At 41.3% G+C, this 141,982-nt stretch overlaps 10 protein-coding genes across 14 annotated transcripts; 8 read left to right on the forward strand and 2 right to left on the reverse strand.

The window, feature by feature from the left end:
• The first annotated feature begins 9,390 nt into the window (after positions 1–9,390).
• Positions 9,391–15,654, forward strand: sec61a1 (SEC61 translocon subunit alpha 1). Its single transcript, XM_037102069.1, has 12 exons — positions 9,391–9,543; positions 10,190–10,257; positions 10,350–10,415; positions 11,188–11,266; positions 11,354–11,485; positions 11,567–11,676; positions 12,296–12,449; positions 12,710–12,870; positions 13,007–13,204; positions 13,363–13,554; positions 13,644–13,720; positions 14,467–15,654. The coding sequence occupies exons 1-12, from the start codon at positions 9,537–9,539 to the stop codon at positions 14,651–14,653; spliced, it is 1,431 nt and encodes a 476-aa protein (XP_036957964.1). The 5' UTR covers positions 9,391–9,536; the 3' UTR covers positions 14,654–15,654.
• A 1,192-nt stretch (positions 15,655–16,846) lies between these two features.
• On the forward strand, positions 16,847–20,087 carry chchd4b (coiled-coil-helix-coiled-coil-helix domain containing 4b). Its single transcript, XM_037102515.1, has 3 exons — positions 16,847–17,083; positions 17,900–17,998; positions 18,449–20,087. The coding sequence occupies exons 1-3, from the start codon at positions 17,062–17,064 to the stop codon at positions 18,796–18,798; spliced, it is 471 nt and encodes a 156-aa protein (XP_036958410.1). The 5' UTR covers positions 16,847–17,061; the 3' UTR covers positions 18,799–20,087.
• Positions 20,088–21,128: 1,041 nt separating this feature from the next.
• On the forward strand, positions 21,129–28,826 carry uroc1 (urocanate hydratase 1). Its single transcript, XM_037101449.1, has 19 exons — positions 21,129–21,254; positions 21,948–22,078; positions 22,781–22,874; positions 22,991–23,050; positions 23,172–23,300; positions 23,395–23,456; positions 23,583–23,649; positions 24,342–24,485; positions 24,587–24,675; positions 25,479–25,541; positions 25,642–25,821; positions 25,915–26,012; positions 26,108–26,180; positions 26,305–26,494; positions 26,594–26,692; positions 26,806–26,905; positions 27,456–27,537; positions 28,186–28,285; positions 28,384–28,826. The coding sequence occupies exons 1-19, from the start codon at positions 21,129–21,131 to the stop codon at positions 28,522–28,524; spliced, it is 2,028 nt and encodes a 675-aa protein (XP_036957344.1). The 3' UTR covers positions 28,525–28,826.
• Positions 28,827–29,913: 1,087 nt separating this feature from the next.
• LOC119020732 (MAP kinase-activated protein kinase 2-like) lies at positions 29,914–37,150 on the forward strand. The gene is made up of 10 exons (XM_037100289.1): positions 29,914–30,616; positions 32,223–32,362; positions 34,205–34,269; positions 34,351–34,430; positions 34,517–34,643; positions 34,844–34,919; positions 35,073–35,197; positions 36,417–36,502; positions 36,589–36,669; positions 36,752–37,150. Exons 1-10 carry the CDS (start codon positions 30,374–30,376, stop codon positions 36,884–36,886), a joined length of 1,158 nt encoding a protein of 385 aa, XP_036956184.1. The 5' UTR covers positions 29,914–30,373; the 3' UTR covers positions 36,887–37,150.
• A 2,027-nt stretch (positions 37,151–39,177) lies between these two features.
• On the forward strand, positions 39,178–44,205 carry si:dkey-197j19.6 (neural Wiskott-Aldrich syndrome protein). The gene is made up of 9 exons (XM_037100290.1): positions 39,178–39,474; positions 41,518–41,664; positions 41,885–41,971; positions 42,051–42,135; positions 42,244–42,319; positions 42,406–42,472; positions 42,584–42,737; positions 43,661–43,893; positions 43,984–44,205. Exons 1-9 carry the CDS (start codon positions 39,376–39,378, stop codon positions 44,116–44,118), a joined length of 1,083 nt encoding a protein of 360 aa, XP_036956185.1. The 5' UTR covers positions 39,178–39,375; the 3' UTR covers positions 44,119–44,205.
• A 1,002-nt stretch (positions 44,206–45,207) lies between these two features.
• pfkfb4b (6-phosphofructo-2-kinase/fructose-2,6-biphosphatase 4b) lies at positions 45,208–61,854 on the forward strand. 4 transcript variants are annotated; one of them, XM_037100288.1, is made up of 14 exons: positions 45,321–45,363; positions 54,681–54,797; positions 54,917–55,013; positions 55,878–55,944; positions 56,054–56,128; positions 56,218–56,274; positions 56,531–56,652; positions 56,729–56,936; positions 57,079–57,225; positions 57,314–57,418; positions 57,502–57,631; positions 58,256–58,318; positions 58,500–58,564; positions 60,744–60,803. In XM_037100288.1, the coding sequence occupies exons 1-14, from the start codon at positions 45,321–45,323 to the stop codon at positions 60,801–60,803; spliced, it is 1,356 nt and encodes a 451-aa protein (XP_036956183.1). The 4 variants fall into 4 exon arrangements, with proteins under 4 accessions (XP_036956182.1, XP_036956183.1, XP_036956179.1 ...); XM_037100285.1 differs by lacking the exon at positions 45,321–45,363 and adding an exon at positions 52,673–52,787 and having other exon boundaries at positions 60,744–61,854; XM_037100287.1 differs by lacking the exon at positions 60,744–60,803 and having other exon boundaries at positions 45,208–45,363; positions 58,500–60,229.
• Positions 61,855–61,911: 57 nt separating this feature from the next.
• On the reverse strand, positions 61,912–64,557 carry arpc4 (actin related protein 2/3 complex, subunit 4). The gene is made up of 6 exons (XM_037100291.1): positions 64,402–64,557; positions 63,545–63,663; positions 63,305–63,416; positions 63,082–63,177; positions 62,677–62,847; positions 61,912–62,460 (listed from the first exon to the last, which is right to left on the reverse strand). The coding sequence occupies exons 1-6, from the start codon at positions 64,540–64,542 to the stop codon at positions 62,455–62,457; spliced, it is 645 nt and encodes a 214-aa protein (XP_036956186.1). The 5' UTR covers positions 64,543–64,557; the 3' UTR covers positions 61,912–62,454.
• Positions 64,558–68,960: 4,403 nt separating this feature from the next.
• Positions 68,961–76,741, reverse strand: LOC119021511 (ras-related protein rab7-like). Its single transcript, XM_037101841.1, has 6 exons — positions 76,371–76,741; positions 71,970–72,032; positions 70,581–70,707; positions 70,225–70,443; positions 69,361–69,489; positions 68,961–69,264 (listed from the first exon to the last, which is right to left on the reverse strand). The coding sequence occupies exons 2-6, from the start codon at positions 72,020–72,022 to the stop codon at positions 69,169–69,171; spliced, it is 624 nt and encodes a 207-aa protein (XP_036957736.1). The 5' UTR covers positions 72,023–72,032; positions 76,371–76,741; the 3' UTR covers positions 68,961–69,168.
• A 2,041-nt stretch (positions 76,742–78,782) lies between these two features.
• si:ch211-157b11.8 (fibroleukin) lies at positions 78,783–85,834 on the forward strand. Its single transcript, XM_037101607.1, has 6 exons — positions 78,783–80,496; positions 81,912–82,107; positions 82,528–82,605; positions 82,680–82,792; positions 82,956–83,218; positions 83,415–85,834. Exons 1-6 carry the CDS (start codon positions 80,218–80,220, stop codon positions 83,755–83,757), a joined length of 1,272 nt encoding a protein of 423 aa, XP_036957502.1. The 5' UTR covers positions 78,783–80,217; the 3' UTR covers positions 83,758–85,834.
• Positions 85,835–99,327: 13,493 nt separating this feature from the next.
• gata2b (GATA binding protein 2b) lies at positions 99,328–108,405 on the forward strand. Of its 2 annotated transcripts, none has more exons than XM_037102574.1 (6): positions 99,328–99,714; positions 99,924–100,364; positions 100,937–101,503; positions 103,105–103,250; positions 105,872–105,997; positions 107,396–108,405. In XM_037102574.1, the coding sequence occupies exons 2-6, from the start codon at positions 100,139–100,141 to the stop codon at positions 107,678–107,680; spliced, it is 1,350 nt and encodes a 449-aa protein (XP_036958469.1). In that variant the 5' UTR covers positions 99,328–99,714; positions 99,924–100,138; the 3' UTR covers positions 107,681–108,405. The 2 variants fall into 2 exon arrangements, with proteins under 2 accessions (XP_036958469.1, XP_036958468.1); XM_037102573.1 differs by having other exon boundaries at positions 99,335–99,714; positions 100,937–101,524.
• Positions 108,406–141,982: the final 33,577 nt, after the last annotated feature.

Consider the following 141,982-nt stretch of genomic DNA (forward strand, 5'->3'; position numbering starts at 1 on the left):
AGTATGACGGTCACCGCGGTTCAAAGGTTACAGAATTTCTTATCTCACAGCTACCTGCACTTCTCAGCTCGACGGCTTTAAAAGGCATTCTGTTGCAGACACTGTCTCGTACTGCCAAAGAGAAGCCGCTGATGGTGAAACCACCCAGCGAGATAGGATGTGAAAGCACACGCTCCCTCACCCTCCCTGCGGCAACAACAGAGAAGTGTGTGTTTGCGTGAGCTTAAAATAACCCAGACTGGAGCATAAAAAGGCAGAGGGAGGCACGAGTTTGTGCCATCTGAAAAGTGTTTTGTGCAGGGGTGTAGGTAGGGGTTTGGAAGTGTTTGAGCTCTCGAGACAGAGAGGTGAAAACAGTCTGGAGAGACCAACAGTTCCTTGGATGCCTTTCCTGACAGAGATGAAGACTGGTCCAAACACAGATAGATGGGCACGATTAAAGGGGCGATCTGGATAAATTTTAGTTAATACTTTTTTTTTTTTTTAAAAGCACTAACATTATCAACGGAGTGCAAAGAAACGGTTTTGATGTTATTGATGTTGTTTTAAAGATGTTTATGTGCTGCATCGCAGAGATGTCTGGTAAAGTTAGCATGCTAACCAGTTAGCAACAGCCCGTTTCATCAACCCTGTCTCGTCATACTACCACTGTGGCATTCCTGGAGGCTGTAACTCTGATTCAGTGTCCAGCTGTGTTCACTCTCATGTTAGACTGCCATATCGAGTTGAGCAAGGCCCCGTCACACACGCTGACTCCCCCTGTGACCCGAGGTCTTGCTTCTGGCAAACTCTAGGCTCAACTGGCTTCTACAGTTAACTGAGCCATGAGCCAATCAGCTAATGGCGGCTAGCTACAGCCAAGGACCAGATCTCATGTTGTCTCTGCTTCTTGCCAAGCATTGGGGAAAACAGAGAAACTCTTTGCATGAAAAACAAATGCATACCAGAGCTGAATATTGACTACCACTAACTCACAATTTTGGACAGAATGTAGCTGGATGACTCCAACCAGGTTCCTCAGAACACTTGGACAGCTATCCACCCAAATAAATAAAACCATGAGAGAAATGACAGGTTACGGCACTCCAAACAACTGTGCTGTGCTGTACCCACATGGACCACACACGTCATACGTTCAAAGACGATGTCACACGCTGTTACGCAACTCTCCTTGAACCCTGCTCAACGGATCGATCAGATAACAACTTGCAGCCACTGGGAGGAATAAAGTGACAGCCGATCAGAGGGAGGATTTACGACACAATAAACCTAAATACTCTGTGTTCTGTCCTGACGATTGTTGGCCCACTTTGATATCAGGACACAGTTTTACCTCTGTAGCAGTAGTAAATGTATTGGAACTGTTTTAATGTAGACCCTTATCATATCATGAACCGCTGTCCCTGAGAGCCTACCTAGGTATGTAGGTAGGTAGGTAGGTAGATAGATAGATAGATAGATAGATAGATAGATAGATAGATAGATAGATAGATAGATAGATAGATAGATAGATAGATAGATAGATAGGACCCAGTGAGTTTTTAGGATTATATAACTCCTCGCTGTGTCAAAGAACGTTTGTGTTATTTGTCAACAGCTGTGATTAGAGGTTGTTTCAGGCCATCCCCAACTTTATTTATACCACCAAATCCACAAGCATCTGTTGTCTCACATATTTATACAGATGGGATACACTTTAAAGTAATGTGTCAATCACATTGACCCTTGAGAGAGATTCAAAAACTCTCCCTTCACTGAAGAAATAAAAGAAACACCATTCTTCCCAGCGATGTTCCCGATGCTGTTTTAGCAACAGTTATAAGAGTACCATTTTCCCCCAAGATCATTTCATGACATTGGAATCTGCACAGGCCTTTCTGGAAGATTGAGGATTTGATCAATTTGACAAGCAAATGTTACCATTGATAAACTGGGCCTACATTGTATATTATATATTCTAGGACTGCAAAATAATTTTGAAGAAAAAATAATAATGAGGTATGAGACCAAACCTCAAACACCTCCCATTTCCATATTCACTTCCCCAAACTTCTCTTTCTCTTGGTGAATAACATTACACTAACCCTAACCCTATATACAGTTGACTATGGCATAAGACACCACCAAGATGTGTGTGAGCTGACCAATCAGAGGAGAGTGGGTATTTAGGAGGAGGGGCCTTAAAGAGACAGGATCACCGAGGCTTTTAATTCACCACCTGTCTGTATGTTTTAATAGGTGCTTGGCAGTTAGATGTCATAAATAACATTTGTTAAATTGGACAACAAAAGAACAGAGAGGCTGACAGGTGTTCAGAGGAAAAGTGATGTATGTGATGCTGACACCTCGTACTGCCTGATTTTTGCAGATATAAGTACAACTGTCAAACTCTTAGGGACAAACATGCGCTGTGAAGATGATGTGATGTGAGCACGTGAACGCGTGGTGTACGTGGAAACCAGTGTGTGTGCTGAGAAAGAGAAGCCCATTCCCAGTCGTTCAAACCATCCAGTAAGTCTGTTGAAATCAAGACTTTTGTATTCTTATCACAGAACACACATACACTCATTCTCCCTACAGCAACAACTGTGTCCTGCATGAGTGTGTGTGCTTAAAATAGCCCAGACAGGACAGGACAGGCGGAGGGAGCTATGGGCTCGTCATCTGGAATAATCTGGATTAAGCCCGATGACTACTACTGTCCAGTCAAGGCCGCTTAACTCTCGCGGGGTAAATGTTGTGGCTTGTCACACTCTCCTGTCAGTGGGATTGTTTTGGATCTCCGCTGGTTAAAACATAGCTGCATTAATCCTCCCCATGTACATTTTCCACTTCAGACATGCCGTGACTCTTTCCCTGGAGTCATTGTGGTGCCAGTAGATGGATTATAAGGAGTGAGTGTGTCTGTAAGTGGGTGGCGGAGGAGGTGTCCTTCAATGAACAGTTCTCAGTAGCTGTGAAACACACTCTCATGCAGCTGCAGCACAATTATGTCACAGGATACTTTTTAATCACAGTAATAAAGATTATAGCAGAGCACACTGACAATGGTTTGATGTCACAGTGGATTTTTCATTCTCCTGCAGGAATTTCCCAGTGGGTTGTCTTCTTTTACAAGACAAAGCAGGTCCTCTTCGGTGTGTGTTGTTTTGTTTTGAGTGATTTTTTTTTTTAATAGAAATGTCTGTTTATCTGTTGTTTATCAATAAAGAACAACCAGTCTTATCACACTGTAACAAGAGACTGCACATTTTATGTCTGGGCTGTGTTCCGTTGAGAGCATATATATCAGGGGACCTTTAAACATGTTGCATAACATAGTGAAGCTACACTGAGGGACAGCTGTTAGAGTGAGATTAGCGTGACGGCAAAGGCAAAAACAGCTAACGGCCTCCCTGCTCTGCTCCTCTGGGATTTCAAGGTGCTATTATTTACCAAGCCTGATCTCCAGTTAGACATCTCACGTCAGTTTTTTTTGTTCCTATAGACTGAGCAGGATTGGAGGTGTACGGACAATCTGTTCTGTCTTAGCCAAGCAATGCTAGCTGCATGGCTGTGCGGCTGGCAGTGCTGGTCATCCATTGCTTTGGTCCAGACTGAAACAACTCAACAACAAACAACAAATTTTCGAACAACTATGGGATGTATTGTTATGAGTGTTGTACAGACATCCATGGTTCCCTATGGTCTGGTGATCTGATGACTTTCCCTCGAGCCCCACCAGCAGTTGATTTTAGTGGAATGTTTCAACAGTTCAGTACTGGATGTGTCACCATGAAATTCTGTGCAGACATTCATGAGCTGGAATTAGTTTAGTGACAGACTTTTCATCAATTCCCATTCTAAGGTAAAAAAAAAATCATTTGTCCAATAGATTGGTTTGTGATTAAATAACTAAACTGGTGACATCACTCTCACTCTTGGCTAGCCTTCATTTATCGGTAATTAGCTTGTAGTTAGCATGCTAACATGCTAAACTAATATGGCAAATTGTGTTAAAATATTAGACCTGCACTGATGAGAGGTACTTTATGTGAGTATATCCATTTTGTATCCCTTCCACCTCACTACATTAGGAAGCGAATATTGCACTTTTTACTCCACCACGTTTTTGATAACTGTAGTTACTGGTTGCTTTGCAGATTGCAAGCTGCTTCAGAGACGAGGCAGTGCAGCTTTGAATGTATTTATTTTATCAGCATTTGAATTAAAAAAAAACAACAAAAAACACTGATTCCAATAATCAGGAAAAGGTATATAATCAGAATAATGAATAAACACAGAAAGCTACAAAGCTAGTTAGCTCAACTAGCTGTGCAGCTAGTGGTCAGGTTTGGACACTTTTACGTGCTTTGAATTAATATTTTAATGCAACACCTTTCCTTTTACTCAACTATGAATTTTGGGTGATTTCTCCAACTCTGTATACCTGTTTAACATCAGCATGCTAACACTGTCATTTTCTACATTTTAGCTGGTGGATGTTAGCATTTAGCGCAAAGCCCCACTGTGGTTCAGCTCTTTCATCCAAATGATCTGGACGTAAATGTCACAACTATCAGGGTGATACACTGCAACTGAGAGACGTTTCCACTGTATACTGCAATTACTGGATCAAGCACGATGTGTTTATTCAAAGCTGAAGAGCCAAGCTGGTCCTCATTAACCCTCTAAAGCTGTGTGAGAACATGTCTGCAGGGAGGAGCCAGGGGTCTTTGATCTACATGTTTATATAACCTGGTTCATGAGGTCGAGGACACAGTGTTCTTCGGTCTGCTAAATCAACGTAGTGGATTAAGGGGACAATCAAATCCACCAGTTTAAAGCTCGCCGACCTTAACCCCTGACCTACAGTAGAGCAAATATACTGTATGACTGCATGTCTCTGTGGAGTATATCAGCAGTCGGTCACCAGTGGGTCACCAAGAGATCAGAGCAGCTGTTCACCACAGAGAAGAGCTACCGAGATTAATATTAAAGCCAGCACGGACCTCAAATAACTCATTTACATATAATTCACTGTATAATAAAAAAAAAAAATCAGTCACTTGAGAATTTATAAGAGGGCGAGAAAATATACTAATGTTCTGTTGTGGTTTTCCCAGAGTGGCAGCAGACAGAAAGCAGGAGAAGCGGGATAGGACAGCTGAGGAGGGAGTGACTCACTCTGCTCTGTCTCATGGTGATCTTGTGACTCTTTACTCCCACCCGCTTTCTTGTATCGATGCATCTCCCCCCCGCCATGGTAGAGACCGTACTATTCTCCCGTCACTGTAAATATCTGATTGTTTCCCCCTCAACGCCCCTGACATCTGCTTTCCCCTCCGATCTCATGATTCCCAGTTATCTACTACTGTGATAATGTGCTTCACACACACATAACGTAGATATCGTAGTGAGTTCGAGGAACAAACAAAAAAAATTCGACATGAATGCGGGCCTTTTGAGAGGCAGGGATGTGAATGTAGGGTGCTCCGGGTTTATATATGACAAGAACGAGAAACACACACCAGTGGAGGCCAAACTCTACGAGGCAAAGCAAGGAGGAATGAGGTAGATGTCAGAAAAAAATGCTGGGCTACAACTGTAGAAGTTCAAGGAATTCAGCATTCCTCCACGTTACAGCAAAGTCAAAGTCTTATGTAAGAGCTGCTGCTGAGTAACCCTCTCATGTGTCCGTGTGCTCACTCACACAGACGAGTGTGTGAGCTTGTGATGCTCACATATACACCTCATCATTAATGTTGGCATTACTTAAAGGATAAGTTCACCCAAAAATGAAAATTCTGTCAGTATCTGCTCACTCACATGTCAATGGAAAGGCAGGGGACGGTTGTTAGTCAACAACACATTTCTGGAGCTTCACAGCGAAACAGTGTTTCAGCGTTCTCCTTCACAACTGAGGTAGATAGGGACATAAAAAACATAAAATGGTTCCATACGGCTCATCCAGCTCAGCGCAGGTCTCTGTAGAGTCTGAAGTGGGTTCACAAGCTCAACTGCCCATCAAGGGTGTAAATGTGGTCATTTCAAATCAATGTGGGATTTTTCGGCTCTCAGAGACTTTGATTATGCAGGAAGAGCTGTATGCAGCCAATTTATGTTTTTCTGCAGTTGTTTTTATTGTTTTTAAAAAAAAAAAAAAAAAATCAGCTGTTTTTGCTGTGAAGCTTAAGAAATGTTTGGTGGACTTCAAAACTAATTCTTCAAAGCTCAGAGATTGAGAAAAAATAGGTCAAGTCTATTGGTTTAGATCAATAAATACTGTTCCTGGCAGTCAAAACTCCATTCATCTCAATATGAACTGCGTCATAGAAGATCAGATACTGTCAACATAAAAGGTCTACTTTTACGCTGCACATGTAGAGTTAAGGTTGAATCAAATTATTTATTTTTACAACCTTGCAGTCAAAGTGCAGACAATGAACTTTGACGTGCCCAGCACACTCTCATTCACATCTTCTCTCTCCTGTAATTCCTGTTATCTCCCTTTGTTGAAAATAATCAGACAGATAACAGTATCTGTTAAAAAACAAACAAAATAAAACAAAACAAACAAGAGTTTGCTGTTTTACGATTGGGTATATAACCGATTGCTTGGCTGGGGGCTGTTTGTTCCTGTGTGTCCTGGTTTATGCACTTTGTTTGGTTTTTAAACAAACACACTACATAACTTTAGAGGATGATTTTTGCTCCTATGAAGAGCAGTGTAGGTCCAAACATCACAGCTTTGGTGTATTAGATAAGTGGATATTGGAGCTCTGCAGTGTGTGAGCTGTCAGTCAGGCGTGTTTGTTTCCTCGTGTTCCTCGTCGGTGTCGTGGTGACTGACTGCGACAATTCAAACGTAACTTCTTCTTCAGATGAGATTCTCTAGAAAATAGCGCGTGACAGCTTTTGCTTCTCTGACAGCTTCAGATAAGGCCTCACTCTGTTGGAGAAGGAATCTTTTCCCATGTGCCCCAACAAGATGACCACTCTGTTCTCAGCGAGCACTCTGAGGGACTCTGCTCTTTCCCTGCTACACTGCGTGTGCTTGTCCTCCTATTTCAGCTATGTGAGAAATGCTTTTTACGACTTCCTGTTGTCCGACGGTCTGTCATCTTTCACTGCCTTCTACTGAGCCCCTCAGTAAATGCCGATGTTTGTTGGCCTCTGCCTTGACAATCGCCAGTGCTGATGCAAACTTTGTGTTCCTCATTCGGATCTCACCTGAACCGGCGCCATGTAAATATATGGACTGAATTCTAAAAGTCTGAGTGTTGCGATAGACCCCTCAGAGAATATCAGAGTGCTTATGAGTCATTGTTGCACAATGAGGGTGTCAAGGACGTCAAAGTTTGGTCAGCAGAGGGTACGGAATACAAAAACTCAAAGGGAGGCTTTTTTGGATCCATACACATGGATGCTCTGAAGTATCCTGGTCTTAATGAGGACATAGACTTCACATGTTTTCAGTAGTCTATTGTTTCTGTAGAGGCTCCCCCTCTCTTCTCACAGCCTTTATGGGGTAACACATCAATACATGGGTGCCTATTGTGTATTTTGTAAGCATGTGAATCTGAAAAACATCTGTGTCTGCTCATCTATGGTTGTTTCATTGCTTCATTAACTTGAATTTGCTTCACCTGGTGTGTCATTATCCAGGCCATGTGAAGGCCTCCCATTGGCTGAGGCCGCTATATAGGTGGGGCCACATGGTTGTTTGTAGCCCCTGATGAAGACCTAATGGCTGACTTTTAATGTTTCAGCCACTAGAGTAAAAGCTTTTCAGTGTTTCTGTCTGTTGATGTTTTCTTTCAGTGCCTCTGTCTGTTGATGTTTTCTTTCAGTGCCTGGCTTGTTTTTTTTCTAAATCACCCTTTTCTCCCGTTTTCCAAGAGCACCCAACGCAACTTTTCGCCCACCATTGTGCAGTGGAGCCACCAGCCGCCCTCTCTCTAGAAACGTGATAATGTTTACAATTACAAAGGGCTGTTGTATTGTATTTATTGGCATTGTTAAGAGATGCTGCTATTTTGTCCTTCCCTTCATGCCTGTGTGGCTCTGTCTTTGTTGACAATCTGGCTGGCTTGAGAGATGCTGTCTCAAACTGCCTGTGTTTACTTCTCTAAATCTTTCTCAGGGCACTGCTGCCCTCAGGTGGAGACATACGTGTATTCATGCAGGGGTGGATGCAGCCAGAGCTGCCTGAAGCCAAAACTGTGGCTTCTTAAAAAGGGTTGGGGCAGATAGTTGTATTTGTGTCGCTGCTAATTGCCTCTTTGAATGTGTCGTCACTAATGTAATCTATGTATCACAATAAGACAGTAACACAATTTGATTACTTTCCTGTACCTCTGGAATATCTGAATTCAAAACACATACAAATTAAGACTAGAGATATGGATAAACTCCTCTAGTTTAGTCTTGTGTAATCATTTTCCCTCAAGACCAGACTGATGTTGTGTGAGACTTAAGTGTTGTGTGTGTATATGACATATCATTCTTAATTATACTATTGTAATCTCATTAGAGGGCTATATTCACTGAGTGTCTCTGTAATCAAATCACATCTTTTTTTTCTTTTTTTTTAATGTTATCAGTGTAGTAATCTATTGTAAGAAGTGTATTAATGGTGAAGCTGGGTAGCTGTGGGAGCTAATGTCAACTGTTTTATATACTGTTGGTGGACCATTATAATTTTGTCATATGTTGACCACAGTTGAATTCCAAAAAATGTAGCTTCTTAGATACACATCAGTATTTACCCCTGCAGAATTCAAGGGGATCTCAAAACACTTCACTTCAGAGTGGAGTGGTTTTCACTAACTATTGTTCTTTTGATTATCTTATTTTATTTATTATTTTATTTGTTTGTTTGTTTTACGCTTTTGTGTATCTTGTCATCATTGTAAATGAGGGAAACGTCAATGTTTTTTAGGTTTAAATGAAGGTTTTGATTTATGTGCTAGACTACTGCCCTGCTGCAGGTTTGCTGTATGTCTGCTGGCTTGTAATCATTTCATTAAACAAAACTGTATTTGAGGGTATGCTTCATGTAAACTGGTGTCAACTGAGGAAAGGTACCAAATCTAGATGAAGACACGGTAAGACGAGGCATCAGTGTAATGTGAAAGGGGACGACGCAATGGACCTCACAATTTCAGTTATTTAAGTAATTTAATTATCATTTATTTCAAGTGTTACATACGAATAGAAGAAGAAGAAGAAGAAGAAGAAGAATGTGGAGTTGTCGCAGTGAATTAGCACTGACATTATTGAACTCTCCCAATAAAACCGAGCACTCACTCTGCGCTCTTATTTGACCCTTGAAAAACACAAATGTCCAGATGAACGTTAGAGGCCGGTGTACCGGTGTCCTGAGTGGCGCGTGGCTCTTTAAATGGTCGCTGTCCGTGTCTGTAGTGGTGACGTGTCTCTAAAGTTTCTCCTCCTCCTCTCCTCCTCCCGGCGGCTCCGCTCAGTCAGTAGTGAGGTTGAGTTGGCTCAGATTTACATGGTAAAGGAGCACAGAGGTGGCCAGCTAGGACATCATGGGCAGTGAGTATGACTTTCACACACGAGTCGTAGGAGACTTTATATCTCGAGCACGTTCAGTCAGACTCATAGTGATATTTGTCCTGTTTTAGACAACTTAGTTAGCTAACGGCATTAGCGCTGGCATTGCTAACAAGCTAGCTTACGTTGCTAGCTAGCAGTTGCTTTTTTTATTATATTAAGCCTTTTGTAATAACAAGTTGTGCGTGGATTTAATCAAACACTTGATTGTTACTTTTTTAACCGTGGTAGCTTGCTTGTAGTGAGATCTTAGAAGCGCCACGGTGGCTCTCGTTGGCTGAACACATCTTTTAAGCTAACTAGTTAGCCACTCATTCAAAGACATTGACAGTCTAGTGATGACGACGCATAACACTACCCCTGTTATCTCCAGCCTGCTGCTCCTTGTGCATCTGCCTAATGCTAATCACATACACGAGTTAAAATATAATGGAAAGGTCTAGCAAAAATATCTGGAATCAACGTGATACAAATACATTATTTGGTAATCAAATCTGTTAAGTGTTGCTTATTGTCAGTTCAGATGTGCCGTGAGTCCGCCCACATTTCACTGCCACGTCCCACTGACACCGACCAGCTATTATTTTCAGTTGATACACGTAAATGTTTTATGTCTGCCTGTTTTCAGTCAAATTCCTGGAGGTGATAAAGCCGTTCTGTGCAGTTCTGCCAGAGATCCAAAAACCTGAAAGAAAGGTGAGACTTGTGGCCATTTTATTAGCACATTTGCTTTCGGTGCTGCTTTAGTTATTTGATGTTAAACCTCTCATAATGTGACTGTCCACCAGATCCAGTTCAGAGAGAAGGTATTATGGACTGCCATCACTCTGTTCATCTTCCTGGTGTGTTGCCAGGTAAGTGTCACCATTGATTAATCAATGTCTTTACTTAAACATAATCTGTTGCTTCACTCAGCTTGTTTGTTCGACTACATGGAAGATGGAAACCATTTAATTTAAATGAAAAACTACTGCTTGTCTTTACTTTATTGAAACAATTTGGTTATTTGACCTTCAAATGAAATTGTTGAATGACCTTCATTAACGGTCTGAGAAGCAACATATTATTAATGAAGTGAGTACAGGTCGTCGGTCGTCTCTGTGTGGATTCTCAGAATGAACCATGTCAGGTTTCTTTTATCTAGAGGTAACTTATTTGAATTACTTACTAATCTATCAATTGTTTGTAATTAATTTTGAATTGACCTATTTCATTCAACAAAATAAGAAATATGGCAACTGCAAATCACTACTGGTCATATTCCAAAATGATGCATTCAATTTGCAGTGGTTTCCTGCTGTCATCCAACAACAAAGAGATTAATTTAGGATGAAAATGGGGAAAAAAGGAAGAGAAAGTGCATAGTCAATAAATGAAATAGAATTACAGATTAATTTTCCACTGATTGATCATTAAAAACACAAAATCCTTAACCACCTGCAATGAAATGAGCACTGCGCAATTTGGACAATATGTGTGTCCAGACATTTTAAAATCTAAAGTGAGAAACTCACAGGTTTGCATCTTGTGTTGTGCTTAGTAATTTAATTTTTTTATCTACACTAATAATCTGATTACAATTTGTACTTGAAGTTGGACTTGATCTCTCACATTGTTTTCCTCCAGATCCCCTTGTTTGGCATCATGTCCTCAGACTCTGCAGATCCCTTCTACTGGATGAGAGTCATTCTGGCTTCAAACAGAGGTAATTGTCATGCTGATAAACAAGTAAGATATAAAATGCATGTCTGCTCTTCTGCTGGAATTTCCTGACTTGAATATCTCCCTCCAGGTACCCTTATGGAGCTGGGTATCTCGCCTATCGTCACCTCAGGCCTGATAATGCAGCTGCTTGCTGGAGCTAAGATCATCGAAGTTGGAGACACGCCAAAGGACAGAGCTCTGTTTAATGGCGCTCAGAAATGTAAGTAAGGTCTCAACAGGAGGAGGTTAGATTCCATCATTATGTCCATAAATTGTCTAACCTCATGTTCATGTTGTTCAGTGTTTGGAATGATCATCACCATCGGCCAGGCCATCGTGTACGTGATGACCGGCATGTATGGAGATCCTTCAGAGATGGGTGCAGGAATCTGTCTGCTCATCATCATTCAGGTGAAAACGGGAATCTTTTCGTCAAATTTGTCACAAACAGTTGTGTGATTTGACTTCAGATATGTATTCTATCATTGAAATAGTCTTTAATTACACACTAAAATGAAAATGATATGATGTAGAAAGGACATAATAATATGTGGATTATACCTATATTTCTCTCCTGTTATGTGTTTTTTCAATGAACTTCTGGTATCAGCTTCCCTGCTCCCCCAAAGTTCCTTAAATATAAGTGATTTTTTTAATGCAGACAAATCCCCTACAGTCATGTTAACATTTAAACTAATCATTATCAAACATATCATTTTTCATCGATTAAAGAGCCTGAAACTGACGTCACTGATATAAGCTGACGTCTTACTCAAGTCCAAGAGATGAATCAAGTATCTCAAACAAACTTCTCATGATGTCTAGTTATCAAACTCAGGTAGTCATTTTTCATTAGTTGAATTACATAAACACCTGGTTTGTTAGAGTTTAACCATAAAGTAAACTATGCCCCTGCTCACACTGTTCATTTAAACTAAGACTTTTCAATAAAGTGAATTTCACAGCTATGAAATATTTTCACCTGTCTCTGTGTTTCTCAGTTGACTGAATCTGTGTTGTTCTTCCACAGCTGTTTGTGGCTGGAATGATTGTGCTGCTGCTGGATGAGTTGCTTCAGAAGGGCTATGGTCTTGGTTCAGGAATCTCACTGTTCATTGCGACCAACATCTGTGAGACGATTGTCTGGAAGGCCTTCAGCCCCACGACAGTTAACACTGGAAGAGGTAAGAGCGCAAAATGGGTAGTTATCCAAAAAACTTCGCTGTAGATGCTGCACTTCCTTGGGACCTAAGCAACACCTCAGCCAAATGTTAAGTCTATCTGATGAATGGTTGTTAAGAAAATCGAAGGACAGACAGTCAGAGATTTGTTTCCATTTTTGTTTGATAGATGTAAATGCCATAGCAGTGAGCAAAGTCCATTTTGTTACTTCTCTGCACTCTCTAGAACCGTGGCTAATTCTTGTGACTTGTCATGTTCCCAGGCACAGAGTTTGAGGGAGCAATCATTGCGCTTTTCCATCTGCTGGCCACTCGGACAGACAAAGTGCGTGCTTTGAGAGAGGCCTTCTACAGACAGAACCTGCCCAACCTCATGAACCTCATTGCCACAGTCTTTGTCTTTGCTGTAGTGATATACTTTCAGGTGAGTGCCTGGACTTTGTGATATGCAGCATTTCTCAAAGTTTAAAGTGGGAATTGTTAAAGGACGCGATATTTCAGTTAGGGGAGTGCCGACAGTTCATTGCTCACATGTCCTACACGTTGTCCTCTTGTCACAGGGATTCAGGGTTGATCTGCCCATCAAGTCTGCCCGCTACCGTGGCCAGTACAACACCTATCCCATCAAGCTCTTCTACACCTCCAACATCCCAATCATCCTGCAGTCTGCTTTGGTCTCCAACTTGTACGTTATCTCCCAGATGCTTTCCACACGCTTCAGCGGCAACTTCCTGGTTAATCTGCTGGGCACTTGGTCTGTAAGTATACATTTAATCACACCTTTCTGTTCAGTTTGTTCAGCTTTATTCAGATAATGAGTCTCCAAAAATGACATATTATTATTTATTATTATATTATCTATTATTTTAAAGCCCAGATGTCTATTAAAGCTTTTATTCTTTTCTTTTGTTTATAGGACACATCATCAGGTGGTCCAGCCCGAGCCTACCCTGTAGGTGGACTCTGTTACTACCTCTCCCCCCCTGAGTCATTTGGTTCTGTTCTTGACGACCCGGTCCATGCAGTCATCTACATTGTCTTCATGCTTGGATCATGTGCCTTTTTCTCCAAAACCTGGATTGAAGTTTCAGGCTCCTCTGCCAAAGACGTACGTTGTAAAGACTTTTAAGCAGCTGGTTTGATGGGTTTATTTCAAACGGACTAAGTTTTAATGCTCTTTTATTCACTTTGATCCAGGTGGCGAAGCAGCTGAAGGAGCAGCAGATGGTGATGAGGGGACACAGAGAAACCTCAATGGTCCATGAGCTGAACAGGTAAAATCAAAATTATTTTTTTTGTGCAGTTCCCTCTTGTTTTCTATTTATATACTTCATCAGAAAATCTAAGATGTATAGAAGAAACACATTAAACCTTTTCCTTTGCAATAAGATTTCTGTGTCCTTAGAAATGTTGTTTCACCCAAACAAATAAAAGTTAAGATCCTTTTCAATGGTACAAAGTGCAAAAATGTCAATTATTGAGCCACACTAAAGCTGGCAGCGTGGCAGCATTTCAAGATTGCGACTCCCATTCTTATTGCTCAAGATTTCCTCAGTTGTGGTCATGGCTTGGTGTGCTGTCACAATATGAACGACTTAAAGTAGTTGTAGAGTAATCGATAAAGTTTCAACTATGAAGTTTATTGGCAACTATTTTGATAACCAAGTACTCTGTTTGAGAATAAGGAAATTAAAAAAATAAAGTCAAAATTCCTTTGATGCCAGCTTCTTAAAAGCAAATATTTTCTGGTTTCTTCATACTTCTGTGACCACAAACTGAATATCTTTGGGTTTTGGACAGGCTGCTGATTGTAGTTGTATATTTAACTGACAAACTTGTGGGTGGTGTTTATGTTCCAACTCTTTGCAAGAAAACCTGAAGTGTATTTTCCATTTGTCACTTCTCCACAATCAATATAAACGTATTGAATATCTGCCATTCTTACTACTTAGCATTTCGACTGAAGACCTGAAGGTGAATTTCTGTAATATTTAATAAATCTCTCTGTTTTGTGTTTTAGGTACATTCCTACTGCCGCTGCCTTTGGTGGGCTGTGTATCGGTGGTTTATCAGTAATGGCAGACTTCCTTGGAGCCATTGGCTCTGGCACTGGTATCCTGCTGGCCGTCACCATCATCTACCAGTACTTTGAGATCTTTGTGAAAGAACAGAGTGAAGTTGGCAGCATGGGGGCCCTGCTCTTCTAGAAAAAGCCAATGTCCTCCCACCTTCAATCAACTTTTATTACAATCACCAACTTTGCATTTGTTTTACATCTATATGACGCCCCTGCATCGTCAGCTCTCGAGTTTGAGGAATCTTCAGGAATCTCGGCTGAAATGGGACCTAGTGAGTTGGTGGGGCTGCACACAGCTTGTTGCTCCCTCTGTGAATAACACCAAGACCAACTTTTTTCAGCTGTACTTCACCAGATTTTCTAACTGACTCGAGATTATAGCTCCCCAGGATTCATTTAAAGGCTTCTGTTGTGGGTGAGGTGGAGTCCTGCAGGGGTTTGGTCCTTTTTTCAGACTGACTATAGAGCGCTTCAGTATGCCGGCATACTTGACCAGGATGACGGAGGTCAACTGCCTGTTGCGTGCAAAGAAGCACTCGATGTTCTGCTTGGTGTTATCTTAGTTTATACTTTTTATTTTCAGCTGTATTTTATTTTTTCTGTCAAACTGGCAATTCAAGAAGGTGTGGACCAGAAGCTGAATCAAGTACTGTCATTTCTCCTGATTTGTGACCCTGTGTTAGAGCTGTGGTTTCAGCAGGGTCTTGTGAGAAGAGAGAGGATGTGGAGCTCACATTGGGGTCCAACTGTCAAAAGAAATTTGTTCATCTTATTTTTGTGAACCATTCAAAGATAAAAAAAGAAAGAAAAGAAAGGTCCTCGCTGTTTTACTGTATGGCATTCCCAGGGAGATGCAGTATTAACTCACATGTCACATTCATTTTTTTTGTTGCCACTTCCTTAAATTTATATTGTTCTGTTTTTTTTAATTGTCTGCTCTAAGCATACTTACTTTAATCACTTTTCCACAACTGACACATTATGATTTTCTGTACATAGACCATGCATTAAATAATTTGAATTTGTCTTCAGTGTAAGATAAAAGTCTTTTGAATATGTAAAGAGAAATGCATTTCAGAACAAACTTATAGAAAACATTCTCAATAAAACCTTTTGTGGAAAAAGGCTCAATCGACTGACTCTCCTGCTTGTATGAATGGTGTGAACTTAAACTACTTCATGATTTTCTTCTGAGGAACAGTTGCCTTTTTGTGTGCAAGGTTGTCACATTTTATACAATAATGGGATGTTAATATTTGTCCAGGGAAGTTTCCAACTGACTAGATCATTTCACTTCCTTTATATTTGTCTGCTGCTACAAGGCACTGGTAACAACTTTAACTTTATAAAGCACATGTAAGAGAAGGACACATGAATGTACCATATTTGTTAACAATTTCAGGATTTACAGTTGCTGATTTAAAAAAAACTAATACTTCTCAAAGCAAAGCTGCAATCGTAAACTAAGTGTTTATACACTGCTTACAACTGCTTAATGAGGGGGTTACAGTAAAATATTAATGCTACAGAATATAGACCTTTTTTACACTACATATAACTGTTGTTATCCTTATTTAAGGATTGTGATTTGATATATTGTAATCCACAGGACATTAGAATTATTGTCTTGACAAAGAAGACATTTTCAGCAAAACCATAAGGAGCTACTTGACTGAATTGGTTTATTTCAACCTTTACAATGCAATTGCACACTTATGTCCCACCACAAAAAAGAAATTAGGGCTGGAAAAGTAATTTTATTGTAAATAACTATATTTTATAGTTTATTTTAAGTTAACAGTTCACATTACAATTAAATGGACTGCAGCACATACATAGACTGTAGCTCACAGGAGGGAGGAGTAAAATGGCTCCTTTTGTTTGGCATCTCTTGTCAGGGCGATAATATAGGCCTATTGCATTTTAAAATCAGTATTGCTCTCCTCTGTCACCACAGTGGAGAGGAGGTCGTGTGGCTCGGGCGCCACTTGATGATACCTCAGTCGTATCTTAGCCCTCTGTTAGGGGCAGTATGGCAAGTTTTTCCTCACTCAAATCAAAGTTCTAAGGTCAGAGGATGTCGTGTCATTGTACAGTTAATGAAGCCCACTGAGGCAATGTGAGTGTGATTTGGGGTTAAATAAGATAAAGATAAAAGAGAGAAACGGAATTTAATCAAAGTTGGAGGGTGATTGTTCTCACCAAAATATACTCATTTTCTTTGTAAACCCTGCTTGTGTTAAATGACAAGCTTCGTTTTGTGGCGGACGTGTCCATGCGGCGTCTCTGACTGTTGGGGGCAGCAGAGCGCCCCGGAGTGTCTGAACTACCGGAAACAGGACAGGAGAAGAAGAAGAGTCCACGCTCATGCAACAAGGATACTTGTGAAACATGAAAGCCGCTAGCTGATGCTCAAAACCTCAGACCTTTTACATGTGTTGAGTTGAGTGTCAGTAAGAGTCGCTGACCTCGGAGCTGTCGCGGTATAACAAAAAAAAAAATCACAAAGAACAACTGAATCTGTGCCAGCGTGAAGAAATGAGTTCGGTCAGACAGGAAGGTAAGAAAAAACAAGCTGTGCTAGCAGGCTAACTCATCTGGAAGCTAACCATGAAGTTGGTTTAAGTCTGAATTAAAAAATAATGTTGGCGTTGAGCTGAGTGGATCAAAGTCTACAAATAAGCTCGTTGTTGAAGATTTTTAGAGTCTGAACCTGTTTCATCATCAGTGAGCAGGCCTGTAAGCTCACTGTCACCATCAGAGAGTTTAACCTTGAGCAGCAACTGCAGCACAATATGTCATGTTGGGTTACCTACACAAGTATCCATCTTAAGAAATATGATTATAGTATTTTGTTTCATTTGTGTTCTACATTGAATAAAACTATGAACACATAAAGAGGTGACAGGTGGATGTGCTGTTCACTTCTTTACGTCTACATTTGCAGCAACATAAACAGCCTTTATAAGTAACAAATTAATATCAGTGTAAGTGTAATAGTATAATGTATTAAGTGCAACTGGTCTGTCACTGGTTTCTTTCTCTCTGAACTGTAGAGAGTCAGCCAGGTGAGAAATAACACTGTAATGAATTAGAATACTGTCAGAGTAGTTCATCTCAGGGTTAGGGTCAATCACACAGCAGATCAGTATTCATTAAAAATGTTTCCTATGATGCAATATAAACCTAAGCATACCGTGTTTGTTCAAATTGCATTTGCTGAACCTGGTATTACGTTGTTATTGTCAAATTATTAAGTTAAAGTAGAGGCTGTAGATGTAATTTATCAAGCCTTTGTTTTTTGTTTTTTATTAGGTGCCTCGTTTCTTTTCACTTATGATTTGTTGTTGTTGTCGTCCAACATTTTACCCAACAGGTAAAGACCGAATCATCTTTGTCACCAAAGAGGATCATGACGCTCCCAGCAGTGCCGAGCTCGTAGAGGAGGATCCCAATGACCCGTATGAGGAGCGAGGTGAGGAGCATTTAAACTACCAGACCCTGTGACTACACCTGTCATCAGGCTAAATTCCTGCTTTAATTTATTACCTGTTAGTGTTGTCAAAAACATATAAATATCTAGACTGGATATTTGAAATTGTTTCAGTACATCCACAGTATCGATACTGATACCAGTAGTGCTGCCTCAATCTGTCTTGTTTCAATTCGACACACACAACACTGAAGTGTTCACACTGGCCTGGTCAGAAGAAATGTATCTTAAATGCTGTTGTGCTTAACACACAGTACACAAACCTTGTGATATTAACCTTTTTATTAAAATTCCCGCAATGTTGAGTCAAATCTTCCCCCTGGTATAGTACATAGTAGCAATATTTTCCCAGGTATTGTATTGAAGTTAGAAATTCCAGTTACGTGACAGCACTAACATGCGCATTAATGTCAGCGTCTTCTCTGATCCTAGGTCTGATTCTTCCCAGTGGGGAGATCAACTGGAACTGCCCCTGCCTGGGTGGGATGGCCAGTGGTCCCTGTGGGACCGAGTTTAAGGAGGCCTTCTCCTGTTTCCACTACAGTAAGGAGGAGGTGAAGGGCTCTGAGTGCCTGGAGCAGTTCAGGGCCATGCAGGAGTGTATGCAGCGTTATCCGGAGCTCTATCCTCAAGAAGATGACAAGGCGCAACAAGAACAATCATCAGAAACAGACCAGAACTCAAAAGACTCTGCATCTGAAGAAACTTCAAACTCAACGTCTGCCTCTGAGCAAGACTCTGATACTACACAACCCAACACAGAGGGCTCAGGGAAGAGCTAATTGTGACCCATTAGGCTTATAGATCCAACTGAAATCACATTTATTCATCTCTTTTTGCAGCATAAAACCATGTCAACATGCATCGTTTTATTTTTTTTTATAAATTATTATTTAGGCATTTCTGCTATATTTAGATACTGACAGCTGCAGAGAGAGCGAGAGAATGACTCGTAGCAAACAGTCCGGCCTGGAATCCATAATTTACCAAACTGAGTTGAGCTGTTTAAAATGCTGCAGCCAAGCCGCTAATTAGCTATCTAGCCCGCAGACTGCCATTAGCGGCGCATTTCTTCCTGATGAGTGTTTGTTAATTAGCTCGTACAACAAGGTAAGGTAACATGTTCGTGTAGTAAGTTGGATAAGGAGGAGACTTTGGCAGGAAAGCTAATGGGAGTTATTCAAAATCTGTGGCTGCTGCTTTATACAAATACGGTTCGGTTTGATTGGGTTGTGGAAACAAGCTCTCTACGTCAACAAAGTACTTAAGTTATTTTGTTGAACCAATGCAAATGTGGGGCGCCACTGTGAAACAAAATTGTTATGAAATACAAATTTCTCACTTTTGGTTTCTTATGTCCTCAGACGGTGTTTATGCTGAAGTAGATTGATGACGATTTCATTTCAGTTGGATTTTAAACATTTTAAATTGAATCAGAGACGCCTCTACTTTTGTAAAACTAATATAATAATCAATAAAAAAATTACTACGTACTGTGTTTAAATTCAAGTTGTTTAATCCTGCCTCTACATCAACACAACACAGATTTAAAAAATCTTTGATTCAATCAACAGTGTAGGACCAAGCTTATTATACACACTGAAGTGTACAGTGATCATTTTTATTTGCTTTGTCGGTTCGACTTGCTTTGATTTAACACATGTTCTGAAACTAAGATTACAGTAAACATGTTTTATTCTCATATTTTTTCAGTTCCATTCTCTTATACGTGTGCTATTTTCTTATGATGTGCAGAAAATTGAATTTTACATGTATATTATGTCCTACAAAGTTTATATTCATATTTTTACTTTGACTCAAAGTTTGTGTCAGTAATGTTACTGATGAAGTTGCTAAATTCACAGAGGTGTGAAGAATGTACTGTACCTTGAAACTTTCTCCTGTGGATTCCACAGTTTGTCCTGTGGGGCTGCATTTCTTCTGCTAAATTATAACCAGACTTAAAATTCTTACCTCAACTGAACCATTTGTGTGCAACACAGGACTGATTGGAGTGACTTGAAGTGATATTATTGAAAGTTTTGTAATAAAAATATATATTGTCAGGTATTATTGTTGTTTATCCTTTCTTTATCTCCTCAGCCTTGAGGTAAGGACATCATGCTGTCCTCAAGCATATTCCGAGTCTACAATGCCAAAAGAGCCAATGTGAGAACTCCATAAGCTGCTCTATCAGAGGGTAACTTTGAGTTTACCATAAACAAGGTTCACATGAAACTGCACGAATGAATTAAACTTATGTTGTTGTAATTAATTCCAGGAGAACAGAGATTGTAGAGAGCTGCATCTTCTAATGCATCATTTTCTGTCTGCCAGTGACTTCAGTCAAAGATTCACAGGTGTACTCTCTGTGTGCGTCAGATGTTTGTGCAGCGAATGTAGGTGTTTCGTAAGGATACATGTAATGTATTGATTAATTTGATCATGTTAGAAACTGCTTTTCTATTTCATGTGTGTATTCCACCTATAATCAGCTTTTAAAATCAATTATGTGGTCAGTAGTGCCGAACAAACTATGACTAGGTTAGACCTCCTTGTGTGTCATGTAACTAACTCACATTGTCTGTATGATTACATATTGAGTACAAACATGCACCCACTGGACCACGTCAGAAACTATTATATTGAGTTATAAAAGCGTTTCCTCACATGTGACTTGATTAGTTAAAGATGGTTGGATCTGCAGGAGTGATAATGCTCTGTAATAGAAGTGCCAGTAATACTTCAAAAAGGAAACAACATGATTCTACATAATAGCTGCTGACCTGTTCAAAGGTTCTGGCATGCACACTTTTATTTAACTCAGTTACATGTCAAAGCATCAGGGGTCAGAAGTCAGTGACAGTGTTTGTCCACTTTAAAGTCCCTCAGGGATCAATAATTACCAAACACTCTTTTCCAACTGGGCCGTATCATTGGTGGATTGTGAAGGGCACAGATGACCAAAAAGCCAATGAGGCAGCGAGATGAAGAGTGATCGCCCTCAGATCTTTAGAGCAGAGAAGTTTTCTCTCCAGAGAGAACTATTTTCAGTGAGAGCTGAGAGCTGCTCGAGTGTGTGACGGGGAAAAAAACAAAAAAAACAAACAGGATGTCCTCTCTGAAGGAGGTATGTAGCGGTCTCCCCCTGGACCCTTTACCGCCCAATCGGGGAAGAGACCCCAATGTGCCACATGCCCCGACACGGACCCCCGACCTGACAGCAGAGGAGGAGCGGGTGAGTAAACATGCAAACTGTTTATTATTAATTGTTTCTATCACCTTTATTACTGAACAATGTTTTTTAATGAAATCACTTTTTATGATACTTCTGTCTACAAGTGTAACACTTTGTTTAAAGCACACATCAGACCTCACAATGGGCATTTAGGCCTCTTAGATACAGGTGTAAGTTATAACATTAACAATGACTACATTCTATTATGTGCACATCTTGCTTGTACACCTAAATGGAAAGGAGAAAATATTAGTGTCATTTTGTAGACTGTGCTTATTATCTAATAGTTTGGAAAAGCACTAAACATGGAGCAGATTGGCTGCAGCTGAAACTTTAACGTGACTATTAAAAGGAACGTTTTAGGAGGTTACAGCTCACTGTCATGTCAGATAATCACGTTACCATAAATGCGTAAGTGGAAGGACAACCATTAAGCCACGCTCTGTACTCTGACTTATTGCATCACCCCTTGTGGGCTCAGGGGCTCATCTAGAAAATTGATTATTCTCCAAAGTCCTCTGCCCAAACTCAAAGCCAGGGCTTCAGTCAATAATTAAAAAGAGACTGAGTGAGTGCTCGACCTGTTAAATCAGGAGGAGCCTTAAAGTGTTGAAAATCCTCCCATTTATCTGACTGTACTGAAACCGTCTTTTATGTTCACTAACTTACTGTGAATGTGGCTCTTCCCTTTAGTTGGCGCTGCGAAATGCATTGCGTTATTTCCCCCCCGCCCTCCATGTGACACTCGCACCCGAGTTTGCTCAGGAGCTGCGGCAGCACGGGCACATCTACATGTACCGCTTCTGTCCCACGTTACGCATGAGGTGAGGCCAACCGAACCAGTCTGATGAATCTGCGTCGGCTGGTGTTCCTTTCGTCTCCAACAAACAGCTCAGAAAACTCAAAAATATTTCAGTTTTTGTTGTGAGTGGACAGAATCCCAGTGTCCCAGTGTTGTTGTGTTTTGTGAAATTTTATTGTGTTTTCTTAAATGTTATTGCATTTTGACCCTAAGGGCCACCATGTTTATGAATATTTTAACAATAACCCTTCAAATCTGGCAACTGGGTTAAGAGAAAGGTAGGAAATTGTCAATTGCAATTTAACTCTTTTTCAATATTAACACCAAATACAAATAACAGAACACCGATGCTGACATGTCTGTCTTCATATAGTATTATCATCCTCCTCATATAATCTATCAGTCAGGCTTTAATGACAATCCCTGCTATACAACACATACACTGAGCATTTTGCATTCACACAAGCTTGTAACTTTTCAAAAAAGCAATAATACCATCTTACTTATCTTACGATCTTCTTAAAAAGTTGAATTCTAATGCAATAAAACACCTTTATTTTATTCAACACATTATGATGTTTCGCTGCTACAGCCTTTTATTTTTGATAGACATGACACAGTAACTCACCAGAAGTAAACAGGAATATCCTCCTGTGGTTAAAACTTGTGGCAAAAGTTACAATCTCACTTTGACGCGAGTTGAGTCTCCCTCTGTTTTCCTCAGAGCGTACCCTATCGATCAGTACCCGTGCCGCACACGTCAAGCAGCCTCCATCATGCTCATGATCATGAACAACCTGGACCCGGCTGTTGCTCAGGTGAACCTCTGACACAGCTTGTATTACCTTGCTAATTATCCTCGCTAAATCTCTGTGTGAAGTCTTCAGTTGGATTTGCTGCTTTGACGAAAGCCTCATTTTTCTTTACCCTTCAGTTCCCCCAAGAGCTCGTCACCTATGGAGGGAATGGACAGGTGTTTAGTAACTGGGCCCAGGTGAGACCTGAGTTAGCTTGTGATCAGTTGGTTTGGTAGTGATGCTAGAGTCTGAATGAAGTAATGTGTGTGTGTGTGTGTGTGTGTGTGTGTGTGTGTGTGTGTTTGGGTTTGGGTGCAGTTCCGCCTAGTGATGCACTACCTGAGTGAGATGACAGAGGAGCAGACTCTGGTCATGTACAGCGGTCATCCCATGGGCCTGTTCCCCAGCCTGCCTTCCTCACCTCGCGCCATCATCACCAACGGCATGGTAACAACTGCCTGACACACCTGGTTTAAAAAGCTGGTACCTGCAGCCCACACGTGTGCTGGCATGCTCACTGTTTCTTTTTTGCATCACACAGGTTATTCCAAATTACTCCTCCAGAACTCAGTATGAAAAGATGTTTGCCCTTGGTGTGTCAATGTAAGTCTTTAAAGGTGCTCTTATATTGTTACTCGGTTTCTCCATTGTAAAGATAGAAAACTGTGGTAAATTAAGCTCTGTATGTGTCTTGATGTTATTGAGGTCCATTTGTTTGTCTGGTTTCAGGTATGGCCAAATGACAGCAGGCAGCTATTGCTACATCGGACCTCAAGGGATTGTTCATGGCACCATGGTTTGTGAAATTATATTACTTTCAATCAGTTGTTCCCAACCTGGGGCCCTCAGTGCAGTGTCAAGATCTGATACGAAATCAATTCCTTAAATTCATTTTTTTCCTTTACTTTTCTCTGGTTTTTAGGTTTTTGTTCTGTCAAAATTGGTAGTTTCACCTCTTTGTACTTCAATGAAACAATCTTTGCTCAGAAGCATACACAACCTGTAGAGAGCTGTTACAAGCACACATTTCTTTGTATTAACAGGTCTCATATCAAACAGGGTTGGAAACTACTGCTTAAAATCATAGCATTTAATATATATTTTACCTGTGTGGTGGTGGCACTGGCAGTAAAATGAGCCTCATCCACCTACAAACCAGCCCCAAACGACATAAAAATGTAAACAAAAAATATGTACATATACAGGGAAGGACACCAAACAAGTGCCTCTTCAAGGACATTCAAACTGAAATGTGCTTTTACAAGCTCTCAAGCTAAAAACTGAAGGTGTATGGCTGCTTGGGTTTCAAGGAGTTCAGTTAAGATCACATAAACAAACAAAAGAAAACCTGTAGGCGTCCGGCGATTTGCAAGGCAAGCAACACTTGCACAAATAAGAACGGCCCTGATGCGGGCAGCCGAGGTCGGCAGTGCGTCAGGGACAGATTCAGAATGTTTTTCACTGGTTTCCTCGTGTTTTTGTGTGCAGCTGACTGTGCTGAACGCCGGCCGGAGGTACCTGGGCTCTGACGACTTGAGGGGCCGCGTCTTCCTCACCTCTGGCCTGGGGGGCATGAGTGGAGCTCAGGCTAAAGCTGCAGTCATTGCCGGCTGCGTCGGCGTGATTGCTGAGGTCAGCGGATATCTTTGTCATTTCCTGTTTATACTCACGGCTGACTAAGCAAGATTGACAGAGGAAGTGTTACTCAGTGTGTGGATTTGATTTCTGCGTAGGTGGATGAGGCTCCTCTCAGAAAGAGACATGAGCAGGGCTGGCTGATGGAGGTCACCAGCAGCATGGACCAGTGCATCAAACGCATCAGGTAACAAAGAGACAAAGTAGTCACGTAAAAGTCCAAATCATGATTAAAACTCCCGTGCTTACTTGTGCTCTTGCATTGATGGTCATGAGGGATTTGGTATGACAAACTATTAGTGTCAGTTTGTCTGTGTTTTTGTGTTCTATTTTCTTTTTCTTTTATAGTTTGTTGCACTAAAAGTCCACTCTCAGAACTTGCCATGATAACTGGCTAAAATAAAAATTCTTACAGTTATATGGGATAAATTCTCATCCTACCATCCTAGTAATAGAACACTGCAAAAAAAAAAAGTGGGTTGAGTTCCTGCATTGAAAAAGTATTTTTTGCAAGTATTTTCTTTGTTAGCATAATGCACAAAACTAAAATCTAAAATCAAAAATACAAAATGGCAAACATGGGAAACAGCAAGCATGGCTCTGACCACCGGTGACAAAATCTGCCTTGCAGCAGATAAGTTGTATCTGATTCATGTAGTCAGTACAAAAACCAAAGTGTTAAATGTAAGACTTTGCAGTTGGTCAAGATGACCCTAACTTTTATCACTTTTAAGAGGGGAAATATGTCAGTTTGAAACAATGCAGCTGGCTACTTAGAACAGTCCCGTGAATATAAACGCATGAAATCAATATGAAATTATGTCGCTTTTAAAAAGAGACTGAGTGAGTGCTCGACCTGTTAAGTTTGTTCATTCCACTCAACCCTCAAAATCAACCATGACGGATGTGACTGCTACTGTGAAAAAGAAAGCATGATGACAGTCTGTCTGCCGTATGATACCATAATTCGTATCATTTTGTGTTTTTCAGAGAGGCCAAGAGCTCCAAGACCCCTCTGAGCCTTGGTTACCATGGCAACATTGTAGACTTGTGGTGAGTGCGCAGTGACACCTTTCTTTTGTCGCCACACAGCAACCCAGGTCTGCTGCTGGCAGCACTGAAGCCTTTTGTAACTTTCTACTTTTCCATTCAGGGAGCGGCTTGTGCTGGAGTACGACAGGACGGGAGACCTCCTGGTGGATCTGGGTTCAGACCAGACCTCCCTACACAACCCATATAACGGAGGCTACTACCCCGTCCAGCTCAGCTTCCGCCAGGCCAATCAGCTCATGTCCAACGATCCCACTCGATTTAAAACCATGGTCCAAGAGAGGTGAAACGAATGACACAGAGGGACTTTGTCGTATTGTCTGCGATATATGGGTCAGTGAAGATGATTTTAATACGTGTTTACATGCGATCACAGCCTTCGAAGACATGTTAAGGCCATCAATAAGCTGTCTGATGCTGGTATGTTCTTCTGGGACTATGGCAACGCGTTTCTCCTGGAGGCCCAGAGAGCTGGTCAGTGATTCAACACTCACACTCAGAGCATATTCATCATCATCAGTCAGTCCATGTCAGACCAATGTAAACACTTGTGTTTCTTGTTTTTATAGGAGCAGAGGTAAAAAAGGACAGTGGAGGAGCAACTGAATTCCGTTATCCGTCTTATGTACAGCACATTATGGGGTGAGGCATTTTCTAATTTATCTAATCTAGCATTAATCTTGTAAAAGCGCTGCTGGAAAGTGATCAGACCTTGTCTTTTTACAATAGATGATTTGTGATCACCCTCCTTCTGCCTTTATCATAGAGACATTTTCTCTCTGGGCTTTGGCCCGTTTCGCTGGGTGTGCACATCTGGCGACCCCCAAGATCTTGCTGTAACGGATGACATTGCTGCGACCGTCCTGGAGAAAATTTGCACCGAAGCGACTGATCGCATCAGACAGCAATACAATGACAACATCCGCTGGATCAGAGAGGCTGGAAAACACAAAATGGTCAGTGACTTTCTGGACAACCGTTGCCTGCAGTTACTCTTTCTCAATGCAAATCAGACAAAGAGACGCTAATGCTGACTTTCCACTCTGTCTGTTTAGGTCGTGGGATCCCAGGCCAGAATCCTCTACTCTGACCAGAAAGGAAGAGTCTGCATCGCTTTGGCTATCAACCAGGCGATCGCTGATGGAAGAGTTTCAGTAAGTGGACAAATTGGCCGCTAAGGAGATTATTTTCGTGTTTGCTGCAGCCTGCACCATATCCAGTTTTCACTAGAGTCTCAGCAGCGTCTTGTGTTACCTCTGTTGCTCAGGCTCCCGTGGTTCTTAGCAGAGACCATCATGATGTAAGCGGCACAGACAGCCCCTTCAGAGAAACCTCGAATGTGTACGATGGATCTGCCTTCTGTGCAGGTATGTGGTACGCTCACTACGGTTGTACATAACTACCAGCTTTCTAAGTTAGATCTGCAGTTTAAGCATGATAATTTTAAAAATACTGCCCTAATAAAGCAAAATGTTTTAAAATATATAATGACGCCTAAACCTATAACGCTTAGTTTAAAGGTTTTCTTCTCTTTGATGGAAACTGAAACTGATGAAACACAGGACAAAGACACTGTAAACTGAATCATGTGTTCCACCACATTTCATGCTTTACTCAGTGGATGCTGATGTAATGGGACTCAGCTTGGAAGTGGAGATATTGTGACAGATGATCAAACATAAGGGAGCAGCACCACAGTCCTTAACATGTCTGATCCTAGCTATGAAAAATATAGTAGGTGTGTCTGAGGTTTGCGGGTTTGCCCAAAAAACTGTCCTCGATTGCACACAGCCTCCTTTTTCTCTCTTTGCTGTCTCTCTTCATTCATAAAATGAAGATGAAAAGTAAAAGTGAAAATTTACGATTTTCTACTACTACTATGATTTCTTACTACTATACTATTTCTCCCCCGTACAGACATGGCGGTCCAGAACTTTGTTGGCGACGCCTTCAGGGGCGCCACATGGGTCGCCCTGCACAACGGTGGTGGTGTTGGCTGGTAAGCTAGTTTATTGTGATTTGTCAAAGCCATTTGTTTCAATAAATGGAGAGTTCAACTCAAAATGAAAAGTACATATTTGTCCTCTTACCTGTTGTGTTGTGCTAGTTGTCCATCTAGATTGTTGTGATGTGAGTGGTTGAGTTTTGGAGATATCAGCTATAGAGATGTCTGCCTTCTCAAAGCGCCAAAAGTTACATTTTAAAGACTCATATTAATGTCTCCAGAATCTACCAGAAATCATGAGACCACTGTGTGCTGAAGGAAACAAGCATCCACTCGTGGACAAGAGGCTGAAGCATGGGATGAAAACATGAATGGCATCTCTGCTGAGTTGTAATGTTGGCTAGTTTAGTTAGTTTAGTTAGGTGCACATTTTCCTCTGCACAGTGATATGAAAGGCAAGCAGTTCATACATTCACCTGCTGACAAAGGTCTCTGGATTATCTTGAGTAACTGGGTCATGATTTCTGGAAAGAGACACTGTATTTTCAAATTGTTTTTCTCTGATATCCTCTAAACACACATCAAAACATTTTGAATAAATGGTGCAACAGGTAAAAGGAAAATTTTTTTTGTAGGGTTTTTTTTTTTTTTGATTTTGGGGTGAACAACTCATTTAATACCCATCTCTTGTCACACCCACAGGGGCGAGGTAATGAACGGAGGCTTTGGTTTGCTGTTGGACGGTACAGAGGAGGCAGCAAAGCGGGCCAGCCTGATGCTCAACTGGGACGTCTCCAACGGGGTGAGAGTGTGGGGAGATGAACAGCGCGATAGCTTCTGGCTCCACTGCGGTGTGCTCAAATTTGCAGATTGGCTCTAACCTGTTGCTGTGTTCTGCAGGTGGCTCGTCGCTGCTGGTCTGGGAACTCAAACGCCTACGAGACCATCCAGCGCACCATGGAGGCCAACAGGCAGCTGCGTGTCACCATGCCCTTTCCTGTGCAGGATGAGCGCGTGCTGGACCGCGCCCTGCAGGGCTAGCACACACTGCTAACGATGCCGACACTTTAGCCTTCAGCCTTCTTTAACCACATAACGAAAGAAACTTGCAGCTGTAATCTCTTCTGTTCAACTCAACGTACTGGAAACCTGCAAAACATTTTGTCAGACCTGATGAATCAATGCCAGTGTTGTTATATAAATTGTCTGCCGCGAATACACAGATTTCAAAGTAGGTTAAAGTGTTGTGCTTGGCTGTTTTATTAATTCAATCTGCAGCAATATATTCTTTGTCTTTTGTGCTGAAGGTAGATAAATTAAAGTCATTAAAGTAATAAAGACCATATGACTTGTCTCAATAGTGTAGAAAAATAATGTGTCCCATATCATCAGTGAGAGGTTAATGGTGGGGAAATGTAGTTATTGTTTGTTTTATGTTGTGAAACAAAGAACATTTTTAGTTTAAGAGTGAAAAGCAGCAGGCTGAGACTAAATGGTCTCGAGATCGGACGCCAAAGCCAAGTTTTGGTCACAGCTGACGGCTCTGAAGCAACAAACCACTTTGTTTCAGGTTTAACGGCACATATTTTCTACATCGAAACCTGTCAAGACCTGATTTAGTTACCAAACTCCTCGTGGACCCTGGGAAGAATTGTTTGAAGAGATGTGCTGCTTTGGCTCTGATGCAGCACGTAAGGTAACAGGTTCGATATTTGCCTCCCAAATGTAGTTTAGTGGAAGGAAAAACTCAAATTTATAGTACAGTGCTTGAGTAAATGTACTCAGTTACATTCTATCACTGTTATAAAAAAAAAGATTCTGATCATCAGAAAATATTGAATATGAGCTCTTATAATCAGTCGCCCCATAGTATACAGCATATAAATACATGTATATATGTACGAATTACATTTACTTGTGCTTTTGATGCTTAAGTTGTTTTATTGTTAAACATACAACACTTACTCTATTACACTATTCCAATGGGTGACTTTCACTTTACTTTATCCAACTATAATTTTAACACAATATCTCCTTAGAGGGAGCTGCACTGCTACATGATCACTGGCCTCACTATGGGGGTTATTTACAATGTGACAATGGTGAAGACGTGGTTATTCAGTTAGGTTTTAATTGTTCTGATATTTAATGCTATTCAAGTTTTGAACTTCTATTAATTCGAACATGAAATAATATCACAAAAAAAATAAGGTTTTGATTGGTACAGTTTTAGCTGGTGTCAGACTGAAGGCTGGTTGAAGGGGGCCCCCCTGGGAATTTACAGACTCTAGAGTCGCCCCTGCCCAGCGGCTGTTTTAAAGAGATGAAACTACCACGGTGTGATTTAGGAATCAAGTTTTCATTCCTCCTCGACTTGAACCATGCACTTCTTAGGTTGATTTCTGGTCGTGTTTTTTTTTTCGTTTCCCTGCCGTGCGTCTTTGCGCGTGGTTGTTCCTTTAAGAAACTTGAATTTGAGCCGCTCCGCGCTGACGTAGGGGAGCTGGAGATGTTGATGTAGCCCGCAGAAAGAGGCAGATTACCGCGATGAGGACCAGGCAGGGGCACCATCTCTCTCTCTCGGTGTAATTTTGCGTGTTTTATCATTTCCACACACCCATCCGGAGAGTCGCTGGAGTCTTTTGTAGTTCTTTGTGCCAATAAAACGGTGCGATTCAAGACCTCCGCCCTTTTTCTGTACTCCAAGGAGGTGTTATAGATCACATACCTCTTTTTTTCCGCTCCTACGGTGTTCAGAGAAGGTCTGTCGGGGAGTGCGAAAGTCCTCTGGACGCTCTCGGGCGAACTAGGATGACACCGGATATGTTCCGCAGCAGAGGCTGATGTGATTTTCTCTGAATCACTGTTGGTTTTTACAGAGAGAACAAAAATGCATCATGACCAGGAGGAGCAGCCTGTGAATGCAATTACTGCGCAGCACTCCGCCGGCCCGGGGAGCAGCCCGGTCAGCGGCCTGACTGACCTCCCACCACCTCCCCACTCCAAACTGGAGTTCAAGAGACACGCAGTGACAGAGGACTATAAAGTCACAGCTCAGGTCCTCGGCCTGGGCATCAATGGCAAAGTGCTAGAGTGCTACTGCAAGAAAACAGGAGAGAAATGTGCCCTAAAGGTGTGTGTGTGTGTGTGTGTGTGTGTGTGTGTGTGTGTGTGTGTGTGTGTGTGTGTGTGTCTGCTTCTTCATCCTGCTTGGTGTGAGCGGTGTGAGGCTGCTGTCATCAATTATTCATGTCTGCTCTCTGATCTGCACCATTTCGTGTCTGCAGATCTGTCCACAAGTGTGATTTCTGTGATGTGAGGTGGATGTTACTGTGACGCAGATGAGACGTTAATTCAGTCATGGATGCATGCAGCAGCAAGCTGACAGCAGATTGAGTTACAGAGCCGCCCAGACAGTGGACGTGTCTGTCAGACGGTGATGTGCTGTCTGGGATGCTTTGACACAGTTGTTCATGATGGTTGTGTGGACAATGACTTGCTCTGTTCATGCCTCACATCATTTTCTTGATCCTCTGACATGCAACACAAGTAAAAACCTGCATTTTTCACTCACCTGCTCACCATTAAAGGGGCACACTGTTGAAATTCAGCCTGAGAATTGTAATGTTTACAATTTTAATGAGGCAGTAATACAAAGACATATCATAGTTTCTTTGCCAAAACTACACAGTGCACCTTGAAGGATGCGCTCATTAAATGTGATTTCTTTTTAAAGCCAACTTGGGGAATTAAGGTTGTGAGAGAGCGTCAGAGCCAGTGAGTCAACAAACAGCTGAAGGTTTGCAGCAAAGCTTTAAGAAAATACAAACAGGAAGCACCGCCCCGTGAGTGCCTCCACATGTTTTCTCTGGAATATCTTTAGCAGTGAGCCACAGCCGAAAAAGGTATGATGAAATGTGAAGAGCGAGCTCACAATGTGTCCTCTGAGAGAGGCAAAGCCGTGATTTGGAGCAAAGCCACACCTTTATAAAGCCTTTTTTTCCCCCTCCACAATGTCCATTGAGGATATGGGCCGGGGTCTGCACGTCTAGGAAAATAGGATATCCCCCTCCCCTGTGTTTGATAACAGCAGCTACAGCCCTGCGTCTTTAAAGACAGGGCCGACTGCTTGGAGTATTCACTCTTAAAGCTCTCAGCAGAAATTACTGCAGATTAATGGTTATGATAGTAGCCATTACTACAGTGAGTGTCTTCGCTGTAAGACGTGGGCTTGTCTCTGGTTTATTGATTTCTTGTTGAAGACGTCAAACTCGTATTTAGATAGATCAGTGTGTCTGCCTCGGGGAGTGAGATCTGCAAACATAAATGCAGGTGTAAAAGCCTCAAATAGGTCAGAGATATTTAAGAATTTGTTTTGGTTTCATTTCTTTAAGTTTCAGTATTAGTTTTAGGGGTTGGGGTTAGGGGTTTTAGGGGCAAGATTGGAGAAGTTGAGAAAAGATATTACAATACAAATACAAGACTTTGTGAAGGCATGTACGTGCAACAATCACTCTTCGTGCTTGTTGTGTGAAACATTTGACCAAACTGACAAAACATGCACCGTTTATAAGTTAACAGTATTGTTTCAGGTAGTTAAAGTGTTTTCTAAAGTCTGTTTGTTCTTGTCACGCATAGTTTTATAGGTTAGTTTTCGTAAACTGTAACTAAAAAGCATGACAAAAACAAATAAGAAACCGGATCATTTCACTGATGTGTGTTTTCTTGGTGTTGAGCAGATCCTGTATGACACTCCTAAAGCCAGACGGGAGGTCGAGCTGCATTGGCGAGTGTCCGGAGGTCCACACATCGTCCCAATACTCAGCCTGTATGAGAACATGCACCAGGGGAAGAAGTGTCTCCTCATCATAATGGAGTGGTGAGCATGTTCAACACTATGTTATATACATATAGTCTGTACTTATTTGGGGCCTTTAAGGGGAAAACCATGGTGGAGTAAAGTGTTTTTTGATAATGTAGCACAGTTTTATATTCTTACAATAAACTAGCTGGCTATTAGCATGTTGGTTCTTTATTAGTCAGTACAAAACACGTATTCTGCATGATCATATTCTATGACCAAAGGGCTGTTTACACAAGTTTTTTCCTAAGTAAAGTCGTCATTACTGCTTACGGGTGGTAAATAAAAGGAGTCAAACCTGTTTGGATTTATTAAGTGTCAACTTACAAGTGAAGTAGTTATCGTAAAGACTTCACTTTAGAATGGGAAACGTATATTTTGAAAGAAATACTTAATTTTGACGTTAGTACCACTGGTTGTATTGTGTTTTCGTACGTAAAAATAAACCATATATATGAAGTGTTGTTAACGGATAATTTCTTATTTTTTACCTGGAATATTCCCATTAAGATTCAGAATCTGTTACATGAAGTAGTCCCGGCCAAGAAAACAGCATACAAAGTTAAACAGAAAGAAATCTCTCAAATATAGATATAGTAGTTGTAGAATATGGTCATGCAGAATAAGGTATTGATTAAGTTTTTCGTAAATAGCCATCATGCTGCTAATATGCATGCTAATAAAAGATAAATATATTAACCCTGATATAATTGTCTCCTCTTGAAGCCGAGAGACAGACTGCATGAAGTCACACCATGCCCAGTTCAGAACCCGTCTGTCTCCAAACATCTGGATGGTATCTAGATCCAGCCGAGCTTGATTTCAGCACACACCTGGCACGAATTTGATTTTGTACTTTGGGTAAATCTCAACAGAAAGGAAGTAAACTTCTGCACATCTCTCCCATACTTTTGGATTCTGCTTTTGTTTGCATCCTAGCTTCTTCCACACTGCGGATTGTGCCCTTAAACAATAAACCCGGGTCCTAACTTATGAAGCTTTTATCCTTGGTTTATTAAAGTTAGATCTTTAGTCCCACACAGCATAACACTTTATAAAAATGACTTTGTAATGTAATTTTTTTCTTACTTACGAAGTCAAAATTCTATATATCTGTATGTATTCTTTGGGAAGCCATGACACACTAGTTTGGTTTGGTGATTTGTCCTCTTGTGCAAATAATTCAGCTCAGACTGAGAAGTGTGAGACGTCACAGTCCAGAACAGCAGATGAACAAAGGTGGTAATAATGTGACTCGGGTTGTTTGCGCGTGTTGTTTTCCTCCTACCGTGCAACAGAACAGACTTGACAGGATTCATTTGCATCGCTGACCACATGTCACTGTGGCTTGAATGACTGGAGGCCTCCGTGTCCCCTTTGTGTCTTGATCTGTGTTCGCATGTGTATTATGCACCATCCACTTGTGAGCTGAGCACACCGAACAGTTTTTAATGAGGCCATTTTCACTGGACTATGAAACACTTTGTGTTGGAGGAGCTACGTTGTTAGCTGCTCTTTGAAATAAAGCTCATTTGGATATGTAACATCTTGAACTCAAAACCAGCTCTCAGCTCAATTGTCACCTGGCAGCACTATTAGATCATCTACATCTGCTGTTAGATGTCACAAAAGCTTGCTGTAAATTCTGTTCTTGGCTGGGTTTTCCCTTTAAATGCATCCTCACAGCTTGCATCATCTGAGCCTGCCGTGGCTCAGAAGACTGGACTCATCTGAGCAGTAAATTGTGCGGCACAATGACTCACTTTGTTGTCACACCATGATTGCAGTAGAGAACTGTGGTCATTTGCCAAGAGTCCCCTCGCTGCCCCAGTTCTGATCTCTTTGTTAATTTTGTCTCAGTATGGAGGGAGGGGAGCTGTTCAGCCGCATTCAGGCCCGAGGAGACCAGGCCTTCACAGAGAGAGGTGAGTTACAGTTCACATGACGCAGCTGAAATTCATGGGTTGTCAGTACGTGTTTGCATCCATGTCGTGTCCGTCCATCAGAGGCGTCAGAGATCATGCATGACATCGGCTCGGCCATAAAGTTCCTCCACCACATGGACATCGCTCACAGGGATGTAAAGGTACCGCTGCTGTCAGAGTAATCCTTCACAGTGAATCTAAGAAAGAATTTAAACCTAACAACGTCATTTTGAATCTCTCACCGAAGCCTGAAAACCTGCTCTACACCACCAAGGAGAGTAACGCCACACTCAAACTGACTGACTTTGGCTTTGCCAAGGAGACGACGCTGCACAACTCCCTCCAAACTCCCTGTTACACTCCGTATTACGTTGGTGAGTGTTCGCTGTCATGACTGCACTGTAGTAGGAGAAATGTATTCTAAATGTGCTATTACGGGGCCTAGTTTTTGGACGTGGTTGCTGTCGTTCATTTTGTTTGCATGTATCCACATATGGACCTGTTCCTGTGCAAGTGTGTCTTCATTCTCCACATCAGTGTGTTGGTATTTTTCTGTGTCTGTTTGTCCATTCAGCCCCAGAAGTGCTTGGGCCAGAGAAATATGACAAGTCATGTGACATGTGGTCTCTGGGCGTAATCATGTACATTCTGTGAGTATCATGTGCGTCGGCAACGGATTCAGCTCAATGAAACCTTTATTGCTGTTCTGGTATATTGTATCTACTGTACTGCACTGTGCTATACTCTATGAGGGAAGACAGCAAGGTAAAATGGCGTCTTCTCGTCCTCTGTTTTGTTTGTAGTCTGTGTGGGTTTCCTCCGTTCTACTCAAACACAGGTCAGGCCATCTCTCCAGGCATGAAGCAGAGGATCCGGTTGGGCCAATACGAGTTCCCCAACCCTGAGTGGGCCGACGTTTCTGAGGAAGGTCAGGCGTCAGACGTGGAATTTATAACATGAATTAATATTGCATGTAATAAAATGTCTTATTTGTCGTATTTATCCATGAACAGCGCTGGACAAGTTCATAAGTTACTCTTTAATTATTACTCCGCTTACTTAGTATCAAAGGTAATTAGTTACGTTACTAAATAAGGACTGTTACTTTCACACTGTTAATTTCTTCTCCACAATGTAACTTACCCAGCGACAAACTTCTTTAAATCTTGTCCTCTTAACGTCTTTCCACAACCATGTCCTGCTTTGAAATCCAGGTTCTGTTATCCAGCCGGGGTTTGTGCTGCTTCTCTGGCAGCAGAGGCCTCATTTACCTCTTTCAGATTCTTTTTTTATGTTGTTTGTCATTGTTTTGCTGCTTGTAAAACAAATTTACAACAAACCACTGTGTGCATTGCATCTTTGAGATAAAATCATTGAGACATACCTCTCTCCGTCTTCCTCCACTCCTTCAGCTTTTTAGCTAGTAGCTGATGTGACCTGCCACGCATTCATTTCAGCATCACACAGCCTACCGAGGCCTACATTCTGGCAGTGCACTTAATAAAGTAACTGCACAGTCATAGTAAAACTGATTTTGAAATTGTAATCCCTTACACTACTCTCATATGGGGAAAGTAATAATGTTGCATTGCCAAACACTGATCGTTTGAAGTGACAAAGCCACCGAGAATTATTGTCTGATTTTAATTCTCATCGGTGTAATGGAGCATTTTAAAGACTTTGAGCTCATTGTTTTGTTTTTCTGTGTAGACTGACTCTCATCATTCTATTTCCTTGTTATTCCATCTACAAGCACCCTTTTCAGCAAAAAAAACAAACAAACAAACAAAGCTCTGATAAATCAACTGTGCACCACTGCTCAGCACCAAAAAAACAGAAAGACACAGTCCACCGGTAGCGGAGGCTTACAAGTAAATTTTGAACTTACATTCATCAGATAACTAGAAACACAATTCTGAATGAATAAAAGTGTTCCTCTGTATTGGCTGGATGTGTGAATCATAATATTTCAGTGTTCACAGCTTGTTTCTGCCCCCAAGTGGCAAAGCAATTGATTAGCGAGGGTCTAAAGGAGCGTGCTGCGCCGAACAAATTGCATGTTTGAAGATATCTGAACAACCTTTACAACACATCCAGTCAGTTCAAAAGTCTGTTCTGCACTAAAATCTTAATTTTATGTCCTACAGCCAAACAGCTTATCATTCAGCTACTGAAGACTGATCCCAATGAGAGGATGACCATTGAACAGTTTGTGAACCACCCCTGGATTAGTGTAAGTTATCCCTGTGTTACCGCTGGGCCTATAGACTTGTATGTTATCCTTTGACTGATGTGATTTTGTGTTTTATATTACTGCAGCAGTCGATGGTGGTCCCTCCGACACCCTTGCACACCTCTCGTGTTTTGACAGAGGACAAGGAGCTGTGGGACGATGTGAAGGTGGGACTCTGTTTAGTTTCAGAATATGAGCACAAGGTGGCAGTAAAGCACCAGATTTACAGCACGCTATGTCTCCAAACAGGAGGAAATGACCAGTGCCCTGGCCACCATGCGTGTCGACTATGACCAGGTGAAGATCAAAGACCTGGACATGTCCAACAACCCGCTGCTCAGTAAGAGGAGGAAGAGGCCCGAACCTGGAGGAGCCCACACATGAGGAGGGGGAGACAGAGGAGTGGTGTGTAACAGTCACAAAGAAGTCACATTCTCTGAAGAGCAAGGGAAAATTACCATTTGACAAAAATAGTGTAAAACTATGAAAAACAGAGTGAGCAATATTTTCCCATCTGCGTGTCACTTCTTGTCTTTTAGTCACTTTTTATGCGTCTTTGTATCTCTGCACCCAACAGTCTAATAAATGTCATTTATCTTGATTGTTTTGTAGTCTAATATGGGAAATAAAACTGTTTTTTATGTTTTACAACTGTGTTGTTTGACTTTTTTCATACTACAGTGGTGGAACTGGAGCACTGTACTATTATAGAGGTAGAGGTACTTGTACTTGAGTATTTCCACCCTCTGCTACTTTATACATCCATCCAATTACCCACTTATTACAGTAGTATATGTTAAGGCTCATATTTTCTTTGCCTTTGCTTCAGCAAAAAAAAATAATGCCTTTTACTTGTAAGTATTTCTACATGTAGTATTGCTGCTTTTGCTCATGTACAAGATCTGAGTACTCATTTAATCTCCCAGTTGTTGTGCAGGAAAGCTAATTCTGCACAATTTGTTTGACACAGAGAGAATTATAAAAGCCTGTATTGTGACTGTAATATTATTGCTGTCAAGTGAAAGAAAGAATGACGTTACTTGGCGACAGTGTGAGAAATAGTTTTTTCTCTCTGTAAACAACAAAAGACTATGTGGAAGTCATTAAACATATTCATTAGCAAGATTACATTCAATCAATAAGTTCCCAAGGGGCCCTTTATGAGAAATTATTATGTCTGTATTGTAACGTGAACAATTAAAGGAAATTTAAACTGAGAGTTCAAGTTGTAAATATATCAACCTCATCCAGACATTTCTTCACACTTGAAATTTCTTCCTCTGAGAGCCACTGCTAAGTCATTAATATTGTCTGCTGCCCACTGGTAACAATGGTAACTGGTAACTGGTTTCTAAACTGAGGGAAGTGGAAACATATAAGCATCAGCGAGCAGGACCTATAGCATTGGACCTGCAAACCCAACACCCCCTGTAAATTTTTTATGTGTACAGGATCATAATAACAGGTGTAGGCAGCAGTAGAGGAACTACCCTAATGTAAAAACACTTCATGATATAGAAATAAAACAATAATAGAATAGAAATATCAAAAGAGAAAAACCATAATGGCCCATGTCAATGTTATGTTTCTATATTATTTACAATATATTACATGTAAGAATCATTCTAATGTGCAATATGTACAAGTATTTGATGTGAGAGCATTCAATAAATTCACCAAAATTTCAAAGGACGGTGAAGAAATAACAGTGTTGACAATTGTGTATTGTGTTACAGAGACAACTTCTCAAGTTAGCACGTTAGGCCCTGAGAGTCTAGGTTTTCAATCAGCTTCATGGGAGAGTTTGTGTTGAATGCTGAGCTGAAGCCAACAAACAGCATCCTGATGTAGCTGTTCTTATTCTCCAGATGTGTGAAGACTGAGTGAAAGGCAGTGGATATGGCATCCTCTGTGCATCTGTTGGTTCTGAGAGCATACTGGAGAGGGTCCAGGCTGGCAGGGTTATTGTCCTCAATGTGCTGGAGAGCTAGTTTCTCAAAATTGGATATCAGGATGTTTTTGAGACAGCATTTCCACAGTGCCCATTCTCCCAGTCTGGACTGCTAACTGTAAGGCTAACTGAGCGAACAAGCTAACAGCAGCTACAGTTAGCGGCAGTTAGCAGTTACCAAGTGATGTGCTGCCACCTGTTTGTTGTGAGTATGACTCTGACAGGTGGCCAGTTCTTACATGTTACCCCTGTAATGTTGTATGGTTAAAATGGAGCTAATTATAACTACTTTATTTACTGTTTGAGAGTTTAATCTACAACTCTGAAATGTTCTTTATATATATATAACTCTTTTATATATATAAATACATGTTTATACATCAAACATAAACCTAAATTTAGCAAAGTAAAAATATAAGGTGATATAGAATAGAAACGCTCAAATAAATGACTTGTAACTTGGTTATTTTCCATCACTCCTTGTAGATTATGTCTGTTTTGCTTTGACAGTTTAATACATGTGACAAGGTGAACTATGTGTGATAAAAACCTTTCCAACTAATTAATCTACAGTTGACCTTGTAATTGAGGAATAGAAACAGACACTGTAAGAGCAGACACGCAGTACCTTCAACTAATTTTGAATGATTAACAAACATCTGCTTTCTTTTCCCATCAACTATAAATACAGTTGTTCAGTTAGTGAGGGAAAGCCACAGTGCACACACAAGCGTACGCTAAGTCAAATATATTTGCATGGTCACCGGCTGCACTAGCTGGAAACATTTCCATTCAAACTAGTTACGGTAAGGAGCCGAAGTAAATGTGTTCAGGCTCGGTGTGTTCAGTGGATTAGAAAAATAAAAAAGGGGGGAAACAGTGACGGCAGTGGTGAGTAGAAGGTGAGAACAAAAGTTGTGTGATGGCCTCAAGTCTGATTCCTGGATGTCATGTCATGAGTGATCTGCTGACTATCCGTGAGAAAGGTATCCTCTTCACTCTGCTCGAACCTCCCTGTAAGGTCAGTTCATTCAAATCAACAGCCATGAAACAAAACTTAACAGTAATTTAACTCAGGTTGTTCTGTATGTATAACAGTTTGAACCAGTGTAACAGCAAAAATATTGTTTTAGTCTGCAATTTCTGTTTTAATGTTATCTGAATACCTGGTGGATGAATGGGCTGTCTGCGGGGGCTGTTTTGTTTACAGTTTCTGCTGCTTGTACTTCCTGGAACGCTAGAACATCTAAGATAAAATCATAACCTTTTTCAATGTGAACTTAATGTAGGAATCATGTATGTATGAATTATGCTGGTCCATTTTCTGCAGAAATGTGATATAGAATGTATATAGATAGGAATAGTCATTAAAGGTGTTTGTTGTCATTAGTGTAGTCAGTCACCTGAAACTAACAACTGTTGTTTTCGTTCCTAAGAGAGAACCCTTTCAACACATCCTCACACCTCAGTGACTAAATAGATCCATTGTTAGAGTCTCCCAAAATAATATATGATACCGTTCCCAAAACAACATGGCAGTTGCAGAGTTACACTTACACAACCTTAGTTGTTTGGTCGCAATTTGGTTAGGTTTAGGCACGAGAAATATTGTTAAGGAAAACATCACAGTTTAGGTTAAAATCACAAGGATTGCTTCTGCAACTTCCGTTAAAAACTTGCTCATGTTACCAACATTATTTTCAGTATATGATGTATGTGATATAACTTCACTACATTAGTAAGTTAAAAGAATTCACTGTTGTCTGCTGGTTTCTGTTCTGTGCTTGATCAAACCAACTGTTCGTCCTTGACCTCCTCCCTTCTCTGACTTTTCTACTCTTCCTCACTTCCTCCTTTCTAGCTGTAATAATTACTGCAGTCACTAGAGGTCACCACCTAAAAAGAGGCATAATATGGGTCACATTAAACTGCTTTCTTATTCAATCTATATGGGAGGGAGCTAAGGGAGCTGGTGCTCTTCCACAGAGTCAATACTACTTTGTTTGTTCACCTGTGGTTGTTTGTTTGTTTGTCTGTCTGTCTGTTTGTTTGTTTGTTTTAACATGCAAAGTAGAGGATGTTCAAATAACCAGTGTTCACTTAGTTGCAATCTGCAACCTCACCACTAGATGTCACTAGATCGTACTCACGACCTTTGACAAAAGAAAAAAGAAAAAGTAAATAATGATAGGAATAAAAAGCGAAGGGATATGAAAGAGAAGTCAGACACATCACAATTCACAGTAAAAGCCAGCCCTGGTACTACAGAGTGTTTTGTCAAGAGGGAGCTTTGTGTGTTTTTCTGAATGACACAGAAAGCAGAGACTCTCATGGACTACCGTGATGTGCACCAATATGTGAAGAGATATGAGCGTGATCACTGGGACCCATGGAAAATACTCCTAAATAAAAGAATACATTTCAGTTGGTGTGATGGACAGGTAGAACAGCGTGTCATCAACGTAACAATGAACATCAGATATCAAAAGGAAATCATTAACAGAGAAAAAGATGACACCTTAATTCTGTGACCCCACGTTTTGTGGATTATGGATTATGAGGATTTGCCTGGTGGTTATTGAAAACTAATGGTGAGGTAGGACTTGAAAGACAAGTGATAACACTGGATTATGTCATGGCAGGGTTTAATAAAGTGGTTTGGCCTTGTGAAGCTCTCAGTTAAATGGATCATTTCACAGCATCATAAGCCTCTGAAAAGAGGTCATGGTCTCTCTGAGGAGCAACCTCTCTCGCTCTGAAACTAAACCAGAGTGTCTCAAAGGTTGCTCCGAGGCACAAAGAAGAAGAACACTGAGAATCAAAGTAAAATAACAGAGGCAAAACTGTACTAACTGTAGGGCAAATGCAATGACAGAACTTTTTTCAGCCAAAGAATTGAAGTATCTATTTAAGATGGACTCGATTTCCCTGCCATTTTTCTGCTCTAGTTACACATTTCAAGCTGCTGATTAGAGGCTCCTGGCTATTCTTCCTCATATATATGCATAAGTCTGAATAAGGCTGTACCATTTGTGTGATCTGTGTGACTCCTGGTCCATTTCAGCTGGTCAAAACTACAGTAGCACAGGTACTAAGGGCCAAAGACGCTGAGGGTGAGAGTCCCGGCTGGAGCTGTTTGGGTTGTGGTGCTGTGTGTCTCATTGAGGACGAGTCCATTCACTCCTACTTCCTGCGACTGTACTGTGTCAAGGTAAGAGGAACTGCAGAACTGATAAGAGATACTCCACCTACTCACATCCACCAGCAAACCACTTCCCTCAGTGAAGTGACAGCTGTCTTTAATTTGCAGTTCCCTTTCAGCACAATAGGGAAATGTATCTTAATGGGCGTGCCTATAAGTACTTTAATATCTGTTCATAACCTGTTTCCTATTTTCCTTTCCTTTCATCCTTCCCTTATCTTAAACACAGCGTGCAAAGTTACTGTGGGAGCAGGAGCTGTACATCCCATTCAAATACACTGCAACTCGAAAGTTCTTCCACAATTTCCCTGCAGATGTAAGTGCCCCTGTTTGTGTGCGACATGCTTATCACAGTTTTTCAGCTGGTTTAAGGTAAATTTACTGTGTTTACACAGGACCATCAGGTAGGCCTCAACTTTGCAAATGAGGAGGAGGCAGAGGAATTTCATTTTGCAGTGGAGGCTGTCCAAAGAGACCAAGGTCGTAGAACAAGCAAATAGATGATTTGTGATAACAAAAAAAAAAAAAACAACAACTTTGTTTCACTCATATCTAGTTTAAGCTCATTTTACATCATTTGTTTTGCAGAAGAGATGACCTGGATGATTGAAAAAACAAGTGCTGAACAAGAGGACAGCTCAAAGAGTGACCCGCCTGATTCAGGGTGACAAAAAGGACTTTATTGACCTTAAGATGAGAGAGAACAGATGATTTGAGTTATAGTTAACTTTGTGTCTCTGTTCTCTGCAGAATTCAGCCACTAAACGAATCAGAAGAGGAGGAGCATTTGACCATGGATGCACCATCAACAGAAGAAGTAAGGAACATTACTGTCAGACAGACATCAAGGCAATATCAAATTGTAAAGAGTCCATGTGGAGATAAAATGCTAATTCATCACATTCCTTGCTGTAACTGTTTGGTGAAGTTTCACGATCTGGACACCTCTATGAGGAACCTGTTGATGCGAGCACAGCTCAGTGAGGACGACTTGAAAGGCAAAGACGTTGCTGAGGCTGTTGAATGCATCATCAACCAGATTGGTGGTGTCAAAGCTGTGCAAAGAGAGCTGAGGAAGAAAGGTGCTTTACTCTGGAAAATGTCGAGCAGTGTAGGCTCAATAGTTCAAGATCGTTCAAGTTTTTGGAAAGGGGATCGTATGAGGTACTTATCTATAGTCAGTGTATTACCTATGGCAGTTGGCACGCCCCCAGTTTGGAATCAGCAGGACTACCAGTGAACAAAGCTCAGAAATGTACTGCTGTGGACAGGGTCAGCAGCGAAACCCTTAAAATATTGATGTCAGTTAAAATGTATGCTATATTGAGAATATTTTCACTGCTTTATCTTTCCAACAGATAGCCTTTTTTTGACAGAATGAAAATGATCAATCTGTCCAGGCCAGACTGCCTTGTCAACAGCTTTAATTTCACAGAATGTAGAAGTTGCTCGTCTACCACTGCATTTCTGGGGGAATTTATTTGTGTAATCATGTCACTTTTGCGTTTTAAAGCGTCCAGATTCACCAAAACACCTACAAATTAAGTGTTTGTGTCAGTCAGAACAGCAACTTCTGTGATTTGCAAAGTAAAATGACTGTTTCTGCCAATGGAGTCATGTTTGTTTGGAGCAATATTTGGCTTTTATAACGGCATTCTCTGGTTAGAAAAGTGTGTCTGTTGACAAGGTAAGGTGGTGAAAACCTTTTATATATGGTGTACACTGAAAGGGGTATGGATTCTTTTCATTAGGTGGGTTGTTTTCAGCTGCAAAGATACATTTTGCTGCTGACACTGTCCACAGCAGTACATTGCTTAGCTTCCCACACCTGCAGCATGCTGACTGCCATCCAATGCAGGTAATACACTGATGATGGTTGAGTATCTCATACAGCCCCATTTCAAATAATCTGAAATATACCTTTAATGTCGTTCTTGAAAATGTTTATCTCATGCTTCAAAAGTAAATATTGAATAGCGATAGCAGCTTCTGGTACATTTGACAGGCCCAGTGTCTCATACGCTGCCGAGATCTACCGGGGCGTCCATCTCCCTTGCTCTGAAAAAGGGGCCTCTGCCACCTGTTCCCTCCTTCAAAGGCAGCACCACCTCCCATCAGACACCACAACGCACAAAGTCACTAAAACAGAGTCTGCTTCCCCCTTGGGTTCCTCCTCCTCCATCTACTCCTGCTCCGCTTCCTCCAGAGAGGATCAGGAAGAGCATCAGTTTTAAAGATGTAAGAGGACTAGGACACAGTTCTGTTAACCTCCATGTGAGTATGTAAAAGAGGGGAGTGAATGATCATAACTCTCCTTTGCCATGTTAGGTGGGCTCTTCGAGTGCTGCTGAAAAAAGTGACCTCATCCTGACTGCGCTGAGAGACATCAGACAAAAGCAGCAGCTCCAGCGAGGCACGAGTGAAGATGAGGGTCAAACAGAGTCCGACACTGAAGTCCAATAATAAGCGCCTGTAAAGAAACTTTGGTTCAGTCTGTGCTGTTGCTATGATACCTTTATTCCAAAGTTTCAAATAAACTCCTGCACATGCTCTTACCTCTACGAATACATTTACTTTTGACAATTCAGTGCTTCACCTTCATCAAAATGGCTTGTGATGATAAGAGGGCATTGTAAATAGGGAGCAGCTGCAAGTCTGCAACCAATCATACACCCAACATGCAATGTGAGGACATTAAACCAAACATCAATTTACTATATTACAGTCTCCAATATCATGGAGCTAGAACAGGTAAACGCTCGTTAATGTACTGCAACAATAACAGTAATTAGATTTACCTCTCTCTTATCAAGACTGTATACATTAAATAGAGTCAGTCCCTATAAATGAGAGGTAATCGCAGTCAATAAAGGGCGGTTGCATTTGTGCATTGCACTTTTTTACTTTTGTACTATTCTACAGTATGGCATAAAAAATAAAAAAAAAACAGTAAGCAAAGACCTTCCCCAAAACTACACAGTGTACCTTTAAGAATCAGTTTATCAAATGTTAGATGTGATTTCTTAAAGACAACTTTGGTGCTATTTGTAAGGAAAGTTGATTTTTGAGTCTCACTCCCAACTCCGTGTTGGGAATGTTTGCTTACTCAGGTTATTCAATCATGAAGACAAAGAGAGTTTGTTTACTCAGTTTGCTGATGAGTCAGTGATGATCCTTCTCTTCTGATTAAAATTTCTTCCCAGAAGGCACAATTTCAAGGTTTACTTTCTTTCTATTTTTTTCTTTTTAGGTCTTAAAATGAGTCTCCATCTGTTCCAGTTATTTAGGACAGTGATTCAACACTGTTTTTCTGTGAGGCTCCAGAAATGTTTTGTGGACAACAGAATTTTAGATCCACATGAGGCTAAGAAGATAATGCCTTTAATTTTGGGGGTGAACTTATTCACTTAACACACCTGTAGTCAGGGGTGCAGGTACACGTGAGGGTACAGGTGCAGATGGGGGTACAGGTGCAGATGGAGGTACAGGTGGAGGTAGACTATAACATCTAAACAAGTGGATGTATACATGCGCGCGCGTGCGTACAGACGCGTTGATGAGCGCGCGCCCCTCTCAGCAGCTCACTCTTCATTCATTGGTGTCTGTGCGGCTGTAGGACGCTCACTGCTCACCACGCTGGGAACCAGAGCCTTAAAACCTGGACCATGAGGGGCTCCTGCCGCCCGAGAAACACGCGGGACAGAGCAGGTAGGCTCGCACTCCCGCCGAGGACACACTTTTCTGTATTTCCCGTGTTTTTATCCACTCTTCGTCAGTGGACATGGTGTGCGGTGGGCGCTACAGAGCAGCTGTGCTAGCGAGCGGATGAAGTAAACAAGTCTGTCTGTCACGTAGGCATGCTCCAGAGCTGACAGGGCTCCGTACCGAGGAGAGGCGGGACAGCCTGCAACACACAGCCGCGAAATGTGGGGAAGACTTGGCATTTCAGGTTTCACGGAGAGAAGAAATAGTTTTGTAACAAATGCCAAGGGGGGCTTCGGTAGCTAGCATCTTCCTGAGTGCTGCTCAGCCTGGCTGCAGCTGCTGGTAGCTAGCCTCTAAGCTAGCTGGTGGACTGACAGTCAGGAGAAGTAAACACTGACTGTTTGCAAACATCAGGCCTCTTACCACAATGTTCTGTTTAAGAAATGATCTGAATTAGGTTAGAGATGTCATCTGATTAAGTTGAGGTTGTTTGAGGCATTTTCTAGGGTTAGTTGTTGACAAAGATAATGATGAGGAAATGTAGTCTGACCACAGTGTGTGCATGGGGGAGAGAGTAAAAGTTACAATCACATCTGACCTGGAGGCTCATTTAACTTAAACTTCCTCAAGGGTATACCACCCTGGATTCAGGAGCTTCTTACAGCTCTAACAATAGTTGCAAACAAAGTGACACAAGTTCAGAATCAGAAGTGGCTTTATTGATCAGGTTGCCCACAGTGCACTGACCCAGAAATAGAGGTATGGCTAAGATCAATTTTTAAACAACTACTTATGGCAAAGGACAGTAATGTACAGTAACATAATACAAAGAAAGTAGGTGTAAATACAGTACATTTAAAAACACTGGTGGTCAAGACCATAAAGAGTATACACCAAAGAGTCAGGACAAGTCAGCTATTCTGTTTGTTGGAGACAGTGCAAGTAGTGCAACAACACACAGGATACTGGATAAATGTGTACATGGGTTGGATGGACTATATGCATGTATGCATGTACTACATTGATGGTTTTTGTACATGTTTTGTCATGAAGAGAAATTGTACGCATGCCTTTTTTCATTTTGTAGGATTTTGCTTGGTTGTTAGAAGGATTCTTGCAGCCAAAGATCTGATCATTTGTAACACTTTTTTGTCTATCAACCAAATCGGTAGTGAATGTTCAAGTTCTCCATTACTCAGTAGATTACCAGTGTTTTTTCAACCAGCTTCATGCATATTTCACCATCACTTTTGTAGTGGCTGATGTTAATTTTGTTTCCTGCTTGTAAATGACTTGTTTGTTGCGGACACCTACTGTAAAGTTGGCTTCCCCGTTTCACGTGTGTTGCAGTGGATGTGACAGATGGAGGAGATTTCAGTGTTCATTTGCATCCAGCTCTAACAGGTGCTCTCTTGTGTAAAAGGAACCTGAATGTTTGCGTAAATATCTCAATCTGAACTTGTATTTACTTTTGCAAACCAACCCTTTCATATTCTTCCTGTTGTTGAGAAGACTTCAAAGGATTGTGTGCATATGGATGGCATCTGAGCCAATGCTAGCACTACGGCCCATATAATCCAATGACTTAGTCATCAGAAGAATAAGCTATTATGTAACACTGTTGGTCCTGTAGCCTGGAGGGGCCATTCACCATGATGTATTGTTGACAAGCGGCATGCGGTGAGGACAAACTCTGACTTAGTCTCTGTTAGGCTTTGTGTCCTGATAGAGGGATTCGCTCTTGTTCCTTGTACGAATATGGTCACAGTGGTTTAAATGTCTGCAGGCCAAGCTGTTGTGGCAGATGTACGAGGGATGAACAGAGCTCAGGCTGTGTTGGTGAGTAGGAGATGTGCTCTGCTAGCTGTATGTCTGCCAACACACAGAGAGGTGGGACTGAGCAGAAAACAGGAAAATCAGGAAACAAAGCCGCATACTTGGAGTGTTTTATATTAAGAACAGGTTAAACTTTGGATCGAGGCGCTTTAATATAATGCATGATGTAAAGAAAGCACTGCGAGTTAGCTTTGTGTCAGGAGTGCCCACATTGCCTGTATGTGTTTAGAGCTACAGACGGTGAGAAATCTGCTTCAGTGGGTGCAGCAGACCAAACACAGATTATTATAGCCCTACAAGCACTCCACAGAGGTTGTCTACCTCCACAGGATATTTATCTCCATGCCCCATCTTTCGTAAATCTTCCTTCTCTTGCCTTCTTTTCCCACCTTTCTATTCTACTCAATAATCCTCATTTTTTTTCTGTTTTTATCTCTGTCAGATCCTGCTCTGAATTATCACAATAAATCACTTCCTCTCCTCCTTGTGCACAGACTCGCTCCCTCCCTCCCTCGCTCGCTCTCTGCAGCTCCCTCCCTCCCTGTGTCTGCTCTCTATCTGGGGGAAAGTTCACCCGCTCGCTCAGAATCTCATTATAGGCTTCAGGCAGCAGAGCTGTAGCCTACATGTGTATGCATGATGCCTATGCAGTACTTGTATGCTACCTACTCTCGGCGCACTCATACAAGCCGATGTTTTACATCTTGGAGCATTCAGTTTCACGATTGTTTGTGGTATTTTTGTTTATTATGGTTACAAATATTTGCAATGATTCTGGCCAATTGACACATTAATCTTGCTTGTGTGTAGCACAATAGGAGCCTATTGATTCTGGATTACAATAGATACTGTGTAAATAAGTGCCAAAAGGATTAGTCAGTTAATCGATCAACACAAAATACATTGTCAACATATTTTAGAGTCAATAATCACATTAGTATTTTGTCAAGCAATGTGGGTATTTGCTAATTTTCTTTGGACTATGTCAGTGTAAAATGAATATATTTTGGTTTGGGACTGTTGATTGGATAAAACTAGGGCTGCACAATTACCTGCAATACTATCCAGTAACACAATATGGATAAGTACAATATCCAGAAGTTGCGATTCTTTGATAAAGGTAGATTGTGTGACGAAACAGGATTAAAATTAAGTCCTGTGATGCATTGACCTACAAATCTCGTTCTCTAAATGTAAAGAAGCATGATTATTTAGTACAGGCTAGGGCTTTGACAATATCACATTCTCACTACACAATTATTGCAAAATGAATTCAGGACAGCAATATTATTGAGATATTTATTATTATATAATTTTTGGTGAATAAATTACATTTGCATGCAGTAGAAATGAAAAAAGTGAAAAGGCAACCAGATGAACTGATAAATAACAGATCTTCACAGCCTTACGTGCCCTGGATCATTCGCAAGATATTATTGTATGTGTCTTATTAACACAATATCAATATTTCATTTAATAATATCTCTGTTATCAATATCAGTATATTCTGACCCCCCATAACAGACCCCAATAAATGTCACAACGTCATGATTTTAATAGTTTTAAAATTGAGAATGAAAATAATTGCAAATAATGTTTCCCACAAATGTCTGTCAAAATAATCGCAACATGACATATCCTGCCACCCTACATATTACCAAAAAAGGTTCTGAACCAAACTGTGATCAGGTTTGTGTCAATTTCATGGCACTTGATCAAACGAATGATTAATTAAATGAAAGTTCTCATGCAAACTTTGTCAGTATAAGGGTGCAGGCACAGAGCCCTAACCTCAACTCATCCAGCTCCTCAAGGTACTGAGTGCCAGCCAGGCCTTATCACCAGACATCAGTGTCTGTCGAATCACTGCTGTCATGTCCTAAAATCTTGCAGAAAGCCTGCCCAGATACTGGTGTATTATTGATTTTTGTATGTAAGAAGTCCAACAGAAACCAAACTCTGAGTCCCTGAAGTCTTTAAACTAAATCGCTGTATATTATGGAGCGACATTATGTTTGCTTCGGCTCCTCAGTTACTTGCACAACATAATAACAGAAACAGCAACGCAGCTTTTTATGCCAGGAACCAAGCAGCAGATGTGACAGGAGGTTGATAAATTCTTCAGCTGGCACTTGAATATGACACACCTTCTGTGGCCTTGTTTGTGCAAAGGTTATGTAAGGTATTTAAAATCAAAAAGTCATTGTTTTCGTCATCTTATTGCTGACTTCTGATGAAGATGTTAAAAGTTTTAACAAAGATTTTTCACAACTGAAGGAATCTAGCTTTTTTGTTTGTTTTTCAAAATGCCCTTCTGGGTAAAGTCTGGGAGTAAATTAGTGTGGGTGGGTAAATGAGTGTGGCTGAGTGTTATGACCATGTTTGGCTAATTATTGTGGAATACACTGACGTCTGATGTCTGAATTGCTGGGAATTTTGATACTGTATCCTTGCTCAAAGACGTTATTTGGTTTGTTGTATATTTATTGTCAATTTCTGTTTTTCATATGCGCTTCTGCAGCAGTTTGATGTGATATTTACCATCTTTAACTCCAGCCCAGTTGCCAGGAACCTTTCTGCAAATTGAGATACATTCACATTTGTATACCATCTTGACATTTCCACAGAAACGTATCATTTCATGTTCACGTTACATGTTTATGACCTGACTTTCATGTCAGATAGTGGTGGAGTTAAGTGTGTAGGCTGCCAAGGCTGCGGTAACCCAAGTTTGAGATAACTTTTCAACATTTGTATATCGTGTTTGCGGTGAAATAAATAAAAAACAGGTGGATTTTGTCCTCAAAACTAACCGAACTGTAAGAATGATCTAAAATAGAAAATTGTAAAGAAAAATAAAGCTGCAACATAAAGAAATGTTAAGCTTCTTCATATACAGGCTTGCAGAAACATGCATTTATTTCAACTATTAATCTGGCGACTGGGTTGTTAACTGTCTGTCAAACAGCTATAAAACTAATTGTAGAGAGATTGTGTGTGTGTGTGTGTGTGTGCGTGTGTGTGTGTGTGTGTGTTGGAAGTTATGTGTGTTAATTAATTAATTGCTGGTAGCTCAGGGGTGTAGTGTGTTGCTGATGGGATTAGCCCTGCTGACATGCTGACTGTCCCTGACAGCAGTGCCGTCTGACCTTTACTATTACAGTAGACGCTGAACTGGTAACCGGGCGCCAGCAGGCCTCAGACACATCCTTGTCTTAGCTACATTGTTTACTTCACTGAATTTCGAATGTGTGGCTGTTTTAAAATGAGTGCACAGTGCCACCTGGTGTCACAGCTTTGACACTACATTGCTACCGGGACAAGTCTCATCAGAATGACAACTAACAGGCAAAGAAAACTTAAATACAGAATTATTGCAAGTCAGACTCTAGCATGGTTCAGTCCTTAGTTGAAAGTGACACTTGACCCAGTTAAGTGATGACGAGGACTTTCATTCGACATGATATAGTCTGCATTTTCCCACAAGTTCCCATTTATAATTTTGGTTGGGCAAATGTTAACAGGGTGCCAAAGTCACACCTCTTCCAGTGGAGCCCATGGGACCTTATTTTTAAAAAAAATCTGTGCTTGGTAGTCAATGGAGAGAGATAAATTAATGTTTTGATACTTATTGAATTGTGCCATCATTCTCGCATATGATGCCAGTTTAAAATATACTTTTCCAAGACAAAGTCCTGGTTTGTCATAATGAAAGTGATGACAGACGTCTATTGCTGTTATTTCTGTTGTAAATAAACACATATTCAAACTAAGGCATTTATGCTGAAATTGAACCCAAGACCCAATGAAGATTCAACTGTGCTGGTAAACAAATAATGTGTCTTGTGTTGACATGATCAGTTAAATAACAATTAAATTAATCTGCAGAAAATGAATGTAGAACTGTTTTAATTGTAGAGGAATCATTAGTTGTCACCTATCAAGGTAAAACACCCAACAATTGCTGATTCAAGCCTCTCTGTGTGAAGATCTGCTGCTTTCCTGTGTGTTTATATCAATGCAGACTGATTATCTTTGGGTTGTATTAACTCTTGACTAACAAAAAACAAGCAGTATGATGAGGCTCTTGGGCTGTGAGAACTATCAGTTAACAACTATTTTCATCATGGATTAATCGGTTGATTGTTTCCTAGACTAATTGTTTGTTTTTTCATGAAAATCTCACTATGCCCATTATTATTTCTCAGAATGGATGTCTTAAGTGGTCTGTTTTCTCTGAAAAGTCCAAATCCAAAAAATAATGAATTTACAGTGATACTAAGTAGAGGAATCTCTGTTAATGTCAGCTGGAGATATTTTATTCATCAGTTAGGCAAATAAATAATCAGAAAAAAGTGGCTGACTATCTTGTAAATAAGAGACTGACTATAATGGGTTCAAATGTGAACACATTTTAGCAGCTGATTGATCAAACATTTCCATTCACATAGAGAGCAAATCCTTCAGTGTGTGACTGTGTTTGTGGTTGAGGTTGTTGTCTGTGTCACGTGGAGGCTGTGGGGCCCGTGACCGGGTCCTGTAAAACTATAAAGCTGGAGGTTTCGATAGTGTTTCGCGATCATGTTTATCCCAGCTCCCATCAGGCAGCACGCCCTCACCATCCCCGTTCCGCCTCTCCTATTGGCTGCTGAGCCCGTGTTCTCCTCTCTGATTGGTTCACTTCTCAGCTGCATTCACTGCCCATGTGTGCTGCATGTGTACAGCTGTACGCTTGTTTTTTTTCTTCTGACATCTGCTTTTCCCCCTCGCTTTATTTTGCACAGTACCCGCATCATTACGGTAACTTTTAAAATCGTGTTTTCTTAGAAAGTGTTCTGGATGTGTCCTTTGTCCTGGAAACATTTGGGAAAACATTGAGGAAAGGGATTCAAGGAATTGTTAAGGGCACATAAAGTTTAGTAACGTGCATTTAAAAAGATGACAAAAACAAAACATCCAGTAAAAAGACAATAAAAACAGTGCTTGCTAAAAAGACAACACAACCAAAATGTTGAATATAAAAGATAAGATATATATGCGAATGCTCTTGTTTTCCTTTTTGATTTGACAATTTTGCCACTATATTTTTCGGATTATTTAGAAAAGCTATTAGGCTTAGTATGCGCTACATTGAGGACATGATCATTATCTCTACTTATACAAAGTGCCCTCCCAGTGTGCTGAAAAATGTCAACGTAAACAACCCTTTGAAAAGTCCCTGGCATTACACTGCAACAGGCAATAACACGACAGACATGCTGGCTATGCAAAGTTACATCCTGTGCTCGGCTTCTTGTTTTCCTTCCAGACTCCCTTGTGCGCAGTCTCCGGTCATTTACGGTAATAAGAAACTGCTGTTTCTCAGCTGATATGTGACATCCTCCCCCCCGCAGACTGCTGAATCAGACTGCCAGGGCTGTAGCCCACCTCCTCATTTTAACATTTGGAGGCTAAGGTTGATCATCCACCTTCCAGGATGTTAGACAACGAGGAGTACATGTTGGACTCTTCCCCGCGGGAGCTCACCCAGAACCCGCTCAGGAAGATCTGGATGCCGGCGTGCAGAAACGGGCACATAGCTCAGAGACGGGGTAAGATGCAGGCAGCTGGCCGGCAAGTGCCGCAAAGGATGTGACAAGGTGGTGATGTCGGGCACCTGCTAATATTATTTCAGTTTTTTGAGGCTTCCCTGTCATAGTTAGTTTATTTCAGACATGTTTCCTGTTCCCAGCCTGTCTCTGGACATATTCCGTTTTGTGGCATCAGCGCGCGGTGTTTTCAGACGCTGCGCACTAACAAAGTGCTGATCATCCTCGCCTTTTGCTGCGTGGTGATGTTGCATCATGCTCAGCTTATCTGGTTCGTTTTCTCCTCTAAATATCACACGCGCGGAGGTAAACTTGAGCAGAATAAGTGGCTGTAATTAAAGTGGCCATATGACACACGCATGACCCAGATGCATCAATTTACCCGGGACCAGCACTCCCAGCCAGCATGTCTGATTGTGTTAGGCTGGACGTGCCGGTGAGCAGCTGCTTTTCATTTCAGCCCAGATTCTCTCAGTCTGGTTTTCTCTCTCTCTCTGCAGGTCGGCTTGGTTTTGCTGAGTCAAGCTCTGATGGTTTGGTTTCTGCTGCTGGTCCAGACACCCTGCATCTGGCACTGAAACAAGTCACTTTCTTCAACTTTTCCCCACCTTTAAACGTCTTTTGCCCACATAGAGTCTCCTTCGACATCAATCTAAAACCCCTTGTGTAGGTGAACAGCAGGAGGATGCTGTCCTGCAGGGATATGTGGAGAAACTCTCTGGGTTGTGACAGCTGTTTTTCTTTTTCAGTAGGCAGGAGTTGGACAATGTGACGCAAAACTTTTCAACAAGTGAATCAAAAATGTCAGTCAATAAACAGAGTAATAACAATAAGATAAGATAAGAATAGATCATTTGAAAACATGGGAGAAAAGAACTGCCTACTTCAAGAAGTATTTAAATACATTTTGAAATATTTATAATAATCTAAAAGAACCTCTAGTCCAAAGCTTTATTTAAATGTTTATATATGTATTAATTCTGAAAAACACACAAACATTAGCCATACTTTTCTTATCGGTACATGTACATTTCAGCTCATGTGTATATATACTTTGTTATTCAAACACAGTTGGTTGGTCAACTTATTAAATGTAATGACTGTAATAATAATCATGTGACATTTGTGTAATTTTTTTTGTTTGCCAATTATCAAATGGCAGATGGGACCTGAAAATACACAGTCTGCCCAGAGTATTCTGTACATTGAACCCAGCCCCGGTGGTAGAATCTAAAATGTTGTCATGGCCGTTGTGTATAAAAGTCCTGACTAACAGCAAATTTGATTCAGAAAAAATGCCCAAGATTTTGATTAGAATAAAAAAAAGAATGTACTTGTAAGCTTTCAGGTGGTTCAGTGAAATGTAGTTGGTCACTGCAGTCATAAAACCCGACCTTAGTTGTTTTACAGCATGTTTCTGTTTTTAATGAACCATTTTGTCTCAGACCTGCTTTTCACCCTGGTGTCCACACGGGACAACTCGTCCTTTTTATTCACAGATTTCTTCATTTGTCGGGCTTTCGTCTTTTCTCATTCTCTCGAAGCACCGATGGGACACAAATCCAAAATGCTGATAAGACGTCTCAGTGTCTAGAGCACATGGCTTGTTTTCTTGTTTTTTTTCAGTGAGTTTGTACTTTTAGGTGTTGTAATCGTGTTTCTGTTCTCTGGCTTGGTTTTTCTGTCGTAGTAAATTGTGTCACTGTCACACCGAGGGAGCTGAAATCCTTCCAACAAATTTTTTCACCGTCTAGTGTAATTATGAGCAACCTTGAAGACTAATTAAACTCTTGCAGAATGGAGAAGTGTTGACAAGCGATGGTCAGCAAATGTGACATGTGAGAAGTGAGCTAAATCCATTAAAAATCTGTTTTTCTCTCTGTCTGTCTCTCACAGTGTGCATGACAAACTGCCCAACTCTCATAGTGACTGTTGGACTTCCAGCCCGGGGGAAGACTTACATTTCAAAGAAGCTCACACGCTACTTGAACTGGATAGGTGTGCCAACCAAAGGTAGTTACCCCACAAACACACACACACACAAACACACACACACACACACACACACACAGCTTACAGTATAAACCAGCTAATCTTCTATCTTGAAAATGTATAATGTTCATCTACAACAGAGTTCAATGTTGGCCAGTACCGGAGGGAGTGTCTGAAGATCTACAAGTCCTTCGAGTTTTTCCGTCCAGATAATGAAGAGGGTTTAAAAATCAGACGGTAAGTCTACGCAGACTTCTCCCGCTGTCAGTTGATATCGTGCAAGTTTGTCCCACCATGACTCCAGAGAGAAACTCCACACACTGATTTAAAAACTCCTTCAAGTGGATAGGAGCAGCTCAGCGGTGAAATGTTCACCTGCTGAGGTGAAAGCTTGCAGATCTTTGGCTCTCTTTGTTGGAAAGTTCTCTCCTGCCATCTAGTGACTGTACTTTTTTTACTATTTGACACGTGATTATTATTCTTTGATTAAATATATGTTTAATACTACACTATCATATTTTTATCTAGAGTATTTTTTGGGGAATTAAAATAGAAGTTTATTAATGGTTATTCAAAAATGCTTTTCTATGAAAGCCCTTTTTATCATCTTTTTGCCTTGAGCTTGTGGGATGCAGTATGTGTTCTTCATAAAAACTAAAACCAAACAAACTAGTACCTGATTGATAATGGATTTTTTTGCGCAGATACCAATTTTATGAAGTGCCTAAAATGCACCAAAACGGTAAACTTGCTGGGAATTTATTATTTAGGATTTTTTTTCCACACTACAATCTCTCAAAGAAAAGGTTTTCGTGTTGGCACATAACTTGCAACACATGAACCGATACAGATATATCTGTGATGGGCTGATACTGGCCAAGATGAGTCAGTCAGGCTGACAAAACACCCCTCTCATTATTTATAGTTGTATTATTTGTGTAAACCATTTTAAAGCCAATGTTTCTTCATATTGTTTTTCACATACGATTTCACAAATCTCTGTAAGATAAGGCTCTTATTTTTACAGCAAGTCCAAAAAAAAGAAATAAAAAAGAGCAGTCAGTGTTGGTTACTGACTCTGTGTCTGCAATCTTTTTACAGTCAGTGTGCATTGGCGGCACTCAATGATGTTCGGCAGTACCTCAGTGTCGAAGGAGGACAGGTGGCGGTGAGTCCTTGCAGCTGTCCCTCAGTTCTTCATGTTAAATGATCATAATATCAGTATATGTGCTGTACATTCGAGCTGTATGAGAAGTGTATTTGTCATGCTTTTTCAGGTTTTTGATGCCACAAATACAACAAGAGAAAGAAGATCGACCATCGTGAAGTTTGCTGAGCAGAATGGCTTCAAGGTATATAAACGAGGCAGGGTAGTATCAAATTCAGTCTGTCACTTTGACATGACAACCTTTAAGTTTACTTCACTGTCTTGTCAATCCAGGTCTTTTTTGTGGAGTCTGTGTGTGAGGACGCAGATGTCATTTCACAAAATATCGTGGTAAGCCTTCACTCCTCTAATATTTACAGTTTAAAGAATGTACAATCGAGTAAGCATACCGTATTTATTTTGGAAATATTGACAAATTCGCTCTTCCTTCCTGTGAAAACGTGACATTGCAGAGTTTAAAAACATGAGCATTTTGGGCATTTTCACACTGTACAACAAACAAAAAAGCTAGACAGATAGCTGTCAGACAGCTGACTTCCTTGTTACTCTGCTCACATCGTCTTCCTGTGTTTCTTCTCTCTTACAGCAAGTTAAGCTGGGCAGCCCAGACTACATCCACTGCAACACAGAGGAGGCCATTGAGGACTTCATGAAGAGGATCAAATGTTATGAGTCCTCCTACCAGACTCTGGACGAGGTTCTGGACAGGTGAGGATACACGTTTCGATCAGATTAAACTACCTCTGTAGGATCGCAGATGGTTGACTTGACTCTCTCGCTCCAGGGATCTGTCCTACATAAAAATCATGGACGTGGGCCGTCGTTACCTGGTGAACCGCGTTCTCGACCACATCCAGAGCCGAATCGTATACTACTTGATGAACATTCACATTACACCACGCTCCATCTACCTGTGTCGCCACGGTGAGAGTGACCTCAACATCAAGGGACGGATCGGAGGAGACTCTGGCCTGTCTGCCAGAGGAAAAGAGGTGTGTGATTACATCATGACTTCATTATATATATAGTATACTTATTGTTGTCCAGGAAATGCATTACTGTGGTTTTTAAAGAAAACTCTTTGTTCTCATTTGATTTTAAATATGTTTCTTAAATTGGTGTCTTACACTCTAGTTTGCCAAACGTCTGGGGAAATTCATCCAGGACCAGAACATCACAGATCTGAAAGTCTGGACCAGCCAGATGAAGAGAACGATCCAGACAGCCGAGTGCCTCAGTGTGCCGTATGAACAGTGGAAGTCTCTCAACGAAATCGATGCTGTAAGTCTATCCTTGATTTCATTAAAACAAATGCCTCTAAAGTGTTTGTTTACTCAACCTAAACATATCTTCTCCCCTCTTCACAAAGGGTGTGTGTGAGGAAATGATGTATGAGGAGATCCAAGAGCATTACCCTCTGGAGTTTGCACTGAGAGACCAAGACAAGTACCGCTACCGCTATCCAAAAGGAGAGGTGAGACTGAGCTTCTTCCAGAAGTCTCATGGTTTTTTTTGTGTTAGTTGTGTGTTTTTGACTTGTCTCTGGTCCTCCGTCAGTCTTATGAAGATCTAGTGCAGCGACTGGAGCCTGTGATGATGGAGCTGGAGAGACAGGAGAACGTTCTGGTCATTTGTCACCAGGCCGTCATGCGCTGTTTCCTTGCATATTTCCTGGACAAGACTGCAGGTATGGAGGACTCACAGTAGGTGACACAAAGTGTAGGAATATGCCTCACTGTTTTTTGTCTTTGTTGTTTCTTTGCATTTATTTCTTTGGCTTAACTGGAATGCATTAAAACATTATGTGCTCCAGTTGCAGCCTTAAAGGATAAATTCACCCAAAAACTGATAGTAGTGACTCAAACTACTGAAAGACAAGCAAATTTTGTAGCCTACATAACATTTCTATAGCTTTATAGCAGAAAGGTGTTGCAGCATTCTTCTTAAGTAGTAGACTTAAGTAGATGGTGGACTAAACTGGCATCAAACATCATTTCATCCAACATAATCCAAGTCTCTGGAAGCCCCAAGACAAGAAAAGATGTTCATTTACAGCCTCAGTGTTCAGTCAAGCTCCCTGCACCCACTTCAGACAGTGCTACAGCTTTTATCTTAGCATCTAAGTTGATATAATTCATTTTATAAACCAATTTGGGATCTCTGGGCTTCCAGAGACTTGCATTACCCTGGATGAGCTGTATGGAGCCATTTTTTATGCAAAAGTCCCTGTCTACTTAAGCTGTTTAAGAGAATGCTGCAGCACTGTTTCATTAACAAGATATGTCATAACTTTCTGTCTTTACCTCCACAGAAGAGTTGCCTTATCTCAAGTGCCCTTTGCACACAGTGTTGAAGTTGACCCCCATGGCTTATGGTGAGTTCTGTCACTTCTTCTGCTCATATCGAGAGAAGCCATGTCGTTCTTCCATGTCAAGTTCCCAACAAATGCCTCCCCAAGATTTTGTAGCGTCATTTTGTCTGAAAAGTATGACCTCTATTGTGTTTTTCCACTTGACCTAACTATGATAAACTTTGTTTTGTTTACTCTCGCTCAGGATGTAAAGTGGAGTCTGTCTATTTAGGCGTGGATTCTGTGAACACACACAGAGACAGACCAGAGGTAGGTATCCCTGGCAGCACACAGAAATGTCTCCCAGCAGACGACGTAGACAACTCACCTCACTGCGCTTTACCTCCAACTCATCTGTGACTCAGTCGGGAAGATGTCTGGCAGTAAACATTTTACCTGTCAAAGCTCTGTGAGACTGTCTCTGTTGATTTCTGTGGAGTTTTCCATCTTATTTAGTCTTGTTTACCATCTGAAGCAGGCCCAGCAGTCAGTGCTGATCCCTCTTGTCTTATCGCACAGAAAATGTAAATGTGTGACACACGGCAGATTGTCAATGTTCAGTCTTTGTCCACCTGTGATCCCTGACAACAACCAAGATATCACCTCCTACCTCCATGCTGTTAGGAGTCAAATTGTACTTTTTCCATTGGGAACGGAATCATGCTGTTTTTTTCTCTCAGGTCTTTTTCTATGGTGGCCCAGAGAGCTCAACACACTGCAGCTTAAGAAAACACATGCAGAGACTAAAGAAAAGAAAACGTAGTCATAAAATTAACACAAATACAGAAAACACTACAAAATAAAGAAATGCAGCAAGTAACAGCAAACATATGAAATAAAATCAGAATTATAGAGTATTTTTTATTTGTAGAAACAAACGGTAAAAGGAAAGCTTTTAAAAATAAGTCAAGAACACAAAATTGTAAATGGAAAGAATAGAAAACTTAGACAGCAATTAAATGAGGGAATTCTAAGAAAACAGTGAACATGTTTGAAATGGAAGAAGATTACACTTACTAAAGCCTTACCTTCTCCACTTCTAACTAAGTCACCATTAGTATAAAAATATTATCATTTCATGCCAACAGGATAACAGAAAATATTTGCTTGTTTCATTAAATTGCATTGAGTTGAGCCTGCAGGAGCATTGTATTTCCCTCAGTTTTACAACCAGGACAAATCACTCCGCTGTGTATGTGTGTTTGTACTTGTATGCCTTATATTTGTAAGGACCAACTTTTCTTGTCGTTGTAGGACGTTTTTTAGGGCAGCATTGAGACTCCGCTTTGGAGTTAATCTTAGAATTAGGTTCAAGTTAAGTTTAGGGCAAGAGGATAGAGAATACATCAGTGGTGCTCCTCACAAGTATATAAGTACAAGTGTGTGTGTGTGTGTGTGTGTGTGTGTGTGTGTGTGTGTGTGTGTGTGTGTGTGTGTGTGTGTGTGTAAAAATGATAGTGAATAAATGAGAACATTAAGTGAAACACATTTCAGAATATTATTTTGTAAATCTGTCTTTAAATACTATGAATTTTCCAACATTGGGCATCTTTTAATAATAAATGTGACCATGATTGTGTTTTGTGTTAACATAAAGCTGTTTACATGTTTAATATGTAACCTTGCTGTTTGTTTTTTTGTTATATACAAGTGACACGTGACAAATACATTTCACCTCAACATACAACATAAACTGACAAACATGATCATTTTGTTTTATTTTAAGATAACTTTGTCTCTGTTAACATGTTTACTGTTTTGAATGTGAAGACTTAATCTGCGATACTGACCCAAAACAACCTTCTAAACTTTAATCACTAGAACTCCACTTGACTCAAGATGTACAACTACGAAATAATAACTAATAGTGTTCATCTGTCCGTGGGTAACGCACATGCTTAGATCATCATTTAATAAAATGTAACTTTTTTTCTATTTTCTTTTTGTCTTTGTCAAGGTTTACTCATTGTCATTATAAAACTCTGAATTGAAACAAACCTCTTCTCTTTCTCTGGATACTATTTTATTGTCGGAAACATCAGTGGTTTTGACAAAGCTGCTTTGCATTCAATGAATACAGTTTCTCTAAGTTCTTTATAGTTCACATAAGTGGAGGTTTCATTAAGGAGTAGTTATTAACCTTTTTGACTGTATTTGTCTAAAAGTGATCATTGAACTATATTTGTGACACTAAATGACTCTGAGCCATGAGCATGTTTTAGAAATCTACCTTTTAACAGATGTTTTCTATTATAAAACTGATACTTAAAAACTGTAACAGCACATTGGAGGTCTGTTCTTATATATAAACTCTGAATGCCATATGAAAACATGAATTCTTTTTATAAACTCAGACCCCTTACCCTCAATGAACAAAAGTCTAATGTGTAAATAGCAGATGAGTGATGCAGGATAATAACTCCGTCCTCTCCTCTCGTCCCTGTTTCAGAATGTGAATGTGCAGCGAACCACAGACGACGCTCTGCAAACTGTCCCTGCTCACTTCTAATCTCCAACACTTCCTGTTCCAGCTGAGACCTCGTCCGACTTCCTGTTTGGACCCCTGAACAGCATTATGAGAACGGTGCTGTTCCACTGCCCATCATGGCAGCTTCTCCACTGACCCGGAGAGAAAAGTATTTTCCTTCGAACAGACTCGAACTGTAAAGCACTTTCACGTAATCCATTTTTATACATCTGTTCTGTTACTGTAGCTTGACTCCCAGTGAGGAAAACGCCAATATTTTTGATATGTGAGTCTACTGTTATCATTGAAATGATGATATTCCCTTAACTTTCAGCATCTTTGTCCATGATATTTAATATCTACTGTATATTACATTGTGTACTGTGTATACCGCCATATTCCCTAGTGTTTCTGAAAATGTTTCTATCACAACCCCCAAAAAACTGTGAGGAGACTGTAACTACTATAGTTAATGAGTCCTTAATCCCTGAATGGTGAACTGAAACTTGTTTTTAAAATGTATTTCTCTTTCCTAGTTGCTGAATTATCTAAAAAGGGAAGCCATCTGGCTCAGAACATCTGCTCTGTGTAGACAAAGGTTAAGATAAACAGTAAACATTCCAGAGGTGCAGATCAAACTCTTGCACCACAACAGATGGAAACAGCATTGTAAATGCAACTTTTCTCTAATATGTAGCTTCTGTTCTGTAATCCAAAATCCTGAGATGGAACCTTTCCATCAATCCACCATTTTTAACCAAAAAGGATGGACTTTGGGGGTTACAATGAAATGCTATGACAAATCGTCAGTTTTAAGTCTCTCACTTAAAGTCGCAGCGTTTGATTTTAATCGCTCAAATGTCTGAGTGTAAAGGTACTGTGCAAACTGTACACGCATGTTTGTTTGATGTGAGTTTTGTGTGAAAATCAATATGTATTATACAATGTCGTTTTTTGGGGGGGACCTCTAGACACTTTCTGTTACATTATACATTTGATGATGTATAATACTGCACTGAAATTTTTATTCTAAATGCCTTGTTTGTCTCTTGCTGTCAATCTCAATAAACCTTCAATGTTTGGGGTAAAGACAGCTGCTGTTTGTGATTCATAATGCCACATTATATACAAAAAAGAAATCACTTAGATACAAAGATAACATTTTTATTTCACTTCACTGCCAGCAAGTGTATTTATTTTCCTTCTTTCCATTTACAATAGGTTTTTACTCTCCGTACTCGCGACAAGAAATGTGCGCCAATTGATTGCCCTCATGGTTTAAAGTCTGTCATGACAAAACAGCTAAATCAAATTCATGTGCATATAATATATATATTAAAAAACATTTAAATTATTTAAAAAAAAAAAATCTAATATATCCTGTGCTCACTAATATTGATTACAAATATCCTTTTAAAAAAGGACCTGCCCTGAATTCTTTTGATGTTTTAAAAAGGCAGAAAAAAAGGTCTGGTGTGAATATTCATTATGTACAAGCATCAATATTTTTGAGCAGAGGCATATTTTAAGGTTAAAGGGCGAAAACAACATTGGCCCGTACATCTTTACTGTACATCTTCTGTTTTTCTCTTGGCTGATCATATTTTGCCTCCTCTCTGCCCTGTGGTGTGACGACCCACAGTGACGGCCAAGATTGCAAAAGGAATGTGTTCCTGGGTTTTCTCTCTCTGTCTCAGAACTGCAAAATGAAACAGAACAATGTCTAAGCTACAGTACATCTACAACACAAGCAAGATTATATCACTTTTTTATAACAGTATAACTTGAATCACCTCTAAGATTCATTACATTCTAGCCAAGAGCAATATCCAATTAAAATACTTCATCTTTTAATAAAGATGATGCTGCATTTATTCAGGCATAAAGAATCAATACAGAAGAAACCACAACTTACATTTTTGAGGAACTCCTCAGCGACGATACGAGCCCTGGCATTGACAGACAACTTCATTTCACTGATCTCCTTGTCGATTTCCTCCATGAAATGAATGACAAAATCCACCAGTTTGTGTTTGTACATCTGTTCCGTGTGGAAGTTGGTGATGAGAAAACTGATGTCATAGCCCTGTGAAACGACAAAAGAGTGTTAACAATGAGACTGTATCTGCGCTGAAGATGGTAAACCAATTACAAAACATAACTCCTGCCTACATTTTCCTTGCCCCTTGTGCTGTATTATGTTTGCAACAAGTCATTTACATTTTTACTTGTCAGGATATTTTGGGCTATTTTCCTTGACTAAACAAGCATGTGTGGGAGTCCTGTATATGTGACAGACCCATTTTCAATGCCCACCTACCTCCACTGGTTTCCTCCTCAGGATGAAGAAGTTCTCTGCTCTCATCATCATGAAACGCATGAACTTATGGCAAAGAATCTTCTCAATCTCATCTGCCTGCAGCACCAATGGACAGTCAGGATTAAAGATACAGGTCTGATCTTAACATGAATCACATTAACTACTGGTTGTTGAGCAACCATCTGTTTGTATAAGGGTTTAAAACACATAACCACTGACTGACCTGCTTGACAGCAATGCTGACTCTAACAGAGTTGATGGATCCCTCAATGAGAACTTTCTCTTTGTCATTACGACTGATGATCACAGGCTGCAGGAGAAGCTCTTTACTACTCCTAAAAGCGAGAGAAACAGACAGTAACTTGTTTGTCCACAGGCATTAAAAGGGTGAAAGTCAGATTTCATGCACTGCTTGGTTTTAATCGCTCCAAAGTCACATTCAGAGATGCTGTGACAGACTCACCGTACTTCCACCTCTGGCTTGTTGTGTCTCTCCACCACCTGAGAGGAGAAATTCTCCAGGCAGAGGGCGGCCTGCAGAGTAGCACGCACTGCATTGAGATATGGGCGTAAGGTTGCAGTCTGAGGGGCGGAGAGCAAGAAAGAGTAGATGATTACCATTCCTAAAAAGAAGAATGTCTGAATCTGCAGGCAGGTGCAACTGAGAGTGAGAAATCTGTGGATCGACATGTTTCAAATACACACTCTTCCCTGGTTTCACTTCTCCTCATGACAGCGTTCGGTATACGTTTACTGATTAGATCTTTGTGATCATCTTAATGCCATGACATGGTGTCGGGAGAAGTGCAAAAATAAAGTGTCGAAACGCAAAACCAATGCAATCTTAAAACGAGGTGACAAGCACAGTCAAACTGACTAATGCAGCTGAGACTTTTCAAAGCTTCGGGTGTCTCAACATCAATTTCATTTGGTTCACCAGATGTGTCCTCCTCTCTGTCTATAGTTACATAGCTTCAACTTATAAACTAACTACAATAAAACGACCAGCCTCACACGCTTCGATAAATACCATAATGTATCCGGCGTCACCAGATATCTATGCACCTATATGTACAATGAAGTAGCTAGCTTTCTAATATGTCCGATATTTTTTTATTTTAGTTACGAGGCTGACAAGCTAACGTTAGCATACCAGCTAGTTAACTACCTGCTTAGCTAGCCCAAAAAAGACTAAAAGGGAAGCTGTGCTGCGCCTTCAAAACGGACGAGGTGCGGTAACGACTTAATACAGATAGGGTCTGATGTATGTAACTATCAACCTGCGTCTGTTCATCAGCACAAATGTCAAATTTGTCTTACCATTTCTCTGTGTGATGAGAGGAAGCTAAAGCCGGAAGCAGCAACACTTGTCAGGTTTTTTCCGTGAACATACCGGAAGTCAGCTCTCTGCCTCGAGCTGTGTGACGAGCAGTTCAGTGTGAGCGCAGAGGAGGAAAACATCAGATCAATACATCACAGCTGAGCAGTAAATGTATTTTAACTGTGTGTTTGATAGTAAATGATAAAATGAAAGACAATGCAGAACATTTCATTTTTCACAACAGGATAAAAAGCTAATTGTAGCCAGAACCTGCTTTACCAGCTGCTACCACTTCAGTCAGATATTTGTCGTGTACCTTTTTTAACATTAGCTGTGTAGCTAACTAATTATATGTGTGATAAATAAGTGTCAAATTAATAACTAAATTATACGCCCACTAGATAAATTATATCCACTGTATTCATCAAATTCAGCTTCAAAAAGAACACACCAAACTCGTGGTGGTGCGGTAGCTTGTTAATTATGATGATTAATAATGTTAACATAAATATTGTTAGCCTAATAATCAGTTATGTCCTGATTGGTGAGGCGGACTTTAAGCTATATCAAAGTCATTCAAGCCATAACACGACAAGTCTGTGTGTTTTATGTGCACAGATACAGACATATACGCAGATTTTGGTGTCCCCCAGTGATAGCATCAAGAACACAATGCAGATGTTGTACAAACATGTGAAGGATACAGCTCTGGTGCCTACAAGACCTCTGTGGGATTACCAGAGGTCTAACAAAAAGTCTTACTGTTAAGGCAACTTTCAAACCACTTGATTTCATGCATTATTTAAATTTCACCTGAGTGTGTCAACACACTGAAGCTGTCAAGACAATCCATTTTCAGTCCAGAGGGAGGGATTTTGCTGCTCAGTGATAATCATTCGAACCATAATATATGCATACATTTAAATATATGAAAAAATAAATAACTTTTACTTGTACTTTTTGATACTTCAGTACATTTATTGCCATGAAATTACTTTTGCTACTGGAACACATTTAATTTCAGATGAAGAAGAAGACTTTAGAAGAAGAAGACTTTTGGTCAAGCAGTATTCAGATGTGTGACTTTCACATTCCAAAAGTCATATTTTATCACAATACCTCTAGTTTAAAATCAAGCATGAGTTTTGGTCATTCATACAACACTGTTAAAAGACGAACTGTTGTTCCAACTTACAATATGGTCTATCTTTCTACAGTTACAGCTCCATGAACTTGCACTGGAGAGCTGTACGGATTGCACGCGAAGATGGATTCGCCGTAGCGGGACGCGAACTTTCAACCTTCGCTTCTCAATGGCTGTGCGCATGCGTACAAAAGCAGGAAACAGTTACTTCAACGCGAACCACTAGGCCATCGCGGATAAGCGCAAGCAGAGGATTCAAGATAGTGGTAGATTCACGGTTGTCATGCTCACGTCCGGTGGCGTGAAATGTGGATTATCAAATTACAAAACACTGAGTCAACGACAGCAATATTAAAGAGCACAATCTCTAAATACGTTAAGATCTTTTTTTTCGCAAAAACCTGACATGTCGTGATGAAGATGATTAATAATATAAATGTTAATATTAATAGTTTAGAGATTAATATTAATATTAATATTGTTAGCCTCTTCTGATTGGTGAGGCGGACTTTGAGCTAAATCAAAATTATTCAAGCCATAACACGACGAGTCTGTGTGTTTATGTGCACAGATACAGACATTTATGCAGCCACTGTGTAAAGGCCTTTAGACTGACACGTTAGACTTTGGTGTCCTGTAGTGATACCCTCAAGAACACAATGAAGATTAACTACAAACAGGTGAAGGATACAGCTCTGGTGCCTACAAGACCTCTGTGGGATTACCAGAGCTCTAACAAAAAGTCCTGCTGTTAAGGCGACTTTCAAACCACTTGATTTCATGCATTATTTAAATTTCACTTGAGTGTGTCAACACAGAAGCTGTCAAGACAATCCATTTCCAGTCCCCGAGGAGGGATTTTGCTGCTCAGTGTAAATGCTGTCAATTTTAAAATATCATACTATTGACTAAAAACAATGTAGTGAACTCTTTAGTAAGCTTAATATAATGAGTTAGATAACTGTTCACCTAATCATTCTCATTCAACTCATTCATCCCACTAGAAAAGTTATTAATCTGATTCATGTTCAAAAATAACACACCCACCACATGTGGGTGCGGTAGCTTTGCCAGAGCTCAGTCCTACCAGACTCGGCTCCAACGCTAACCCGAGTTCTGTGTGTCTAACATGCTGAGCAACTTCCGTGGTGCTGCCACACACTGAACGGGGTTCAGTGTGGGCCAACACACTAAGTTACACAGGTATGCAGGGACCATCGCACACACCGATCCTGGATCAGTTTGGATCAACCGAGTCTTCAACGCTCCAGCTCGCTACACAATACTAAAGAATTCCACAGCTATTTAAAGGGCTCCAGTGGCGACCTCGATTCACTGATGGTGCCATTTTTTTTTTTTTCAGTTGAAAATATTATACCTGTCAGACTCTCCCAACAAAAACTCAATCGCCAGTCACTTTTCAGATTTGAAATCGCTTTACTTTCGAAATTATTGTCCTCAATTTGGCCGAAATATAACCTTGAAAGAATTCTCACAACCAATCCAGTGAATGTGCATTTTTTAAAATCATAGTTTCATCTCGTTAAGTCTTAAGCTCTGAATCTTCTTTACTTTATGTCATTTTCTTGCATCGTGATGATGCTGATTGTTAATATTAACATGAATATTATCAAGTATGTTCTGATTGGTGAGGTTGATTGTTAGCTAAATCAGTGTCATCGAAGCCATAATACATAACATCTGTTTTATGCGCACAGATACAGACATGTACACAGACATGTACACTTTGGTGCCCCCTAGTGATGGTATCAAGAACACCATGAAAGTCTTGTACATACAGGTAAAGGAAACAGATGTGGTGCCCACAACACCTCTGTGGGGTCAGCAAAAGTCCTAGAAAAAGCGTAACGGTTACAGATTTGATTTCATGCAGAGTATTTTTATGACAAACACTTTTTGCTACCTGAAGAGTGATTTTGTGGCTCATTGGAAATGCTGTTAATTTAAAGTGCTAATCTTGGGACTAATAATTGTTTTCAGGCACAGTGCTAGCATGCTAACTGCAGGAGATCTGTCCGCAATACTGCCGTTAATCCACATTCCGTTGATAATTTTAGTCCATTTTTTAATGTATTAAACTAAAATTCTTCTAAGAAATCAATCAAACCAGACAGAAATTGAGACATGTAATTGGAGACCATTGATATATTCAAGAGTTTTATTATTTGACGTCCCAATTTTTCTTTGACAACATCATTGGCATCGCAGTGATTTTTTGTTTTCTACAAGGAGAAAGAGTAATACCAGGGCAAAAAGTTGGATCTTTTCTTTAAATGGAAAGAGAGACCATCCATTTCAGTTCAATCCAGTCCATCAGCCATTTTACCTTCACCATCTATACACTGTAATGCACAATCCGTTAAAAATATTAAGTACTTAGCCAACCTGAGCTACAAGCAGATAGAGAGAACAGCAATAACAAAGACATGACAGAAGACACGTGTATGGCGTGTTGGTGACACATATTGTAATTCCATAGCATTGAAAGATGTCTGATGAAGGACATAACACATACAGCAGTAATAGTAGCAGTACAAGTAATGTTACATAAAAGGCAAATATTAATATATCAAGGAATTAATCCATGTTGTACACTGTGACTGCATTATCAACGTTTATTTAATGTCTACCTAGGAGCATTTCTTCTGCAGTGTGAGGCAGTTATAAACCTTTTTTTTTTTATACATACAACCTTGAAGGGAAAAGGCAGTACAATCACCAAAGTGTTCAACAGATTCTCAGGGGGATATTTGACGGTGAAAACAGAGTGAAGAAGCCTAATCTGAAGCTCACCGAAAGGCGTGCGGTTAGCAGAAGTTGCCCAAAATCAGTCATCCCTATTTAACATTTAAAGGCAAAAACATAAAAAAAAGAAAAGTGCAAAAAAACAAGTGTTTCAGATTGGCTAAAAAATAACACCAGCCAATTAAAATATCTAATATATATATATATATATATATATATATATATATATATATATATATATATATATATATATATATATATATATATATATATATATATATATATATATATATATATATATATATAGTTCAACTTGATTATTTGTTAGGCAAAAGAAAGCATAGACAAAACAGAAAGAGAGAATAAGATACTTGGGATGCTGACATTAGCCAACATCATCTCACATTACAGAGCATTGGCCAGTCCATCCAGAGATCCCATTTGCACTCTTTGAACATGGCGCCATCTTGCCCCCTCGGTGTGAGAGTCAGGGGCCACAGTCAGAAAAAATGGGTGGGCGGGGCAGGTGATCAATCACTACTGAGTCAGGGGGCCATAAGGTCAGAAGGGGTGTCATTCTTCTCTCGTGTGATCTTTGGGCACTGGATTTGTTGGCGTATTTTTTCTGATAGTACGCTAGTGTATTAATGTGTGTACTAAGTGGGGATGGGGTGGGAGGGGGTACATCCATATGCAGCGTACTGCGTGATGGGGGTGTGTCGATGGAATAAACAGTGGCGTGAAGGAGGAAGACCAGTAGGGAAGTCCTTTCCCTGGGAGCAAGGTGCAGGTGATGTAATTGGTGTCGGGGTGTTTCTTTCAGAAAGCCAAGAGAGAAGATGGTCCAAGTTGTCCCTTAGCAGCTGCAGCTTTCTGCTGATGGTTTAGCTCTGTCGTTCCTATCCAGTTTTATGGGCTCTGGGAATTCATTATACAGCTCCACCTCTGTCTCCTGGCAGGCATCGAAAGAGAGAAAATGTTAATATACTAATAACACAGCACACATCTCCATTGACTTTCATTTTTCATTTCAGAAGCTGTTACTCACTTGTTTGAGGGCGTTGCGTGCAATTGTCTGGAATGCCTGTTCTACGTTAATGGCTTCTTTGGCGCTGGTCTCAAAGTAGGGGATGTTGTTCTTACTCTGACACCAAGCCTGAGCCCTTTTGGTGGTTACCTGTGCGCATCAATCAGACAAAGTTCATTAATATAGTAAGCTAAGATGTAAGGCCTCCAACAACCATCTCTATGATTTAACAACATCAGGAATGTTAAACTAAATGCCTAAACCCCCTCACTCGTTCTCTGCTTTTCCTGTCTTTATCGCTACAGATACAGACATATCAGCTCCCTAAAGACTGTTATGCAGAAGTGTACTAGATGGTTCTCCAACTTTTTGATCTCTTTCTACTCAAATATTGTGAGAGAAATTACTCACAATTCACAGCATTTGAATGTTGGCAGCAGGAATTGGTCCAAAATGGACAAAAAAGAAGGGGAAACGCTAGTAAGACAGACAAATCTGCGTGTAAAGTACCTTACAACACCACTCTTTGTTAATCTATGTAACTATAAGCCTTGCTACTGACTCTTGCATTTTGATCAAGTGGCTCTGTAAGTCCTGATGCAGCAGGACTTCACCTTTGGCTTGTGTGCTGATTATAAAAGGGATGTCAACTTAAGCCTTGAGGGCTCGGACCTCCTCCAGCAACAGCAGGCAGTGTGTGCTCAGTAGCACTCAAAGCCCAATACCCATAAGTCTAGCAAAACATGCATATCAGAAAAAAAAATGCAACTGAAACATGTCCAGTATAGACAGTCTGTCAGGGTGGACACTGGATATCAGCCTTGGTGTCAGACAGATCTGACATTTGAATAAGAGATGGGTAATGATTTCAAATGAGACACCAACCTGTCTATTCTCTAAGTCGATCTTGTTGCCTAGCACGACAAATGGAAAGTTCTCAGGATCTCGAGGGCTGGCCTGGATCAGAAACTCATCCCTCCAGCTGTCGAGAGTCTTGAAGGTGTTGGGTGCAGTCACGTCAAACACCAGCACACAGCAGTCTGCTCCACGGTAAAAGGCAACGCCCAAAGACTGGAACCTCTCCTGGCCAGCTGTGTCCCAGATCTACACAACCACAAGAGACAAACTGTTCAGTGATTGGATGAGATTACAGAACAGAAGAGGACACAAACGCAAATGCCTGAACAATTCACAGCTAAATTCACTAAGATGCAACCTTTCCAGTTTTGTTCATGCTGTACCTGCATTGTAACGAGCCGGTCGTCCACCATCACCTCCTTGGTCAGGAAGTCTGCTCCTATTGTTGCTTTGTACTGGTTGCTGAACTTCTTGTTGACATACTGGTTCATTAGGGAGGTCTTTCCAACACTGACAGACACAAGACAACAACAGACCACAGGTTTAATGATACTGTAGAGCAGGAGCAAAATTAAAAAGGTGGTACAGTTGGACTCAAAGCCAGTATGAACCATGCAGTAATAACATTATGAGCTGAGCAACATGTGGATCTAATCAAGACGTCATGAACAATTTTTACCACTCAATGTGTCTCAACAAGTCACAAGCTCAGCAACAAAGCATTACAGATGGATTGAAAGGTGACTGATCAAACACCCCTGCAGTAGGTCTGTGCAGAAATAGACACTTATGGTCTTTACCCTTGTGATGCTAAAGGGACTCAGATTAGCCGTTATGCTTTTAACACATTAAGCGACAGTAAATTCTTATCCCTACGCAGCGCAACCACTGCATGATCTGCATGGGTTGGGTAGGTGTGGAGATCAAATTGCTTTTCATTCATTAATTCACTTTTTCTTGGTAACTGTTAGCAGCACTGTTTTCAGCTAAAGAGTTATTTAGTTATTTTATAGTTATTTTACTTTTGGCAGTTAGCAAATTGCTTCAGGTGCATTACCATCACACAGTAGGCTGAAGGACTTTGAACTCAAGACACAAGAAATCACGCAGCACTTGAAATTTCAAGCATAAATGAGGCCTAATATTGTGAGAAATGTGATATTGGTGATTGTAGTTTCATGTTCCCTTCTCTTTGTCTGAAAGGCAACAGTTAAATTAAAGTGATCAAGTTTTCTGACTATTTTACAACACTGAATGTTTCATGCATCTATAATTTTTTTTTTTTTTAAATCAAGGTGGTGTAAAAGCGGACCTTCGTTGCAATGCTATTACGGCATCTTGGTCTATCATTGTTATCAGTGCAGGAAATCATTTAATACATAGTTTTTCTCCCCAATATTACCCAGCTATGGTATCTATTATCACAATACCTCAAAGGCTGTAAGACATCATGTGCCCTTAAAATAGTCTTTGACAATCATGTGCAGTAGTTTGGTAGCGATAAAGTCTAACTGGACGTGCAGATAAAAATCATGGATGAAAAACAGCAGGGCTGTATTTAAGGGGCAGAGCTCTGCCTGGATACAGCTTATGGCAGAGTAGCAACTCTTGCCAACAAGGAAATAACACTACTAGTTATAATCAAAACAAAAATAATACCTTGGCAGTTAGGTTTTTTCCCGCTGGAATATTTTTAGAGCAGACCTGACTGATGAGTTCCTGCACTGCTGGTTTTGACATGTAAGGGAGAAATGTGTCAAGTTCTGACTCACCCAGAATCTCCTAGGATGATGACTTTCAAGAGCACTTTCTTCCTGGATGTCATTTTTCACCGGCTGAAAGAAAAACAAAATGTTTAGCACATATAGAGAAGTCAACAATGCTGTGCTAACATCATCACTGCCAGTCACCAGCTTCATAATGTTCAAGGACAAAACAGTCAATACGAACATAAATCTGTTTCTATGCACACAGGCCCCTTGGAAGACATTAGTCTGCAAATTTGTGTGTAGAGTTCCATGGCCCTGGACCAATCAGGTTTGAATGCCATTCATTTTAGTCATGTGCTTTCTAAGCTGTGGGCAAATCACGAGGAACACATCATTCTTTCTCTTTCTCTACTCACACACACCACCGGAAGTTACCTCCCAGAGGACTGACTCCTTCTCTATATTACAAGCGCAAACTGAGTGATACTCGGGCCTTTGTTTGCTGACTTTGCTGTTACTAGGCAGACAACCCACTTTAGCACATGCTGATCTCAGTACACCATCAAACACTGTAATTGACTGATAATGCTGAATGATTTTGTAAAATGACAAGCATTTACGACCACATACACAACAGGAGTAATTGCTGTATATAGTTACAGCCCTACTGTCTATTTTTTCATATGCACACCCAAGTGTATCAGAAACATGAACAATGAACACACTGTGGAAGGCTTTTAAATCTAAGTTTGTATTTAAATATAAATATTACTTTTATAACTTCATTGGTTAAAACTGATGTTTGACATTTTTGTGGGCAAATATTGTAAATGTTCTAGTGTTCCCAAAAAGGCGACAATAAGCTTGTCAGTCACAGACGTTTCTTGAGCAAGAACTGCAATTCAGAATTGGGCAATCTTTCATTTCTAAACACTCAAATACAGTTGTGAGCAATAACGTGCATTGTTTCCTCTACAACTGGTTAAAATGAGTAATATCTGAGATATTGCCCAACACGTGAACAAATGAGGACATCCTTCAGTGTTCCCTGCTGGCTGATGTGATTAATTCTAGGGCTTTCTGAACTGCAGTCAGATGTTGCATTTAAACATGTTTCCACAAAAGTGAGAAAGGGGATATTTTGAAAAGAAAGGCACATTGAGATTCTAGAATTTCTTGATGTCTTGTGAAAATAAAATAAACATAAACTGTCCAATATAAACTTTTTGACTCCCAAACCAATTTGACTGCAGATGACTAAAAAAATCTACTGGTTAAAATAATAGCTTTTTGTGTTGAATGTATATTATTTTCAGTACATTTCATTGAAATCATAAGGTCTTAAGAAAAAACATCCGATAGACTGCTTTCAGCTGCCCACTGGAAGGTCCACCCACACTTGGCCCTTAGCATGTGGCCATTTCTATTAGAAAATCTTCCTGATCATCATTATTCAAGACTAAGAACGAGACAGAGGCAAGTTCCTCTGAATATTTATTTTTATGTCTGATAAATATATATAATATACAATTCACTTTACATAGATGGAATTCATATTACAAAATAAATGGGGGGACAGTAAAATAAACACAAAATAACTGCACTCGAGACCTAAGGGGGTTATCTTTAAACCTTATCCATACACAAATAGGCAGAAAAGACTAAAATAAACTTGGAATTTATAAGAGGCTGCTTTATCTTTTTTCACACATTTGTCTTATCTGTGCCAAGTAAACAGTTGAGCACAATGCAACTTCTACTGAAGGGCTGCATACTCTCACTGAGAATGGCAGCAATTACAGAGCAAATCAATACTCACATTTTTTCAAACTTTTCTGTCAAAAATTTGAAAAACAACAGCAGACCAACTAACTCAGGAGACCTTGAAATAAGTCAATATCCGGGAACTCAGGAGACCTTGAAATAAGTCAATATCCTGGAACTAAGGCTATGAAACTCTTGAGTTACCAAGTACTTGTGTTGTTATATAAACCAAACATAGCACTCCAGTGATTGCCATACTGTGAAGCACAGAGTTGCTGACAGAAACATGAACAACAGCTCAACACAGGCATGGTCAGAGCAGTCACATGACTGCAGAAGAAACTCAACTCAGATCTTTAACCTTTGACAAACAGCAGAGTTAGACATTGATTGGAAATGGCAGACTATTATCTCTGATAGGCAGATCAGTCAGAAATCAGGCAAGTGCCTCTTACTAGCAAGAGTCAGTCTGTTGGTATTAAACAGGACTCAAGTAAAACAATACTCCAAAATTCACTTGCAGATGTAACTAATACCAGTTCAACCACTTTGCTGACAAACTGAATAAGTCCTAAAATAGATCATATGCGCTCTAGAAAGTCAAATACGGTTTTGTTTAAATTGTCCTTAAAGGGTATATGTATATGAAATCATTTGTTATGTCTAGACATATAATATGTTTGTCATTATTCTGTGTAAGAAATGAGAGCTGCTAGTTCCCTGTCTGCTAGTGTGAGTTGGATAACTGCTCCATCAGATAAAACATATTGTGGCAACACAGAAAATGAACATTTGCATTCTTAATTAATTCTTTCTTAGATATGCTACACTTGTTAGCATAATTGTGATGATTCAAATAATTATTTTTTCATTAATTTTTAATCCACCTTCTTTGACTTACACGCCCTCTATTTTACATTATTATGGACCAAACGAATGGCCGGGCAAGTATCTGTATTACCTAGGAAAATACAACTTTTCCATTCCTGCACAAGCTGATCGAGGATTGTCTGGTCAAACTGGTCATGTGTTTGACAAACATAAAAAGTCCCTTCTGCTCGTAAATCAGTGCCACAAGAGCTGGAATTCACAGATCACCTCTGATATAGATTATGCATGCACACCCACAGACACAAAGCATCCTTGGCCTAAATATAGACTTGAGACACTCAGTTCAGATGTTTCTCAATGCTCAAACAAATCACCATGCATCATTAAATTGGGCCATCGATATGTCTCCTGTTTAGATATGCTACGTGCATCTTGGTAAATGCCCATGTAATAAATAGAGGATTTAAGGCTGAATATAACAATATAGTCAAAATTAAGTGTACTGAGAAGAAAACAACACTGTGATATCACTATACAACAGCATAAAAAAGTAGTTAAATTACATGTGCCATGGAATAATGCTTTTGAAAGGAATATTTTCCCTATCGTAACAGAGTGTTTTATTAACCCTGTGGTTTTGTACTACAGTATGTGTATCAAACACTTGAATATCAAATATTAGTAAATATTGCTCTCCAAATTAGGCTATAAACAAATCTACACACAACTATAAACACAAAGGATCTCCAGAACAGCAGAAGAAACTGGAGGGTACACTGACTATGTAGTGTAAAATCAGACGCAGCCGTGAACGCTACAATGCTATCTGCAAAACTTTCAGACATTTTACCCATAACCACTCCCATCAGTTGTCTTGAACAACTTTATTCAAAGAATGAGCCAATTTATTTATTCAATGTTTTAACATATGTGACACATTGTACAACTCTCAAGTTGGAGCCAATCGAGACTACTAGGCAAGTACTTAAGTAAAACTGGAGGAAATGGAGTAACTTGAGACAGGCTGTTATCGATGCAGGAAAAGTTACCAACTACTGCAATGAATCACTAAAAACAGCATCACAGGGCTGTAACAGTTTTCGTTCTACATACTCTTAATTTTATGCAATTATGATTTTAAAAACCTTTGAAGAAAAAGTAAACAAAGTTACATGTCTATGTCAGACTACGTGTGTACGTGTACAACTTGAATAATAATAAAAAAAAAAGAAATAAGGGCCTTTTTTGTTCGCATGGCTGTAGGATTCAAGTTACACTTCATCCCTGTAAGCGTTTTGGCACGAGTTATGGGCGTTGTAGCCACATCAGACCATTAACTTAGGTAACGATGATCGTGTACCTGCGTGACCTGTGAGTCACAACTGAACCGAAAACAGAAAAACAAAAAGTCTGCCTGGCAACACCACGGTAGAGTTAGAGGAAATTTCTCCCAAACGGCCTGTTGACAGAGGACCTTTATAAACCTGACACCATCCAGACATGTTAATTAAACCCACCTTGACATTTGATTGATTAACCATAAGAAACTGGTAGTTTTAGGGTGAGAGGTTGAGGGCGCCTCTTCTGTATGCACACACGCCAGTTAAAAACCCAACATTTAGACATATGATTACTGTCATGCTTTTTCGATGCTTTGTTCGACCGACGGACCGAGCTCGTCCCTTAGTTCTCCTTCCATGCTGGAGTCGACCACAGGCCGGCCTTGTTTTTGCCTACCAGCTTCTCGAAAAACATTGCACCACCATTACATTAGCCGTTGCAGCGTTGGCGTTAATGGGACGCAGGAGGAATTGATGAGTGAGCAAATATTATACATGTGAACCGACGGTCGCCTTCACGGTAACTTACTTTCAAGCTGTGACACACCGAAGCGACGACTTCTTGAAGGGAACCGACCTGGCTGCAAGCTAACTAGCTGTTATTGTTCAGGACAGTTACCGTTAGTGGCTAACTAGGCGTTACGGTAGCTAGCTAGCTCGCTGGCACTGAACTCGTTAGCTTGCGTTGATTTAGCAGAACCTCGATTCAGATGTATGTAAAAATGTATCGCCCTCTGCGTGAAAACTTACAAAGACTGTGTAGTAAATTGACGAGGCGGATTATCAACAACTGGTGTGTAAATTTGGCACTTTGCTTGAACACTATCCTGCCAGCGAGCTAACTATCTGCTACCCCCAGCTTCTCTGTTCCCCTTTCACTTCCTCCTCCAAAACAACGCCTGCGTCCTACGTCAGACGCAGCGGACAAAAAAACCCGCCCACTGATGACTTTTTAATGCTCATCATAGACTAATTGCGTTAAATTCAAACTTTATTACTGACTCAGGGTCAAAATAAAAAGACTGAGATATATACAATTATATTAGTTAAACTGCAACAATGTATCAACAACTGCAGCTGGTAGGCTGAGGTACAAAACCTTGTGTTTTATAAAACCAAGAGGATTTCATTCTCAGAGACATAAAGATGGAAAATGAATGTATATATGAGATTTCTTGAAACTACTTGGGCATCCACAAACATTTCACTTGCTCTACACATCATCTAAATCGCTTAGGTAATATTCTCAAGGCACCATTACAGGCTACTTGAAGCCTCTGGATGCAGGCATTTTGGTAGTTTTACCACAAGTGTAAAGAAAATCACCATTATTTCTGCAGAAATAAATACAATTTGCACTTTAGCAGATAGAGCAAGTTTAACCACGAAATACAGATATAGGTTGTTCAGACTTAGCCACAGTTTAAAGGGGTTTGTTATAAATGCAACATTTAAAGAGGAATCCATGTTTAGAGGTATATAGACTATCATGTTCTCAAGATCACAAAGGGTTTACATCAGGGGTCCTGTATATGTGGATATCAAAAGTGTTTTACTGCAATTTAGTATTTTTTAACACTTGGGGGACTCTCAAAAGACAGATTAAGAACAAAAAGTATGGTTAAAATCAAAGAAAATGAGGCTGAGATATCCGTCATTTTGGTCTCTATAAGTCAACTATCAGTTGTGACTTAATTAGGGTTACTTTTTAAGACTGGTTGAATCATAGCCCACAAAACCGGTGAAGTGAACTTCATGTTTATCATGGATCGCTCCTTTTAAAGTTGAGCTACAAAGTTCTGTCTCAAAGTCCATTTACCAGCCCTTCTTTTCTTTTTCGGAGCCTTGTCATTTCTCTGATCTCCTTTACTCCTGAAGTGTTGGAACAACTTGTGTGTGGATGGGCTACTAGATCACTATGGCATTTCACTCTCACTACCAGAGATTATAAAATCAAGACAACGTGTTAGATTTGATGGATCATGGTGGTCAGTCATAGATAAAAGGCAAAGCTGTGTGGATCCACCACTAGAGGACAGTGGCAACCCATTTTGAATGAATGAACCAAAGTGAACCGGTGTTCCCAGATTTTACCCACATTTATTTCTTGGACCTTAGCGAAGGAGCACTCTGTGGTGTTGACATTGTGCTGAGAGAGGTCAAAGAAAGGTGAGTGGTCTGTTTCTGTGATACTTCAAAGACCATCTTTATGCGCTGAACACAAAACCACAGTGTTGCAGAAACATACTAAGATGAGAATGCAGGTCAGCATGTACAGCCTGTCTGTAGGCTGTGTGTGTGTGTGTGTGTGTGTGTGTCTGTCTGTCTGTCTGTCTGTCTGTGTGTATATGTGTGACTGGAACTTTCTATCTGTCCACCTGCCTCATGAAAACACATTTGTACTCATCCTTTCAAATATGTCAAAACATGTTAGGGTACCATAATATATTGAAAAAAATAGTTATAGTGGTAACATCTGTGCGTTATGGATGGTAACATCTAATTATGTGACATTATGATGAGTAAATAAGACAATGGTTAATGCACTTATGCAAATACTGTAAACTCAAAACCTAGTGCTACAGACATCATCTAAATCATTAAAGAAATATCATTTGTGGTTGGTGAGAGCGACATTTCAGATTTGTACACTGTAAATCAAAAAAGTTGACTAGAATGTCAGCAAACTAATGACCTCAGACCATTACTGTTGCAGTTGTGCAAGCTAAAAAGTTTTAACAAGTTAAAATAATTAGTCTACTTAGTCACATAGTAATTTTGAGGTAACCAGTTTTCGGTTGATTGATGAATAAATACAAAATAAAACAGCCTCGGCTCGACTGTGGCATCAGGAGACATCTTGTTGTTTACCATTTTCTCAGCATTACACTGATCATTTATCTTCCGTCCTTATCTTCCATTTTCATTAAACACTGCCTAATCTTTAAAAAAAACAACAACACATAAACGATATTGGATCATCAGATCAACAGCTTCACGTTACGAGATTAGTATGCCCTTCATCAAGGAGGTTGTGTTTTCACCTGTTGGTTGGTTTGTCAGCAGGAGAATTACTGAACAGATAGGTCTCAACCCACAGTCGACCCCATTAAGTGTTGGTCCAATCCAGGATTTAGTTTTCTTATCTTTTTTTAAGGTTGCAAGTCAGGGTGTTTTTTGTTTTTGTTTTTGTTTTTGGACATTTTGTTTAATTTCTTAGGTAATGCTGCACATATCTTAATTTTAAAAAATCAGACGTATCTAGCTGAATTACATAAAGTCTGAATTACAGGGAACTGTCGGGCCTTGAGGGAGGTATGCACATTACTGACTGCCACTCTAGTTCCTGACTGAGCCTCACAGAGATGCTCCATGTTCATGTGTAAGTGTGTCTCTGTGTGTGTGTTTGTGCTCCTTGTTAGTGAGAGTGTGGCCCTCCAGGATCCTGATGACTGCTGTTTATATAGGAATTCCTGCCATCTTGCTCCTATTGAATGTCGAGTCTTTATGGCCTCTTTGGAACTCGGTTTGTCAACACAAACACTGCAACACAAAAGGAGGCGAGTGACAAAACGGTACACAGGAGAGAGGAAGCTGCATACTTTAGGCATCTGCTGCATTTTCATCTCTGCAAACATTGCCACGAATGCTCGTCGATGGGTCAGGGTTGGGCAAAGTTAAAGTCTGGCTAGAATGAGTATGTTAATGAAAAAATTTAATCTGGCATGCACATACTCTGTGAGGCACAGAGGCTCTTGTCACTGCATCCAAAAAAGACAATTAATCTGTGAAAAAACAGTTTCTACGTGCGTAATGTGACATTGCAGATGTACTCAAGACAGAGCAGGATTTCTATTCACATTCTGGGTGCATGTGTTTGTGTGTGAACGTGTACCTCTGTGTGTGGGAGTCTAAGAGAGAGAGAATGAGATGAGTTAAGGAGATGGACAGATTGTGTGTGTGTGTGTGTGTGTGTGTGTGTGTGTGCATCAGGGGGTGGGTGCATTAGTGCGTGTCAGACAGCAAAGAGTGCCGCAGTTATCTAGGAATCTGAGCCAAAGCAACCTCACTAACAGAGAGAGAGAGAGAGAGCAAGAGAAAGAGGAGGACCAGGAGATGAACTGAGGGGGAAAAAGAAGAGAAGAAGAAGAAGAGGAAGAACGAAGACCAGACTGTGGAAAAGAAGACAGACGTGGACAAGAGGAAGATCTGAACGAAAAGGTCAGGCCAGCATACACTTTCCACCTGAAGAGGCAGGAAAGAAAAGGAAAATCAACTTTTAACTTTGAGGAAGGAGGCAGCCCTGGACAAAAAGGTGGACCATTGCACACACGTTTAAGACAAAGGTCAGGACAAGCCTGTGTTCCACATTTCCCATGATTCCATTTGGCTCTCTCGGTTTGCTCCCCCTGCTATCACTGTGTGTGGGAGCACTGCTGTCCTCAGATGCATCTCCGTCCTGCACACAACCTCCTTGCAGGGACAGTCTTGTGGCTGCACCCATCCAGCATGCCACAGGAGCGGGAGTGGGTGCGGGGGCCTGTGAGGGTCAAACTGGGATAGGAGCCTGCAGGATGGGGGTTTCACTTCCAGCCATCTCAGATGCTCCTCGGAGGGTGGAGCAGAGGAACAATTACCCCCAGGTTCAGCAGAAAGTAAGTGACAGTGGTGGGCAGCATTGTGCTGAATTTTTGCTGTAATCTTAAACAGTTATTCTAAGAAAAGTACTTTTAATCAGATATTTCTAAGCCACGGTTCAGAAACATTGAAAGACAAGTTGAAGCAGAGCTGAACCTTTGTCTATTCATGCCAGGGAGGCTGAGCAGCATATTATCAGGCTCAGGTCAGCAGGTCCTTCCCCGTGGGACAGTCAGCACACCAAACTTGGCACCACCTAACAGCCACAGAGCAATGACAGTCAGCAATCAAAGGAGGGATAAAATTAGGTCTGCTTTAAAAATGTCCTCATCATATGGTTGTAATGAGCTCATGCAGCAACAGGTGTGTGAGGGACGTGATTACAAAGGCTGATGTAAGTGTAAGAGATGGATTGAGTGTGACATGAAACATGCCATTGAGTTTTGTGTGTGGATTAGCCCCAGAGCCTCAGAGATGTCATCTAAGGATGCGCAATTATGCACACACACGGCTTCATTTACTTTGGCACTATTTCAAATGTCAATGACATTTATAGTCATAAGATTTCCTTGGCTAATAAAGAGGACTTGGCTGTTTTTATTCACTCATGATTGCTGCAACTCACGATAAACTTCTCTATAGCTTATTCTGCCAATTATTTTCACGATTAATCGATTTAGCACAATTTCCCTGATTCGAAAATGACCAATGACCCACATTGCTTCTTTTGTCCAAGCATCAGTCCAAAATCCAAAGATTCTTCATTTGCTAGCATAAAGGACAAAGACAAGCAGCAAACATTTACATTTATGAGGCTGGGACAAGCACATTTTTGACATTTTTGCTGAAAAAATGGGTGAAAAAATAGATGGATTATCAAAATAGTTGGCAAATAATTTTCCTTCTATATTCTTATCACTTTAAGTGTGCTTACACGACCTGTGGGGTACTGCTCCATATGTGAAAAAAGTAGTATGGAGCCTGTTGTGGCTCTAGAGGACGCTGCATGTAATTGGATGAATAACCTCCAGTGATGTCACTCAGTGGCTATCTTGCATTTTGGGTAATGTAGGCACCATGTTGAGAAAAGGAAGAAGAATGTGAGGAATTTATGGATTTTGATCATCTGTCAATGAAGAGTTGAACAGTGTCACGCAAGTTCAATACTAGACCAGTAGGCTGCACAAGGCAATTTGGCCTCTGAGTGAGATTACTGGAAGTAGTTTATCAGATTGCATGAAGCTTCCTCTGGAGCCATAAAACACTCTCGCCTACGTTTGTTTTGTTTTTTTTTGTTTGTTTTTTTTTTCACATCTGCAGTAGTACTCCCCAAATTCTGCAAACACACTTTAACGGGAAAATCGGTGGAATTGCCCTTTAGCTGTAGCTGCAGTTTCTTATCAAGAAGTACCTGTGAGCACTGTCTTTGCAGACTGGAGGTGTCAAAGAGCGTCTGGTTCAGCTGCAGCGCTGCATGCGCTCTCTCCAGGAAACAGGAGGCCCCTGGAGTCACGGGAGCCAGGAGAGCGACTCTCTAGGGGCCATTCTGGCACTGATGGCAGCTGTACTGACAGAGTGTGACCTCCACTGTCACAGCCAGGCCCTTGGGGCGATGGCCAAACGTCTGGGTGAGTAGTGCACATTTATATCCCCCACCTCTGCAACACACACACACACACACACACACACACACACACACACACACACACACACACACACACACACACACACACACACACACAAATGCCAGCACAGTCACTCCCCCACACATAGTAAACAGAACCTCAATGAGGCCTGCTAAGTGTCCGTCATAGGTGAGTGCATAGGAATTTAACTGCACTGAGAAGGATGAGAAAAGCTCACTGTACATGCACACACGGGACACACGTACTGTATCGCTCACAATGTGGAGAAGCTTGAAAAAAAAAGACCTGTCGTGCAAACTGGAACCCCTCTGTATCGTATAGGAAGACAAAGCTTCTATTTCCAGCCGTTGACAACAGTGTGATGTGTCTGACTGATAACCTAATCTGTCCCTGGGTTGACAGAGAGTGCAGCCGTGGGAAGAGAGGGGGAGAAAGACCTGATGCTTTTCCTGAAGAGCATCACACAACATCCACCCACAGGTAAAGGCACTGAGGCTGATAACGTGACTGATTAACGACAAGTTGAATAAATATGTTGTGTGTGTGGTTCTTAGTCGCCCCCTTGGAGAGGTTACATCCTCAGGACTGTGCAGAGATTTACAAGCTCGGGATCAAAGAGAATGGAATCTACACCATCCAACCTGACCTGCACAGAGCAGCACTGGAGGTATTTCAGATTCACCACACTCATAAACACACACACACACACACACACACACACACACACACACGGACCCCCACCCTACTCCTCTTGTTTTAGAGATGTCTGTGCTATCTGTGGATCACTCAAATCTCAGCTTTATAATATCAAAGTCTTTGTTTTGGCTCAGGCTAAATGTGACATGGAGACGGCGGGCGGTGGGTGGACGGTGATCCAGAATCGGCAGGACGGCTCGCTGGACTTCAACAGGACATGGCAGGAATACCGGGAGGGCTTTGGCAGTCCACAGGGAGAGCACTGGCTGGGGAACGCAGCGCTCAACGCCCTCACCTCCACTGGTCAACACCAGCTACGCATCGAGCTGGAGGACTGGCACCAGCAGAAGCGCCAAGCTACCTACAACAACTTCAAAGTGGCCTCAGAGGCACAGAGGTGAATCTGTCTGCTACAGCACAGACACACAACTTTCTGCAAAAGCTATTCAAGACTTTAATGCCCCTGAAAACACTGTAAAACTACAGTATTAAGTATTAAATGCCTTTCTATTGCACATTCATGACTTGAGAAAGGCAACAGTTAAAGTTCAGAGAGAAATGTCACTCTTGCATGTTGTGTCTTATACTCCCAGGTACCGTCTAACAGCGCGGGAGTACTCTGGCGATGCAGGCAACGGCCTGAGCTACAGCAAACGTTACAACCACGACGGCAGATCCTTCAGCACCGCTGACCGAGACCATGACCGCTACACAGCTGGGAACTGTGGTCAGTACTATGGTGCAGGCTGGTGGTTTGATGCCTGCCTGGCAGCTAACCTGAACGGACGGTACTACCGGGGGCGCTACAGTGGGGTGACCAACGGCATCTACTGGGGCACATGGTACATCCTGACAGATGGACGAACTGGAGAACGCTACTCCTTCAAGAGGGTGGAGATGAAGACAAGGCCCAGGAACTTTGTAGGGGCATCCTAAAGATAACGATGAAAGCCCTCAAACATGTGTTGTAGTTCAATAATCATTACATCAACCACAGTTTTACATCGTCTTTCTGTGCGGACATCACTCGACTTAGAGCAGCGTTCATGTCACTGATCAGTTACATACAGACGGCAGCTAATAGATTCAAGAAATAACTATAGCCTAACAAAAATAATGTCTAAACATGCACTATCACTCCGTATTACAATGTTCTTTGTTTAGTCAAAGGTCCAGTGTGGAGGATTAGGGGGATTTAGGGACTGATATTCAATATTTTATTCATAATTATGTTTTTCATTTATAAAAAACACAATTATCAATTTCATTGATCCAGTCTGGAACTTCACAAACTGCTCTAGACTCTACTTAGGGTTTAAAAAATCTGGACAACCACACATTCACAATTTCACAATAGTTAATGAAAGACATCCTGGAGCAGCTGACGGTGTCACCAAGCAACGGTAAGCAACCCTAGCCAGCGAGGCTAATGTTAGCTAGCATACGGCTGATCATGTGATCATGTGATCTTGCAAATCCAACGGCCTTGCAAGGTAATTCAGAGACAGCATATTGTGTTTTTCACGTGTTCAGTAGCCACTGTGGAGGAGAGTGAGATGAGGGGTATTAACTTGGTTGCAGTCTATAACCTCACTGCTAGATGCCACCATATCCTACACACTAGACTTTAAAAGGGGCTTCTCTCAAAGATATAGATATTAAAAACCCTGCTTTTAGAAGGTTTTGCTGTAATACATTTCTAGAATCTTTATTGTTCATTACGAATATCATTCTGTGGTACTTTTACTTTGTATTAACTCAGATGCCTGCTGAGGCATGTGCTTCCTGCGATCATTGTTCACACGTGGCTCAAACTCAACCCAAACTATTCATAAAAGGGATCCTACAAGAATGCATGGATTATACCAGAACCTCAGAGTTTGTATGTGTCCCCACCTCCCTCCTCGACCTCTGTGAATGACCAAAATACAAGCTGTCTGCAACGGTTCACACATATTTTATGTCAGATGATGTAATAGAAGAAAATGTCTGACTTTCTGAAGATAGGAGGTCATCGTGACAGTCGGCTGATACACATCTCCTCAGATTCAAACTTCATCACTACATTGTTCATGTGACAGCGGGCTGGTAGGAACTTTTAGACCCATTTCTGTCTCGCCACAGGCCTCCAACTGTATTATTAGAGAGCTTTACCCAAAGATCTCCATCTGACACTAAACAGACAGAAGCCCAGTTCTGGGCAAGCTGTTTTTTCTCACCTTACCTTGCTCACAATCCTAAGCCTGACACACTGCTGCTGACCGTTAGGAGCTTTACACTGTCGTCATACCACGAAACCGCCCTCCACCCACAACTATCAAGACAAACACACACACACTCAGCCTCACCTGCTTTTTGGAGTTGGCGTCAGGCGGGCGGCTCCCTCTCTGGCTGTGCTTCACAAAGGCTTTTCTGGGAGTTTAGAGTTGGTGTGTGAGTGCTGAGTTTGTGTGTGTGTGTGTTGGTGGGTGGTCAGTGAGTGTGCGTCTCACTGTGTGTAAATGGCTGCATCTATTTTAGCAGTGTCCACGATGAGAGCTGTCAGTCTCTTGAACAACCAGGGTGTCTAATATTAACCTGTGGGTGTGTGTGTGTGTGTGTGTGTGTGTGTGTGTGTTGGGGGGGTGCACATCACACACACATACACACACATAGAGGAGACTATCTGCAGATAAGAAGCTTCATGATGTGCTTGACTTCATTAAAACAAGCACACATAAGAAATAAAATAGCTCACTTAACAGTTTGATCATACCACCTTAATTACTGTTATGCAGCAGCCACAGGCTCCTTTTTCCCTTTTCTGTCTTGCTTGCACACACACACACACAGTTAAACCATAAGTAATCAAAATTAATCACCCATATAAGCTATTATACATCTCAGCTTTCTCATTTGATTTGGTGTCTGTGTGTCTATGTGTTTCTGTGGTGTTGCTGGAGAAAAAAAGAAAAAAACAAGGTTAAAAGGCGAAAAGACTCCATTTTCTGCCCCCTGGTGGCTCCTGACCAGATTGGAGAGTCAGAGAAAAGCTTCATTAAAGCTGGAGAAAGCGGGTAAAATCTGCAGAGGGTCTATTTAAGATGAAACCTGTGAAGATGAATCACATGGTCTAAATCAAGCTTCTGTCTTTGAGGAATATTCTTGAGAGGTGCTTGATAATGATGAACCCTCAAATGAAGCTCAACGCCCGAAAACAAGACATATATTACTCATTTGAAAATAAATCACTACGACCTACTCTTTGTCATTTTCTACTCGTCTTTACTCTCCTCTTCTCTTTGTCTTTCATTTGATGGCTCATTTTAAATTAATATCCATTCAAAATGAAACTAAAATCAATTTGTCATTCTGCCGTTACTTTAAATATCAATGAGTGCTCTTGTCTTTTCCTCCTCTCCTCCTCTCTGCATCCATCAGTCTTGTTGACAAGGGAGGAACAGAGGCCCAGGGTTGTGTCACCACAGTATCCTGGCACAGTGTCTGGAGTGGGGTGATAGTGGTGGTGCTGCAGGGCGAGAGGGCTACCGGCAGCCTCTGCTGCCCCAGGGCCGGAAGCCCAGCCTGGGCAGCGGTTAGCCAGAACATCCCTCTGAGAAACCCTGCAAAGCTCTGAGGGAAGTTCCCCCGTGTGTCCTGTGTCAGTCAGCACTGCGTGTCACAAGAGGACATCAGATTGAAACAGAACTCATCTTAACGACAACTTGTTGACCCTTACAGAGTGTGCTGAAAGCACTCTCCACACTTCTAGGGAAGGACATTTACAAGATGTCTTATTATTTGACGCATATGCTTATTTGCAGGGTTGCAGAGTAACAGATTGAATGTATACAGGATGACTTAAAGGGGCTCTACATGTAGAAATCACTTTTTTATTGGCCATATTTGAGCAGATTGCACAGTGACATGAACAATTAGACCTTCCCTGTCGCCTGTGGATAGTTGTGGACAGTCCAAATGTTGTGACATCATGCGTTTTCTCGATTGCCTTGCCTTTCCGCCTCACTAACAGAGAGCACCGGCAGCTGACATTAGTTTAGGAAGGAACCAGGTTCTAATCCTCCGTCAGATTTAGTTCAGTTACAAATTAAAATAATCTAGAAAATAAACTTTATCTTCAAGCACATTTTAAAACACAGAACATACTCTACAGAACCAAATACAATTGGAACACAAAAAGAATTAAACAACCTAAAAACAATAACAGAAATATATGAAAAATATATGAAACACAAAGAGAGTAAAACACAATGTCAAGGACCTGTATAATGCACAAACAAAGACAGATGTTTCATATAGAGCAAGAATATATCCATCTTTTACAAATCATGTGTATGAAGCCCACCAGCTCTCATTTTGACTCCTTTATCCAAGTGAGCCGGTCCGTCTCTGTTTAACACCAGGTGGCAATGTTGCTCAGCAAAGAGGGAACCTGGAGAAAGACTTTCCCCGTCTCTGTCTCACTGTTGAGTATTTTCACATGAGAAACTGCAACTGCATCAGGAACACAAAGAGGCAGACACGTCGTGCGCATAGAAAGTGCAGGACAATATATATTGTGCTCTTTATGAAAACAAACAGCGAAAAACAATCAGCGGGTCGAACACAATATGTCCACGAGAAGGTGAATGATGTCATGTGTGCCTGTGTTAAACCCTACATCTCAGGAAAATGAGATTTCTTTCTTTCCTTCTTTTCGGTATTTGATGTCTCAGGCTGATAAGTGTAACAGCCCTGAAAAAAACAAGAGAGTACTGACTTACAGCATGTTAAAATACAGTCGGTGCTTTTGGATTTGAGGTTCGAACTCGAACAAAAAGAAACTCTTCGCAGTGCATATTTTCAACACTAGGGGCACCACACTGGAGGTCAAAAGGACACAACCAGAGCGCGATAAGAAGAGTCTGAGAAATGTGAAGCCATGCTCTTGATCTCAGAATACAGTTTTAATGTCATTTAATCTAAAGTATTAACCTGACATGCACAGTCTGCAGCAGGAGAGAGCGATCAGCGGTGTGAAGGTGTGAACGGGGCAGGGGGAGGTGATAGAATTTATGGCCCCGCAGTGGAAGCAACTTTTCATCCTTTCATCTGCTCTCATGTTGATAAGGGCTGTGCATGTGTGCTGTCATGGGTGAGGAGGAGAGGAGGAAGGCTCGGGGGGGGGGAGGAAGCAGGAGCGGGTGAGGTTTCAAAGGTGTGTCTGTGAGCGTAACAGGCCGTTAGAGGCTCCCCCTCTCTGACCACAGGGCCACTGGGAGACAGAGTGTGCCTGCTTTTAATATGGGTCATGCAGAAAACCAGAGCAAGGCAGCGTTCCGTTTGAAACCGGAATTCACCAGAACAAGTGTATCCTGATGTGGTGAGGAGCTGGGGTGAGGAGGGAGGGGAGGAGGGAGGGGAGGACATAGAGGGTGCCATGTGGCAGGCCTCACTCCATCTCTTGTCATTTCTAGATCTGCACGCGAAAGTGGAGGTGAAAAAAGGGTTTATGAGGGAGGGGAAATAGACACCAGAGGCTGTGCTGTGTGTGAAACTCTGCTACACTGAGGAACAGTTGACTGAAATACTTGTGATAAACACTCAGCGTGTGCAGCATCTGCTTGTTGTCTGCTTGACGCCGGTACATTTTTAAATAATGGCTGTCGAGCCCTCAGAAACAATGCGGAGACAAATTACTTGATCAGTGCTTTGACATCAGATTTATGAGAATTCAGTGTGAATAGAATATGGTTACAGCCCTTTATTGTGAGCATTCATGACTGTGAATGACAAACCAGATCTGTGTGAAAGTGACATAAATTGCCGTTCTCACTGTCTTCATTCTAACCCGCTTTTCCTTCAGAGGCCCTAAAATTCGCATAGAAATGTCAAAGTTTGAAGAGTCAAATTTTAAACCACCTTGTGATATGTTTCTCTGGACGAGAGAGGGCCCATTTACCAGTTACAGCTTTAAGCACTTCCTGGTGCAACCATTTTTCATCCTCATTGACATATTTTTCCAAATTTCATTCTGGAGAAAGACATGTTTTCACTGAGTTTCCTCTCCAGGTCTTTAAATACTGTCATTTTACCTCTGATGGAATGAGACTCCAAGATTGGCTGCTTGTTAACTATCTTACAGCAACCCAAAGTGTCGGTATTTGATGAAGTGAGACTCAGTACTGAGCTCTTTCTCCAGAGTCGCCCACTTCACCTTTAGATATAATCATTTCCTACACTCTGTAAAGACAAGGCACATTCAGATGATCTCATCATGTGATTCATGCTTCATGTAATCACACAGCTTTCAAAATTTGATCAATGTTTGTCTCCTCGTGAGTTCTGGTGGTTTAATAAGCGCGCCTTAACACAGCTATAATGACGTTTTGTTTATTAATAATAATAAACAATAAATCTTAAATAATAAGTGCTAAATGGCTCTGCATTCCAACTGTTATCACTGTTACAGAGTGTTTGATCAGGAACACATGTCCCCCCCCCGCCGCTCATGCAGTAACAGAGAAAAGACATAATGTCGAGATGATGTCAGTCTCAGTTCATTTGTTCCACGTAGACTCAGTTAGTGTACGACTAAGATGAATCTGTCAGTCACTGCAAAGCGAGCAGATCAGGATAGTTTATCATTATGACATCATCCATGTGTCAGGGTTTATTTCAAAGGTAAAAAAAAAAGTTTTAAAAGCTAATTTCAAAAACATTTTTGTGACTTTTATATAATTAAAGAATGAAATGAATGCTTGTTTGCAGGAATACTGATGAAAACCTCGACAGTATCATGTGATAACGCTTCACATCAGCTCCCCTCTTAAGTCCCCTTTTGTATGAGTCCCAGGTGTTGACTGTTTTCATTATAATCCACCAACCTGGAGAAATGCAACGAGAGGAGAGGTGAAGAGATGGAGAATGCTGATCAGGCAGGCTGTATTTGTGAAATCAAAGGATTATCTAATCTGATAATGCCGACTGACACAAACACACATGAAAGGAAACCACCGGTAGGTCAGAAGCAGCTCATCATAATCCTCATAAAATACCCGCAAACGTCTGACAATTAATACACCAACAAACACGCATGCTGTGCTTGTCAAAAATTATGAAACACAAACTGCGTGTGTGTGTGCATGCTGGGAAAGAAGTGAGGTACAGTATGAAGGATGTGGTAAAGCAGCCTAATGGTCAGCTGTGTTTCTCTTCTCTCTGCTACTTTCTTTCTTGCACCTGCAGAGAGTTGTGGCAGAGTCAGAAAAAAACACACACATGCGCACACGCACGCACGCACGCACACACACACACACACACACACACACACACACACACACACACACACACACACACACACACACACACACACACATCTTGTACTGTAGCCTGCGGTCTCATGACTTCAGTGTCATCCCTCCCTGAACAGCAGCAAAAGGGCAAAGTGAATTCCTCTGAGCAACACAAGATTTGTATTGTGTGTGTGTGCATTTGTGTGTATACGTATCAGGGTGGTAGCAAAGAATAACTGAGGTTACTTAAGGCATCTTTTCATACAGACAAACAGAGTGTGAAACAGAGGAAGACAGCAGTGGAGGAGATGTATCAGATCTTGTTTATTCGCCGTGTGTGTGTGTGTGTGTGTGTGTGTGTGTGTGTGTGTGTGTGTGTGTGTGTGTGTGACAGGTAGGATGGGTTAGCTCTGGAGAATCAGCTTAAGCAAAGCAGCAGACATTTCTTCACAGGAGGGGGAGGAAAGTCAGGGGATTTATAGACTCGCAATCGCTGAGGATCAGACACAGAACGAGCGGAGACACAAAAACATGAAACAATGTGTGTACTAGACACACACTCTTGTGCTGGAATGTGCACACAGAAACTCAACGGGTTAGACGATATAACGCACAGGGGCTCTGACACACTGCAATAAAGTCATTTGAGGTGTGGAGGTGACATTTTCACTGTCACAGTCACACAGTTTTGTCCTATGATACAGGGTGTACAACTGTCTTGACTGACTGAGGGAAAACATGAGAACAACCAAGAGACATTATTGTCTCTCTGAGCTCAGTGGAATTTTTATCATGGCCATTTGATTTGAAATTTGGTCGACAGAGGAGCTGTCTCATGACATGGTCGGTGATTCCACTTATTCTGTGAAATATCTCAACTATGCTGCACAATAAATCATTGGCCTGATATTTGAAAAATTATGTTATCAAATACATATAGGTGTTGGTAAAAATTCTGGTCGTTAAAATGACCAGTAAAAGTAAAGTGACAGCCAAGCTGCTTACAAAAATGTCTAATTATTGATCAATTTATTGCTTTCAACCATGAAGCAAGTCATTATCTGTAGCGGCCTCATAAGTTTGTAGAGACGTTGGTCCCAGAGGATGAATCTTTTTTGTGTTGTCGATCCCCTAACTCAACATCTAGTTCCATCATGAGGTTGACACTGTGGTTCTGAGTGAAATAACTGTGCAAAGTACCTCAGTGGAGGGGTAACAGAAGAGAAATATGTGATGAAGTAGTTCTATTGGTGCCATCCACGCCTTTTGATATTGGAAATGCCATACTTGCAAACATACTGATGTGACCCTTAAATTAAAGAAATTAAAGCTCACTCATACTCTGCAGATATTTTGGCAGGTCCAGCATCAAAATACTTTCCAAAATACAAAATACTTCTCATCTGAATACATACTTTTTAAACAATCCTGTCACATTCAAATCTACATACATTTAACTCCAGATTGTGTAAAAATGTGTATGAAAAGACTGATTAAATTGTGTAGTTAACAGTAACACTGTCATCCTGGATGTGTTAGATAACATGAAGGAGGCCCTGGAAGAAGATGCAAACTCTCCAAATTTCATGTCACACGCTACAGAAATGCAGAAAACATTATTCAAGTGACAATGGAGCACAAGTTCTCTGATCAGTTGGCACAAAGGTCCTGACCGGTAACCGACCTCAAAGTCCTTATAACACACATATACTCACCAACACACACACACACACCCCGCCCCCCCACCCCCAACACACACACAGACACACACACACACACACAGGAACTGGATTCATGTGCAGACAAAATAAAAGCACAGCATCTTAAAGTGACGAACAGATTAAGAAAGAAAAGGTATTTTGAATTCTACAACTCCCCGGACGTCGCTGGTGAGACGGAGTTTGATTGACACGTTGTTAGTGACAAGGTGTTGTAAACTTTCACTTCCTGTTTCTCTCTGGGCAGGAAGTGAAGTAGTGAACCTCTGACCTCTAATGACTCAGTAAGGAGCCCTCTCAAGACTGCACACAGTGAGGGAAAAGCTCAAGCCTTAGAAAGACACTGAGTGAGGTACTGGGAACAGTCTTTTAAATGTTCAGTGAGGTGTCTCACACTGCGACAGCAGAGTGAAGCGTATGCACACAGTCCAGTTTAGAAGAATATATAAATAATGTAATCATGGTGATCATAATCAACCTTTCCTTTCCTACAGTGAACATGGTATCTTGAAAACATATTGTCTGACTCGAATCATATAAATCCAACAGAAGACAGAAGAAGTACTCAGATCTTTTACTAAAGTTGAAGTGGCAACAAGTGTGGAAAAAAGTCCTGCATTCAAAATTAGATTTACCAAAAATAGAGTACTAGAGTACTATAATTGTGTATAACGGCCCATTATAGTAGAATGTGTATCATGTTATCAGATTATAATTACAGTAATGATGCACTGATATGTTGGAAATAATACACATGGAGATATTTGGTGCTATTTCAAAAACCATATATTAAATCTGCTGGTCTGGTTGTGAATATAAGGAAAATTTTATCTCTGGCCAATTCAAGTACTTTAAAAAAAAAAAAATGTTAAAAACAAACTATTTAGGACCAAATAGTGCATCATCATCATCATCATCATCATCATCATCATTATCATCATCATCATCATCATTTTACATCCTAACTTTAAACTTTTTAATGAAATAAGAGTATTTGGGGGTATTAGCCTTCTAATAAAATTATCAAAGGGCTGAAATGAGGTTGTTAAAGGGCCACACTCGGCCCACGGGCCGCCAGCTGTATGGGTCAGGTTTATCTGTCTTATGGTGGTAAAAGTAAAATATTTCCCTCTGACATGTACTGGAATAAAGGTATAAAGTTGTAGAAATACTCAAAATTGTACTGAAGTACAGTCCTTGACTGACTGACTTAGTTACACAGACAAGATCTTTCAGATCCTGAAGTTTTCTTTCTCCTCCAAAATTCATTTTGTCCTTTGGTGTTCAGATGCGGACGATGATGGATATGACTGTGGTGATCATCATCATCATGACATCATCATCATCATCGTCATTATCATTATCATCATCATCATCATCGATTTTATATTCACCAAACACCCTCATGCCCTAGAAGCATGTGCACGATTCAGACTTTTCCTTTAATCTCTCCCTTGTCTGTAATCTGGAGGAACAAGCTGAAATGAGAGCGCGCACATATTCTCTACACCTCCTTCAGCATCCTGATATTCTCACATAAGTGCCCACGTATAAAATGGCATGAATCAAAATGGGTTATTTGCAGTGCTGTGACAAATGAACAGGCAGGACAACAAACTTCAGGAGGCAGCTGCATCTTCCATGAGGGTGAAGAGAGCAGCTCCTCTCCTCTAGGTGTCACTGTCCGCCTGATTATTCCAAACTGCAGCAGTCACAGAGAAGAGGCCTCCTCCTCCTCCTCCTCCTCTTCCTCGGTGGAGCTCTAAGTTCCAGCAGAGAGTTTCACGAAGCTGCTGAGAACAACTCCTCCACTGAAGGCAGAGCGGTGACCCCACTGTTTCTGAATGAATTTGTTCTCAATGTTAAATTGAATTAAAACATATGAATGAATGAATGAATGAATGAATTGAATTAAAACAATTTCTTAAATGAAATCAAATGACAATTACATGCAAAAAGCAAATTAAATCACATTACGCATTAGTTTAGAATAAAGAAACAAATCACATTAAATTGAAATTAGATATCAATCAAATATAAATCTTAATTTGATTTTTAATGACAAGAAATAACCAAATTGTATTTTTAGAATAACCAAAAATTACATTAAACTAAATTTACAATACATTTTCAGTCCAATGTTAATTTCATTTTCATCAAATGAAAAATGGAGCAGACTTGTTTCTGATGGAGTAATTCTACATTCAGGTAATCAGTGGCCACTGAATCTGTTTTATCGATTGATTTTATTTGGTGATTATTTTGAATGTGCAGATGTGGGTCTGAGGAGCTTGTTTTTTTGGTTTGAGTAATAATTCTCACAAAGAGCTGCTGAGGTCAAGTGGTGGAGAGTCGTGCAAACTGACATCTCTGGTGTTACTGTTGCATGTGGATCTGCAATAGTCACTTAAAAGTCAATTATTGTTGTATTTTTCTGAAAAACTGATGGAGGATGAGGCATGTTACCTGAAGCACATTGCTGTGAGGAGGTTTTAATTGACTTCTTCTGAACTGCCTCTAACTTCCCTCGAATTTAACTTTAAATATGCCATGTGAATTACTCTTAGACAGTAAACTGACACACTGTTTGTTTTCAAAACTCTCTCCTGAATCTCTCAGACTGGAGCTACCTTTTAGTGTTAGGTTGTTTTTATGAATGCGTCCCCGGGACTATTAGGATGTTTCTTCAGATCTTCTAAAATCTGTGGATGTACAATGGTACTGCACAAACCTGCAAACAAATATCATCTTATCTTTGTTTTTGTCTCCTGCGTGAGGTGAATGTGTGGGTCACAATGAATAAAAGGAGCCCGGATTTTAGAACTGAGACTGAATCACAGTGTAAGGTGACTATTAAATCACTGTTAACCACAAACACACGCACACACACACACACACACACACACACACACACACACACACACACACACACACACACACACACACACACACACACACAGGTCCTTTTGAGAATATTAAAGGAAGATTCGGGGATGTTTTTTTTCTCATTTGCTGTGGGTGGTGTGCATCTATCAAAGCATGTCAGCAAAGGTCATCACATGGGTTTAACTAGATAATATGAAAAACTGGGGAAATGCTACGTCATGTCACTGTAGGTAGGAGGAGGAGGAGGAGGAGGAGGAGGAGGAGGAGGAGGAGGAGGAGCACTCCTGGCTGGCTTGACTTTACGTTTGACCTTTTCGGAAAGGAGAACTAATCCTTGAATATAATAGACTGTAAGATATGGAAAATGACTGTGCTGTTATCTCCGTTCCCCTGGAGACCATCAGCAGCACCCAGGGCTGCTGCAGCTGCCAAGTTATTAAGCATCCAGTTTGTATATAATGGAAAAATACCTTTTCTGCCATAACTGGTCACTCCCCGGTCCCCACACACTCAGGCACAATGCTCCAGCACGAGGCGCCTCTTCAGTCTTTGAGCTTGTAGGACGATGACTTCACACATTTATATACGTTCAGTTATTTATTTATTTATTTAAGTCTTTGTGTGAAGCATGCAGCAACAGCTTTTTGCGATTCCTTTTATTCAGTGTGACCTAAACGCTGTTTTTTTTCCCTCATTTTTCTTTACTGCTAAACTTTTTCTTTTTTTTACCCCTTACTTGAAAAAAGGGTATTAGTTGTACATTGTACATATTGTAAAGCCCACTGAGGCGATGTGATTTGTGATTTATTTGTGATTTTGGGCTATAAAAATAAAACTGACTTGACTTGGCTCTCTTTTTTAAAAACCATCATATTCTTTTCGTGATTTTTAATTAACATCCCTGTGACTTCATTCCACATAAACCAGAAAAAATGTTTTCCTTCACCGACATTTGTTTTGTAGACTTATTGGGTAATTGATTAGTTAAATAAGAGATCATTTTGTAGAGTTATAACAAGACCTTGGTTCTAATTTGACTTTGGACAATGGCCTAATCAAATCATCTGCACCATGAAAAAGGACACAATGCTCAATAAACAACCACATGAAGTGCTGCCAGATGAAGATTATGATATAATAATCAAATAAAAAGGAAAAAAAATAAATAACTCCTGCTTTGTGTGTTTCCAATCTCAAATAGATCTGAACTGTGTGTGTGACCAGTCCTGCTTTTGTACCCATGGCTTTATTGCTCTATTTGCAAAGAAAAAAAAAAATCCAACAGATGAAAATATTATTCAAATACATTTTCCTCCTCTCTGCGTCTGCTTAACTCTTATCCGGCGAAATCCGACATGAGAGAAATAAGATATACCACAACAAAGAACCGGAACCTCAGATGGCTCGTGCAAGATAACCTCAGAAAATAAAAAAATAATGGAAAGGCGAGCTGTATTTATTTATGCTGCTTAAAGACTTTGCACATGCAGAACATTAAACTTGTAAATAATAGCCACCTCGGCCCCCCCCCCCGCCATCCTCCTCCTCCTCGCTGCTATCTATCCATCTATCATTTACACAGATCTGGTCCAGTAAATGATGCATTCCCCGCATTAGATGTATTTGTTGTGCGAGTTTGAAAAGGCGGCGATAATCTGGGAGAGGGAGATAAGAAATGCCATTTATTCCGCGGCACTTTGGAGCCTATTTCCCGGGCCGATCATCCCCATTCTCCCCGACACCTCCAGCAGCCCGCTGATAACGATTAGGCTATTTATTATCTTCACAAAGAACAAAGATTAGCCGGCACCGATGAAAAATTACCCCGGGATGGGTTATAATCAGGAGGGGGGTGCGAGGGGTGCGGTGGGGTGGATTCCTCTTTCAATCTCAACACACACACGCGCGCACTCGCATGCACGTGTCGATATAAGGAGGTGCAGAAAATAATTGTTTGTAAAAAAATAAAAAAAATAAAAAAATAAAACAGGCCTACAAGAAATAAAACAAGAAAGTGTACTTAACAACAATAATAATAATGAAATGGGCATCTAATAAATAAGTGAAGCCTTTTCATTCACCTTTATTATGAGGTAAAAAAAAAAAAAAGAAAGAAAAGAAAAAAGAAAAAAAAGAGCTCTTTATTTTTAGTGTTAGTCCTATAATAAGATTCTCAGGGGTTGAATCAGGGCTGCGACCTCTCTCTCCTGAGCTCGTGTGAGGAGGAAAAAAAAGAAAAAGCAAAAGAAAGAGGGCGGATTGAATTAATGTCAAATCCCAAAATGGAAGTGGATGTTCGCCGCCGATAAGGTTTTTATCGCCACGCCAGATCAAAAGGGCTCACACTCAAAGCATGTGTATTTTCTACATTATCATGCTGATGAGCTCTAATGCTGCCACACTCGCCCCTCCGCTGTGTTCCGCTGCTGTGTGCGCGCTCTGCACGCTGCGTCTCTTCCTAATGCCGCCTGAAAAGAGAAACGTTTTCCCTGCACAAATAATGACATGCAGGTCTTCATCACACCGCAGACTGATCCATCCATCTCAGACCTGAAGGAGTGAAATAATTGTTTTAGTGAATATAAGATAGATAGATAGATAGATAGATAGATAGATAGATAGATAGATAGATAGATAGATAGATAGATAGATAGATAGATAGATAGATAGATAGATAGATAGATAGATAGATAGAGACCCATTCTCAAGAATCTCGACTCCTGGACTCTGATCACAGTGGTTGTATTTGTTGACTCATATATTTATCCGTCAATGAAAAAATAAATAATTCCAGATTCAGGTAAAGTTATGTCTGTGCGTGTGCTGCCAAATCACAGATGTTTTTAAATGTTTTTGCATTTGGCAATTTGGGACTCATTTGATCATCATAACCCTTATTAAGGCTTTAGTATTCATATCATAACACACACACACACACACACACACACACACACACACACACACACACACACACACACACACGAGTATGAGCTACATAAATCCACCCAAAAGGTCCTCCTCACTCCTCATTTTTTTCTTATTACGTTCATCCATTAAGGTGGCACTGTGTGCTTTTGTAGGATAAATTAAAACTCAGAATTTTAAATATTAAGGAGGTAATAATACAAACCTGAATGTTTTTGTTTTCCAGAACTGACTAAACAAGCAGTTCTCAGAGGAGAGTAAGGTCCCCCAGAATACTGTTCAAAGCTCGAAAGGTGGCAGGGTCCGCCACGCATGAACCCAGTTAAAGTAAGTAGTAAGAAACTGTGCTGTCCTCTGAAGGTCAGTTTGTTTGTCCAGTTTATTCAGTCATGAAAACAAAGACAGTTTGTTTATAGAGTTTTAAAAAGATCCGTCAATGAAGATCTTTCTCTTCTGATTAAAATGTAAAACTACACAGTGGCCCTTTAACTGCGGATGTGCTTTAAGGCGACTCTTTATCTCGATCATCCAGCAGACAAAATGTCTGGATGGGTGTGTTTCTGCAAGAAGAATTTCCTCAATGAGGACATTTGAGTCTTCTAATCTAATCTAATCTAATCTAATCTTATTGTATCTAATCTAATCTAATCCAATCTAATCTAATCTAATCTAATCTGTGTATTCCACCTTGGTGACAGTTTGTCGCACAGGCTCTCGTATGTTGGCCCGTTCTTCGAAATCACAGCGGGGTCAGGAGGATGTTCTTGATGTATTATTAATGTCGCCACAGTGTAAATATCAGTTGCAGTGTCCTTCCTCGAGTTCATCCGCTGAGACTGCAGCAGCCTCTCCGGGCCGGGCAACCCCCGTCCCTGTGTGTGTGTGTGTGTGTGTGTGTGTGTGTGTGTGAGAGAGTTACACAAAAAGTTCACGTCCTGATTCTGTTTTTTTTTTCCTTCTTCTTCTTCTTCTTCTTCTCTAAGATGCAATGACGTCAGGAAACGGCGTCAAGCAGGCGGCAGTGTCGGCCGGCCGGGGCTGCACGCGCTCCCTCTCCAATTATTGTCTGTCAATCATGCGCGAGGAGAGAAGGAGGGAGAGAGAGAGAGAGAGAGAGAGAGAGAGAGAGAGAGAGAGAGAGAGAGGAAAACTAAAATACAGCCTTGAATAAACTTTTCAGCCATTAAAAGAGCAATAACAGAGGAGAAGAAGGTGGGGAAAGCGCAGTAACTCACTAAATAAAACTATAACGCGGCATGAAACGGTCTGGCTTTCTTGATTTTAATGTAATTAAGTTTGTGGATAATTCAGCCCAAACACACACGTCATCGGAGGTCGATTAAGACTGCCTGGGCACAATAGTACTTCAGACATGTGAGTGTTTTATTCAGAGGGCATTGCTGCTTATTTATGTCATTAATTCAAGTTTCCTGTGCGCAGCTGTGTGGCTGTCCGTGTCTTCATACAGTCTACATAAAGACGCAGCTCTGCTTCTCCTGCTGGTGTGTTTGGAACGATCTCATCCAACATCTAATGTTTTTTTCCGATTTAACTATTATCAATAATGAGTCTGCATGTTGTTCCTACAAAACCAATAATCATGAAATAGAATAAAAGAAATAAACGCTATAAGAATCTTTGTTTACATCCTCTCTACTCTAACTTAATAATGTGTTTATTTCAGGGAATATAGCCATGAAGCAACAAAATCCCACAAAGTACAACAAAGTCACAACACAGCAGCCGGATTACACCTCTCCAAATGAATGTTGTATAAATATCTTAGTGATTTTTCTGCGCTGGGGAACCGCCTCTGAGGTTTTTGTTGGAGGTGTTGCGCAATTGGCTGAGTCCAAAGCTTTAATGGAGACTCCGCCTCAGAGCTTTGACAAGCCTGCCCCGCGCTGTCAGCCACAGTTAGACGTGTTGCTTTAAGTCCCGGTGGACGCAGTTTTGACTCTGACAAACACCAGCTCTCCAGGACTGGAGAGGACCTGCAAGCAGCTGAGAGACGACAAGACCGGGGACACTGTCCACAGAGACGCGACTGATCCGGAGGCTGCGGATGAAAACCAACACTGCCGGCAGAGGTAGGACGCGTTTGTGCTGCTGTCATGATGACTGAGGATCTTAGTGAGAGTTCGGAGAGAGAAAGGGGAGAGTGATGTGGTTGTAAATGTAAGTGGGTGGAGATGTGTGTGTGTGTGTGTGTTTTTTTTTCATTTAATTTTTCATTTTTTGGAGAGCATCACCACAGGAGCCTTTAAAATATTAACATGTGATGTTTGCTTGCTTGCAGGTTTTTTTTTCCAGTGTCACACTCGCTCTCCGGGAGAAGAGAAGAGGAGGTTTAAAGTCAGAGGAGGAGCAAACAATAAAAATTAAAAACAAAACCGAAAGCCATCTACTATAAATGGACACAGTGCAGATCTCGTAAAGGGACAAGTATTTTCAGATCTTCCCTGGATAATTCACCGGCCCTGCATACGCGCGCTTACAAGAAGAGCCACAGAGATGGATGTGGCGGCTGATCAGCCCCGCTGGATGCATCACCACGCCGTGCTGAACGGACAACACCCGGACTCCCACCACCCGGGCCTGGGCCACAACTACATGGAGCCCACGGCGCCGCTCCTGCCTCCAGATGAGGTGGATGTTTTCTTTAATCACCTGGACTCGCAGGGGAACCCGTACTACCACAACTCCGCCAGGGCCAGGGTGTCCTACAGCCAAGCGCACGGTAAGATGGAGCCACTGGCGCAAGTTGAATAAATACAATGTGCACAAGACAGAAAAGTCACAGCTGGATTTACAGATAATATCTGATCTGAAAACGCGATTTAGTTTTAATTTTGGTAACATTCAGGCCACGTATTCTATTTTAAGACAATCAGAATAAGGTAAACACCGTGACAGCTTCCACAGTTTGAAAGGTGAATTAAAATGTGAAATGTTTTCCCTTAAACACATAGCTGGCGCATGAGTCTGATAAAGTGGTTTTGTCAAGATGTTAGTAATTTTAAATTTAAAGTAACACATTTACGCAAGTAAAAAAAAAAAAAGCCCAACATATTTTGGGATAAAAGAAGAAGATATAAATGCGTGTTTATAATTCAGGAGAATGCTGGTTTAATTACGGGAATTTAGGCTGCTGTGTTTACACGTTTAGGTCAGGTCTGAGTCCAGTGAATCAACAAGTCTCGCGTATTCTGCATCCAAGCTTGCGTGCCACAGCACACAGCAAGAATCTGAAGCAGCCTGTCATCCTTTATAATATAATTAATCTGTTTTCCCCCCCTTTTATTCCCCCAGCTCGTCTGACGGGGTCTCAGGTCTGCCGGCCTCATCTTATCCACAGCCCGGGGATTTCGTGGCTGGACGGGGGGAAGGCAGCCCTGTCCGCTCACCACCACAACGCCTGGGCCGTGAGCCCGTTCAGCAAGCCGAGCCTGCACCACCACGGCTCCGCGTCCCCCGGCGGCCTCTCCGCCGTCTACCCGTGCGGCAGCAACTCCAACACGGTCTCCGCATCCTCGCTAACGCCGCCGTCCCACTCCAGCCCCCATCTGTACACGTTCCCCCCCACGCCTCCAAAGGACGTATCTCCGGACCCGGGGGCCGCGTCTCCCTCCGCCACCAGAATGGACGAGAAGGAATCTATCAAATACCAAGTGTCGCTGGCGGAGGGGATGAAGATGGAGGGGTCCAGTCCGCTGAGGAGCAGCCTGGCCTCCATGAGCGCGCAGACGCCCTCCACCCACCACCCCATACCGACGTATCCGACCTACTCCCTCCCGGCGGCGCACGAGTACGGCAGCAGCCTGTTCCACCCCGGCAGCCTGCTGGGAGCTTCACACAGCTTCACCCAGAAGAACAAAGGCAAGACACGCTCCTGCACCGGTGAGTCCGCTGGAGACACACCACGGATCAGCCACAGACACCAGAAAAACACACGACAACACATTCGCGCAGGAATCTGCCTTTAAATGGGAGCTCATGACGGTCTTATCACAGGTCTGATCTCAAAGGTCCAGCGGCGATCAAACTAAAATTAAAGGTAGTTGCAGTTACAGTCAGGCTCTTTGAAAGTAATCAAATAAAAATATCAAACTGTCCTGTGGCACAGTGCTGCAGGTAATACTGTATTTGTTTATGTGGGTATAAAGGTGAGTTTATAGTGCAGCTTTGCATTTACTGACATTTATCAAAAGCGAAGTCGCTGATTTATAAGATTATTATCAGATAACTGTACACGAGACGCAAAAAAAAAGGAATATTTACAAATTAAAGCTAGAATCTTAAACTGTATTTGACTCCTGCAGCCTGTCATTCAGAATATTCTCCCGTTATTCGAGCACAGTTGTTGTTTAGAATTTAAAAAGCCCGTAACAGTAATTTAATATATCCCAAATGTAATCAGATTACCATCTTTTTAAAACGCGGCCAGCCTGTTAAAAAAATGCAGACTGTGATTTGAGCGTTACCACGCTTCTTTATAATTTAATACATTGTATCGGCATGATAATAAAATAAACATTAAAAAACAGGATTTTTAAATCAATAACTGTTTTAGGAGGCCTGAGCCTCGCTTCACTGACAGTCCACCAACACAGAGCCACTTTGATAATCCCCTTTTGTTAAGCGTGACTCTGTAATTAGGACTGATCTGGCTGCAGCAGCAGCAGCAGCAGCAGCAGCAGCAGCAGCAGCACAGTGATCTGGATCCAGCCCAGAGGTGTGAAAGGAAGATCCGCGGGTGCACAGAGCCAAAACCTCAGTATTTAGGCTAGGAGTCGCTTCTCTGTTACATAAGACATCAATACATTGTCCTGATTGTTATTTGATTACAGAGCAGGAGATTCCAATCTTAGCCCTGAGTGTGTTCAACCAGTTTATTCACAGGACGGTAACCCAAACTCACCTGAAATAACATGTTGTTAAAGGAGCTATTTTAATGACCTCATACTAAAAATGACAAGTTATATGTCACTGATTGTAGGATTTAATTCAAAGTTGTTGTTTGTTTTTCTTTTAAATATAAGGTTGATGTAAAACCTGGGATCTTTAATGGCTCAAATCGACAAATGAATTTTGTTAAGAGAGAATAAATGGCTCTGCTTTAAAAAAAATTAAATATACCATATCTTTAACTGACATTGAAGCATTGCTGTTGAGTTTATGGTGCTGGCTGTTTTTGAGTCATTTTATATTCCTGCATAGTTTCTTTCGCCTTGTGCTCAAAATGAGTAAGAGGGTTAAAAAGTAAAATACAAAATGTACTTTAATTTGTAGAAGTGCATCGCTTAAAGCTCAACAGAAAAACACATGTCCACACATGTATGCATCAACTGAACCCAGAAAATCAGCATTTTCATGTAAATATTTAGCAGTTTGGTGACAATACACGCGATCAGAACGTGGAGGGGGATTTGTATTCCAGCCATGAGGCTTCACAAATGTCTCTGTGTGTTCTCCATCAGAGGGCCGCGAGTGTGTGAACTGCGGAGCCACCTCCACGCCCCTGTGGAGACGTGACAGCACCGGACACTACCTGTGCAACGCCTGCGGGCTGTACCACAAGATGAACGGCCAGAACAGACCGCTCATCAAACCCAAGCGCAGGCTGGTGAGTCCCATGAGTGTATACAAGAGTGTGTATGTGTGTGTGTGTGTGTGTGTGTGTCTCGGAGGTGGCAGTAAATAACGTGAGTGTAAGGTGGAGGCAGAGGAGGAGGGGGGAGGAGGTACAATTCCAGGAAAGTTATATTTTCCCAATCAGTTTCCAGGCATTGTGTTCCTCGCTCACCTCTCGCTCCTTCAGCTCAGGTTGTTAGCAGCCTGGGACCGGCTGCTATCATTATTGCTCCCTCTCCTGATACTGCCATTGATAGCAGGGCCGCAGCCTCGACCCTCGCTGACGGTTTGTGGCTCATAATGCCGCTGTGTTTTGTAAGATGTGTGGGTTTGCTTTTTGGCAGCGGGGCACCATCATCCAGGCAAAACCATGCATCTCAAATTTGGTGATTCTTGAGTTTTTCATATAAACTGAATGATTTAGTGTTCTTCTTCTCAGACTATAATAAGCCATTAGGAGAGTAAGTGGATTATGTGAAAATGTGACGTCACGAAGCTGTTTTTAACCCTGACATTTCAGAGATAACGTGGTTTTCAATAGACAGTGAGAGTCTGTCTCAGGGTAAGAGGGACAAAGCGGCTTTGGAGTTGGTTAAACTCAGATATTTCCCATCATGACCAGCTGCAAACACCAGTGGTCTCAGGAGTGGGTCAGACAGCCGGCTTCATGTCACACTCATCCCACAAAGAACCTTTAAAACTGTGTTAAACGCACAAGTCATTTTTGTAGAAATCCGCTAACAGGTTTTAAAAGAATTCTACAATTTTACAAACTGAAATATAATTTTAATTAAACACTCGAAAGTCAGGCATCAAATATGCAAATAATTCTGTCATTGCATGATTATATTTAAATTTGTTGAGATAATAATTATTATTCCCACTAAATGATAATATTCCTAATAATGTCAAAATAATGCAGTGTATTTACAGCCTCAGTGTGTTTGTGTGAAGCAGCTCAATGAAGACATTTAACACACTGCTCATTAAAATCAGCAGGATAACACTCGACTTAAAGAGATGTTTTATTTTGTTGTTGTTGATTTTTGTAATTGTTTTATTTTGAAGGGACCTTTGGACAGAGACAGCAGATCTAAAATCAACGTTTTTATTTTTATGAAAGCAGTGTTTTGTAGTCAAAGGTGCGTCATTTACCGTAATATGACTTAAAAACGCACGACAACAGTGCGCAATTTCACACTCAATTAAGGCAAACAGGCCATTAGAGAAAATGTCTACCCGGTAGGTAAGAAGTTATCCGGAATTAAAAATAGATTGTTTTGTGATTAATTAAAGTCCACCGTAAATTACTTTGACTAATAAAAGTGTATTTTATTCACCTGATCAGATTCTTTTTTATTTTTATTTTTTGCGCATGTTGAGTCTGCGTCGCTGCGTCAGACAGGTCTAAATGTGCCCGCACCGACCTGAGGAGCACGTCTGCCTCACACTGAATATACGAGCATTCATTCCTGCGTCCTCTCGCTTCAGCTGCACACATTCAGCCGTATATCAGGCCTGGTTTCCGTGTGGCTCGGCCGGAGCTCGCAGCTCTCCACAGTCTTGTGTTCAGCTGCTGCAGCAGCAGCAGCAGCCTCCAGTTGTTTCCTATCCGGATATCTGACCGGTCCAGATAAAGCTGCGGGGCCAGCGCCTGTTTCCTCCCGCGGCCTCCTGACTACAGGACCCGGAGCTCACTTCACAGTGGTCAGGCTAACCACCACAGAGAAAGTGTACAGCACAGGGAGCATTGAAGAAAAAAAAAAAAAAAAAAAATAGAGGGTCCTCTGGGAAAGTTATGGATGCTGATGAATCAGGGCAGCAACCATGGAAACTGTCTGTTCAAAAAAATAAAAAATATAATAAAAAATAAAAGCAATAATCGTGGAAAATTATTGTATTTTTATATAATAACATACAAATATTGGAATATGTTTAGGGTGCATATTAATGAATAAATTCATTTATTGTTAAATTAGTTAAATGCATGAAATAGTCAGGTGTGAAGCATTGTGACTGGGACTGTCAGAGCTTCTCACTCATCGTTTGTTCAACCATCTAAGTAGCTACAGAGGTTTGTTAATGCAAATTTTGCATTCATAGTAACAAATTAACTTTCCTCATGTGACAATTTTGCTTGAAATCTGTTGTCAAAACATTGTGGTAACTCCCTCAAACTGAATATGTCACATATGTGATCACACAACAATTTCTCACTGGACAGAAAATGAATATTTAAGGAAAAGGAAAGACATTTACTGGTCGTAGCCTCTTAAATGTGAATATTTTCTGTTTTTTGACAGAAAAACTGAATATTTTGGGGGTTTCTGATTGTTGGTCTGACGAAAAAAGACTGTCTGATAAATGTCACTCTGGTCTCTGGGAAATTGTGATGTGTGGTTTTCACAATTTCTCAAGTGTTATAAGACAAATAATTAATTCACTAGGTGAAAAAATGATCTGTAGCCTTTACGCCATGAAACTGTTCAATTCAAGAGATTAGAAACTTGAACTAAAACCGAATTATGTTCTTGAACGTTTCCTCAAACTAACCCGTGCTGTCTGTTTGTATGACCTCTGATCAAAACTTAATCCACCTTTTTTCTCCCCCAGTCTGCTGCCAGACGAGCAGGCACCTGTTGTGCTAACTGTCAGACGACCACCACCACGCTCTGGCGGCGCAATGCAAATGGGGACCCAGTGTGCAATGCCTGCGGCCTCTACTATAAACTGCACAACGTAAGTCTTTGACTGCTGATCGCCACGTTAGGCCCGCACAAAGCCTGCAGGGTCAAGTAGACGGGAAGTAGGCAGGCAGGTTACACTGATTGTTGAGGGATAAGAGAGGCAGAAAAGAGAAGGAGAGAGAGAGAGAGAGAGAGAGAGAGGGCTGCTTTACTCTCAGACACTGTTGGACTCGTTGGTGTTTTCTTTCTTTGTGCTTTATTGTTTCCATGGTAGGCGTAATCCCCTCGAGAGTCACAATGGTGGGACTGTTGTTGAGTGGGGCTGCCATAAGGCCGGTCTCCTTATGAATAGCATTAAGACTGGAGGCATCAACATGGGGATATATATTTACAAAGGATGAATCAGATTAAATGCTACGTATTTCTCTTTGTCAACAAATCTTTTAAATGCTAAAAACCAAAGTGAATTCATAAACACATTGTCTGCGTATCCAAAGCCTTTCACACCTCATTCCGACATGTCATAGAGCCCCATTGTGGTCCACAAACACATCGGTTAGCCAGTCACACAAACTCTGTCCTGGTGCACAAACTAACAAGGGCACAAAATGTGTATCAATCCGCAGCTGAAAATAGTCCCTGGATATTTGCGTTATTTACTCGTATTTGAGTAACAGATGCTAAAAGCTACAATGCCCAGCTGTCAGAGACAATTATTCAGCCTTTTTTTTACATGTACTTGGAATACATTGTTTGATTTACATCCTTTGTAGTAACCAAGGGGCCACAGACAGGATGAGGAAGTAGGAAAGTATCATCCCAGTTGCCAGGATAAGTGTTGGCAATATATGTTTCTACTAAACCGCTGATAAGTGGCAACTTTACACAATTTTATGCTTATGCTCTGTGTAGGTTTTGGCACAAAAATCACTTGATTAGGGTTAGGAAAATATCATGTTTTGGTTTAAATGATTTTTTCTCACCACAAACACGGCATGAAAAAAAAGAGGGTTTTTGTTGTCTTGAACATGGCTGGAGATGACCCAGCCTCATGTCAAAAATATGTTTTTTTGTCATGCTTATAAATGTTGAAACAATGGTCCCGAGTCAGAAATATCCATTGGTTTCAAACTTTGGGTCATGAACATGTAATATGAATGTAATATGAGATGTTGTGTAAAAAATGTGAAAATGGTACATAGCTTATGACAAGTACAACTGTGAATGCATCGACGGTATGCAGGAATGATAACTGCCAGCATTTTATCCTGGCGAATGGGCTGAATGTAGTGAGGGAAGGACTGATACATAGTTAGTTTGTTCTTTTCATACCAACAAAAATAGAGAATATTGCTTTTCTCATCCAACCAAACTCAATGAAATATATTCCATATTTTAAAATGTATTTGAGTTCGAACTTCCCCTGCTGACTTTTTGCCTCTCTACACAGGTGAACAGACCTCTCACCATGAAAAAGGAGGGGATACAGACACGTAACCGAAAGATGTCCAACAAATCCAAAAAGAGCAAGAGGTGCAGCGACAGCTACGAGGAGTTCTCCAAAAGCCTGCACGACAAGAGCTCTCCCTTCAGTGCCGCCTCTCTGGCCGGACACATGTCCATGGGCCACTTGCCACCTTTCAGTCACGCTGGACACATGCTCCCCACACCCACCCCGATACACCCGTCCTTTGGGCACCACCACCACTCTAACATGGTGACGGCCATGAGCTGAGGGGTAACATGCAGGAACGCTGTGAACCTGAGATGAGGTTGTTACTAGAGGAGACTGTGTACAATGTAACAGACACGCAGTTTGTGGTGTCCTCATCTTTGATTGTCTCTTGATTGATTATGCCCACGGTATGTTGGCAACCAGATGTATCGTGGGAGGAAAGGACATTTTTTACTCCTTATCTATAGGTACCTATTTTGATGGAGGAAGATATTCTGCTTCCTGTCAACCAGGCACACTCATGTAAAACGTCATTGCACCTCATAGTTATCTCCCCGCTGACAGCCTGACTGAAGGCGGTGTGGTTCAGTATGTGCCGAACAGGTTTATGGTAACTGTGAATATTGTAAATGTGTGAGAGAGAAGGGGGACGTCCCAGACGGAGCAAATCTCCTTCACAATGTTAAATGAAAAATATGCTGGATTTTTTTTTTCCACTCGTGGACACTTTTAAAGGAATTTTCCAAAAAAAGAAATAAGCAAACAAAAAAAAAAGGTTTATGAATCTTAATTTGACACTGTTTATTGTAATTATTGTGATTATAATTATTATTGTTATTCAGATAATTTATTTTCACTGCCTTTGACTTCTTTTACTATATCACCTGAATCATAATATGGATACTGTTATCCCAGTTATGAATATATTTTTAGCTGAAGCGCTTTCTCTGAGCTGGTCAACATTTATACTCGCAAGAAATAAAGAGATCAAGTTCATTATTCCATCTGCTCCTTCTATTCAATATCCAATATTCAATGTTTAAGTCATCATAATAAGGAAGGATACAGAAAATCATACTGCTGATTGTGCTGTCCTCTGAGCCTCGCAGGGACAAGGTATCACGCTGAAACACAAGTTTGTATGTCTTACATATACAAATGTCTCTCTTACTTAACGCACTATTAGACGTTCAATTAATAATTAAAGGCTACAACACCTATTTGTTTCTTTGTACCATTATAACAACTCTCCTGTGTTTATCATCTGTGCATCAACTGCTCTGATGCTTATCTCTGAAGTGATAGATTGAAGGAACAGAGAAGGGAAGATTGATACCACTTTCATGTCAGTCTGGTAAATATGAAGCTACAGCTGGTTATCTTAGCTTAGCATAAAGACTGGAAATGGTGAAACAGCTAGCCCAGTTCTGTCAAAATCCCAAAACCTGCCATACCTGGATAAAACCAGAACTTGTCATTTAAAATGTTTTCATAGGTTTGGATTGGACAAACAAGTTCTTTATCTTTGAAAGGAGCCTGGCTAGCTGTTTCCAGTCGTCGTGCTAAGCTAAACTGCAACCTGGCTGTAGCTCCATGCAAAAATTGTTTTCATTTAAATCACTGCCAGAAAAGAATTAAAGGTGAAAAACGCAAAAATTGGCCACCTGTTGAATTCACAGTCCAAACAAATACAGGGCAACATATCAGCAGAGTAGATGCGAGCTAAGTGCTAGCAAGTAAGCTCAGTTAGCCATGCAGCTAGTGGTTCTATTATCACCATACTAGACGCTCTGAACTGGGGAAGTGTTGTTGTTGTTTACACCAGAAGCACAGGAACTTTGGAGCCCCAGGAGGAGGGGTCTTTATGCCTGAGACAGGAGGGACCCAGCTAGGACTGCAGCACCAAACTGGGCATCTTGATCAAAAACCTGACAAGTGGCGAATGGAAATCCTTACATATTGAACCTTTAATGTAGACTATTCCTTGAACTTTTTTTTTGGTGCATCAGACACTTTACCGTGTGAGGAACATCTCTGCGGCTGAACGAGGGGGAAATTCTCTGTATAGTGCAACTTCCCATCAGCCGCTCTATCATGACTCTTGATCTCCATGTCTAACATCCTGCCAGCGTCAGAGTGGCGAGTTTTTTGCTTGCTATTTGTCACAAATAACTGAGAATCCGGTGGCCAATGAATACTGTTGATAATAAAGACACCATATAAACCTGGCAGTGACGACTGAATAAACATATTTCCCTTTGGATACTACAAACTTAAAATATGATAAGCCAAAGAAACAAACACTTTAACATCTTAAAAAGCTGTGATGATAGTTGCAGTATCTATTACACCAGTGCTTCTTAAACTGACACAAATTAGACCGACAGACTCTATTTGACAAGAATTTGTCCCCAGGTCCTTCATCTGAGAGGGATTTTGCTTTAAAATGTTTTATTGCAGAATCATGAAATAACTAGTCCTAAATTATGTTACTGTGATGTTTATGGTTGGAATTATAGTGGAAATAAATGATTCCTTTTTTTCCTAGATGATCTTTGCAGTTATTCTAAACAGTAACGTATCGATGCGTTCAAGTGACCCTCTAACACTGGTTGACATGAACTGCCACATTCTAATAACAGTGACACTGCAGAGAGCAGTGGAGATTAGTGGGCCATATGTTCCCACAATTACTTAACCTGTTGCATCTGCTCATTGGATAATACTCTTATGAAACTGGCCTTCTCATTATCAGTCTGTTACATGTTGCTTTATACTGACAGTGATATAAAGCATCCCCTTTTACACACTGACCCTTTCACAATGAATACTACATCACCGCTAACCAGGTTCCACATGTTTTAGATTTTTGAATGAAATGAAAGTCATCTTACTGATATCTGTTTCCTGTTTTCTTGTCTTTATTTGCAAGTTTGGCATTGGGGTAATCCAGAAGTAATAGGAATAAATATAGTTACATTACTTTAAAATACTGACTATGTTTTTGTGAACAGGTAATTAGTAGCTGTATTAGAGTACATGTTTAAAGTAAAGCCTCTGAACCTTGGTGTTAAAATATTACTTAGGGAAAAGTGAAAATTAGTAGTTAAGTCAAAGTATCTGATGTTAAATGTACTGAAGTAACAAAAGCACATTTCTGGCAATAAATGAATAAGTACAAGAAAAAGCGAATTATTTATATATTTTCATATCGGCTCTGATATCCAAAATTTCTTTTGATTATCACAGTCAGTTTTGTTCTTTATCCAGTTGCAGATAAAATAAATCAGTTTAAAAATGCAACAGTCTCTGGTTTCCGATGCAGCACGCAATCTTAAAGTGACTAGTAAGTAGAGATATAAAATAAATGTGATGGAGTGGAGTAGAAAATGCAAATACTCAAGTAAATCACAAGTACCTCAAAATTGTATTTGAGTGAAAGTATTTAGTTACATTCTATCACCAGTTATTAATCACAGTGAGCACCACATCTGCTTTAGTCAAAGGAGCCATTCTTAAATCAAATTTTTTGTTTTTTTTTTTGGCCTTTTCTGGCTTTATTTGATAGTACAGCTTGAAGAGTTGGACAGGAAACAGGGAAAGAGACGGGGAGTGACACGCAGCAAAGGGACCCGGGCCGGGAGTTGAACCCGGGTCCGCTGCAGAGCCTCGGCACATGGGTCGCACGCGCGCTACCGACTGAGCTATGCGGCGCCCCTAAATCACATTTTTAACTGTGTAACCTCATGAAATATTTGGAACTCATACACAATACGGTGCATTCAGTGTGAGAAGTCATTAATCTCAAGCAGGTTTAAAGCCCGTGAATGATGGTCTTCAGGATAAGATGCATGGAAACCACTGAAACCCTGGTTAGTAAACTTCTTAGGCTGGAAATGAATGAGAAGTAATGTGAACCAGACAGTCGGTGAGTTTAAATGAGGTAAAAACAAGCAAAGACAACCTCAGAGTCTGGTCTCGTGATGCAGATCTAAGCTCCTCAGAAAGCTGTTTGTGGCCCGAGGCTGCAGCGGTGAGCCTTGAGATGACATACACTTTTAAAGGTCAACCCAAGTGCAGCGTGCGGCCTCCTCTTCAGACTCCCTTGACCTCTCACCCTGGAAGCACTTACTCTGTCATTCTTCCTGGCCCTCCCAGGCTGCGCTTAGACTTATTCACTTTTAAAATGTCACGCCCTCACTGAAAATATGAGCAAAAGAAGGAGACTTTTCCCATAAAGAGGAGATAAAAAGGAGTCAGGTTTTTAAGAGCAAAGTCTTTTGGAGGTGAAGTGCTCTGAGGATGTTTAGCGGAGGAGGAGTTTGGGGACTGGGTGGGCTTCCTAAATCAGCTTACCAGCGAGATCCCACCTCCTTAGACCGTTTGTTTTTCTAGCAAACTCAATTCATGCAGTCAAAAACAGGGCCAGGAGCGACTTCAGAGAGGAGGGTTAGCAGAGAGATGGTGATAAAGGAGATGAAAGGGGCTACGAGCAGAGATTTACCCAGCCTGGATCCTCAGATGGTTAAGAATAAGTTAATAAGTCAAGAATATACACGTCAAAGAGCTCCAGCTGAACTGAAAGACAGGAGGTTCTTAACACAAGTTAAGAAATCATATTTTAGCACTATTTTGGATTCTCTGGCTGATCCCAGTTGTGGTGAAGATGATCCTATAAATTGGGGTGAGACGCAGCACCTGTGGAGAACCAGGGGATGTGAGGTGTGTTCATTCTGCACTGACGAGACTCATCTGGGACGAGCTTTGGTGAGATCGGGGCTTGACACACAAAAGTGTTGTCTCTGCTGGGATCTCAAGAGGAGCGAAATGCACAACAAACAAACTGAGAGCACAGAAAAAGAGAGATCAGTGACCGCTGATTTAATCTGCTGTGTCCCAGAGGAGAAGTGGATGACACATCAGTGACATAACTTCATATCCAGAGACACACTGACATACTCTCACTGGGTCTGAACATAAGGGTGGAAACAGAGTCACTTCTGTGAAATGCCTAGAAGTAGGAGATGCCTTAACACAGACCAAATAAAGTCAGATAAAACAAAACAAACAAAACAAAGCGGGAAAGAAAGACTAACAGCAAACATTTATTAGGATACATTATGACAAAAAGGAAAAATCTGGGCTCATGTAACTTTGCTGGAGCTGGGCTGCACATCAGAGACACACACAGTTGTGCACACTAATACACTGTACAGGCAGGCACACATGGTGACTGCAGGCCAGGCTCCACAGAAAAGGTAAAACATGCTGACACACAGTGCATTCTCTCTGAAAGTGGGACACCCTCCAACCACCCGATCCACAACCACTGACAAGTCCCTTTCAAACTGCTTTTCTTCTCCTGTCTGAGGCAGACAAATTCATCCCTCTTGTCTCCAAACAATCACCTCTTTTCTTCTGCCGGTTGCACCAATGAAAGAAGGAGGGAGGGTCCAGGAGAGGAGAAATACATCTGCCCCACAGAGCTACACTGTGGGCACTACGCTAACGTCCTGTGTGTTAGGGCCCCTGGGATTGGGCGTCTGGGCCCCACTATCTTATAACACAGTTGACAAAAAGCCCAGGGCTCAGCCCTCAGGAAATCTGAGAGGCGGGGTATCTAGGCCGGGAGGGCAGGAAAGAGGGAAGGAGGGACAAAACATCTCAGGTACGCTGCATCTACACTGGCCCAAATTTGTCTCAAAAATAAAGTAGTTTGAAAAACGTGTTCAAAATTTGTACCTATCTCGAAGGGCCACACTTGATTGATGGGGCTATAAAAGCCTGCTGCCACAAGTCATATCTCCATCACAATCTTAACCACATCTCTAGAAACTGGCACGAGAAATTTTGATGACGTATTTTGTGACGAATGAACAAAACTAACCCCTTGTTTCCACTGGACACTCTGTCACTTGTTTTTTCCATCTCACCAGGAGTGTTTCAGAAGTCTCACGCCAGTCTGATATTGTTGACTTGGTCCGATTGTGTTTAATTCATAACCTTGATTTTTGTGCTTCTACCGTGGATGAGTAGGCGACGTAGTTAATTTGTTTGGTTTCTTTCTTAGCATGATCCCAAGTCTGTACTGGGTGTTTTATTAATTGACGGGAATTTTGATTCCACTGGAAGCTGTCTGACTTCCTCTCTATAGTCCATAGTTCAAATTGATCAATTAACCTATGGACTTCTCAAATTTGAGGATTTATACTCTCTGTGTGATGTTAAACAATTTGACAACGTCACTTTGGACTGTAGGGAGTTGTGATGGGCATTTTTCAACCATTTTAAAGACCAAACAGTTAATAAATGAATCAAGAAAATATGTCAAGGAATGCATTTCACACACTTTTCAAAGAATTAAAAGTTACTGATGCCTTCAGGTTCGGAGGTAACTGCCTCATTTGTCAGTCATTACATTTATTGTTACTGAATCCAAATAATGAGACAGAATTACACATGATATTTTTTGGAGGAAGTCATTCAGTCTTTTGCTCACTGACACTTCAGCCGAGAGGGACCTGTGTGTCACTGCACACATGAGGACACACACACCGGCAACACGCTCTCTGAAGTCTTTGCTTTAATCTCCCTCATTGTGTTTCATGAGTGTGTGTGAGGAGAGAGGAGGACATGGAAAACAGTGTTACGCTGGCACCTGAGGGTTGTCTGGACGCCTTCGCTCCCGTGCGTCAAGGGATTTAACTATTTTATTTAGCTGTTTTATCACATCAGTAGAGCGTCGTCCCTTGTCCACACACCCTTTTGATACTATTCACGATTCTATTTTACACTGTCAGTCCAGTGCCACGAGACACATCTCCAGCTGGCAGCAACCAACAGGAACGTCTCCCTTTGCTGTGGACTTTGACTTAAGTTGGGTCGTTTTTACTTGCAGATGAAGAGAGTCGAGATAATCACTGTCAGAGATTTGTGCTGGAGGCCAAGTGTCTCTACTGTTAATGTCGCCTCTCAGCTAACCTTTCAGTGACCTGCTGGGGAAGTGCAGAAAGAGCGAACAAGACGAAAAGAGAAACATGTACTACCAAGAGAGCTGTTGCGGTGCACAACAATAATAAAACAGTCAGAGAAGGGAAGACACGCTGAAAGACGAAGGAGGAAAACTGTGAGGGGAACAACGGCGAGTTTTGTAAAAGAAAGACGAGTGCGTCGGGGCTTGCATTTGTTGATTTAAGTGATCAGGTTGTCTTGAGCAGAGATGAGCAGCAGCTGAGTTTCAGTATTGAACTCAGCCGCAGCGTACAGCTCATATGTTGCAACCCCAGCGATTTCTTACAGCACCCCCCTCCCCCCCAACAGATCACAGCGCTGATATCTCACTCAGAGCTCTGGAAATGACTGCAGTCAAAACTGATAATGATGCTGAATATGCAAAACCGGACATGCACGCACCCACATCCACACTTTCACAAGATTACAAACACACGAATCCATAAAGTTTTGATTCTTCCTCACAAGACATTGCTCGCAAACATATCCCAGTGTGACACCCGTGCGCTCACTTTCTTCTCACTTCTTCACTTCTTTTTTTCAATAATTTGAGCTGATTGCCTTTTTGACAAGTGCACATCCTATCACCCTCCACCATCAAGCTGCCTTTCATTTCCTCTCCTTTTTATTGCTTTTCTCTCTCTCTCTTTTTTTTCTATAATTTGTGTGGTTTTGCCTCTTTAACCCTCCCACCGCCCTGCTGAGCACTGCTGCATCTGACTCGGATAGACTCGCTCTTTTACTGACACACACACAAATTACAAACCTAATTTTTACTCAGGTTTTATCATGAGATCCATGCACGCGATCACGTATTGCTTCACAAGAACAGCGTGGTTTCCTGTGAAGAGGAGATGCATCTTTCACACACTTAGGTGGGGCGAGGGATGGAAATCGGGCCAAGAGAAACTGGAGACATGGAGGCGAGCACTGAGAGAAAAAGAGGCAGTGAAAAAAAAAACAAAACAAGAAAAGAAAGTGACAGACATGGATCCGCCTCACCTGTAGCTTCTGCTGCTGTCGGAGCGCCGTTTATAACCCAGCAGAGCCCCCCAACCCCCACCCGCCGCACTGTCCCACCGCAACGGCCCCACAACCATTTCTACATGGCCTCCAACAGCTCCTTCACATCTTTGATTTCACTGCTATTGTCGCGGCGGCCACAACACCCTGTTGCATTGTCCTTTATACAGCCGTGATATAATGAGGCTGTTTTGTCACCTGCAGGAGAGCCATTTTGTGCCGGCAGAAATCACTGCAGGCACTGCACAGCTTAATGAGCCCGGCGACAATGTGTGCGTGTCTCCTAAAACAGTTTAACCCCAATACAAAGTGACTCGCTCATATGCTGGCCTGCACACACACACACACACACACATAAACACCTACAAGTGAGTCTTATTTTCTCTAAAAAATTAAATATAAAAAAAGCCTGTGGGATTATATTTGTGTCTCAGTTCAGAAAGGTATATTTAGAGTTTCTCACACAAAATTTTTTTTTGAGTAAACAAACTGTTTGAACAAAACACCATAAAGGAATCGGCTCCTACAACTTTCTGCAGGTACACAGTGATGCAGTGAGCTAAACACAGAGTCATGGTTGAAGACCAAAGTTAGTATGTTCACTTAAAAATGTTTTTCCACTTGAGGCAAACTGCTACTTTTTTAGTGAACGGTGTGCATACAAAGCACCGCTCTTTGACATAGTGGACACACATCTCTGATCTTTCTCTAAACCTCAGCCAAGTCTTATCAGTTCCTCGACACACCGTAACCATGAAAGACCTATAAGGTGTAATTTGCTAGATAATACGGCCAAAAGTCTGCAATCTTTGGCTTTAGCTAGCCTTCTGTTAGCAAGTTAGCACACTTAGCAGTGCAGCTAGTGGCCTTTATAAGTCGACTAGAGTTTGGCTGGACTGCGACGACCAATCAGAGGAGGAATCACAGAGGGCAACAGGCAGGAACTGAGCACAGCCTCTGATCCCGACAGATCCCAGTTTGGTGGAAAAGGTGGAGGCATGAAGCAGCAGTCACAATGTTTTCTGTGAATTGAGGATTTATTTTAACCAAACCAGAGGTGATCGTGCCAAGACAAACCAAGACTGTTTTATTTTGTTTATGTTGCTTTTTGAATGAGGTGTGTCCTTAAATGAGTTAATGATGCATTTAAGCTTGTCTTAGCGGCACAGTTGTATTTGTCTCCAGGTCCACACTATTTGCCTTTTCAAATGGTGGAATAAAAAAGTTATTTCTAGAACAAGATTTGGGGTGGGAGAAAAAAGACAGATTTGGGGTTCATCAGCTAACAAACAAACAAATATCAGGAGTTTTTACTCCTTCTCCCTATGTAGAGCCCTAGTCTATAGAGCTCAGTGCATCTGAAGCCTTATCACATTCCTCTCCATTCAAGTCCTTCTTTGGGTTTGTTCTCCCGTCCTGCTGATGAGCGAGTTAGATAGCATCCGAGTGGCCTCCCTCCACACTGTGGCACCACACCACGACGAGGGACGGGTGGGGGTTCGGAGACTGGCTTTAGTACAATGTTTTTACTGTGTAGCGGGCAGACCTCAGCCATTGTGAGGGTCCTGGAGTCAATGTGGGCCCAAGCGTAGTCAGTTACATCAGTCTGAGCCTGGAGACTTTGACCTTTACAATTACAGATAATCACACACACAAAAAAACCAATGTCAAACACTTATAGGACAGTATACCAATAAGAAATCTCTCCACTGCAAGCAGAGGCACTCTGTGAGTTACAGCCACACGTCGATCATGTGAACACAGATGTTCATTCGGAGATTCTCACACAGTCATCCTGCCGTACAGAGTGTAAGGAAATCCACCTCTCTCCTCTAAACTGGATCTTTTGTGAAATAAACATGATCAAACTGCTCGCTTACACCCTCTTATTGTGCTTTTTATTGTCATTTAAGAAAATACTTCCTCATGAACCACTGCCCCGGGACACATACGGAGACAATGCCGCTCAGATTGCTGTGACATCGCAGCCGAGGAGCTGCGGCACAATCGCTGTGGATTGAGTGACGCTGTGAGGTTATTAGTCCATGTTCTGAAACCTCACCCTGCTCGCCTTCTTCGCTCATCTCCGCCTATAAATTACACGTTGTGCTGCGCTGTATTCCTGTTACATTTGCACAAGTGCCTTAGACACACTGTAAACCGGAGTCACTGCACATTATATGCCCTGCTTTTCATTCAAACTGAATGAAAAAAGTTGAAAAAAAAGGGCCAGAAAACATGAAATGCAGAGCTTGTGTTTTGGTGTTTTCATCAGAATTGAAAATAAATTAACTTTTCTGTGTGCTTCAGACTCAAAATCAATATTTGATCTTTCAGTGAAGAAGACTTTAGTTGAAGCATTGCAATCAGATTTTTTTCAAAAGGCAAAAAGGAGGAGGATAATTAATTTAACTTTGACTTATCAAACACTTTAAGAGTCTGCCTACCTTACACAGCGTTGCTTTAATCGCTTTACCATGTGTGCACACTGTCCTGCTTCACCTTTCTGTTTCCCCTCCAAGCAACATTATCTGCCTTCTTTGCAAGCAGTAAGTTTTAACACATTTTGTGCTAACATATTTTTTTTAACCCGCAATTGTCATAAGAGCAGGTGAGGCATATGTGGAGGAAGCTTGTTGTGAATAATGGAGCAGATCAGTTGCCTCGTTTACAGGAGGGATGTCATGACAGAGCCTCTCTCCCTCTGAAACACATGTGTGATAGATGGAAGACGGGAGAGCGAGGGCTGATCGCACTCACTCAAATGATAGAATTCCATGGATTGTTCATACATGATACATTTTACAGTGTATGGCGTGCTGCACTACAGTATCCTGTTTCTTTCTTGTTTCGGAGATATCTTGAACATTAAGAACCTTATGCATTGTGAAATTACACCACGCGTTCACCTTTCATTCTCCATTTTGTCTTGTTCTCTCTTGCGTGTGTGCACTCTATTGTGTGAGCAAGCACCACACATACAGTATATCACATTCACAGACACACATTCACCTACAGATGGCTGCAGGGCTGCTGAGGGTGTGTCTGTGTGTGTGGGGAACGTGGTTCCGCGAATTTCTATAACAGGAAGCTGGCCTGGAGTCAGCCCACACACCAAGGATGCTGGGAGGCTGGAGGCCCTGGGCCCCAACCGTGGGAGAGACAGGAGAGGTAGGAGGAAGTCAGCTTTGGCTCGCTCAGCTGACAGTATATTAACTTATATCAGCCAGTTGGGGGAATAATGATTTGAAAAATATCACGCAGAGGAGGGGAGAAGAAGGAGAGACATGACTGACGGACGGCACACGTCCTCTATTAACACGAGGCACAGCTCCACCTCAGGCAACCTCACCCATCTCTCACCCGGCTAATCCCTTAATGACAAACCAGTGAGAGGGAGAGTCAACAGACAGACAGAAAGAGAAAGGAGTGAAGACAAAAAGAAAAGAGGAAAAGTTGGCAGCATTCGGACATCAGGACACCTACAGATCAGGCTGCTTTAGAAAAATGCATGTCAAATATTGATAATTCTCCATGTTATTACAGCTGACCAGCATTCATAAAATGCTCCACTTGGAGACAAAGAAAGCGTTTATTTGTGTGTGTGTGTGTGTGTGTGTGTGTGTGTGTGTGTGTGTGCGTGCGTGCGTGCGCGTGTGTGTGTGTGTGTTCAGATTAATACTCCATTGTGAATGGAGAGGGAGGGCAGCAGAGGATCATGTGACAAGAGTCAGACCGAACCCCGGCGCCTACACGCTTCACAGGGGTCACGCCGGGGTCGTCATGTGGCTACTGTGCCCACTGCCAAACACACATACACACACACACACACACACACACACACACACACACACACACACACACGAATGCACGCGCACACACACACACACACACACACACAAAAGCATAAATGTGCCCAGAGACACAAAAGTACTTAAGAACATACAGTACATTACATATATGGACATGAATACACAAACTAAGACAACCCGAGGCTAATTTTCAGATGACCATGTGCACATCATTTCTACATGGGAGACATATAGATTTATGAACGAAATGCATCACTGCTGTTACTGTTTTCCACAGTAGTGTTTTCCAGGAAAATAATTACAAGTTATTGACTGTTTTCACCCTATAAAACCACACATGACTAATAAACACTTCTTCCACTGGTACAACACGCTTCTTATTTAGCCTTGTCACCAGGATCTGATGTTAGCAGTTAAAGCTTCTGCCACCAGTCCGAGGCAACGTTCACATGATGTGCTCATGAGCCACCTTTCGTATCAAGAGGTGGAGGGGAGTTGTGGTGACGTAACTGCAGCCAACAAGACTGCCAAAGCTGACAAAGTTTGAGTCACACAGCTGGATATTTTTAAGGAGACCTGAGGACATTTCCAGTGGTTTATGGGGGGAATCAACGTTGAATCGTCTCTATCTGTGATTGTGACGACCAAAGCTGGTATTTTAAGCCAAACCATGATTTTTTCCTAACCCTTACCAAGTGTTTTATGTGTGTAATCCTAACCAGAGCATAAGCACAGCGTTGCAAGAGAGAATCCGAAAAAGTTGCAACGTTAAGAAATCGTTCACACCTCTGCGTTTTTTTTTTCTTCAGAAACATAGTTAACCAACATTTATCCTGGTTATTGGGTTGTCTTCCCTCTCTCCTCTCTGTCCCGGGTCATGTAACCCGAGATTCCCGTGTTCTGTCCTTTCTGCACATTACACCAGGCCATTAGTGACATCAACAGAGTTCAGACGTGGACACGAGGAAATCAGGGGAAGGAGACACTGGGGAAATGATGGAGAACGGGCGAGACGGAAGAAAAATACTCGACAGAGCAAAGAGAGACATTATTAAGATAGAAAGGGGAGAGAGCGGGAGAGAGGTGGCGGATCGGGTTTCAGTGTGTTTTCATGTTCTCTCTCCATTACTGTAATGTGCCAGGGCCACTTAACTAATGCATAGAAGCACTGTGATACCCACAATAAACATCATTACACAATGAATTAGAGCACGAGAGGCAGAGAGAGCCACTGAGAAATGTAGACGGTTCATACTTAACCCCCCTCCCTCCTCTTCCTCTCTCTAAACACACACAGAAAGATGACTAACTTCATTACCCTCCCCATTCCTCTTAGCGAGCGCAGCGAATTGAAACCTAATTACCACACCAGAGCCAAATTAAAAGCTTTTCCTCTCAATGGCTGCAATCCATCTCCTGACAAATGAACAGCGCCACTTCCACTGTGTTAATGCTCGGCTTTCTCCCACCCCGCATTCAAACGTCTTCATTCATGCCAGCACACTTCCTTTTCGAACAACACTGGGGCAACAGCTTTGATACGAGCGGCACATTATCTCACTTACACTAATATCAATCACATTTTCTAAAGGGACAATATTGGGAAGATAAAACAAATCTGCCAGACCATATTTGTTATTGCGCAGACTTGGTGTTAGAGTCGTCCATTTTGAGGTCGGCTGTCATGTTGATATTTTCCTTTTCTCTTTGATTTGGTTCAATCATCCTCTGCTGTCTGTTCGTTCTCTGACGCTGCCCATCCCCAGTCCTGCACACATCCGGCACTCATGCTGCTAGCTCCATTTTTTTAATAGCCTGACATCCAAAATATGGAAGCTAATCCCGCAGATAACACACATGTAGGATGTCTTTAATACTAGTATTACTATCAAAAAATGCCGAATTAAATTCTGAATTGCATGAACCCACAATCCAATAAGCTAAACAATACTAAACAATAGACGACATCTGACCACTTTGGTCCAGACTGAAACATATCAACATCATATTTGATTGATTTCTGTGAAATTGGGTGCAAACATTCATGGTCTAGCATCCAGACAATGATTAATGATCTGTTTTCACACATGCATTGCTACCCGGAAATTCTCCAGATATCTGAATCAGTCGGTCTTACTGCCAACTGGTTCACTGTTATTGTGGGTACGTGCCACTACATGTAGTATTGACACCAACGCATCAACAGATGCCATTACGTATGAGCGCTCTTCCTCCTGCACGCTATCCCCAGACGCCACTGATTCCAGTAGATGACAACGCCTCTGACATCGACAGTCTCACGTCGTGTGCCACGTGTGCAGACTAGGTGAAGGCAGCTTTCATTTTACCGTACCGGTAGCTTTCCTGTTAACAATTCGCTGATGTTATTAGCCGACATATAGCCGACATGTAAACATAGCGACAGTTGATGTGATTGGCTTTTTAACTCTACTCTACCGCAAAGGTTTGATTGCACTTAGAGTAATGAGCTTTCAGCTGTCAGCTCGAGTAAACTTCAGTCATCCGAGCCTTGTTCACTTCCTTGTCTCCACCGCTGCCTCTCCAACTCAAAATCTAACTTCACTACATTGGTCAATAAATGCGCTCCATGTGTGCATGTGTTTGATTCCCCCTGCCACCGGAATCTTACTCTTACTCTTACTTTGCACTTCTGTTTTACTGTGGCAACACGTTGTTCCAAGTGCCTTGAATATATTGGATGACTGTGCAGAGGACACTGAGTGGAACCCAAACAGAGACTCGACTCATACTCCCGCTTTGTAACTCATAATAAGTAAGTCAGTATATTGTACATTCAGTGATTAACTGCCACAGCGAGTCGTATTTGCTCACAGCCTTCTGCCATTTCTAAAATAATCAAAGGCATTAGTGTATCTCAAAAGGAGGTACAGAGGTGTAGGTTACTGTAAGACTTTAAAATGTGCCTGGGATGAAGTGTTATCACTGTTTTTACCATCTGTCCAGCTGTAATTGCACTTAGTAATAAATAATGGTATGTATCATTTAGAGAGCCGATGTTTTGGGTTGAGGGAGGGAATACTTAATCCAATGATGTCTTCTTTGAACAGATAGTGCAGGCTCCCAGACAGCAAGGTTATCAGGCCGCCTCTCTGCTCACTGCCATTTAATGGAGATCGCGGGAGATTGCGGCCCACAAATTCACTATTACCATTACATTCTGCTATCTTTTCTTGTCTCTGGTATTTCTACTTCTTACAGGGGGGTTTCTGGCTGACTTATAGGAAACAGCTACTGCCACTAATTATTCTGGGAACAAAGATACAAAGCCCGCTCCTCGCCAAGCACAATCCAGCCAGTCAGTCACTTCTTATTGTGCTGCTCGAGACAAAGATGGTCAATGGAAAGCTGGTTTACGATGAGATTCCATCTGATTGATTTACAACGGGCCAAATCTTTTAAAACAACCGATGCTAATACATGTAAAGTATTTCCGTTAGACCGTGAATGCTCCGTCTTAAAATGTATGGTTATCACATGGAGGGCAAAGTGCTCTTCATTTGAAAGTCTTTATCACTGCTCAATCACAGGCGAACGGGTTTGGATTGACGACGGATCACTAGTGCTCAGTCTGCAGGTACTAATGCCATTATTTTCCTGCTGGTTCCATCTCTATCTGTCCATCCTAATCCAGTTAGACACAATGAAACAGACCCAGAGGGGCACAGCAGAGGACCCATCCAAAACACATTACTAGAGTTACCCTCTTCCATGTCACCCAAAGCTTTCTATTTCTTTGCTGTGTGTGCTAAGAGGGCATAGTGATGATAAAAAATAAATAAAAACTGAGAGTTACTTTTTCTGCACAGCTTGTGGTTGACACAGAAATCATATCTTCCACAGACGCCGTGCATCCCCCTTCATGCTGAATCCTGTGCTCCTGCTATCTGTTCGCTCCCCCGGGAGCTGCTTCTAACAGCACTCTGTAGCATCTGTCACACTGTGAATGACTGATTGTGGCTGCATTTAAATCTTTCCAGTGGCCTTAAACAGTCCCCAGGAATGTGTTTTGTTAACGTGTTGTAGCATTAAATACCACTGATTTCATCTCGTAGTTCCATCTTGGAGGAAAGGAAATGTTTCACTTTTCAAGTGTAACCCATCATGACATCGCTCATTGGTTCATGGAAAGCCATTTTGTAGCCTCGAGTTTGGCCATCATTCGGTTTCTGGATTTGTGGTGTGTTCCATTTACCTTGGAAGTTGGAAGTTGGAAGCTGGGAATGACGATGACCTCAGTTGACTGTGTTTCAGTACAGGTGGGAATACTTACTCTTGCCAGGTTAGACATCATTAGTCATCATTTACAATACCAGTTCATTACATGGTATTTTGTGCATACATACAAACACAGAGGCAACGTGTCCACAGGGAGAAGTTGGACAGAAGTGTTTGTATGACTTATTTAATGAGACAAAAATAAGGCAGAAGTGCAAACAAACAGATTTTTTGTACAGCTGTCACTGCTGTTGATCCACGAAACAGCCAGCTTGGTCTTGGGGTCAGGGTTGTTGAGGTGCTTCTGACTTTCTGGGGGCAAATGGCAATGAGGAAATTCCGTCTTCCACCTTCAAACTGAATGCATCATTGATCTGATGGAGACTCGATGGCACACCTTGGTAGTGACTTGTCACAAAATAGTCATGCCCTGAAGCTTACCTCGCTTTATTGTTTTACTCTAAATGAAACCATCACTTACTGAATGAACATCGTGCTGTGCTGAATCTGACTTGAGAGCAGAAACTGAAACCATAAACCCATTAAGAAACTGTTTACTGAGCTAATACATCAAGTGAGAAGTAAATGTAATTTTCAGCGGCCATTAGAAAGAGTGCAGGTACAAGGCACTAAGGCACACAGAGGAAGGTGGTGGTGCTGGTGATGAGGAGGGAGGAGGTGTAATAAAAATACAAAGAAATAAAAGTAAAACAGCACGCCCAGTACAAAGAGAAGGATATTGTGGGCGCGTTACATGACTGCCTGTTTTTGTTCTTGTATTTAGGGGTGGTGGTTGATTTATGCAACTCCATAGTTTGTCATTTGAGTGCTCACTCTACTCTTTGTCATGCCAACAAAGCTGCTGCGGGACTGTGGGTAACCTTAGACTGGACTGCTGGTTGGACTGCGTACGGAAGCAACGGGAGACAGGATGCATTTTGTTAAATATATTATAAAGAATTGCAGTGTAAGTAACATAGAAGAGAGGATGGATGAACGTAAAGTTATGGTAAATGTAAACGGTCTTCAGTAGTTCATGGAGTTTGCTCAGTTGTCAAGGAGATCTGTTGACATGAGAGTTTAGTAGCTGTTCGGATTTTATCCACAAAACGTTTAAGACTCAAATAGCAACATTAAGGTTCATTCTAGACATTGAAACTTAAAGTCTGACAAACAATTGCAAACTCAGTGTTTTCAATATTTTAAAAAAAATGTATCATAATAATAATCCAGGTTAAAGGAACATCCGCCAACAGGTGGGGGTTATTTGCCAGATTATCTCTTGGACAAGATTCTAGTTTCATGTTTACTGTATCAGTCTTGTCATTTAACTCTTGGTAAAGGAGCGTCTTTGTGTATCGATAACACACTGATATGTCTTCACCCGCCGACTACCAATCAGTGGATTAGCATACAATTCAGGAATTTCTGGCCAGCGCGTTCACTGAACAGCTGTTTCACTGCTGTCTGCGCAGGAACGAACGGAGGAGGAGAGGTGATGGGGAGAAATGAGATGCAGTAATATTTCATTGTCATGCAGTGTCACTGCACATGGAGATCAGACACCAGCGGGAGTCCAGGTCTTATAAGGAGCCGCAGTCATCATCTCCTGAGCGTTGACCATCAGCCCAAAACACTAAACCGCTCTCTCTCCCTGCCTCCCTCTCGTCACTGTAACCTTCTTTCACCGTGAGATAAGCACTGTGAATAATCTCCTGCTTTCTTTTCTTCTGTTGCACCATCTCATTTTCAGCTCTCCGTTTCTAACTTTTATCTCAGTCGTTCTCTTGCTCCATCCATCCTGCTCTCCCACTGAGACCTGCACAGCTCCAGCTCCACCTCACTGAGACAGCAGAGAGATGCCTGAGTCAGAGGCCCAACTTGGCCGTGCCGCTGGGCACAGAGCGGTAAACAGTAAACACTCAAAGCGAAAGAGAAGAGTGTATAGAGGGTGTGTGAATCAGGTCTTTGTCCCTGGCTATAGACAGAGGTGTAAAAGGAGGAGGGATCTGCGTGGCTTTGTCCCGGCAACATGATACGGCCGGTGGAGTAAAAAAGAAAGAGGCCTCGATTCAGAAATTTACACCGTCTACTATGTATGTGCCGAGGCCGTGACGGAGGATTTCATGACAGAAATCATTTAATTTGAAACTATCGGCAATTGTTTTTTTCGAGGCTGTTTGAGTGGAAAGAAAAAACACAATGCAGAGAGCGAAACTGTAGATGCTGGTTTTGTGTTCATCAAGAGACTACCTCTGATCAGCTGATGTTAAAAGCCCAGGTGGAGGGCCGACGTTCACCTCCAGGAACGCCCACCAGAAACGCCTGACAGGAGAGCTTTCACACTGTAAAAAATGTCTTAAATTTACCTGCTGATATTTTAAGTCTTAAGAATAACTTAACATGGACACTTCTTTTTATTTTAAGTGCTGAAGGAATCAAACAAAACAAGCTAACAGTTAGCAAAACAGGGAGTGAGCGCCATCGATTTAGATGCTGTTTCTCCTTCTCCAATACAAGTTTAAGACTTTGTTAGAATAACTATCAGACCCCTGGTTAATTCATGAGGTATTTCAAATTGAAACCAGTCAATGTTGACAGAATGTTGACTGCAAATAAAATGAAATGTTTTGTCTTGAGCCTGATATTTTTCAAAACTAGTTATTATATTATATCTACTGTACAGGAGGTGCTTCGGGGGTAAAACTGGCAGGTATGTATAAAAAACACAGACTGTATAAAACACTGACGTAGTTTCTGTGACGTCATCCAGAGTTTCTGAGAGCCACTGTAAAGCTCAGTGAGGCAGCTCCTCTTAAATAACTGAAATCATTTTTAGTCTATAATATGCAGTTTCTTATGTTGCTTAACTTTTGTTGTGTTTTTACAATCAGTTTTTCATTGAGTTTTCTTTTTTTTAACAAAACACTACTTTTCTACCTTGATGTATGTAATTCTTTATGTATCTAAATCAAGAAACCGATAGCTTTGATTAAATAGGTTAAACAGATTGAATTGCTTCTTTAATAATTTGAGAGATCACCATCTTCGAGGCCGTTAATGATGCAAACATTAATCCGATCCTCTTCTGAGGAAACTCATGGCTGACTTTACGTTTTACGATCCTGTTCGGCTGGATACTCTGTCCTTACGGGTTCATTTTTAACAGCGCACTCCACCTCGTCTCGGTTAACCACACACGATCTGGAACAAATCCTCACCGCACACACAACACTTAACACTTGACCTCTAACTCGGCGAGCAGTACCACACACTACGAGTCACAGGCTATTAGACAGGGATAAAAAATAGTGAGAGAAAAGAGGGAGGGAGAGGCGAGGCCTTGAGAGCAGCGCACACGTCCTTCCACTTAATTCCTCTCACATTCAATCAGGACTCTCTCTCCATTATCACACTATGGTAATTATGACTGTGATTATCTGTCAAAGATTGTACCTGTCTTTGTGTTCTCCATTCACACAGGCCAACTGTGTGCGCACATTACCATTTACAGACGTTTTGAGTCAGATCATAAATTGGCATTATAAAAACCTCACCGGAGGAGAGATGAAAGCTTCTTCCACTCTGCCTCGTCCTCTCCCTTCGTGCTCCGTCTTTGTCAAGTGACGCCTGAACTCTATTCATAGAGCGGTGACCTCTCTGCTCTCTGCTGTGCGACAGCCTGAGTAACAAGTTGTCAATACAAATGAACTGAAGGAGAGAAGAGGGGAAAAGCAATTACAATCTCCTTTTAATCCCCAGCAGTTCCAAAAGTCAGAGATTTAGCCCGTCTTTGCTCACCTCACCTCCTCAGTGCGTGTGTGTGAGTGTGTGTGTGTCCTAATCAGGATATAGTGAACAGCGATCAAGTTTCTCTTTCACTGATCAGGATAACATGTCTAATTAATCCAATCGCTGGTCTTGAATCTCCATTCAAGTTGAATGTGAGCCTTTGAAAAGCCCTGATTCTTTGCAAAAAAAAAAAAAGGCGGCGATTCAGCTGGTGGGAGACGGATGTGGGGAGCAGAGAGAAGCGGGTGGTGGTGGAGGTGGAGGGCAGGTCTGGATTAGATTCTACCTATATTCCCCACCTTCAGTCAGAGGAATTAGACAGAGGGGACGGGGAAGGAGGCTGATAGTTTTAAAAGTCTGAAAGGAGCACAGATAAGGAACGCAGAGAGGCTGGGCGTGGAGGGGATCGAGATGGGAGGGAGAAGTTAATTACCTGAGCAGAGGGCATGGAGGGAGAGGTGATTGGAATGAGGGAGAGAGAGATATCTCACATGGCTCCCCCTCCAGAGTCTGTGATGCATACTGAAACAAATTTAAGGAGAGGAAGGGGGCGGAGGAAAGAGGGGCTTGTTTAAGTGGCACCATGGTCCTTCCAAGACCACGGACAACACTGGAATATTAAACAGGAATCAAAGGGAGACACTCATCTTTAGGCTATCTCCCACAGAGCCACAGACCTGCAGCAGTAAGAGGCATGAAGGAATGTTTTGAGGAAAGGTTGTTCCGGCTTGCTGTGCGGCACAAATGCAAAATAGAGGCTCTTCATGCACTTGAATAGACGGAAAGACTGACTTGGACTAAATCAAATATTTCTGACACACTGAGACATGAACATCACAAGAAAAACTCCAAGACACTCTCTTTGAGACTATCAAAATGCCTTTATTGCAGAAACAAAGTACAAATATTTTGTTACTGTTACTGTAGTGGATTTTTCCAGTAGCTGTACTTTACTTGACAACTTGTTACTTTTACTGCCTACATTTGAACACAAATATCAGTACTTTCTACTCCCAGTGATGGAATGTAACTAAGTACATTAACTCAAGTACTGTACTTAAGTACAATTTTGAGGTAAGTGTACTTTCTGCTGCTACTTTATAGTTCTTCTCCACTAAATTTTTTTCCATTTGATGACTTTGGTAAGTAGTTACTTTAAAGATTTCTAAACCAGCCGTAGTATACAGTACATAGGTACATGGGAATACATGTATCATTTACTTTCACATGTACTTTTGATACTTCAGCACATGAGTTGCCAGAAAATTACTTTTTGTTTTTATTTTGCATCATTGAATGCTGCTTTCCATGAATGCTGACATCTAGAGACGGATTTCAACCTGTCCTAAGACAGCAACAGACAGTGACGGAGACTCGAATGGGGAGAAAAGGCGTGTTAATATCTTATATCTGCAGCCTGGATTTTCTTATTTCCTCAGTTTTTTGCTGTGCTCTGGACGCTTTACTAACCCCAAATACCTGTATTTGATGAAAGGAGGCATCTTTCTGGTGTGTTTTAAACAGCTCTGATAAATCATTCTGACTCTACTTTTAGTGTTTAATAGTCTTTGAATTACGTTAATATGACGTGAGGTTCAGTTAGCTTCTTCGGAGGAGTACTTTTTTATTTACTTTGAGCACATTTTAGAACTTCTGCTCTCTCACTTTTCCTTGAGTAACACAACGCATTTACTTTCGCAAACTGTTAGTTTTAGGTCATGTTAGACCTTAAAAACAACAACATCACCCTTCGTCTGGGAGTCAAACAGATTTCCTACACATTTGTTATGGCCGTCTGAACCTCCACATAAACAGTATGATCTCTTAAAGTCTGTGCCTGGAAGAACAAGAAAGTTTCACCAGACACAAAGAGGAATGCAGGCGCGGGGAGAATTAAAGGATATGAGAGGAAAAAGGAAAAAGCAGAGTCGCATTAATAGAGCGAAACTTCAGAGCCAAATTACTGAGGCGCCGCGCAGATAGTGATCAGAGCTCGGCCGTGCACCCTGGGTCTGTTAACGCAGCACTCAGTGCATTTACATCACCATCATTACCGTCCTTATCATTAACATCGTTCAAAGCTACACATGAAGCCCATATAAAAGCTGTAATGGAGTACATTAGTCCACTTTGGGAGAGGTGAGCTCCTGGTCGGGTCCAAAGTCGCCTCACAGAGAGGGGGAACGCAAAAAAAAGCCAGCATTTTGGAGTCCACTTTTCTGCTTTCAAAGGAGGAAGTGGCAGAGCCGAGGCCCTCTGTGATTGGTCCCTGCAGACCAGCCCCGCGGCTCATTCGCTGGCTGGATTGTAATTTTGTTAAGGGCACGGGTTGCTTCCTGTGCTGGCTAAACATATCTGTGTAAATGAGGTTTGGGATGCCTGAGGGGAGCAGGGTTGGAGAGGAGAGGAGGGGAGAGGAGGGGGGTTCCCAGTTATGGAGCCAGTTGAACAGAGCACCACAGGGAGACGGGAGTGGTGCGGGTGAGGAGGAGGAGGGGAGGACAGAGACGTGGAATGAGGAAGCAAGGCCGAGGTAATGGAGGTTAAATGAAGTGGAGATAGAGGGCGAAATACAGCTGCATCAAACTTGCATTAGCTTTGATTAACGGGCCTGGTTTGAGTTACCGCTCTAACATTTCCAGACGTCAAACAAAGTTGACCCGGAGAGCTCAGAGCTGTGTTCTCGCTGACCTCCAGGGTCACTGCCAGCCTAATGTCTCTCACAAAGCAGAACAAAAACAAACATGCCACGGTGCTCAACGACTGAAACCGCTCAGACTCTCACTCTTACGCGCCCTTAACCCCCATAAAGCCTTCAATCATCTTAAGCATTTTAGTTCAGCCACACTTTCTCTCATTCTAAACTGGCATGAGTTTTTTTTTTTAGCTTTAAAAGGAAATATGTCAAAACGTGATGCAATGCTGCTAAAGAAGTTATTAGAAGAATTGTTTTAACAGTTTAGGAGAGACAGAAGAAGACTCTGGCCCTTAGCTGAGCAGCTGTTTTATGTTTGCCAATAAAGACTGATCAGATCACATCTCCTGCTCTAAGTCTGGATGGCAGGGGCAACTCTGCCCCATGGTCCACTCCAAATGCAATTACAGCCCAGCAGTGACAGTTAGCGGCCCAGGAGCCAGGTACCCTCCACTCCCCTGTCCCCTGAGGCCGACACACCCCTCTCTCCATCCCTCCCTGGGCTCCATTGAGCTCCCTCACAGGCCCATAATTGGATTGGTCAGCAGTTAACTCCATTACAGCCGCAGCAGTTCGGCACTTGATATTTCCAAGTTGTTGGCAGTAATTTGCCCCTATTAGCAGCTTTTTACTGAGAAAAACAGTCACCGTGTAAACAATCAACTAAGTAGGGTTTCAGTGTCGAGTTTATGCGTGTTTGTGTGTATGCTCATGTGCATAAAAGGGTGTTTGTTTCCCAGGGAGATTCAATTTGAGGAGTCAAATCTAATCAGAGGCCGCAGAAGTCTTACAGGACAGCGTGTGTTGAAGTGGGTGACAGAGGGGCCTGGGTGGCTCTTGTTACCCCAGAAGGGATACTGTAATGGGGCTGGGAGGCTGACAGTGGGTACAACGCACTGTAATCGGGATGCAGACATGGTATATTTGAATGGTGTGTGTGCAACTGTGTGCAGGAAAATTTGAATCACAATGCAAATATGCTCAAAGGATGCTTCAAGGCATTAAATCATATGTTCTGTCCGTGTGTTTGCCACAGTACACAATGGAATTATTTGTTTACGTTGAATGAAAAAAAAAAATGCCTCAAATGAAATAAGTAGTAAAAGGTTAGAGGATGCACACAAAATGCTTATTTCTCTCAAACCTTGAGCACAAATTTGTTAAAATCTGTGTTAGTAAGCATTTCTCTGTGAGGGATGGCATATCAAGATGCTGATTAAAATGAATAATTGCTCGGGTGCATTGGGCTGGTCACAATTATTAATTAAAAATTATTAATTAAAAAGTCACTTTATTTTTCTTAAACGAGGCTGCCATAGTCACAGGGTGTGTTACAAGGCAGGTCTGCATGTGACCTTTATGTCGTATTAAACATGAATATAACTTGGAAAAGCAGAAACTACTAAAAAAGGCCTGGATGAGACACAGCGGTCTGTAATCTTTATTGAGAAGTGTGTTTTCTGTTAGTGTACGAACACCAGCATGGTAAATAAAGGAAATAGGAAGTTAATTTTATTAGCTATTTACAGTTCTTATACATGTGGTGGGTTCATGTTGTATCGTTTTTCAATATGTATATATTCTGTCATTAAACGGGTTTAATTTGGCATCACACACCTAAATCTTCCCTGGGGCAGCTAAATAGTTTTGGAAGTCAAATAATTTGTTTGTTGTCAGGTCACTTCTGCTGATTTCACTATGGATACAGCTGAACCTGAAAAAAAAACCCACTCAAAATACAAAATGTTGCTTTAATTTTGTTTGGTGATGTTTAGCCACATTGCTGAATTCTTTCTGTCTACATATTATAACATACCTATTTTTGCAGGTACTGTATGTTGCATCTCATTCCTGCTGGATGTCTTTGATTTGTCATTATTTAATTGTGCATTAATGCCATTTGTATTCAATACCATGTTAATATAGTACTTAAGGGTTTATGGGTTAATACATTCCGAATCATATTGTGAGGTCACCATGAAATCCTTGATTCAATCTACAATGAAAACATGCGGCACACACAACATACACTACGATGATGTCAAAACAGGGACAGGGGGGAATGATAAATGGGCTCAGAGAGAATAAGAAAATGAGAGACTTACTTATTTAACTCCATCATATAGTGCAGGCACATTACCAGTTTTAACATATTTGACCGTAAACTGATGTGCAAACGTGTCGTGTGTGTGTGGATAGTAATAATCTGGCCTTACGCTTCATTCAGGAACATGAGGAAAATAAAACTGAGAGCAGAGGCAGCTCCAGGTCTCTACAGGAAGCAATAATCTAACTGACGATAACAATCTGAGTGAAGGGTAGGGGGGTGGCAGCGGGTGGATGGGGGATGAGGGAAGCTGACAGCAGAAGGTTTTTTTTCTTTTTTTTTCAGTTTTATCCAGCTCTACTTGAGGCAGGTTATTTCTCCAGTTTAACCCGGAGAGAAAACCTTTGAACATCGAACTTCTTGCTGAGGCAGATTGAATGAGCCACTGCTGGGAACGAGAGGCCTGAAACACCCTGACAGTCCATCTGCAGAAGAATGGGAATATCTCTGTGTGTGTGTGCTGACAATGGTGTCCAAACCCCATCTATTAGACACAGGAAGAAAATTGCCAAGAGGAAGAAAATAAAAGGAAATGCCTGCACTCTTGCTCTCGTGTTAAATCAACCTTTTCTCTCCAGTTTGTCTGCCTCCATTTCTTCTCCGCTCACCATGTGCAGAGAGAAAAAGCGCAGAGCAGTTTCCTGACATTCATTCTTCAGACGCAGCGTGAGAGGGAACTTTAAAGACAGGGTGTAGTGTGGAGGAGGAAAGACTAGTTGATGGAGAGAAAGAGGGGAAGAGGAAGGGGGAGGAGGAGGAGGTTGTGTCTGGGTGTCTGTCTCTGAGGAGGACCTCTCCACCTGTCCGAACCCACATTCCTGCACATTCCAGGGATCCCACAGACAAAGCGTGGTGAGAGGGCCAGGAACTGACCTTGGCTCTGCCTGTCAACAGCTGATCTCTCTGATAGAAATTGCAAAGGACCCATACTCACATGAAAACACAAGAAAAACACACACATGACCAGATGCATGCACATATACAACATACCAGCACATACAAATACATAACATCGGCCCACTTATGATTCATAGCTTATAGCTAACGTATCACTTTGTTTTTTAATGCACAGCAGCAGCCTTGGAGAAAAGGTCTGGCAGCACCAATTATCATTCTACTATCATCATTCTGGTATGTTTTTATTTCTTTAAACTAATGACAATCTTTTTAAGGTGGGACTAATGTAGTACACGGAAATCATGCCTCTGTATAAAAGTTGTCTACATCTTTCTCCTTAAAGAAACAATTTGACATTTTGGCAAAAATGCTTATTTGCGTTCTAGCGTGGTGCAGCATAATAGGCAACTGAAAACAGTGGGACACAGACAGACTGTCTGACAGTGAACAACATGTTGTTATCACACTTTGGATTAAAAAAAGATATAGGTTAATTTGTGAGCTCTAGAGGTGGTTATGGTTGGATTTTATTAGCTTCGGATGGACAAAGGCTAGCTGTTTCCTCCTTTTTACAGTCGTTATGCAAAACTAAGCTAAGCTGTTTGAGTGTGTTATCAATCTTTCCATCTCATTTTTTTGCATTTCCCAAAAATGTTAAACCATTTCTTTAATATGTGTTTTTAATGTGAGTGACGTGGCTTATTACATTCAAGTGATTAGTTTTCTCATTTGCACAGATTGAGGATAATTGAGATTTCCATTCATCAAACAGGACTGACAACAGTAGAGGTTCAATTCAAGCCAAACCCAAATTAAGAAAGGTATTTTTTGAGCTCAGATCATTTTGACAGACAGTGTCTATAATTATTTTGGATGATCAAAAATTTTTTGAGCAAAACTTTAAAAGACTATTTACAAACTTCTAAGAATTTATTACTTTCCTTTCTAGTAAGTAATGTTGAACTTAATCATCATTGGACTGTTGGTCAAACAAAAAGAAGAAAGCAGTTTGAAAATGTGTAAACTCTTACCAACATTTCATAAACCAACCAAATAAATCAGATTAGCTGAGAAAATAATCAGCAAATATTTAAAGCTCTTCTTTGTGAGACGGTCGATTTTTGAGTCTCATTCCCAACTCGTGAAATACTGACGCTCCGGGTTGGTAGGTTGAGTCAGTCACTAACCAAAAGTGGGGAATGAGACTCAAGAACTTACAAAAGTGTCTTACAAAAAAGAACTTTAAGGTAACTTAAAATATCAGCTATATCAGCTGTTAACCCCATCAATGAATGTACAGTAACCAGGTTAGGGGATGTTCATATCTTCACACACAGCACAGTGTATTCAAATGAGAGGAGCGGGAGGTTAAAGCCACAACAAGCTGCAGCTCCACACAGATAGAAAACATCCTCAGGCTACCTATCATGCTGCTGTCTGTCCACCTCAGTTTCATACCACTGTGAGCTCTGAGCAGTGTAGCATTTCAGCTGTTAACAGAGTGGAGGGATAGCAGCGAGAGGTGGGGCCAGCAGTGTGGAGGATGCAGCGGCTTATGAATGGAGTTCATTCTCCCTGAGAGGACTTCAAACAGGCCCGCATCAATCAGCCAGGTGGAGCACCAGTGGCTGAGCCATGCCCGCCGGCCGTCCGCCCAGAGGTTTCAGATGCACCGAGCATGCCCTCTCACACGACAGACTGACTGACACACTGACCGGGAGAGAGCCAACTGGACTGCAGTCACACACACACAGACACACAGACACACACACCTCCACCCAAATCCTCAGGTCCTCTGGGACCCTGACAACAGCTTAGTAGTGCCAAGGATGGCTCAATGTCAAATCTCTAGCAAATCTCTTGCATGTTTTTCCCAAACCCTACTACTGGACATGAACACTGAGATGTGACGAACAAGCATTAAAAGTTTTTTTCTTTTTACTACTTGTTATCTACAATATCCATGCAGTGCAACTACAGTATGGTAAATATAAAAGAGAGATTAACGTATGGTTTGGGTTTGGACACTTGTCTTGTCATTACGTCACATAAATGTGTTTCATTACATGTACGCTGGGAACACTGCTCTGTTCATATAAGGTGAAATATAAAGTACAGGTTAATAATTGTTCAATTTTACCTTAAAATAAAACTGATATACTCATATGTACACAAGTGGTTATTGGTTGCTGTAATTATCTCTCCTCTCCAAACTGGCTGCAAAAAAACTCCTGAAATGATTTAAAAGGATAAATTAATCCAAAAATTAAAATTCAGTCATTATCTCTCCACCCCAACACAGCTAGAAATTCATTTTGTACCCAAGTCTCCGGAAGCCTTAAAATCCCAAGCTGATCTTAATAGATGTTATTTACACCCCTTTTTAAGCAGAAACCTTGTGTGGCACACCCCTTCTAAAAAAATTGATGGGGCGTCAGGTGTGTGAACAATGTCTCTTTAAATCAATTTGGGATTTGGATGGGTCCGTCCGTCCGTCTGTTCATCCATCCATCCATACATTTAAGGTATCTCATAGCCTTCTTTTTATTCTTTGGAAAACAACACCAAAACATCCTGCCCCTCCAGTTTTAACAAGCCAACAATAGATAATAGATCAAACAAACAGAGTGGACAGACGCTCTACTGTACAGCATCTCAAGATCGAACTGGCACAACGGCGGGGCCTCTCAGTGGGCTCGTCTTTGTGTTTGTGCTGCAATTATGCGCTCTCTCTCATCCACCCTGCTCCCCATACGACCTCTGGGTAAGGGTCAACATCCAAGACGTCCTGTCCAACACACACAATGAGCGTCCATTCACCAGCCAGGGGAGGACAGAGAGAAGGAGGAGAGGAACGCTCTCTCTGACATCAGTCTCTCTATCGCTCCATCTCTCCATCATTTCCCCTCATCTGTCTGAGCGGAGAATGGCGCTCAGACTCTGCCCACATCCTCATATAGCTATGAGACCCCGTGTCTGCCGCCCCGTCTCTCAGACAAACCCACTCAGCCCATATCCCCCCTGCTCTACAACACCAGGCTGTATACTGCGTGTGAACCTGTGCCAAAGCACACTGAGAACGGCCTGCAGCCCAGAGCTTGTCGAACAAACCACTTGCGTTGTAAAAACACACAGTCAGTCTTTTTTTCCTGAATAGCAGCTGATTCCAAAACATCCATGTGTCACCTGCTGCCCTGTGTGAATTCAGCCTGATGCCACCGTCACAGACTGGTGGGGGTGTAGGGTGGAGGGGGCGAGGGTAGAGAGTGTGGACCCTCAGGGCAGGGGGGTGGGAAGAGGGGAGGCAGTGGAGGGTGGTGGTCGGTGTACAGGGCTGGTGTTGATGGGTGGGCGGGGAGGCAGCGAGGATTTAAATGGAGATTGACGCCCCAGGGGTAACCTGGCAACAGGCAGGAGCTGCTGTCAGATTAGGATCTGAAAGAGAGAGATAACCACTTTACTGCCCCCTGGACTGAGGAGAGCTGGAGGGCTGCAGCGCTTGTGTGTGTGTGTGTGTGTGTGTGTGTGTGTGTGTGTGTGTGTGTGTGTGTGTGTGTGTGTGTGTGTGTGTGTGTGTGTGTGTGTGTGTGTGTGTGTGTGTTTAACCCGCAGTGCCATGTAGCAGGAGACAGCTGCAGAGTTGTTTCTAAAGACCTGGTTAAAATGCCAAACAGCAAGGCACATCCATCCATCACTGGCTGCATCACTTCAACGTCTGAGACATAATGCATGAAGAGGACACACACACACATAATATATTAAATATCTACGCACAACCAGCAGTAAAGTGAAGATTGTTTATACTTCACGCACATGATTTAAATGTCTAAGAAGTTAATACAATCTCTGTCGCGAATTTGAGTTTCATTACAGACAGCGGACCACCAGCAGCCTGAATTTACATGACAATAGTCAGTCAGCGTGGTTTTATAATGTCCTAACAACGGCAAGGACAAACAGCAACGTCTTTACACAGTGTGAAAGGGCAAAGGGCATGCATGAAAAGCCTGTTGAAACCTGCTGAAAAGAAAATTCTTTTTTTTAAGTGTTCATCAGCAAAAAGAAAGGGGAGCATCTGCATACAGTTAAGTTATTATTAAGATATATTATGTAGAAATTGGCATTTTTTGCGATTAGGTGCCCCCCACAGTTTCTGAGTGCAATGTAAGTGATAACTACAAACAAAACTCATAACATCATAAGAATGTTATGAGTTGAAGGCTTGTATGTTGAAGTAAACATGTCTGTGACGCTGTGATTCAACCCTCTCACTGAAGTCACATAGTGCAGAAAAAAGTGGTAGCTGAGACAGAGACAGCATTCACCCTGTCACAAGACACTGTACCATCAAAAATATCTTGAAGATGTTATGTTAAGGTAAAAATTTATGGAGTAAAAGAGCATTAGAGTAAAATGTTGCTCTACGAAAGGGGCAGGTAATGCATGTTTTCTTTCCTTGCTCCTTTTTCGGTGGTAATTTGGGTTGTTGTGAATTATTTTTTGTAAAATTGGTTTGGGAATTAAACACTGAAATGAAGGAAATAAACAAAATGTTTGCTTGCTAACACACAGGGGCAACATTAGACCTGTTAGACAGCAGTGTGTTAGCACTGTCATTATGAGCATGCTAACATCATAGACACATTATGAGAACTGGATACAGCGTCAGAAGTGGACCTCCATTCACTCCTGATTTATTCATTTATTATTTTTTTTACTTTCCCAAGTGTAAAAGTAGGTTAAACCTCTTCATCATGCGACCTATAGAGGGTGCACACCAGAGACTTCCATCTGTCAAGCCTTTAGCCTCCGCCTAACTTGAAAAGCGATAAATTGATTTAATTGTGCGGCTTGTCTCGACTTTCAAAATACAAACAGACAGGAAGTGAAACAAGTCATTTAGTTGGATTTGTGACACTCAAAAACATGCATTTTACAAGCACTTTTTTACAATGTAAGCTTATGAGAAATAATGATTTTGGACCTCAGCAGATCACATGACATTGCTATTAAATGTTTTCGGTAAAACGTATAAAATGTAAAATTGTAAAGCCTGGCGCACTTGACATTAGCATTTAGTTCAATGCACAGAGCTGCTAAGCTGGTCATACACTCTTAGTCTTGTTTTCTGCTTGAGTTAGCGAAAAATGCTTCAGCATAATGGATTTTATGGGGCGGGTAATAACCTTATTTACTGTGAAGGCACTAGTCTTTAGTGAAAGTTTTTCTTAACAAAAAAAAAAAATAGATAAGATGGATTTATAGGAAGATTGATCCACCAGATGGACATATTAATCAATGAAGATTGACAAACTGATCAGACAGAGGATTGATGAATGCAACAAGCCTGAAACAAACTTGTATCTGATGTCCAATACACTGACTCGCTCTCCAAGTCAATAAATCGAGTATGTTTCTCTTTTTAAAGCAGCAATCAATAAATTCTCCTCTCGATGGAGAGGGCAAACAGCATCAGAATAATCATAAATACTCATTGGAAACAGACACAACATTCAGGGTGCATGGCGGACCCACACACACAAATGAAAAGCCAGTAAAATATACTGATGCGTGCACACACACACACACACACACACACACACACACACACACACACACACACACACACACACACACACACTCCAAAATTGAGGACAGTTTCACAGACACACTGGCCCACTCAGGCCTGCTGGCTGGCGGATTGAGAGGGATTTGTTGGACGGCACGCGACTGTGTCATGGCAGCGCCTCCACCTCCTGTCAGCTGTGTTTGTGCAGTGACTGGGTGGGAGGGGAGGGGTGGAGGGGTGTACAGAGGAGGACAGTCTCTGCATGAAAGGGCCGGAGAAAAAAAGAGCATGTAAATCTCTTCGACAAGGAAGACGGCCGTAGACAGAGAAAAGAGGGGGCACGGGTGAAAGCTGAAACAATCACTTTTTCTTTTGTGCAGGTGTTGTTGTGTGTGCACGTGTGTGTGTGTGTGTGTGTGTGTGTGTGTGTGTGTGTGTGTGTGTGTGTGTGTGTGTGTGTGTGTGTGTGTGTGTGTGTGTGACAGAGAGAGAGAGCGAGAGAGAGAGAGAGAAAAGGCGGTGCAGTGCGGAGGGTGGATGACACAGACAGACTTAATGGCATTAACCAAATAAGCTGAGTTCAAATGTGCTTTCTCCTTTGGTTTAACTTTCTGATTATTTGCATTTGCCCTGTAGCGACTGTGAACACAGAGTGTGTGTTTGTGTGCGTGCGTATGTGCAGTCGAGACATGAAATGCATCTTTTAAAGGCTATTTCACTCAGAAAAGTTGTTTAGGTTTGATTAAAACAAATATTCAATAAAATAAGTCGGTAATTGATGCCACGTTCGTAAAACGGTCACATGAAGTTTTTGTTCATAACAACCGAAAACAAATGAAGCCCAATAAACCAGCAGGTGATCGTCAGTATCTAAGTGAAGAAGAGTGTTTTATCGGGGAACTAATAAACCTAATTTATATTCTGACTATAAACCTAATCCACCATCAGAGCCATGAGTGTGGTCCGAGAACCTTCAAAGTACATTTCACAGAAACAGAAACTTTCATTTACATAGGTTTACATGTTTAAAATCTGTATCATACAACAGGTAGTTCCAACCAGACAACATCAATAATCAGCAATGCGTTCAAGTCTAAAAAGACACAGCAAACATTTCTTAACTCTTCTTTTTTTTTTTTTAGCTCTGTTGTGACACATATTTTGACGTTGCAGTTGAAAAGCCTCCAGTTCTGGCTGGATTATACCTGTGATCACTGGTATAACTGCTGTAATCAAACACTTTAACAGCTCACTATAAAAATGCACATGTACAGACGACAGCTGTGCACATCTACTGGCCAGCAGCTGATTTGCCTGTAACAGATCATGACAACGAACAGATTTGCATTGACAAATGATCCAAAAATAACGTTTCACCGTGTAGACGCTCCTTTGTTTCAGTTCGACTTGCAGATAAATGGACACAAAAAAAAACCTAACAAAACAAAGTCAATGCAAATGAGGAAGCCTCAAAATAGAACAAAGGCTTAAATAGTCTCGAGGACTTTGTTGAGTGGTGTAAAGTAACTAATTACAAAAAATCCAGTATAGGTCGGGCTCTGATATACTCAACAGCTATGGAAATGAGTTACAAACCAGAAGTAAAAGCTCTCAGTTTTAGCCAGCAGCAACAGCAGGATACTAAGTTTAATACATCAGTGATAATAATCCTATAGTATAGTGTAGTATATACAGTAATACTATAACGCTGACACGGGTCATTTTGATGGTAATGCAATTTTTACACAAGTAAAGGATCTGAATACATCTTTCACCACTGATATTATTTTTCCTGATGTTGTAGAAACAGCACTCTCAGGCAGGAAAAATCATCTCAAGCCGAAAAGCTCAATCAGCGGCTTGCTCATAGTCACATAAGCAGCTGTCTGAGTGCATCAGCTCATAAAACACGCAAAAACTGCTGCTACAGTGAAGGTAATCAAACTGCTTGTTGAAAAATATTTGTGTCGTCACTTATTTGAAACACGATCTTCTACATTCTTTGACAAAGAAAGAAAGAAAGAAAGAAAGAAAGAAAGAAAAAGAATTTCACAAGAGGAAAGCAGGGTTGTCACAAATACAGTAAATAATATTCCGGTATTCGATTATTAATACGCCACATAGAGCAGGGATGGAAGAAGAGGGCTGTAAAGATGAGGGGATAAAAGTAAGAGAGGCCTCTCTGGTTCTCATTTCCAGTCTGTGGACATTACCGCTTCATTAGCAGGCAGCATGTGCTAAATATTATTCTGACTCTGATGGCTATCACACTCCTATGTAATGAGATACAGGCCCTCTGAACACACACATCTTAGACATTTTCTCTTCCCCTCCAACACCTCCTGACCCTCCTTTTACCTCTGAACAAGTGTGTATGTTAATGTGTCTGAGTACACGAGTGTATTCTACACTCGTGGAGGCTGTAGTGCAAACACCAGCATGGAGGGAGAAAAGGAGTGAAACGAACTAAACTCTAATCCATATCATAGAGCACTACTGTACGTCTCCCTCCCTGCGATACCCAGATCTCATTTCAGCTCCAGGACTTTAGGACCTCTCTCTCTCCACTCTCATATCTCCCTTTGGCTGATTTAGGAGAATTATTCAAATGAAGGAGAAAAACTTTGTCCGATAAAGACCCTCAGATGTTCTTTAAAGGACCTTTGAAGGTTGCAGATGGAAAGGGGATTCCTCTAGAGTCGTTCCCTCATTAAGAATGATAATTGAGATCTGGATGTGTTTGATATACACCATTAAACTAAAGGTCTGAGCCGGTTACTGAGGGAGAGAACAGTCGAGTTCAGGGCGAAGAGGAATTTTTCCACAGTGGAAAGTGTTTTAAAGGATTCGTCATACAGCTTTTTTCAACTCTGCTCAACATTTGAGACTATATTACACTGGAAGATGATCCACGTTTGAAAAATTTAATGAAAAGTTCTCTGAGAAAATGTTTATGCAAAACACAAAACAGAAATGACTGATCTCGTGTGCAATCACTGATTATTTATTTAATGAAAATAGCTGTATCGATGCATTTAGTCAGTTCAAGTCAATTTTATTTACATAGCTCAAAATAACAATCACAATGCCTTGTGGACTTCGGTATAATGAACGACATCCTCTGTCCTTCGACCCTCAATTTGAGTGAGGAAAAACTCCCAAGAAAAAAAAAACCTTTGAGCAGGGGAAAGAAATTCAGAATACAGGGCAAAGACTGACTTGTTCATTTCATAAATCCAACAGTCCACAAAACATAAAGATTTTCAGGCGCTGACATCCTGCCATAGTGGATGAAGTGTTCAGAAGTAGTAATACCACACCATACAATTCATCTACAGAAGTAAGACAACATAAGTATTGACAACAACATTACAGTATAAAAAGTATTCACCATGAAGAACGGGAAAACTAATCGAAT

Source organism: Acanthopagrus latus, chromosome 6 (genome assembly GCF_904848185.1).
Source record: "Acanthopagrus latus isolate v.2019 chromosome 6, fAcaLat1.1, whole genome shotgun sequence".
Lineage (NCBI taxonomy): Eukaryota > Metazoa > Chordata > Actinopteri > Spariformes > Sparidae > Acanthopagrus > Acanthopagrus latus.

What these genes read in the sequence shown, in the direction of transcription:
- sec61a1 (XM_037102069.1), top strand. An exon ending in TCTTCCTGGTGTGTTGCCAG is followed by an intron (nt 10,416 to 11,187) that starts GTAAGTGTCACC and finishes GTTTTCCTCCAG; the next exon opens with ATCCCCTTGTTTGGCATCAT. An exon ending in GTTTAATGGCGCTCAGAAAT is followed by an intron (nt 11,486 to 11,566) that starts GTAAGTAAGGTC and finishes CATGTTGTTCAG; the next exon opens with TGTTTGGAATGATCATCACC.
- chchd4b (XM_037102515.1), top strand. Translation starts at nt 17,062, where the DNA reads ATGAGTTCGGTCAGACAGGAAG. An exon ending in GAGTTCGGTCAGACAGGAAG is followed by an intron (nt 17,084 to 17,899) that starts GTAAGAAAAAAC and finishes TTTACCCAACAG; the next exon opens with GTAAAGACCGAATCATCTTT. An exon ending in TGACCCGTATGAGGAGCGAG is followed by an intron (nt 17,999 to 18,448) that starts GTGAGGAGCATT and finishes CTCTGATCCTAG; the next exon opens with GTCTGATTCTTCCCAGTGGG.
- uroc1 (XM_037101449.1), top strand. Translation starts at nt 21,129, where the DNA reads ATGTCCTCTCTGAAGGAGGTATGTAGCGGTCTCCCCCTGGACCCTTTA. An exon ending in TGGACCCGGCTGTTGCTCAG is followed by an intron (nt 22,875 to 22,990) that starts GTGAACCTCTGA and finishes TTTACCCTTCAG; the next exon opens with TTCCCCCAAGAGCTCGTCAC. An exon ending in TGTTTAGTAACTGGGCCCAG is followed by an intron (nt 23,051 to 23,171) that starts GTGAGACCTGAG and finishes GTTTGGGTGCAG; the next exon opens with TTCCGCCTAGTGATGCACTA.
- LOC119020732 (XM_037100289.1), top strand. Translation starts at nt 30,374, where the DNA reads ATGCATCATGACCAGGAGGAGCAGCCTGTGAATGCAATTACTGCGCAG. An exon ending in CTCCTCATCATAATGGAGTG is followed by an intron (nt 32,363 to 34,204) that starts GTGAGCATGTTC and finishes ATTTTGTCTCAG; the next exon opens with TATGGAGGGAGGGGAGCTGT. An exon ending in TGAACCACCCCTGGATTAGT is followed by an intron (nt 36,503 to 36,588) that starts GTAAGTTATCCC and finishes ATATTACTGCAG; the next exon opens with CAGTCGATGGTGGTCCCTCC.
- si:dkey-197j19.6 (XM_037100290.1), top strand. Translation starts at nt 39,376, where the DNA reads ATGGCCTCAAGTCTGATTCCTGGATGTCATGTCATGAGTGATCTGCTG. An exon ending in AAGAGAGCTGAGGAAGAAAG is followed by an intron (nt 42,738 to 43,660) that starts GTGCTTTACTCT and finishes TACATTTGACAG; the next exon opens with GCCCAGTGTCTCATACGCTG. An exon ending in AGAGCATCAGTTTTAAAGAT is followed by an intron (nt 43,894 to 43,983) that starts GTAAGAGGACTA and finishes TTGCCATGTTAG; the next exon opens with GTGGGCTCTTCGAGTGCTGC.
- pfkfb4b (XM_037100284.1), top strand. Translation starts at nt 52,673, where the DNA reads ATGTTAGACAACGAGGAGTACATGTTGGACTCTTCCCCGCGGGAGCTC. An exon ending in TCGAAGGAGGACAGGTGGCG is followed by an intron (nt 55,945 to 56,053) that starts GTGAGTCCTTGC and finishes ATGCTTTTTCAG; the next exon opens with GTTTTTGATGCCACAAATAC. An exon ending in TTTCCTGGACAAGACTGCAG is followed by an intron (nt 57,632 to 58,255) that starts GTATGGAGGACT and finishes TTACCTCCACAG; the next exon opens with AAGAGTTGCCTTATCTCAAG.
- arpc4 (XM_037100291.1), bottom strand. Translation starts at nt 64,542, where the DNA reads ATGTTTTCCTCCTCTGCGCTCACACTGAACTGCTCGTCACACAGCTCG. An exon ending in TCTCATCACACAGAGAAATG is followed by an intron (nt 63,664 to 64,401) that starts GTAAGACAAATT and finishes TCCGCCCCTCAG; the next exon opens with ACTGCAACCTTACGCCCATA. An exon ending in TCAGCATTGCTGTCAAGCAG is followed by an intron (nt 63,178 to 63,304) that starts GTCAGTCAGTGG and finishes TTGGTGCTGCAG; the next exon opens with GCAGATGAGATTGAGAAGAT.
- LOC119021511 (XM_037101841.1), bottom strand. Translation starts at nt 72,022, where the DNA reads ATGACATCCAGGAAGAAAGTGCTCTTGAAAGTCATCATCCTAGGAGAT. An exon ending in ATCATCCTAGGAGATTCTGG is followed by an intron (nt 70,708 to 71,969) that starts GTGAGTCAGAAC and finishes TGTGTCTGTCAG; the next exon opens with TGTTGGAAAGACCTCCCTAA. An exon ending in CACGCAACGCCCTCAAACAA is followed by an intron (nt 69,265 to 69,360) that starts GTGAGTAACAGC and finishes GATGCCTGCCAG; the next exon opens with GAGACAGAGGTGGAGCTGTA.
- si:ch211-157b11.8 (XM_037101607.1), top strand. Translation starts at nt 80,218, where the DNA reads ATGATTCCATTTGGCTCTCTCGGTTTGCTCCCCCTGCTATCACTGTGT. An exon ending in TGCACAGAGCAGCACTGGAG is followed by an intron (nt 82,793 to 82,955) that starts GTATTTCAGATT and finishes GTTTTGGCTCAG; the next exon opens with GCTAAATGTGACATGGAGAC. An exon ending in GTGGCCTCAGAGGCACAGAG is followed by an intron (nt 83,219 to 83,414) that starts GTGAATCTGTCT and finishes TTATACTCCCAG; the next exon opens with GTACCGTCTAACAGCGCGGG.
- gata2b (XM_037102573.1), top strand. Translation starts at nt 100,139, where the DNA reads ATGGATGTGGCGGCTGATCAGCCCCGCTGGATGCATCACCACGCCGTG. An exon ending in CAAGACACGCTCCTGCACCG is followed by an intron (nt 101,525 to 103,104) that starts GTGAGTCCGCTG and finishes GTTCTCCATCAG; the next exon opens with AGGGCCGCGAGTGTGTGAAC. An exon ending in TCAAACCCAAGCGCAGGCTG is followed by an intron (nt 103,251 to 105,871) that starts GTGAGTCCCATG and finishes TTTCTCCCCCAG; the next exon opens with TCTGCTGCCAGACGAGCAGG.